General features: G+C 35.9%; 1 protein-coding gene, 2 long non-coding RNA genes and 1 pseudogene across 12 annotated transcripts; 3 read left to right on the forward strand and 1 right to left on the reverse strand.

Moving 5' to 3' along the window:
- The first annotated feature begins 13,127 nt into the window (after nt 1-13,127).
- Nucleotides 13,128-86,802, forward strand: GPR174 (G protein-coupled receptor 174). 10 transcript variants are annotated; one of them, XM_032331036.1, is made up of 4 exons: nt 13,128-13,257; nt 13,496-13,598; nt 39,177-39,272; nt 82,995-86,802. In XM_032331036.1, exon 4 carries the CDS (start codon nt 83,544-83,546, stop codon nt 84,534-84,536), a length of 993 nt encoding a protein of 330 aa, XP_032186927.1. In that variant the 5' UTR covers nt 13,128-13,257; nt 13,496-13,598; nt 39,177-39,272; nt 82,995-83,543; the 3' UTR covers nt 84,537-86,802. The 10 variants fall into 10 exon arrangements, 5 of the variants coding, with proteins under 5 accessions (XP_032186927.1, XP_032186928.1, XP_032186925.1 ...); XR_004282602.1 differs by lacking the exons at nt 13,128-13,257; nt 82,995-86,802 and adding exons at nt 39,849-39,901; nt 41,298-41,727 and having other exon boundaries at nt 13,457-13,598; XR_004282600.1 differs by lacking the exons at nt 13,128-13,257; nt 82,995-86,802 and adding exons at nt 39,849-39,901; nt 41,298-41,727 and having other exon boundaries at nt 13,457-13,598; nt 39,177-39,268.
- On the forward strand, nt 66,725-87,787 carry LOC116583074. Its single transcript, XR_004282606.1, has 3 exons — nt 66,725-66,735; nt 67,218-67,229; nt 86,802-87,787. It is a non-coding gene; the product is annotated as an uncharacterized LOC116583074 (long non-coding RNA).
- LOC116583073 lies at nt 76,232-76,678 on the reverse strand (annotated as a pseudogene).
- Nucleotides 87,788-103,146: 15,359 nt separating the features above from the next.
- On the forward strand, nt 103,147-112,269 carry LOC116583075. Its single transcript, XR_004282607.1, has 3 exons — nt 103,147-103,228; nt 108,065-108,185; nt 112,200-112,269. It is a non-coding gene; the product is annotated as an uncharacterized LOC116583075 (long non-coding RNA).
- Nucleotides 112,270-124,429: the final 12,160 nt, after the last annotated feature.

Raw genomic sequence — 124,429 nt, forward strand, 5'->3', positions numbered from 1 at the left:
AATACAAGCTTTATGAAGTGAATTTTGTATGGGCTCCTGCTGAATCTCCTATCACAAGTGCCTGACACAAAAGATACTCTCACTTATTGTTAATTATAAAGACTTAAAATCAGTAACAATAATACCATTCTTGCCCTGAATTCTGGTGTAAGCATGCAGATTCCAACAGCACCCCTTTGTTTATTTCCTTTGAGTGCTATTTTTGATTGAGATATTTAGTGCTCATTTGCACTTACACTGTGACTTTTAGTACAATGTTCTTTGAAATTTTTCAAAATAACAAATTAGGCTCCCTCCAGGCCCAAAACTGGTTGTCTGATTGCTATGGCTAGAACTTCCAGTATTATGTTGAATAAAAGTGGAAAGAGTGAACATCCTCATCTCATTCCTGATGTTAGTATTTCCCCATTGAGTATGATATTTGCTGTAGGTTTTTCATATATGGCCTTCATTATGTTGAAGTATGTTCCCTCTAAACTTATTTTGTTGAGGGCTTTTATCATAAATGGATATTGTAATTTGTCAAGTGCTCTTTCTGTGTCTATTGAAATGATGATATGGTTTTTATCCTTTCTCTTATTGATGTGATGAATCATGTTGATTGATTTGTAAATATTGAGCCAACTTTGCATACCAGAAATAAATCCCACTTTATAGTGGTGAATGCTTCTTTAATGCATTATTGGATTCAAGTTGCTAGTATTTTACTGAGGATTTTTGGACTCTATACATTGAAGATATTGGCCTGTGGTTCTCTTTTGTTGGTATTGTCTTTATCTGCTTTTAGTGTCAGGGTAATGCTTGCCTGCTTTCCTCATAGAATGAATTTGGAATTTCCTTCTGTGTGTGTGTGTGTGTGTGTGTGTGTGTGTGTGTGTGTGTGTGTTGTAAACTTTGGAATAGTTTGTGAAGAATACATATTAACTCTTCTGTAACTGTTTGGTAGATTTCCCCTGTGAAGCCCTCTGGTCCTGCCATAATATATAATTTACAAATGAACATGGTCTTGAGTAACTGACTCTTTGGCCACTGGACTATTTGGGATAGAAACAATGTTCCACCAATTCCCCCTCATTTTCTTCCTTCTTTGCTTTCTGTAAATTGAATTCTGTTTTCCCACCTCCTTTTATGATCAATTCAGAGACTATCCCCCAAGGAAAAAACAAAACATACAGATTTTAGATAACACTGAAAACTTTGGCAAAGAAGGAAGGAGTTGAGTCGGTGATCTACCCTTGGACTGCTTGTAATTTTGGTACTGAAAGGTAATTTGCAGTTTATTTGAGACTATGTGGGAGTTCCACAAATATGGAATCTACTTTATGCCATAACCTGATAATCCCAAAGCTGTGAGAATTTTTCTCTTGGCCATGTGCATCTCCTGAATAAAAATTTTTAAGTTATTCTTTTATTTTCTTTATATTTATAATGATTAACATAATTTGGTTCCAATATTATATTTTACCAATAAGTACCACTATATCCTGAGAATCAGCAATGATAATGTGTCTTGAAATTTTAAACTGTTTTTCTTTAGATTTTATTTATTTATATGTCAGAGAGAGAGAGAGAGAGAGAAAAGTAGGCAGAGGGAAAAACAGGCTCCCCGCTGAGCAAGGAGCCAGATATGGGACTCAATCCTAAAACCGTGGAATCATGACCTGAGCCAAAGACAGACACTTAACCAACTGAGCACCCAAGTGTCCTTGTGTCTTGAAATCTTAATTTCAAAATTGCAAATCAATTTTTAGCATTGTTTGACAATCAAAGCTGTATAACTTAGAGAAAGTTACTTAAAAGTAAAAAGTTATACTTAATATAATTTATATATACTTATATATATATATATATACTTAATATATAGCTATATATTATATATAACTATATATAAGTATATATGTATACTTATATATACACTTAATATAACTTATAAAAAGTTATACTTAAAAGCTGTATAACTTAGAGAAAGTTACTTAAATTACTCTTTTTTTTAAAGATTTTATTTATTTATTTATTTGACAGACAGAGATCACAAGTAGGCAGAGAGGCAGGTGAAGCAGACTCCCTGCTGAGCAGAGAGCCCGATGTGGGGCTCGATCCCAGGACCCTGGGATCATGACCTGAGCCGAAGGCAGAGGCTTTAACCCACTGAACCACCCAGGCACCCCTAAGTTACTCTTAAGTTACTCTCTTAGCCTGGTTTTTAATCATAAAATGGGACAAATACTATCTAAAACGTAGGGTTGTTTGGATGAGTAAATAATAGAACAAATGTGAAATTGGTAGTACAGTGCTTAGTGGATTGCCAACTCTCTGGCCATCACTTTGCAAAAAAAAAAGTATTTTACTTAAAGAAGGAATAAGTATGTTTAGTATTTTAATTGGTAACTTGACAAAAAAATTAATTTAGGTATCCTATTTTTTAATGTATTTTAATTTGTTAATTGAAGCACTCTAATGTCTTATTGATGATGATGTGTTAATTTTGTGCAATCACTTAACAGCATAAAGCAGTTTGCAGATTATAGAGTGCTGAACAAATGCTAGTTATGATTAAATCAAATGATAACAATTTAAACTATAGAAAATTTGTAGAAAGGGAGAACCAGTGGTATTTAAAATTATAGGTCTGATGATATGAATATACATAGAAAATTTATTTTAATGATAATCTATATTGCATTATGCAATATTGTATATGAAACATAATAAACTAAGTTGAAATAGTAATTTTAGAATCATGAGGTAAACATTAAATGATAATGAAGCATTTATTAAAAAGAAAATTCTTTCCTCAAACAAATAATAGAAGCTCAAACTTTTCCTTTATTTACACTTTATTATTATTATTTTTAAAGGGTTATTTATTCCCTTTAGAGAGAGAGAGACACAGTGCACAATTGAGGGGAGGGCAGCAGGAGAGGGAGAGAGAGAATCTCAAGCAGATTCCCCACTGAGCATGGAGTCCTATACATGGCTCTATCCCATGATCCTGAGATTATGACCAGAGATGAAAGAAATAAAAGGCATTCAAATTGGCAAGGAAGAAGTAAAACTTGCATTATTTGCAGATGACATACTATACTGTCATATATACAACAAACCTGAATGACTCTACCAAAAACATACTAGAACTGCTAAATGAATTTTGTAAAGTTGCAGGATACAAAAACAGTGAGAAAAAAATCAACCTACTGAGCCACCCAGGTGGCCCACACTTTCATTATTAATTATTGTTATTATTATTTTGCCTCACAAGATCATAATTATTTACAAAAATAGGAGATTATGAAGAATAATTTACAAAGCCATGCCTCTCTGAACAGGGAAAACAGACTCCTTTTTATTAATCTTTTTAAAAAAAATTCCAATAGAGTTAACATAGTGTGTTATTTTAATTTCAGGTGTATAATATAGTAATTCAACAATTCCATGTATCAGCCTGTGCTCATCACAGTGCACTCCTTAATCTTCATCACCTACTTAACTTATTCCCCCACTAACCTACCTTCTGGTAACCATCAGTTTGTTCTCAATAGTTAAGAGTTTGTGTCTTGGTTTGTTTCCCTCTCTTTTTGTTCTTTATTTGTTTTGTTTCTTATATTCCACATATGAGTGAAATCATATGGTATTTGTCTTTCTCTAACTTATTTGACTTAGCATATACTTTCTATCTCAATCCAAGTCCTTGCTGATGGCAAGATTTCATTTTTTAAGGCTGAATAATATATATATATAAAATATATATTATATATTATATATAGTATTGTATTTTATTGTAACAATATTGTATATTGTATATATGTAATTATATATATATAATATATATTTATAATAGTATATATGTATACACCACATCTTCTTTATCCATTCATGAACCGATGGATGTTTGCACAGTTTCCATAATTTGGCTATAGTAAATAATGGTGCAATAAACATGGTGGTCCATGTATCCCTTTGAATTCATGTTGTATTTTTTGGGGTAAATATTCTGTAGCACCATCATTTAATGATAGTGTAGTTCCTTTTTAATTTTTTGAGTAAACTCTCTACTTTTTTCTACAGTGGCAATACTGGTTTGCATTCCCACCAACAGTTATCTTGTTTACTGCAAAAAACAGTTATCTTTACATTTTTACCTGTAAAGGTAAAAATGACCTTTACAGCATAAGGTCATTTCTTATTCTTTTTTATTTTAGCACTCTGGTGTAAGGTGGTATCTCATCATGGTTTTGATTTACATTTCCCTGATGATGAGTGATATTGAGCATCTTTTCTTGTGTCTGTTGGCCATTTGTAGATCTTCTTTGAAGAAATAGATATTCATTTATCTGCCAATTTTTAATTACATTATTTGGCTTTTGGGTGTTAATTTGTAAAAGTCTTTCATATATTTCCATACTAACCCTTTATTGGATATGTCACTTGCAAATATTGTCTCCCATTTAGTAGGTTGCCTTTTCTTTTATTGATGATTTCCTTTGCTGTACAAAAGCTTTTTATTTTGTATAGTACTGATAGTTTACTTTTGCTTCTATTTACTTTGCCTCAGAAGACATATCTAGAAAAATGTTCCTACACCTGATACCATAGAAATTACTGCCAGGGCTAACTTCTAGAATTTCTATGGTGTTAGGTCTCACGTTTAGGTTTTTGTTTTTGTGTATGATGTAAGAAGGTGGTCCACTTTCAATCTTTTTCATGCAACTGAACAGTTTTCCCAACACCATTTGTTGAAGGACTCTCCTTTTCCAATTGGATATTCTTTACTGCTTTGTTTGAGATTAACTGACCATATAGTTGTAAATTTCTTTCTGAGTACTCTATTCTGTTAGGTTGACCTATGTATCTATTTTTGTGCCAGTATGATAGTTTTCATTACTACAGCTGTGTTATATTACTTGAAGTTTGAAATTGTGATACCTCCAACATTGCTTTTATTTCTCAAATTTGTTTTGTCAATTCATGGTCTTCTGTGGTTTCATATAAATTATAGGATTTTTGTTCTACTTCTGTGAAAAATGACATTGGTATTTGACAAGGATTGAATTAAATGTGTAGATTGCTTTGGGGAGTAAAGACATTTTAACAATTGCTCTTCCAATCCATGTTCATAGAATATATTTCTATTTCTTTGTGTCACCTTGAATTTCTTTTATCAGTGTTTTATACTGTTCAGAGTGAAGATCTTTCAACTCTTTGGTTAGGCTTATTCCTAGGTTATGTTGTTTATTTGAGATTTTTCTTGCTCTTTTAGGTAGGCTTCTATTGCTTTAAATTTCCCTCTTAGAACCACTTTTGTTGCATTCCAAAGGTTTTGGACCATTGTGTTTTCATTTTCATTTGTTTCCATGTAATTTTAGATTTTTTTTTGATTTCTTGGTAAACACATTCACTGTCTAGTAACATGTTATTTAACCTCATATTTTGGGGAGTCTTTCCAGATTTTTTCTTATGTTTGAATTCCAGTTTCATAGCGTTGTGGTCAGAAAAGATGTGTGGTATGAATTCATTTTCTATTTATTGAGACTTATTTTGTGCTGTAATATGTGATCTATTCTGGAGAATCCTATGTGCACCTGAAAAGAATGTGCATTCTATTTTAGGAAGACATATTCTAAATATGCCTGTCAAATCCACCTGGTCCCATAAGTCATTCAAAGCCATTGTTTCCTTGTTGATTACTGATTGGACTATCTGTCCATTGAAATAAGTATGATATCAAGGTCCCCTATTATTGACACTTGGAACATTCTCCAGAGTAGATCACATATTAGGTCACAAAACAGGTCTCAACAAATATAAGAAGATTGACATCAAACCACACTTTTTTTTTTAACCCTAAGGCTCTGAATCTGGAAGTCAACAACAACAAAAACATCTGGAAAGTTCTCAAATACATGGAAGTTAAACAGCATGCTACAAAACAATGAATGTGTTAACCAGCAAATAAAAGAAGAAATTTAAAAAGAACAATGAAACAATGAAAATGAAAACACTGTGCTTCAAGATCTTTGGGAGGTGGATGGGGTATGGGCTAAATAGGTGATGGGGATTAAGGAGTTAAGGAGTTCACTTGTTGTGATGAACAGTGGATGTTATATGGAAGTGTTGAATCACTATATTGTTTACCTGTAACTAATATTAAACTGCATGTTAACTAACTGGAATTTAAATAATTAAAAAAATCCCTTATTATTACTGTTTTACTATCACTTTCATTATATTTGTTTTTAACAGCTTTATGTATTTGGGTGCTCCCATGTTGGATGCATAAATATTTACAATTGTTATATGTTCTTGTTGGATTGTCCACTTTATTATTATATAGGGTCCTTCTTTGTCTCTTGTTACAGTCTTTGTTTTAAAATCCATTTTTTCCGATGTAAGTATTGCTACTCCAGATTTCTTTCCATTTTTTGGTAAGATTTTATTTATTTATTTGACACAGAGAGAAATCACAAGTAAGCAGAGAGGCAGGCAGAGGGGGAAGCGGAAGCAGGCTCCCTGCTGAGCAGAAAGCCTGATGTGGGGCTCAATTCCAGGCCCCTGGGATCATGACCTGAGCCAAAGGCAGAGGCTTTAACCCACTAAGCCACCCAGGTGCCCCATGCAGCTTTCTTTTGACAGCCATTTGCATGGTAATTTTTTCTCCATCCCATCAGTTTCAATGTGTAGGATTCTTTAGGTCTAAAATAAATCTCCTGTAGGCAGCATTTTGATTGATACTTTTTTTTTAAATCCATTCTGTAACCCTATGTCTTTTGATTGGAGCGTTTAGTCCATTTACATTCAAAGTAATTATTGATAAATATGCATTCAGTGCCATTTTATTATTTGTTTTGTGGTTGTTTCTGAAGACTTTTTCCTCATCCTTTCTTGTCTTACTCTCTCTCTCTTTTTTTGTTTTCTTTAGTGATATATTTGGATTTCTTTCTGTATTTTTCTTTGCATGTGTATTATTGGTTTTTGATATATGATTACCATTAGATTTTTATATAACCTCTTCTGTATATAGCAGTTTATATTAAGTTGATAGTCATTTAAGTTTGAACCCATTCTTTTCTCCTCTCCTCCTTAAATGTTAAGTATACATGTCTTAGGTATACCATCTTTTGCTTGGTGACTTTATTGAGTGACTTTTTTTTTCTTTTACAGAATATTCATTTTTACTGCTTTTGTATTTCCTGCCTTCTTACTATCACTTTTGGTCTCTCCTTTCTACTCAGAGTCTCCTTTAATATTTCTTTCAGGGCTGAATTAGTGGTCACAAACTCCTTTAGTTTTTTGCTTGTCTGGGAAACTTTTCATCTCTCCAGTCTTTGTGGATCAAGTATTCTTGGCTGCAGATTTTTCCCATTCAGCACTTTGAATATATCATGCCACTTTCTTCTTACAAAGTTACCACTAAAAAATCTGTTGATGGCCTTATGGGTTCTCCTTTGTATGTAACTGTCCTTTTTTTTTTTTTTGTCTTGCTTCTTTTAAAATATTTTCTTTATCCTACATTTTCCCTGTTTAGTTACAATATGTCTCAGTGTGTATCTGCTTTTGTTGATTTTGTTGGAGGTTCTCTGTGCCTCATGGACCTGGATATCTGTTTTCTCCCCAATTTTCAGCTATTATTTCTTCAAGTATATTTTCTGCCCCCTTTTCTCTATCTTTTTCTTCTTAGATCCCTATAATATGAATGTTATTATGTTTGATGAAATCTCTGAGTTTGGCAAGTTTATCCTCATTTTGCATAATTCTTTTTTCTCTCTTTTGTTCAGCTTGATTACTTTCCATTACTGTCTTCTTGGTCTTTAATTCATTCCTCTTCTTCTTTCAGCCTGCTGTCCATACTATCTAATGTGTTTCTCATTTTGTTTATTGAATCCTTTATCTCTATTATATATATATTTTTCTTTTTGGTAAGGGTTTCACTGATGCCTTCCACTCCTTTCTTCATCCAGTGAGTATCTTTATAATCATTGCTTTCAATTCTCTATTGGGCATGTAATTACATCTGTTTTTGTAGATCTCTGACTGTGGCCTTGTCCTATTATTTCACTTGGGAAAAATTCCTCTGTTTTCTCATTTTTGTCTAAGTCTCAGTTCCTGTTTATACGAATTAGGAAAATCAACTATATCTGTTCTTGAGGGCAATGGATTTATGCAGAAGAGTTCCCATATTCAGTGTAGTGTCCTTAATTCCCTAGGGCTAGGTGTCTCAGAGTGTGGACTCTGCTGATTTATCCTGGTTGCTTTATCTTTCAGTAGTCTGCAGAAGCTTTATTTGCCTATTGTGTGCAGAGTTTGGTCCCTGACCTGAATATGGTGAGTTTTAAGAAGGTGTGCTGTGGTCTGCCTGTAAAATAATACCTGCTGCCACCACCTCTGGAACCATGTCCCTGCAAAATTCCCAGGAATTCTGGGGGAAGGGTTACACCACTCTTTACTTACACAAGCATGACTGGGAAGAGAAGGGTAGTTCCACTGGAGTGAAGGGGATATAGTCTTGGTGTAAGCAAGTTAAATAGCAAGCTTTGTAGTCTTGCTGATTTCTGCATGTGGCCCTGTGCTTATTCTCAAGGGAGAGAAAGGGAAAGCTGCCTCCCAGTTCCTTCATTACCAGAGGGGTCTCTCTGTGAATACTACCTCTTTGGTACATACACTGAAATAAGTAAATAACCTCCCCATTGTGTGCCCCAGGTTCTTTTCAGATTGCTGTTTTCATGTTGTATCTTCACAGCCTGTTTGCCCTGCTTTCTCTCCAAGAGCAGACCAAATGTTCTTTATGTTATCTTGGAGTCAAGCCCACCAACCTTTAAAATTGCAATCTTTAAGCACACTTGGTTGCCAGAAGTCACGAATTCATTCCCTCTTGCTTTCCAAGCCAATCACTATGGGAATTGCTTTTCCCCGTGCACCACCCTTGGGTTTGTCTCTCTCTCATCTTTCTCTATCACCATGGCTGCATCCCCACTGCAGGGACTACAATCTATTTCCCTACCAAACTGCATTTCTGTACTTCTTACCTTCTTCGATATGGCCTCTTCTCTACCTTTAGTTGTGGAGTTTGTTCTGGCAGTCTTCAGGTCAATTTCTGAGGTATTTAAGATGATTTAATACTTATCTAGTTGTATTTATAGGAGCCTAGGGTCCTCCTATTTTGCCACCATCTTCCCCTATTTTTTTCCCACTTTAATATATTTTACATTTCAAAATTACACTACCAAGAAAATATTTATAAATTGTCTTGACCTGTATTTCTAATTTGAATGAGCTTAAACATTTTTTTCTTTTTAAAGTAGATCTACATCAGTCAAATGTCCACCCCTTTTATGTATAAAGGCAGAAGCATAGAATGCAGCTTTTGAGTTTATTTGATATTTGATCTTTCCTCTGTAACTAAGACAAAGCCTTGATACAGATGATACAATTGTGAACAAATTACCCATATCATTAATGCCATGAGATACTAGCCAGATAGAAATGACTTTGGTGAGAACATTGTCTTAAAAGTCAAGAAACCTGGGTTTAAGTCCAAGATTTATCATTAATTCACTATGAAACATGAATCCAGTCCTTCTCTCTTACATTATTCATCCTTAAAATTAGAGCTTAGACTAAATCATCACTCATATTTCATTCGGTTCTGATATAGTGTTCTTATCTGACCAATTTGGAGTGGAATTTAACAATGTTCCTTTGGGGATATTAATTTGATTCTAATTGGGCTAAAGTTCCTTGATCTAAATAGGAATGATAAGTACAGTCTAGGTCAGGAAATTTTACTACCAGGTATTTTATGTCATAATACATGAGGATTGGCTCCTATGAGTTCTTATTTGGGACAGCCAGCTGAAACCACAAGACTGATATGTCCATGCCTAGACCTTACTTGGTGGAAGCAGACAGGAAGAAAATGAAGATAATAAAAGGTGGGCCTATACAAAACAGCAAAATTTATGGGCTTTTAGAAATCTGAAAATATATCTTTCTGTTCTGGGCTTATTGAAGTCCTGCTATTCTTTTTTTAAATTTATTTATTTTTTATTTATTTTCAGCATAACAGTATTCATTATTTTTGCACCACACCCAGTGCTCCATGCAATCCGTGCCCTCTATAATACTCACCACCTGGTACCCCAACTTTCCACCCCGCCCCCACCACTTCAAACCCCTCAGATTGTTTTTCAGAGTCCATAGTCTCTCATGGTTCACCTCCCCTTCCAATTTCCCCCAACTCCCTTCTCCTCTCTAACTCCCCATGTCCTCCATGCTATTTGTTATGCTCCACAAATAAGTGAAACCATATGATAATTGACTCTCTCTGCTTGACTTATTTCACTCAGAAGTCCTGCTATTCTTAATTGGCCCAGCCCAATCTCTCATTCTCCTGGAAGTCTTGCCTGACTTGTACCCTGAAATTCCATTCCTTATCCAAGCCTCCCCCTCTCCCCCCAGCATCTCTGACTTCTGTAAAATCTTGCAGCAGTAGATATGACATTTTTAGGTCCTTATGACATGTATGTTGCCTTATATTTGAGGCATCTACATAATGTCTTATCTGCTTAACCACATTTTAAAACATTGTCCTTTTGTTTACCATCAGCTCTCTCCTACTCTTTTTTTTTAATTAATTTTTTATTTTTTATAAACATATATTTTTATCCCCAGGGGTACAGGTCTGTGAATCACCAGGTTTACACACTTCACAGCACTCACCAAAGCACATACCCTCCCCAATGTCCATAATCCCACCCCCTTCTCCCAAACCCCCTCCCCCCAGCAACCCTCAGTTTGTTTCTCTTCATTCTTTCTTCTTCAGCTATATTTGATTACTGGCCTTCATTTGGCAGTTACTTGGTAGATGTTTGCTGAATGAAGTTAAGTCAGAGTGAAGGGAGAAAGCACCAAAATAAATTCAAGACACAGGAAAAATAGGAAAATTTTCTTTAAATAAGCAAATAAAACATTAATGCCCTATTCTGCCAGACTGTGAAGTACAGAATAAAAAGATACAACAGGAAGAATGAATTGTGATCTGTTGTCAATATATCTGACTTAATGCAATCATAGATTAATTTGACTCTTTCTCCTATATTTACTACAATTGCTGAGCACTATTCTCACCATAGCTAGCTAGCTTAGTGCAAAATCATTAAATGTTGTTCTTGTAATTCAGTTTTATGTCCTGGAATCTTTCCATTTTTCTTTTATATCCTGCTCCCACCATCTATTCTCAACTTTCTAATTCTAATAAATTCATTCACACCAAAGTTTTCAAATAAGTATATTTCTAAGTGTCAGGATTTGAAGATAAAGACTCAGGAAGAAGGAAATGCTTGCCTCCAAAGGACTTGTGTTTCAGACATTAGTAAAGAAAATATTTTGAGGCAAATAGTTCTACAGATGCTTCCTATAATATACTGTGAATGTATGTTCTGGTATGAGGCTTGACCTGCATTAATATATTTCTTTCTTCCATGGTCTATATGAAAAGTTCCCTTGCTTTGGTCTAAAATACTACTTAAGTCTTGGAGATTGCCTTCAGTTTTCCCTTGTTCATCTCTCAGGGATCCTGCTGATGAGGGAGCAGAAGCCTGGCTGAGGACAAAGCAAAAGCTGGCACCTTGCACCCCCTCTCCACGCGCTCCCCTAGGTAATATGTGTGACATTCCTCAGGCACCCCTGGCTGCCCTAAAAGAAAAACAAATAGTTAACTTGCAGAGATCACAATCCAACAAGACAGGAGTCCCCCTCAGTTTACAAATGTCCTAGTGATTTACAACAAAGCAGCTATCTTATCAATAGCTCAATTTCCAGAGACGAACAACTCAGTTCCTCAAGCCCTAATGTCGCCCTCCCTTCTATAAATAAAACTGAAGGAGGCTGAAGTGGAAGGAAATTAAATAAAGTTAAATTTCTTCTAAACCTAAATCTCACTAATAAGGACACTTGATAGCAGGAATGTGACATTCCACCAGGAAATTCCCAATTGTCTTCATGCTAGTGCAACATTAAAGGGAAAAATGGCCTTGGCTTGATAGTAACCAGGCCTTCAATATCCTGACAGTCTCTTTACCATGATAGCCCTTCTGAACACCCCTTTTGTCCTCACCTACCCAACTCCTGTGTATATAATCATCCACTCCTCACATCCCCGGAGGAGCAGCTCTTTCTGCCCATGGGTCCTGTCCCCGTGCTTTAATAAACCACCATTTTGCACCAAAGATGTCTCAAGAATTCTTTCTTGGTCATCGGCTCCAGTCCTCACCCCACCGAACCTCACCTATGTTCTAGAACTTCGTCACTGCTGCCGGTGGTGATATGTTAGGTGTCTAATACAGTGTGGTGCTGGTTTCTAGAGCTCTGAGGCTACTTGGAACCCCATCTTCAATAAGCTGTGGCTAAGGGTCTGGGCTGCAGGAAATCATGTTCTTTTCACCCAATTATCCCTAACTATGGAGAGGAAATGGGAGTTTACTTGCACTTCCTAGCCCAGGACCCTGGGAAGAATGGGGAGTGGGTGAACAGGAAGTGGGAGGTTAGTTAGGTATCTTCAAGTTTTTCTTAAAGAGTATTTATTTTAATATTGGGCTTAAAGGTCTACACATCTAAGAATACCCTAGGCAGAGGTCATTCCCACTTTGAACTCTCCTACTAGGAGCTACCTAAGGGCAACTTTAGGTAAGGAGTATCTACCTTGGTACCTCAACACTACATATATGAGGGTCTGAGAGAAAAGATCACAGTGAAGATTGCAGTGGCCTACTCTCTGTGAAAGTGGGAGGTTAGGGTACCAGGTGGTGGGTATTATAGAGGGCACGGATTGCATGGAGCACTGGGTGTGGTGAAAAAATAATGATACTGTTATGCCAAAAATAAATAAAAAATAAATTAATTAATTTAAAAAAAAGTGGTCAGAAGGTAGATAACTTCTGCAAAAGGCTCCATAAACAAACAGGCCACCTATTGTCACAAACTCAAAGCTTAGTGCAACCACAAGATTAGAAGACAATGAACAATGAACGGTGGTCCTATAAATAGAAACAAGGGTTTCTTTGCTAAGTGTGAAGTTTAGCAGGCGTTATGTACAGCCCATAGCATAGCTCTGCATCATTAATCAGAGAGAGAGAGAGACTGAGTACCAGCGAGCTTGCTAGCTCAAGCTACCTCCTGGAAAACGGAAATGTTCAGTGTGCACAGAGGCTTGCATATTTCACTCTGACATCTCACTACCATTTTTTCCAACATGGTAGTGGTTAGGTAATGCTGAAGGTTTTTTTTTTTTCCCTTTGCTATCTTCATTTTTTTTTTGGCTTTTTAAAATTTTGTTTTCTTTTTATTCTTCTCCCCGCTCCTTCTGTACCTCCCTCCCTCTCCCCTTTTCTTTTCTTTCTCTTACTTTTTTTCCTTCCTTTTTCTCTTTCTTCTTTCTTTTAGTCTTTATTTCCTTTTTTTTTTTTTTTGGTAGTGAGAAAGAATTAGATTGTTTTTTTCTCAGAACAGGGAGCTAGAATTTATGTATATATCAGTAGCATCCTTGTTGGAGTTGTTGTCGCTTGAATTCTTTGGAGATCTCTGGAGAAAACAAAGAAACTGAAACGGTAGGCTCCTTTTTTAATGAATATTTAGATCTTATCTGAGTCTTTTACTGTTAATATCTAGAATTGGTCTCTTCATACCAGATTCTGGATAACCTGTCAGTTCTAAGGGTGGTATGTATATCATGAACATGGACCATCCTAGTATGTCATTTCCTTAGTACTTTTACCACCACCACCACCAACAACAACAAAAACAACTATATATGTATACATACAGTTGGCCACTTAATGTGGGAGGGGGAGTAACTTAGAATAGGAAGAAATTAAGTTTGACATGGAAAGATTTTTCCTAATGTGTTTCACTCAATTGATATTGAATAAAATATACCCATGAACATTCATAAATTAACCAACTTTGTATTAAGAAGATTCACTTGCAGAATGTGCAGAATATTTTTTATCTACTCTTTGTTACCACTTTTTGGAGGTGATATTTTTATCTACTAAATGATTAAAATGGTAAGGTTTCTGTTAGTTTCAAAATGAGCTTGTGATTAAAAAACAAGAGCTATAATGTCTCAGGACCTTTACTAATATGAATGCATGTTCTAATCAGCTTGTATAAGTTACATATTTTTACTAAAAATGTGAATTGTAGTTAAATGTAGAGATTCTGCTTTCAAAGAATGCTCTGCAGAACAACAATGACAACAAAACACAATTAAAATGAGAGAAAAGAAATAAGAAGACAAGATATATAGATGAGCTGTATCTATCAGAATAATCAGTACATAAAAGAAATAACAATGAGCTAAATGATTTTAGGTTAAATTTACATCTTTAGATACACATAATTAACTTATTTTGACAAAATGTAAGTAAATACATTTTGTATTTAGTAGTTTCCTGGTTTGCATTTTTTTTCCTCTTTTGTGCTCAAGTAGAAATATTGAGGAAGGTGCCTTCTAACTTTAAACCAAATGATGGGGTTATTAGTAGCATGGAACTGTTAGGAGATGCATTTAGAGATTATGAAAAAAGAAAGGGTAATTAAAAAAAAAAAAAGGATGGATTTCCAACATGATCCATGATGAAATCTCAAATGAGTTTCCTGCTCCTTTCTCTGCTCTTAACAATGGTGTGCATGGACGTTATATTAGTTTTTCATTATTTTTTACATGGACTTCATTTTATATTGCTTGGATCTTTTTAGCAAAGAAAAAAGGTAACTTTTATTCAACTAGAGTTACATTTGTTAGAGAGCTTTGTATCATTCAGCAAGAAGTATTTCTTTCCTTCAGCTGCTATAAATATCAGGTATTGTGGTAAAGGTATTGATTTTATAGATGGGAATCAAGTTTTTCAGCTGAATGAAAGATTCTACCAGCCACACTAGCAAATACCTGGATCACATAAAAACCATCCTTCAAGAAGTTTGTGTCGGAGGGTTTTTTTAATTATAGAAAATATTCTTTGCACTTTTAAACACTTGTACTGATCTATTTTGCTGTATGTTTTCAGTATTATTTCTGTGAGACAGAAATCATCTAATATACCTATTCTGTTTGGGCTGGTACAATATGGTACTGAATATTGTAAAGGTGAATAAATACAAATGGGACATTGACTCCTCCAAAAAATTCACTGAATTTTCACCTAAAGACCCTTAAGAATGAATGAATTCCATTTTCCCCCTTTGCACTAGGTGACTGAAATGAATAGGAGAAAGAAGCATGCTTTCTACAATCCTCTCATAGACAGTTTCGGCATTAATCAGATACTCAGAGTAAGAAAGGGAATTTAACTCTTTCTTCTGAACCCTATCTAATTCTGAAAGAGGGGACCACAGATAGTGCTGTTTCCCTTGCCCTTTAAATTGACCTCCCAAAAGCCTTTTTCTTGTGTCATAAGTCTAGAGAATCAGTCTGCAGACACTGAGACAAAGAAAATGGTCAGAAACAGATTCAAATCCTTTCACTGATGGGAGAAATGGAAAACATCTAAGATTATTTTATGCTTGAAAAATAGAATACACTCACAGTTTTCGTTTTACGGTTGGAAAAACTGAGGCTCAGATAATTGAAATGACTGGGCCAAGTACTTCTATGAGTCTGTGACAGAGAAAAGGCTACAACCTACATCTCTGACACCTCATCCAGTGCTCATTTCACTTTTTCTTACTGTTTAACAAGGCTTGAGGATTAAGAGAAGCATGTATTATTCATTGGGAAATGTTAAAATGTGTCATTTAGAAATCACTCAAGAATAAAGGGGGCACTTTTCAGGGTTCTTCCAAGGACCTTACAATATAACAAATTTTGTTTTGCTGGGATCTAGCACTGCCACTGTTTCCTTGCAAGAGTAGGAGGTAATTATTCTACTATGCCCATAGGAAAGAAAAAAAAAACCTAAAATGAAAATGAACATGCACAATGTTGCAAAGTTAACACAGTCCTGGCCATGTACTTGATATTTATGTGCTATATCATATGCCAAGGCAATGTTTGGCCAAGCTCTAAGACAAGAGAAAGTACTCAGGAAGTCCTGAGTTCTAGGAGATTCCACGTTTGAGTAGAGTCAAGATTATAGGGTAAGCATAAAGGCAAAATAGACTTAGAATAAAGTGTGAAGAAGTTAATATAATAATTTGTGGTATGTGAATCCACAAGAGGATATAGTCATTAGTGGCTTGACTATTACTGCTTATTGTATAACATCATGATATCTGGGATTTGAAAATTAAAGTGAGTTCTCTTGATACAGTCATTGAAAGATAATCCAGACAGGAGATTGTGCTTCAGAAGAATAACTTTTACTTGTAGCAATGACTACATTAGCATAAGCTGCTACAAATCAAGATGTAGACACAGTTCCTGAGAAATAATCAGAAGTACAGGTTTTGGACTAAAACCAAGTTTGTATAGATGCTGGAGATGGATATGGGTCAAGAAATTCACTAAATCTCATTAGCTAGTGAGGAAACAAATGCTTAAACCATTGCTCATGATTATTTGGCAAATCACGATAAGAATGGCTCCTGCTCAGAGCATGAGCCTAGCCTTCAGTTTCAACTGTATCTTGGACAGCATAATTACTATCTCGTTAGGTTCCTAAAATATATGCAAATGTCAACCATTAACTCAAAAAGCCCTTCAATTCCTTTCCTACTTCTTGACAATGCATTTGTTTTTCCAACAGTTTTTGCTCAATGTCACACTGTTTATGGAAGGGAATGACAAGGTTTCCTCCACATTCTCAGCAACAGAAGAAAGCATTTAATTTTGTTATAATTATAAATATTTAGCTAGAATTATTTTCAGTTCTACTTGGCAGGTCACATAAAGGTATTTCTATAAAGCTAACAACATATTACTAATGTTTCTTTTTAAAAAGTTTTTATTTAAATTTCAGTTAGTTAACATACAGCTTAATAACATATAGCTTAATATACAATTTAGTGATTCAACATTACTGTACAACACCCTATGCTCATCACAACAAGTGAACTCCTTAATCCTTGTGTCGTATTTTACCCATCCCCACCACTCACCTCACCTCTGGTAACCATCATTTTGTTTTCTATAGTTAAGAGTCTGTTCCTTGGTTTGCTTCCCTTCCTATTTTTTCCTTATGTTCCTTTGTTTTGTTTCTTAAATTCCATATATGAGTGAAATCAAGTGGTATTTGTCTTTCTTTGACTGATTTATTTCACTTAACATGATATTCCTTAGTTCCATGCACATCATTGCAAATGAAAAGATTTTATTCTTTTTATGGCTAAGTAATAATCCATGGTGTGTGTGTGTGTGTGTATGCATGTGTGTATTCATTGGTAGACAAACACTAGGGCTGTTTTTATAATCTTGCTATTATAGATAATGCTGCTATAAATATCGGAGTGCATGTATCCCTACAAATCAGTATTTTGTATCCATTGGGTAAACACCTAGCAGTGCAATTGCTGGATTTTAAGATAGGTTCTATTTTATCCTTTGAGGAACTTCCGTACTATTTTCCACAGTGTCTACACCACATTGCCCTTCTATGAAGAGGGTTCCCCTTTCTCCACATCCTCCCCAACACCTATTGTTTCTTGTGCAGTTGGTTTTTACCATTCAGACTAGTGTGAGGTGATATCTCATTGTAGTTTTGATTTTCATTTCCCTAATGATCAGTGATGTTGAGCATCTTTTCATATGACTGTTAGCCATTTCTATGTCTTCTTTGGAAAAAAAAAAGTCTATTCATGTTTTCTGTCCATTTTTAATTTGATTATCCAATTTTGGGGTGTTTAGTTTTATAAATTCTTTATAGACTTTGGATACTAACCCTTTATCAGATACGCCATTTAAAAATATCTTCTTGCATTCCATACGTTGCCTTTTAGTTTTGACAATTGTTTCCTTCTCTGTTCAGAAGTTTTTTATTTTGATGAAGTCCCAATAGTTTATTCTTTGCTTTTGTTTTCCTTGCCTCAGGAGACATATCTAGGAAAAAACGTGTTATGGCTAATATCAAAGATGTTACTGCCTGTGTCCTTCTCTAGGATTTCTGTGGTTTCATGTCTTATATGCAGGTCTTTAATCCTTTCTGAATTTGTTTTTGGGTATGGTGTTAAGAAAACAGTCCAGTTTCATTCTTTTGTTTATTGCTGTCCAGTTTTTTCCCAACACCATATGTCGAAGGGACATTTTCTCATTGGGTATTCTTTCTGGCTTTCCTGAAGATTAATTAATTTACCATATAGTTGTGGGGTCATTTCTGGGTTTTCCATTCTGTTGATCTATGTGTCTGTTTTTGTGACAGTACCATACTGTTTTGATCACTACAGCTTTATAATATAACTCAAACTTTAGAGTTGTGAAGCTTAATTTAAAACAGAAAACGTTTCTGTAGTTTGCAATAATTGTCTTACTTTATTCACTTTTGTAACCAGAGTGGCTTTATTTACACATATTGACTTTGTTTATACATATTAATGTGACATCAATCAGAAATGTCAAGAAAACATTTCCTCCTACAGATTTTGAATTAAATGGGTGTTTAAAAAACACATCTGAAAAATAATAAATCGGTTTGTTTTTCACACATCATTTATTTTCTGACACACCATTTGGTCTGACATTTTCAAAATAGAGAAGGTACTCAAAATATTCAGGTTTTTTTAAAGATTTTATTTATTTATTTGGGAGAAAGAATGAGAGAGAGAGAGAACATGAGAGGAGAGAAGTCAGCAGGAGAAGCAGACTTCCTGCCGAGCAGGGAGTTTGATGTGGGACTCAATCCCAGGACTCCAGGATCACGACCCGAGCCAAAGGCAGTCACTTTACCAACCGAGCCACCCAGGTGCCCCAAATATTTAGTTTTAAAGAACCAACTCACATGTCACCTTAAGTCACCTAAAAATGATTACATACTCTAAGCAGTAAATCATTGCCATTAATGTCCTATAAATAAAGTGTAAGAATTATTTTATCATATAAATATAAGTCATTAACTTATAAGAAATATGTGGTAAGAGGTGAAAGACCTGTACTTTGAAAACTATAAAACACTGATAGAGAAATTGAAGATGACACAGAGAAATGGAAAGACATTCCATGCTCATGGATTGTAAGAACAAATATTAAATGTCTATACTACTCAAAGCAATCTACATATTTAATGCAGTCTTTATCAAAATACCAAGAGTCATTTTCACAGAGCTAGGACAAAAAGTCCTAAAGTTTGTATGGAACACAAAAGACCCCAAATAGCCAAGGCTATTATTGTTGTTGTTTAATCTCCCCCCGGCTCACTGCATTCTAAAATATTAGCAGATTTCTCATTTTTCTAAGAATATTGGGGTTAAATTTATGTGTTACTGATTTTTAATATTTCATAAAACTCAATATGATGAAGGAAAGTTTGGTCACTTGACCTAGCATTAGTCTTCTGTGGAAGACCTACTGAAAATAGAAATATTTCCACATCACACCATCTGGTACAGTAATTCCTTTTCCTCTGAAAGTCTATCACATCCAAAAGCTTATCAGGACTAAAACAAAAAATGATTTGTGATTAATTTCACATCATGAATATAATAAAACTAACCCAGAGATGATTTACCTAGCTGAGGCAGAGTGTGACTATGACAGAGAGTAAAGTGGCCAGTCTAGATAACCAATACAGAGGAATTAAGGAAAGTTGATTTGGGGCCTGAGTTACCCAGAGTATGTGATCATCAGTTGGATTTTGGGCTAGCTGTTTTTGTTCTGGCCAGTTGCTGAAAGGTCTGTTTGGTTGTGGAGGACTGAGTAAGCGTCACTCAATTCTGGACCATTAAATTTGATTAAGCAGAGCGCTATGAAGATATTTTTCAATTTATAGAGAGAACAGTGATGTTGTTCAGAATTCAGATATTATGACCTGCATCATATTTTACATAGAATTACTTATTAATAACCATCTTGGTTCTAAGTTAAAGTTGTAAGAATTTGCTATCTGTGTGTCTGAGCTTTTCCTAGGGAGGAAAAATTACTTGGGAAATTTAAAGCTGTGTAACCTCTGGGAATCAATAAATTTGAAAATCTCTCTGACACGGTTCAACTGGGTAGAGATACTAAGGTTTATTATCCTGGATTATAAACTACTTTCTAACTGGGACTTGGGCCGAGCATAGCTGTAGTGCAAGCCTAGGCTAAATCAATATCTAGAGAATATGGGCATGATGATTAATCATACTGGCTCTCCCCAAATGTTATGGAATCTCCAATATGTGGGATGCTTTAACACACTAAACAGAGATACATATTCCCCCAGACTTTTCAATTAGCAGCACATCTGGGAATTTGTTGAAAATATTTTGGTTACATATATAATTAAAATTGCTGGTGAACCACCATAATATACTGCTTTCCAAAGACTGTATCATGTTGTGTAGGAAATTTTAAGTCTAAAATCAGTGTTTTTATATTGGGCCAAGAAATATAAAGCACTTCTAAGAAATGTTTATCATTACATTATCTTTTTCTGTAAATTGTCAGCATATTTATTACAAGAGAATTAATTTATCTTCATATTTAAAAATTTGTCTTCAAATTAGTTTTAATTTTACATAACCTTTTTGTGATATGGAGTTATTTTTAGGTTTGAAAAATTCACTTTGGAATGTAAATTGGTTTTGATTTCCTTTGTTTTGTTCCTAAGCATGTTGACTTCATTTTCTTCATGGAGAATTCTGAATGTTTGGCCTTGGTGTATTCTCACAACTCTGGGAAGCCAATATGGTTTTTATAGCAAAGGGAAAATAATTAGAATTCTCCAATGTGATTTGGGGATTTATAAGTACATTTAGTCCTTCCCACCATGGAGTAAGGATCTACATGAAATTCTCAAACTTTTGGTTTTCTCTCAAAAGAACTTATACCCTATTCTAAAATGATTATCTTCTTAGTAATGATTCCAGAAAAAGGCCATAAGCATCTAAACAGCTACCTAGAATCTATCAGCTTTTGGTGCTTATATACTACTGGCTCTAACTTTGATTTTAGGTGTTCTATCATTAAAAAAGCAATAATGGTTCTTATTTATTGTGCACTTATGATGTACTGAGCACTGGGAAAGATATCTTACATTTTTATAATAACTCTATTATTTCCCCCATTTTATAGATGAGCGAACCAAAAATTAAGCAACTTGCCCAAAGTTGTTTAACTGTCTTGGTTGTGTTTGAAACACAATTCTATTTGTTGCCAAAGCTCTGTCCACTAAGCTGTACTGTGTGAAGATGATACAGTTATTTTTCACTATTTTGAGAATCAAGAGAATTCATAATAGAAATAAAATGCAACAATTTCAAAATAGGTTGTCCTTTTATTAGATTTAGGTTAGGTGGACTAAGAAATGGGGAGGAAGATTAAAATGGATAAAATGAGGAATAACAGATTTAAAAATGGGAATCATAGAAAACGTATATAAAATACTTTCTCTTTGACCAATGTTTATGGTGTTTACTATTTTTCAAGTGTAGTATGAGTAATAATAAGAGTCATATAAGATATAGCCCATACCCTTAGGGAGCTTATTTACTTGGGGAGGATAAAGTGGCACATATTAAGTCTGTACAAAAGGAATTTAGAAAAATGTATGACTTCATAGCACAGTTTGCTTTAAACAGGAAATCACCACTGTCATTCACGTTAAGCTGCTGAGATGCAAAAAAAAAAAAAAAAATCTCATTAAAGCTTTAACAAAATGTTTGTTTTCTTATGTTATACTAGTGTATGTTATGCTAAGTTTAGACCAAAGGTTCTGAATTCCAGATATAAGGCTATATCAGAGTAGGACAGAATGTGTGACTTTAGATGCAAGTTAAAATCTACACAAGGAAAAGGCTCAGAAGAAAATTATGCATAGAGAATCTCTAAAATACATACGGAAGAATAGATTAATTTATGTGTATGCTTATTTGTGTTTTCCAACTTCACTCTATATTAGTTATAGGGCATCTAAACTAGAAGGAAAACCATTAGATCCTTCACACAGAAAATTAAAGCTACACACCAACCATCAGAAGAGAGAGTGGATTGGTTTGGGTAGTATAGACATATTAATAAAATTTGTCTTTCCAATCCATGAGCATGAAATGTTTTTTTCCATTTTTTGCATTCTTTTAAATTTCTTTCGTAGATATTCTATAGTTTTCAGAGCATAGATCTTTCACCTCACTGGTTAATCACTTATGGTTTTTGGTCCCATTCTAAATGGAATCAATTCTTTGATTTCTCTTTCTGCTGGTTCATTATTGGTGTATAGAAATGCAACAGATTTCTGTATGTTGATCTTTATTTTTATTTGTTTATTTATTTGAGAGAGAGATAGGGAAAGAACATGACTGTATGGGGGAGGGCAGAGGGAGAGGGAGCCAGAGAAGGAGACTCCCCACTGAGCAGGGAGCCCTGTCTGGGGCTTGATCGTGACCTGAGCCAAAGGCAGACAGTTATCCAACCAAGTCACCCAGGTGCCCATTGATTTTATATCTTGTGACTTTACTGAATTTGTGTATCAGTTCCAGTAATTTTTTGATGGAGTCTTTCAGGTTTTCTACAGTATCATGCCATCTGTGAACAGTGAAAGTTTGACTTCTTCCTTGCTAATTTGGATGTGTTTTATTTCTTTTTATTGTATGATTGTGGAGGGTAGGACTCCCAGTTCTATTTTAAATAACAATGTAAGAGTGAACATCCCTGTTTTGTTCCCAACAGTAGAGGAAAAGCTCTCAGTTTTCCCCATCGAGGATGAAATTAGTGTGTTTTTTTTTTCTTCATATATGGGCTTTATGGTATTGAGTTATGTTCCCTCTATCCCTACTTTGTTTAGAGGTTTTATCAAGAACAGATTCTGTTTTTTGTCAAATGTTTTTACTGCATCTATTAAGGGATGATATTGTTCTTATCCATTATTTTATTAATGTGGTATATCACATCATTTGATTTGCAGATATTGAACCACCCCTGGAGTCCAGGAATAAATTCCACTTGATTGTGGTGAATAATTATTTTAATTTACTTTTGGATTCGATTTGCTAATATCTTATTGAGAATTTTTGCATCCATGTTCATCAGAGATATTGGCCTAGAGTTATTTTTAAGTGGGGTCTTTGTCTGGTTTTATAATCAAGATAAAGCTGGCCTTGTAGAAGGAGTTTGGAAGTTTTCCTTTCATTTTTATTTTTTAGAACAGTTTGAGAAAAATAAGTATTAACCCTTCTTTAAATGTCTAGTTGAATTCTCCTGGGAAGCCATCTGGTCCTGGATTTTTTGGGGGGGGGGAGATTTTTGATTACTGATTAAATTTTTTGCTGGTCATGTGTCTGTTCAAGTTTTCTATTTCTTCCTGTTTAAGTTTGGAAATTTGTACATTTCTAGGAATTTATCCACTTCCTCCAGATTGACCATTTTGTTGGAATGTATCTTTTCATAGTATTGTCTTATGATTGTATTTCTGTGGTGTTGGTTGTGAACTCTCTTCTTTCATTTGTAGCTTTATTTACTTGGGTCCTTTCTCTTTTCTTTTTGATAAGACTGGCTAGGGTTTTATCAATTTTATTAATTCTTTCAAAGAATAGTTTTTTGGGTTTTTTTTTTAAAGATTTTATTTATTTATTTGAGAGAGAGACAGTGAGAGAGAGCATGAGCGAGGAGAAGGTCAGAGGGAGAAGCAGACTCCCCATGGAGCTGGGAGCCCGATTTGGGACTCGATCCCGGGACTCTGGGATCATGACCTGAGCCGAAGGCAGTCGTCCAACCAACTGAGCCACCCAGGCGTCCCTCAAAGAATAGTTTTTATTTCATTGATTTGTTCTACTGTTTTTTGTTTGTTTGTTTCTATATCATTAATTTTGGCACTAATCTTTATTATTACCCTTATTCTGCTGGCTTTAGGCTTTATTTGCTATTCCTTTTTTATCTCCTTTAGGTATAAGGTTAGATTGTGTCTTTAAGGCTTTTATTACTTCTTGAAGTAGGTCTGTATTTCTATATACTTCCCTCTTATGACCACCTTTGCTGCATTCCAGAAGTTCTGGACTGTCATGTTTTCATTTTCATTTGCATACATGTATTTTTTAAATTTATTCTTTGATTTCCTGGTTTACCCTTCATTCTTTAGTAAGATTTTCTTTAACTTCCATGCAATCTACACATTTAATGCAATCCCTATCAAAATGCCACCAGCATTTGTCACAGAATTAGAACAAACAATCCAAAAATTTCTGTAGAACCACAAAAGACCCCAAATAGACAAAGCAATCTTGAAAAACAAAAGCAAAAGTGGAGACATCACAATTATGGACTTCAAGCTATATTACATAACTGTAGTTATCAAGACAGTATGGTACTGGAACAAACACAGACACAGAGATCAATGGAACAAAATCAAAAATCCAGAACTGGACCCACAACTCTATGGTCAACTAATCTTCAACAAAGCGGTAATTAATACCCTATGGAAAAAAATACAGTCTTTTCAACAAATAGTGTTGGGAAAACTGGGCAGCAGCACACAGAAGAATGAAAGTGGGCCATTTTTTTAATACCATGCAGAAAAGTAAATTCAAAATGTATGAAAGACCTAAATGTGAGACAGGAAACCATCAAAATCCTAGAAGAAAACACAAGCAGCAACCTCTTTCATCTCAGCTGTAGCAACTTATTACTAGATACCTCTCCAGAGGCAAGGGAAACAAAAGTAAAAATGAACTACTGGGAATTTGTCAGGATAAAAAGCTTTTGAAGAACAAAGGAAACAATCAGCAAAATTAAAATGTAACCTACATAATTCAAAAAGACATTTGCAAATGACATATTTGATAAAGGGCTAGTATCCAAAATCTATAAAGAATTTACCAAACTCAAAACCCCAAAATAAATAAACCAGTTAAGAAATGGGCAGAAGACATAAACATTTTTCCAAAGACGTCCAGATGGCTAAAAGACACATGAAAAGATGCTCAGCATCACTCATCATCAGGGAAATACAAATGAAAACCACAATGAGATATACCCCACACCTGTCAGAATGGCTAAAATCAAAATTAACAACACACACACACACACACACAAAAACCAGGTGTGGAAAAAGTGGAAACTTCTTGCATTGTTGGTGGGAATGCAAACTCTGTAGTCACTCTGGAAAACTTTATGGAGGTTCCTCAAAAAGTTACCCAATGACACAGCAATTACACTGCTAGATATTTATTAAGGACACAAAGATACAGATTTGAAGTGGCACACGCACCCCAATGTTTATAGCAGCATTATCAACAGTATCCAAATTAGTGAAAGAGCCCAAATATTCATTGATGAATGGATAAATAAGTCCTACACACACACACACACACACACACACACACACACACACACACACACACACAGAGGAATATTACTCAGCCATCAAAGAGAATGAATTCTTGCTATTTGCAATGACGTGGATGGAGCTAGAGTGTATTATGCTAAGTGAAATAAGTTAAATACCAGAAAGACAAATACCATATGATCTCACTCATATGTGAAATTTAAGAAACAAAACAAATGAATATAAGGGAAGGGAAAAAAAGAAATTGTTAAACAATTTGTTATACAATTTAGTATATGATTTATCATAGGTGATTTACTAAATTGTAAACTTCAGTCCAATTTTACCATATATATTACCTAACTAAAATTTAAATGAAAAGTTGAATTAAAAGAAGAAGAGAAAGTAGGTATCTACTTCTATTTGTGAATCATTTTTTTTCCCTTTGGAGCAAGGATTTGGAGTTACAGGATTCTTGTCACAGGTTCAGAATAGAATAAATGGCCATATTACAGAGAAAGATAATGGAATTTAACACACATACTTAAGTTTAGGACCTCAGCATTGTAACCATCTGACCTAATCAGCTACAGAACTCTGGGAAACAAACAGATACAAGGTTTAGGATAGTCTGTCTCCTGATAATGTTGGTTATTCTCCATGTCCTCCTGCTCTCTGCACCCTGGCCTCTATTTTTATGCTTTTTTATCCAAGAGGAAGTATAGGAAGGGTCTTAGGACATGAATCTCTAAACTCTGATCTAAATCATATTTTTAGCAGGCACTAATAAGAATCTGGAGCTTCAATTTGTGCTTTTTGGGAGCTAGCTAGGTACATAAACCTGAACAAGGAGGTAACCTCCATTTTTCAGTTTCTGTATTTGTGCAAATAGAGTGATTGAGGGCACCTCTCTCTCAGAGGTATTACTCAACATGCAGATACCAAATACATACTTCACATTACTTTCTTCAGAATTTTCCTGTAGAATTTGCAAAATGCCATGTGCAAATTTTAGATTCAAACTATACTGGGAAAGTTAAGTTACATCTGCCTATTTCCTTCAGCACATGGGACCATTGTGCTTGGTCCAGCTTTCACCTTAAAATGCTTATGAGGAGCAGAATTTTTATAAGGCTTAAGTTGAAAAAATGGGAGAGAAGTATGAGATTTATGAATTAGTGAAATCTCTGCTTTGAGAAAGGCCATATGGAATGCTCCAAGCACATTAAGAACCATGGTGGGTTCGTATGTTAAATATATGGTCAGCCTTCTATGGAGCTATTAATATAATATTATATAATATATATTATATAAATATATTCTACATATAAAACCATTAATATTTGGCATATTCAATTTAGCAATTGATTTCACTCATTTCTCTCTTGTTATGTGTATTGTGCCACTGCTGCCAGTATATAAGTTTTCAAGGAGAGAGGCCATTTCTCCTTTTTCTCTCCAGTGGCATCTAGCACAATAACTAGAGTTATTGTGGGAATAGATACATTTACAACAAGTTATTGTTCATCTCATCACTTAATTATTTTTTTCTAGACTGATCATTTAACAAACTGTAGGAGCAGTTCATATTGTGGGAATGGATACATTTACAACAAGTTATTGTTCATCTATCACTTAATTCCTTTTTGCTAGACTGATCATTTAACAAACTGTAGGAGCAGTTCATATTGTGGGAATGGATACATTTACAACAAGTTATTGTTCATCTCATCACTTAATTCCTTTTCGCTAGACTGATCATTTAACAAACTGTAGGAGCAGGAAAAGGGCTGGCCAAGAAAAAGAACATTTGTCCTATTTTAGTTACTTTCTTCCAGAATTGCATGCCAGTGAAAATAGATGTCTGTATGTCTGTATTTCTGCGTGTGGGGTGGGGATAGAAAGAGAGGTGGAGAAAAGGCAGGAATAAGTGTTATGTTTTTATACACATACCAAGAACGCATAGCAAGCATTCTGTATTGCTTTTAGTTAATGAATAAAGCTAATTTCAAGTCTACAGTAAGCTAAGCTGAATACAAAGTCTTAGTGAAGGAGGCCTGGGGGTTAGCATGTCATTGCAGAAAGCAAAATAAAGGACATGTATTTCAGTGATCTGTACATGTGTTGATTTAACAATTGACTGCCTTTAATAACATAAACAAAGCTCAGATGCAAATTCCTGACTATATAGGAAGAGAAATATCTGTTCACCTATTAGAGAATGTACAGTTGGAAGTATAGTGTGGATAAAGGAACTCAAGGCTTTTGAATTAAAACTTAGATTCTAGTCCTGGCTCTACCATTAAATTGCTATATAACTAAGAATGAATACCGTGGGCCCCTGTGTGGCACAGTCAGTTAAATGTCCAACTCTTGGTTTCAGCTCTGGTCATGATCCTGAGATCATGGTTGTGAGCTTAAGCCCCAAGTCAGGCTCTGCACTCAGCCCAGAGTCTGCTTGAGTTTCTCCTTCCCTTTCCCTTTTACCCCCACTCATGCTCTCTCTCTCTCTCAAATAAATTAATAAATCTTTTTTAAAAAGAATGAATACCTTACTTTCTCTAGGCCTCAGTTACCTTGTCTCTTAAGACTACAGCATTAATAGAGATTAATAGATTAATGCTGAAGATAAAAAATCCAATATTTATTTAAAATGTTCAATAATTTCTATCATCGATTACAGATTATAATTAGTCTCATTGATGGAATATAAGAAATAGCACAGAATATCATAGGGTTAGGGGGCAGAAACCGAATGGGAAGTAGTCTGAGAGGGAGAAAAACCATGAGAGACAAACTAAGGGTTTCTGGAGAGGAGGAGGGTGGGGTATGAGGTAATTGGGTAATAAGCATTAAGGAGGGCATATGATGTGATGAGCCCTGGGTGTTATATGCAACTGATAAATTATTGAACTCTATATCTGAAACTAATGATGTGTTATATGTTGGCTAATTGAATTTAAATTACAAAAAATGAAAAAATATTTCATTGAATTACTACCTATGTCATCATTGGGCTTATCAATGAAAAGAACATATGGACAAAAGAAAAAAAAAACAGCATACCATTCCAGGTATTCAATAACTACTTGCTAACTGAACTTGTTGAATTATTTACTCAATATGTTGGGTGATAAGCAAGTTTAGTATAAGATTTGAAGGGTGGATCTTGTTTAAAATCCCTCCCCTGCTCTCTTTCCATGGTACCACCCTCCTTTTAGCTTGTGTCTGTGATGGTTCCCAACAAATGACTTAAAAGAAGACTACTAGGAAAGTGCCTTCATGGTCTCTGTGAAGGTCCTGGATAATACCTTCTAGTTCTTCATCATAAGTACATTAGCTTAAATCCACAGATCAAATTTCAGTCATTTTGAGTTTAAAAATAGAGACATTCTTTTTCTCTGACTTACTTCACTTAGCATTACCTTCTAGGTCCATTAGTGCTGTTGCAAATGGCAAGATCAATTTTTTTTTAATGGATGAGTAATGTCCCACTTTATACCAATTTCTTATCCATTAATCTGAGGATGGACTTGGGTTGCTTTTGTATCTTGATTATTGTAAATAATTGTGCAATAAACATAGAGATACATACATCTTTAAGAATTAGTGTTTTCATTTTATTTGGGCAAATAACCAATAGTGGAATTACTGGGTCCTATGGTAATTATATTTTGATTTTTTGAGGAACTTCAACACTGGCTACACCAATTTGAAGTCCCACCAACAGTGCACAAGTGTTCATTTTTCTCTACATCCTTAGCAACACTTGTTATTGATTGTACTTTTGAGTTCAGCCATTCTGACATGTGTGAGGTGATACCTCATTGTGGTTTTGATTCGTATTTCCCTGATTATTAGTGATGTTGAGCATCTTTCCATGTGTCTGTTGTCCATCTGTATGTCCTCTTTGGAAAAATGTCCATTTAGGTCCTCTGCCCATTTTTTAATCAGATCATTTTTTTGGTGTTGAATTGTATAAATTTTTTATATATTTTGGATATAACCCCTTATTGTTTACAGCATTTTCAAGTAACCTTTCCCATTCAGTAGGTTGCCATTTTGTTTTGTTTATGGTTTCTTTCACTATGTAAAAATCTTTTATTTTGGTGTAGTGCCAATAATTTAATTTTACTTTTGTTTCACGTGCCAGATGAAATGTCTCTAGAAAAATGTTTCTGTCGCCCATGTCAAAGAAATTACTATCTGTATTTCCTTCAAGGAATGTTATGGTTTTAGGTCTTACATTTAGTTCTTTAATCTATTTTGAGTTTATTTTTGTATATGGTGTAAATAAGTGGTCCACATTCTTTTTTTTTTTTTTTTACATACAGCTGTCCAGTTTTCTCAACACCATTTGTTGAAGAGACTTTTTCCCAATGTACATTCTTGCCTCCTTTGTCATAACTTAATTGACCATAATGTATGGGTTTATTTATGGGCTGTCTGTTCTGCTGCACTGACCTCCGTGTCTGTTTTTGTCCCAATACCATACTGTTTTCACTACTATAGCTCTGTTGTATACCTTAAAATCTGGGATTGTCATGCCTACAGTTTTGTTCTTCTTTCTTGAGTTTGCTTTGGGTATTTAAGGTCTTTTGTGGTTGAATACCAATTTAGTATTGTTTGTTCTAGTTCTATGAAAAATACTGTTTTTTTAAAATAGGGATTGCATTAAATGTATAGATTTCTTTGGGTAGTATGGGAATTTTAACTATAGTGGCTCTCCCAATCCATGAGCATGAAATGTCTTTCCATTTCTTTGTGTCATCTTCAGTTTCTTTCATCAGTGTTTTTTAGGTTTTTTAATTTAATTTTAATTTTTTAAAAGATTTTATTTATTTATTTGATAGACAGAGATCACAAGTAGGCAGAGAGGCAGGCAGAGAAAGAGAGGGGGAAGCAGGCTCCCTGTTGAACAAAGAGCCTGATGTGGGGCTCGATCCCAGAACCCTGAGATCATGACTTGAGCCAAAGGCAGAGGCTTAACCCACCGAGCCACCAAGGCACCCCTTAATTTAATTAAAAATTTGTTTTCATTATCTTGAGTTAGCCAACATATAGTACATCATAAGTTTTTGTTGTAGTGTTCAACGATTTACTAGTTGCATAAAACACCCAGTGCGCATTCAATATGTGCTATCCTTAATACCCATCACCCAGTCATCCCCTCCCTCCACTCCCCTCTTTTCTGTAACACTCAGTTTGTTTTCTAGAGTCCAGAATCTCTCAGTCTCCCTCTCTGATTTCTTCCCATTCAGTTTTCCCTCCCTTCCCCTGCATTCCTCTATTGTGTTCCTTATGTCCCACATATGAGTAAAACCATATGGTAATTGCAATATTTTATAGTTTTCAGAGTATAGGTCTTTCACCTTTTTGGTTAAGTTTATTCCTAGGTTTTATTGTTTTTGATGTAATTGTAAATGGGATTGCTTTCTTAATTTCTTTTTCTGCTACTCCATTATTAGTGTATAGAAATCCAACATATTTCTGTATATTTTCTTTCCTGCAAATTTATTGAATTCATGCATTAGTTTCAGTAGTTTGTTGGTGGTATCTTTAGGGTTTTCTATAAAGAGTGTCATGTCATCTGCAAATAGTGATAGTTTACTTCCTCCTTACCACTTTGGATGCCTTTTATTTATTATTTCTTATCTGATTACTCTGGCTAGGGCTTCCAGTATTATGCTGAATAACAGTGATGAGAATGGATACCCTTGTCTTCTTCCTGATCTCAGAGGAAAAACTCTCAGTTTTTCCCCATGAAGTATAATGTTAACTGTGGCTTTTCATATATGACCTTCATTATGTTGAGGTATTTTCCCTCTAAGCCTCCTTTGTTGATAATTTTTAGCATGAATGGGTGTTGTACTTTGCCAAATGTTTTTCTGCATGTGTTGAGATGATCATGTTGTTTTTATCTCCTTTCTCTTATTTGAGAATATTAAAATACCTTTGTATTCCCAAAATAAATCCCATTTGATCATGGAGACTGATTTTTTTAAGGTATTATTGGACTTGGTTTGATAATACTATATTGGGGATTTTTGCATCTATGTTCATTAGAGGTCTATAGTTCTCTTTTTTTAATGTCTTTATCTGTTTTTGTTATTAGGGTAATTCTGGCCTTATAGAATGCATTTTGAAGCCTTCCTTTCTCTTCTGTTTTTTTGGAAAAGTTTGAGAAGAATAGGTATTGACTGTTTAAGTGTTTGGTGGAATTCACCTGTGAAGACATCTGTTTCTGGACTTTTGTTTGTTGCAGGTTTATGATTATTTACTCAATTTATTGCTAGTAATCTGTCTATTCATTTTCTTTTATTGCTTCCTGATTCTGTTTTGGAAAGTAACATGTTTTTAGGAATTTATCCATTTCTTCTAGGTTTTACGATTCATTGGTATATGTTTTGTCATATTCTTATTTTTATTTCTGTGGTGTCAGTTGTTATTTCTTTTTCATTTCTTATTTTATTTGTTTATTTAGTGATTTGCTTATTTATTTATTTAGTGTATCTGGCTAAAAGTTTATCAATTTTGTCAATCATTTCAAAGAAACAGCTCCTGGTTTTATTGATCTGTTCTATTGTTATTTTAGATTCTATTTCATTTATTTCTAATCTAATTATTATTATTCCCTTCCTCTACTGGTTTTGGGCTTTATTTTGTTATTTATCTAGAACATGTAGGTATAAGGTTAGGTTGTTTTTGAGCTTTTTTTTTTGATTCTTGAGGTATGCTGTATTGCTATACTCTTTCTTACAACAGATTTCCCTGCATCTCAAAGATTTTGGACCATTGTGCTTTTATTTTCATTTCTCTCCACCTATGTTTTTGATTTCCTCCTTAATTTCTTCATTGACCCATTAATTGCTTATTAACATGTTATCGTGCTTCCACGTATTTGTTATTTTCAGATTTTTTTGTCATTGATTTCTAGTTTCATACCATGTGGTTGAAAAAGAAACATGATATGATTTCAACATTTTTAAAATTTATTGAGATTTGTTTTATGTCCTAACATGTGATCCATTTTGAAAAATGTTCCATATGCACTTGAAAAGGATGTGCATTCAATTTTTAAAAATTATTTATTTAACAGACAGAAATCACAAGCAGGCAGAGAGGCAGGCAGAGAGAGAGGAAAGGAAGCAGGCTCCCTGCCGAGCAGAGAGCCCGATGCGGGGCTCGATCCCAAGACCCTGGGATCATGACCTGAGCTGAAGGCAGAGGCTTCAACCCACTGAGCCACCCAGGTGCCCCTCAATTGTTTTTTAATGAAATAGTCTGAATGTATGTTAAGTTCATCTGTTCCAATGTGTCATTCAAAGCCAGTGTCCTTATTGATATTCCGTCTGGATGATCTATCCATTGGTGGAAGTGAAGTGTTAATGTCCCCTACTATTATTGCGTTATTATGGAGTTTTTCCTTCATGTCTGTTATTACTTGCTTTATGTCTTTGAGTGCTCCCATGTTGAGTCCATAAATATCTACAATTGATATATCTTCTTCTTCATTTCCTTCATGATTATAATATCCTTCTTGTCTCTTTTTACAATCTTTGTTTTAAATTCTATTTTGTTTGGGGACCCTTAGTGGCTCAGTTAGCTAAGTTTTCATCTCTTGATTTTGTCCCAGGTCATGATCTCGGGGTCATAGGGTCAAGTCCTGCATCAGGCTCTGTGACCAGGATGAAATCTACTTAAGATTCTCTTTTTCCTTCTGCCACTCCCTCTGCTCATGCATGCTCTCTCCCTCTCTAAAATGAATAAATAAATAATAAATAAATAAATATCTTTAAAGTCTATTCTGTTTGATATAACTACTGCTACCACACTTTCTTTTTGCTTCTATTTGCATGATAAATGTTTTTACATCTTTTCACTTTCAATCTGTATATGTCTTTAGATCTGACATGAGCCTCTTGTATGAAGCATATAGATGGGTTTTACTGTTTTGTACATTCTCTCTACTTGTGTCTTTGATTAGACCATTTAGTGCATTTATAATCAAAATAATTATTGATAAGCATGTACTTACTGACATTTTTATTATTTTATATTTGTTTTTATATTTTTTCTCTGTTCCTTTTTCCCCTTCTTTTCCCTTGTATTTTGATGGCTTTCTTTAATGATACGCTTGGATTCCTCCCCCCACCACAAACTTTTTTTCAAATCTGATACAGGTTTTTGATTTGTGGTTACCATTAGGTTTATTTTTTTTTTAAGATTTTATTTATTTGACAGAGAGAGAGATCACAAATAGGCAGAGAGACAGACAGAGAGAGAGATGAGGAGAAGGAGGCTCCCTGCTGAGCAGAGAGCCCTATGCGGGACTCGATCCCAGGCCCCTGGGATCGTGACCTGAGCCGAAGGTAGAGGCTTAACCCACTGAGCCACCCAGGCGCCCCTACCATTAGGTTTATATATAACATCCCACACATATAGTAGTCTATATTAAGTTGATGATAACTGAAGTTTGAATTCATTATAAAAGCACTGAATTTTGACTCCACCATCCACATTTTATATATAAGATGTTATGCCATACATCCTTTTATTTTGTGAATTACTTGCCTGATTTTTGTGGTTATAATAGATTTTATTGCTTTTAAGATTTAGTCTCCATGCTGGCTTTATAAGTGATCAATCTACCATTTTTATTATGTTTTCATGTACTTGTAAATTTTTTTCTTCCATAATTTTCATACCCCTGATTGTGGTCTTTCCTTTCCACTCAAATAACTCCCTTTAATGTTTTTTTAGCTATTTTAATGGTGATGAACTCAAACTTTTGTTTGTCTTGGAAACTATCTTGCCTTCTTTTCAGAATAAAGCCTTGTTGGATAGAATATTTTTGGCTGTGGCGTTGTTTTTTGTTTTTTGTTTTTTCTCCCTTTTAGCACTTTTAATATGTCATGCCACTCTCCTCTGTCCTACAAAGTTTCTGCTGAAATATCAGCTGATAACCTTATGGGTTCCCCATTATGTAACTGCTTTTTTTTTCTTCTTTTTTTCCTCTTGCTCACTTTAAAATTCTCTATCACTACATTTTGCCATTTTAATTATTATATGTCTTGGTGCAAACCTACTTGGCTTCCTTTTGTTGGTAGCTTTCTGTGATTTTTGAATCTGGATATCTGTTTCCTTCCCCAGATTAGGGATTACTTCAGCCATTATTCTTCAAATAAATTTTCTGTCCCCTTTTCTCTCTCTTTTTTCTTTCTGGAATACCTATAATGCCAACATTACTACTATTGATAATGTTGCTGAGTTCCCTTAACTTATTCTAATTTTTCATTGTTCTTTTTTTTTTCTTTTTGCCAATTTTCTTGTTTTGTTTCTATTATTTTGTCTTCAAACTCACTGATCTACTTTTCTGTTTCCTCTAATCTACTATAAATTCTCTCTAGTGTATTTTTTATTTCATTTATTGAGTTTTTCATCTCTGGTTCTTTTAAAATATTTTCTCTTAACTGAAGAGATCCTCCATTCTTTTCTCAAGTCCAGGAAGTATCTTGTGGCCATTACTTTGAATTCTTTATCAGGGCACTTATCTCCATTCCATTTAGCATCTTTGCTGTGATTTTTTCCTGTTCTTCCATTTGGGGCATATTCCTCTGCCTCATCATTTTGTCTAACTTGCTGTGTTTGTTTCTGTGTATTAAGAATGTCAGTTATTTTCCTTATCTTGAAAGTACTGGTGTTATGAAGAACAGATCCTGCAATACCTTGTAAAGCAATGTTCCTTGGTTACCCAGGCCAGGCACTTCAAGGCTATCTTCTATGTGTGTTCCATGCACCCTGATGTTGTGGCTGAGCCATGTTTGCCTTCAGACTAGTCAGTCAGTTGCAATGTCCCCCTTTGCCTGTTGTGGACAGGTTTTGGTCCCTGTACCTCTAAGGGGCCAGTCTAGGACTACCTTGTTCTTATAGTTGTGTCAGACCTGATGCCTATCCTCAGTCCTTTTGTTGGGGCTGCTCTTGCACCAAACTGCAGGTTGCTCTACCTACATTGTTCCCTGAGAGGATTTCCTCGATGGATGGAATGTGTAGTCAGACTCAGATGTCTGCCTTCACTTTATCTTTTGGGGTTGTAGTGGCCCCAAACTACAAGGCTTTTTCTTTGTGCTGTCCCTGGTGAAGTTTTTATTGACAGGGGAGGCCAGCAGTCAGATCAGGGATCTACCCACAGCTGACTGTTGGGACTGCAGTAGAGCTAATATGTGTGGTTATCTTTTCCTCTTACCAGAACAGGGATTGCTTTGGAGGGACTACTGATGAGTGGATTGGATTGGATGGGCAACTATGCAGGAGAACACAGGGACAGGGCCTTCAATGTTACTAAGCTAGGTGAGGAATGTTCAAGTTGGTTTCATGGTGTGCCTGGATATCTACATTGGGGATGGGGAGGTAAATTGTGCCCACCAGCTCTTTTGTTCCTGAAGTCTTTTAAAGAACCTTGTTCTTCCAACATATGTTCTGAGATTAGTAAATAGATTTCCTTCCATTATACTCCAGGCACTTTTTCAAGCTGCTGCTTCTATGCTGTGTCTTGCAGGGGTTATTATTCAATCTTTTTAATGGCTGAGGCTCAGTTTCCTTTCTGGCTCTCCCATAGCTAAAAATGCTGATTTTGTGGGGGTGCTTCTGCCTTCAGCTCAGGCATGATCTCAGGGTCCTGGGATTGAGCCCCACATTGGGCTCTCTCTCTGCTCAGCATGGAACCTGCTTCCCCAACCCCCACTCTCTGCCTACTTGTGATATTTCTTTCTGTCAAATAAATAAATAAAATCTTTGAAAAAAATGCTGATTTCTAAAGTACCCAGAGTTATTCCTACTTACTGTAATGGTGCAAAGTTAAGCCCCACTGGTTTTCAAAGCCAAATGTTATGAGGAGTTATCTTCCCAGTGCATGTCCCTTATGTCTGGGGTGACTGGCATGGGGTTTATTCCTTTTCTTTCCCACTTTCTTTCCTTCTTCTCTCTCTTCTGTTTGTGGTTAGTCTTGGCAGAAGTTTAGTTCACAGCCACATCTCTGGCCCTACTACTATTTTTGATATATTCTCCTCCCTAGGATTAACTGTGGAGAATCTATTCTGCCAGTCTTTGGGCTGTTTCCTGGGTTAGCTGCACTGGTGTGGCTGCATCTAAGTGTATCTATGGGGCAAGGCAAGCTTAGAATTCACCTACTATACCATTTTCCCAGGATAAGCAAATCAAATTTTATACTAGACTTAAACTATCAGAACTCAAAAGAACCTTAGGAATAAAAAGTCCAGCTATTGCATTTTACAGATGAAAAATTGAGGCCCAGAAACAGAAGTGATTTTCCCAAAGTCATACCACCAAATAATGATAAAGTGAAGACTAGAAGCCAGGTGTCCTAGTTCTCTGACCTGTGGTTTTACCCTTATACTCTGTTTCTCTCACTTTATGTGGCCTGTCTTGGGAAAAAGCTAGCTTGAAAAAGCCAGCAAATAACACAATAGTTTTGTAGGTATATGGTTTTTCTAAAAGAACAGTTGAAACTAAAACCCCTTTTTTTATATCTTAGATGACTTTTGTCCATGAAATATAATTTAAAAAAGACTTGAGGGCACCTAGGTGGCTCAGTGGGTTAAGCCACTGCCTTCAGCTCAGGTCTTGATCTCAGGGTCCTGGGATCGAGTCCCGCATCGGGCTCTCTGCTCAGCAGGGAGCCTGCTTCCCTCACTCTCTCTCTCTGCCTGTCTCTCTACTTGTGACCTCTCTCTGTCAAATAAATAAATAAAATCTTTAAAAAAAAAGACTTGAAAAAAGTGCTTGAGAATATTCACCATTTCAATAAAATCTGTTTTTCTCCAGCTGGATTTGTCTAATGGTGTTTATGATTAATCTGTGACTCCACTCAGTCACTGAATTCTGTCCCTATGAACTATTGCTCTAGTTTGTCCTCACATATTTGTCCCACTCAGATGGTACTTTGGTAGTTCTGGCTATGGCTTTACACACAACAAAGTACCAGTAGGCATCATAACTTTGTTGGTTTGTAATTTTCTGTCTGGGTTTTCTTTCTTACCCTTTCCCCGTAATAGATTACTGTGGATTCTGGGGCCTCTAAGAATGCATTTTGGTTACTCTAGTCTATTTTATTCTCACCATTAATTTTTCCTTCATTAAGTCTTTTTAAAGCACTTATTGAGAAGTCCCTGTGTACCAAACATCTTATTTAATTAATGTTGGAAGCCAGAAGAAAAAGACAAATGACACATATTAAACATCTCTTACATGCTAAGCACTGTCTTACTGGCTTTTACTTGGGTTATCTTATGTAAACTTAACAACATGCTCCAGGAGTATACATTATTGTACTCATTGTGTGAGAGGAAGAAACTGAAGCAGGGCAGGGAGAACATAAACAAGTGGTTCAAGATCCCCCAACTGAAGCTGGTATTCAAACTCTAGTATCTTTAAAAGGAGCCCCCCCCCCCCCCAAGGAGCTTGCAGTCTAGATGAGAAAATATTCTTAAAAGGACTAGTCTGACACAAGTTTGTTTAGGTGGAAACTATTATGTTGGTTGTCTGTCTTCTTTCTTTCCTGCCCACTCCTCCCTTATACAGCATTTTCTGCCAACACTTAGAATATAATCTGGCTTCTCTGGTAATCCTAATATATTGCACCACCTAAGATTGTTCCCATCTATGTTCCTTTACCTACCTTCTTCCACAAAGTAAAATGAATCTTTTTTTTTTTGTATATTTCATCCTGTCCACTCTCCAAAGTGAAAACTGGCATATCTGATTGACTACAGTAAATGGGCTAATTTGAAAATCTTTGTAGTATTTTCATTTATTAAGAAATTATTTGAGGGGCACCTGGGTGGCTCACTCAGTTAAGCATCTGACTCTTGATTTTGGCTCAGGTCATGATCTCAGAGTTGTAAGACTGAGCTCCACATCAGCCTCCATGCTGAGTGTGGAGCCTTCTTAAGATTCTCTCTCTCCCTCTGTTCCTCCCTCCTCCACTCAGATTCTCTCCCTCTCTCTCTTTTTCTCTCCTCCTCATTTTCTCAAAAAATACAAGTCATTAAAAAAAAAAAAAGAAATTCTTAGAGACAAAGTACATTAAAGGGCTGAATCTGTAATGGGTATTTCAGGTAGGGTGGCAAGTCCAGGCAAGAGATCATTGTGCAATATGGAGCAGAAAGGAGTGGAGTACGGTTTTTGGTGCACCTAAACTACCCCACATGAGAAGGCATCTACAAACATTGCAAGAGTACCTGCAAGGCAGCGTTCTTTTTCGGGGGGGGGGGGGGGGGGGGGGGGCGGGGGGATGGTAGAAGTTAATCTACCGCAGTATCAGCTGTGCTGACAGCCAGTGGCCATTTGGATTTCCCTCCATGTGTATTCATTAATCAGTGAAGCAGCTGTGGTTATGAGAGCTCAGGACAAGAATCCCCACCCGAGAACAAGTCAGCTCCTATCCTCCAAATGGTTTGTGTTTGACTAGAAGCCATGGGATTTTTCCAGGCTAGTTAAGAGCTTCTTGTGACCAAGAAGTGACATGTGAACCCTGCCACTGACATTTCTATCATCTCTCCCCGTTTCTAAAGGCTACCAAGTTAAAAAAAAAAAAGATGTCAGATGATAAAGGGATTCCCACTTGACTTTGCTACTACCACCAGCTAAGTATAACTTTCTCCATACTATTTTTGCACATGGTAATCCATTTTTAGTTTCAGCATCCATCTGCTGAAGTATCCCAGCACTCTGAGAATCTTCTTAATGCAGTACTTGACCACTGCTTTTCTATTTTTTTTTCAGGCATAAATGAATTAAACCAGTCAGATTCCCCATGGCTTCTTGAGAAGACCCTATTGCTATGACTAAGGAATTCCACTACCATTGGAGAAACAGTAGGTACTCAAATAGTCTTAATTCCATTTCGGCATTATCCCTAGCAGAGTGCTTTTTCACTCTGTGAAGAGTAGACTGAGAGCTCTCACAAGTCACCTCTCCTACATTTGTTGGTCCATTGATAGATTCCCAGATAATGACCAGGTTCTTGCAGTCAATGAATGTAATCTTATAGAATATGAAAGGCTAGTGTTTCTGGAGTATTTGGTAGAATGTGATATTCTTTTAAATATTATCTTGTTGAATCATATTGGAAATGAGGCAAAAAGAAAAATGAATCATACTGACCCTGACTATATTAAGAAAATGCAAACACATAATTAAATATCACTCAGCACATATTCTCTACTCTAGACATATAATAGAGAGTAATATATGTGCATTGAGGAAGGGGATGCCACTTACTGAGAAGAAATAATAGACTAGTTGTAAGTGAATTACATGAATAATAGGAAAGTGTCTATTTATTGATTGGTAAGCTTCAAAGTCATTGAATCTTAGGTTAAAAGCCTATTTGGAAAATGCAGATTTTGGAGAGAAGGGAGTGTTTTTTATGTTTCTTTTGGCTTCATTTTCTAGATGTCTATTCTTAGAAGAAAGGTATTATTGAAGCACCAGCCTACATATCTATTGTAAGAGAACATGTTTAATACTTAAACTCATTTAAAAAATCAGCAGCAATATCTCATTGTAGCTTTGATTTGCATTTCCTTGATGATTAGTAACATTGAACATCTTTTTATGTGTCTGTTGGTCACTTATATGTCTTCTTTGGAAAAAATGTCTATTCAGGTCCTCTGTCCATTTTTTAATAAGATTATTTGTGAGTGTTTGCTGTTGAGTTGTATGCATTTTTTAATATATTTTGGATATTAATGGAATATTGGATACATTATTTGCATACATCTTATTCTAGGTGGCTTTTATATTTTGTTGATGGTTTCCTTTGCTGTGCAAAAGCTGTTTATTTTGGTATAATCCAAATAATTTTATTAACAACAGGCAAATTATGGAAGAACCCAAGAGTCAGTTGATAGATGAATGGATAAACAAGTGGTATATACACACATATATACATACAATGGAATATTACTCAGCCATAAAAAGAATGAGATCTTGGTATTTGCAACAACATGGATGGACCTAGAAAGTGTTACACTAAGCAAAATCAGTCAGTCAGAGAAAGACAGATACCATGTGATTTCACTCACATGTGGAATTTTAAAAACAAAGGAAACAGGGGAACCTGGGAAGCTCAGTCAGTTAAGCATCTGACTCTTGATTTCAGGTCAGGTAATGATCTTGAGATTAAGCCCTGCATTGGACTCCATCCTAGGTGTGGAGCCTTCTTTTTTTTTTTTTTTTCTTTTTAAGAGAAGGTACTTCTTTAATTTATTTTTTTTCTGAATGCAATATACATTAGAAGAAATGTTTGCCTATTTTGTGATATACATTTGATCATCTACACAATCATATCTTTTTATATTTATGGTTATATTTTCCTTTTCCAATGGAATATAATGAGTAAAAAAAAATAAAAAGACAAACAGCAATAAAAAGACAAATTTAAAAAAAGACAATAAAAAGAGAAATAGCATCAAACAGATTCTTGAATATAGAGAACAAACTGGTGTTTGCAAGAGGGGAGGTGGATGGGGGGATAGGTGAAATAACGGGGATTAAGAGAACATTTATCATAATGAGCACTAAGTAATGTGTAGAGTTATTGAATCATTATATTGCACACCTAAAACTAATATAACACTGCATGCTAATTATACTTAAAAAAAATCAAGAGCAAAAGGACTGCACAGATCACTTTAACATGGAGAAAATAAAAGGCACTAAACATGGTCACATTCACTTATAACCCTACCCAGGAATTCAGGGATTTAAAAACTAAAAAAGCTACTTAGAGTGCTCATATTCCTTATATGTGAATATGTACATGTTTAACATAAGTATTTAGTATATGGATTTATGGATATCTGGAAACAAAATTGAAATAATTCTATCTTTTCTTTATAGTTGCACTTTCTCATAAAAAAGAAAAAACCTCTGTTCAAGACCACTTGAGACTTTTCCCCTGATTTAATCAGGATGAGAGCTCGGTGAGACAAGAAGAAAAAAAATAGATGCCTGTCTGAAGCACATTATATTTGCAGCACTGATAAATTAGTGGTTAATAATAAGTGGGGTAGCCTACATGGCATGCTTTCTTTGTCAAAAATAATTATCTTTAAAAAAATAATTATCTTTTGCCTCAGTATAGTACTATACCTCTGTTGGAGGTATTAACAAATGAAAGAGTTGGTTGAACTTTAGTTCCTGTTGTGGTATAAAAGTCAAGTTAAGTAAGGAAATTCAAGAGCATTTTATTTATTAATAGCCATAGAAGTCCCTAATCATGATATAACATCAGGCTTGAGAGAAAAAGAGAAATACTTAACTACGACTACCAGCCAATAAAAATAAATAAATAAATAAATAAATAAATAGCAAGACAAAACAAAGAACAATAGAAATTTTTACTAATAAAAAAGATGCATGAAGAAAGTATGTAATTTCTTATTATGATTGCCTCTTGGAGACCTTAGCCAGCATTCAGTCTTCGGCCGCAACAGTTCGATACGCATACAGTTATTTTGCACTGTTTAAAATGTTAAGAATTCATTCGTTTTTTTTTAAATTAGTCAGGATTTTTTTTTTCATTTATTTATTTTCAGCATAACAGTATCATTATTTTTTCACCACACCCAGTGCTCCATGCAATCCGTGCCCTCTATAATACCCACCACCTGGTACCCCAACCTCCCACCCCCCCCGCCACTTCAAACCCCTCAGATTGTTTTTCAGAGTCCATAGTCTCTCATGATTCACCTCCCCTGCCAATTTCCCCCAACCCCCTTCTCTCTAACTCCCCATGTCCTCCATGCTTTTTGTTATGCTCCACAAATAAGTGAAACCATATGATAATTGACTCTCTCTGCTTGACTTATTTCACTCAACATAATCTCTTCCAGTCCCGTCCATGTTGCTACAAAAGTTGGGTATTCGTCCTTTCTGATGGAAGCATAATACTCCATAGTGTATATGGACCACATCTTCCTTATCCATTCATCTGTTGAAGGGCATCTTGGTTCTTTTCACAGTTTGGCGACCGTGGCCATTGCTGCTATAAACATTGGGGTACAGATGGCCCTTTTTTTCACTACATCTGTATCTTTGGGGTAAATACCCAGGAGTGCAATGGCAGGGTCATAGGGAAGTTCTATTTTTAATTTCTTGAGGAATCTCCACACTGTTCTCCAAAGAGGCTGTGAATTCATTCATTTTTAAAGATTTATTTATTTGAGAAAAAAAAAAGAACATGAGTGGGGGTAGGGGCCAAGAGGGAGGGAAAGAGCCTCAAGCAGACTTCCCACTGAGTGTGGAGCCTGACAGGAGGCTTGACCTCAGGACCCTGATATCATGACCTGAGCTGAAATCAAGAGTTGGACGCTTAAGCAACTGAGCCACTTGGGTACCCCAGAATTTGTTCCATTTTAAGAATATTTACATAGCACTTATTATAGAAGCTTAGAAATATTAACTGATTACTCATAGAGGGTATTACCTCTTTTTACAGATGAGGCAATTGAGACATGGAAATGTGTAAGTAACTTGCCCAAAGTCACACAGCTAGTAAGTGGCAGAGTCTGAATTTTTTTTTAATTGAAGTGTAATGAACATGCAATGCTATGTTAGTTTCAGATGTATAAAATATTGATTCAGTAATTCTATGCATTACTCAATGCTCAATGATAACTGTAGTCACTGTCACTATACAATGTTAGTTATTACAATATTATTGACTATATTATTTAAGCTCTCTTTTTATTTCCATGATTTATTTTATAAGTTGAATTTTGTACCTCTTAATCCCCTTTATCTATTTTAATCATCTTCCTAGCCACCTCCCCTCTGGCTGACTGGCTCCAGATTCCCATGCTCTTGTCAACTCTAAATGATGTTTCATTATTTATAAAATATCTGTATATTATACAATAATTATATATACATCCACATAAATACGACATGGAATACTAAGGCTCTTTAAAACCCAGAGGTAAAATGATATAATATTACAATTAAATTGCCTATAAAAGTTATTTGGTTTAATCAACCAATTTCAAAGAAGAAATGAGGGAGGAAGAGAAGAAAATGTTAGCAGAGTAGGAGGACCTAGGTTTGCCTCATCCTAGGAACACAATTAGATAACTATCAATCATATTAATACCTCAGAAATAGATATAAAGCCTGACAGAATAAACTCTACAACTTAAGGGAGAGAAGAGACCACATAGAAGAAGTTAGGAAGCATGGAGGTATGGTTTAGAGGAGAAATGGATTGCAAGTGCTGCAGAGGGAGGGAACCATGGTCACAGAGAAGGGTGAGAGAGAGATAAGCACACAGGAGAATGTACGCAAATGTTTGCCAAAGACATTGGCTTGGAAAATGAGAGAGGCTGACTTCCATGAGTTCTGGCAGCCAGCCTTGCTTAAATCCTGGAGTATTAAAGGTCAGGAGGTTTGACTGATGCCTGCCAGGTCAGAGACTTGAGGGCACTGCACTACTCCTGGAGAGAAGGCAGGCAAAGAACAGAGAGGCAGAGAGGGTGGAAAGAGCAATCTGAAGAGTACCTGGGGCACAAATTTGAAGGATTATTCACTCTTCCCAGATCATGTCACTGAGAGGCTGCATACATAAAGACACCTTACTGGGAACAAAGGAGCTGACAGATCCCTCACCCAGAAGACTAGCACAACCCCCTGCAAATACCACTTCTCCAGACCAGAGAGTTCTACAGGCCTCAGTTCTGGACAGGTCTCATTTCACAAGTAGACCAGAGCACACCTAGTTAAAACTCACCACATTAAGGCCAAATATGAACAACAGGCAAGGAGAGCTTCTGCAGATGAGTGGCCTGAAGGACAGAGCAGCTAAAAAGCAAACAAAAAAACAAACAAAACAACAACAACAACCAGCAGCATGCACACAGCAAATATTGGTGACACACCCTTAAGCACCAGGACATGGGCACTACATGACCTTGTCTTTATAAGGTCATTGCTTTCAGGAAGAGAAGACATAACTGGTCTTTCTTTCTTCCTTCCTATCTCTTTCTTTTTAAAGATTTTTTTTATTTATTTGAGAGAAGGAAAGAGAAAGAGAGAGAAAGCATGAGCAGGGAGGAGAGGAGAAGCAGGCTCCCTGCGACCAGGAAGCCCAATGCAGGGCTTAATCTCGGGACCCTGAGATCATGACCTGAGCTGAAACGGAGCCACCCAGGCATCCCAAAACTAGCCTTCCTAACACAAAGAAGGCAGAAACTTAGACAAAATATGAAGATGTAGGAATTTATCCCAAATGAAAGAAAAAGACAAGGCCATTGCCAGAGATCTAAGCAAAAGAGATATATGTAAGATGTCTGATGGAGAATTTAAAGTAGCAACCATGAGGATACTCAAAGAGCTTGAGAACAGAACAGAAAACATCAGTGAGATCCTTACCACAGAGATAAAATAATTGAAAAGATTTCAGAGATGAAGAATGCAATGCATGAGGTTAGAAACAGGCTTGATGCAATGAATAGCTGATTGGGAAAAGGAGAGGAATTAATAAATAACCTTGAAGACAAAGTAAAGGAAAGTAATTAAGCTGAACAAAGAGAGAACAAAGAATTATGCAACACAGGAATAAATTTAGGGAACTCAGTGACTACATCAAGCATAGTAACATTTATTTTATAGAAGTACCAAAAGAAGAAGAGAGAGAAAGGGGGCAGAAAATTTATTTGAAGAAATAATAGCTGAAAACTTAATTAATCTGCAGAAGGAAACACATATTGAGACCCATGAGACATAAAGAACTCCCATCAAAAATGACAAAAGCCATCCAACACCAAGATGCATTGTGATTCAATTTCCAAAATATAAGATTAAAAGTCACTTATGGTTTGTCTCCCTCCCAATCCCATCTTGTTTCATTTATTCTTCTCCTACCCACTTAAGCCCCCATGTTGCATCACCACTTCCTCATATCAGGGAGATCATATGATAGTTGTCTTTCTCTGCTTGACTTATTTCGCTAAGCATGATACGCTCTAGTTCCATCCATGTTGTCGCAAATGGCAAGATTTCATTTCTTTTGATGGCTGCATAGTATTCCATTGTGTATATATACCACATCTTCTTGATCCATTCATCTGTTGATGGACATCTAGGTTCTTTCCATAGTTTGGCTATTGTGGACATTGCTGCTATAAACATTCGGGTGCATGTGCCCCTTCGGATCACTACGTTTGTATCCTTAGGGTAAATACCCAATAGTGCAATTGCTGGGTCATAGGGCAGTTCTATTTTCAACATTTTGAGGAACCTCCATGCTGTTTTCCAGAGTGGCTGCACCAGCTTGCATTCCCACCAACAGTGGAGGAGGGTTCCCCTTTCTCCGCATCCTCGCCAGCATCTGTCATTTCCTGACTTGTTGATTTTAGCCATTCTGACTGGTTTGAGGTGATATCTCATTGTGGTTTTGATTTGTATTTCCCTGATGCCGAGTGATATGGAGCACTTTTTCATGTGTCTGTTGGCCATCTGGATGTCTTCTTTGCAGAAATGTCTGTTCATGTCCTCTGCCCATTTCTTGATTGGATTATTTGTCCAAAATATAATTATAAAGAAAAAAAATCTTAAAAGTAGAAAAGAAAAGATTTATAGAGGAAACCATTAAGGGCAGCTGAAGATGTCCCAACACAAACTTGAAAAGCCAGAAGGGAGTGGCATTAGATGACAAATGGCTGAATGGGAAACATTTGCAGTAAGAATAGTTTATCTAGCAAGGCTGTCATTTAGAATAGAGAGAGAATTGAAGAGTTTCCCAGGAAAACAAACACTAAAGGAATTCATGACCAGTTGACCAACCCTGCAAGAAATATTAGTGTGGATTCTTTAAGTGCAAAGAAGAGACCAAAAATGACAAAGACAAGAAAAGATAAGAAAAAATCTCCAGAAAGAATGATAAAACAAGTAAGAAAGTGGCAATAAATGCATATCTATCAATAATTATTTTGAATATCAGTGGACTAAATGCTCCAATAAAAAGACATGAGGTGTCATAATAGATTTTTTTTAAAAAAGCAGTCTATATGTTGCCTAAAAGAAACTCATTTTAGACCTAAAGACACACTTATCTTGCAAATAAATGTCAAAGTAAAGCCTGAGCAATAATACTTGTGGACAAACTAGAATTTAAAACAAAGACAACAATAACAACAAAAAGACTATAACAAGAAACAAAGAAGGGCACTATGTAATAACAGAGGGTAAAATCCAATAATAGGATGTAATGACTGTAACTATTTATGCACCTAACAGAGCAACCACATATATAAAACAATTAATAACAAACAGGGGTGCCTGGATGGTTCAGTTGGTTAAGTGTCTGACATTCAATTTCAGCTCAGGTCATGATCTCAGGGTTGTGAAATCGAGCCCCACTTTAGGCTCCACACTCAGTGTTGAGCTTGCCTAAGATTCTCTCCTTCTCCCTCTGCCCTTCCCCACCATTCACTGGAACTCTCTCTTTAAAAAAATCTGAATTAATAATATACATACAGGAACTGATTGATAATGATATAATGACAGGAGGGGATTTTAAAACCCCATTACATCGATGGACAGATATTCTAAACAGAAAATCAGTAAAGAAACAATACCTTAGAATGACAAACTCGAACAGGTGGACTTAACAAATATATTCAGAATATTCCACCCTAAAGCAGCAGGGTACACACATTCCTTGCAAGGCCACATGGAACATTCTCCAGAATAGATCACACATTAGACCACAAAACAGGTCTCAACAAATATAAGAAGATTGAAATCACACCATACATCTTTTCTGACCAAAATCCTATGAAACTAGAAGTCAAGCAGAAAAACAAGAACAAAAAAAAAATCTGGAAAGACCACAAATACATGGAGCTTAAATAATACGCTACTAAACAATGAATGGGTCAACCAGGAAATAAAATAAGAAATAAAAAAATATGGAAATAAATGAATAATAATATATAATGGTCCCAAACCAGTGGGAAGCAGCAAAAGTGATCCTAAAAGAGATGTGTATAGAAAGATCTATCTCAAGAAACAGGAAAAATCTCAGATAAAACACCTAACCTTACAACTTAAGGAGTTAGAAAAAGAACAACAAATGAAGCCTTAAGCCAGCAGAAGGAGGGAAATAATAAAGAATAGAGCAGAAATGAATAATAGAGGGTGCCTGGGTGTTTCAGTGGGTTAAGCCTCTGCCTTCAGCTTGGGTCATGATCGCAGGGTCCTGGGATCCAGTCCCGCACTGGGCTCTCTGCTCAGCAGGGAGTCCTGCTTCCATCCCTCCTTCTCTCTCTCTCTCTGCTTGTCTCTCTGCCTACTTGTGATCTCTCTCTGTAAAATAAAAAAAAATCTTAAAAAAAAGAAATGAATGATAGAGAAACAAATATACATACAAACAAAAAATCCCCGACAGAACAGATCAATGAAAACAGAAGTTATTTCTTTGAAAAATTAATAAAATTGATGAAATTTTAATTAGATTTATCAAAAAGAAAAGAGAATGGACCCAAATAAAAATAATCACAGATGTGAGAGGAGAAATAACAACCAACACCAAAAAAACACACTTAAAGGAGAATATTATGAAAAATATATGCTAACAATTGGACAACCTGGTAGAAATGATAAATTTCTTTAAAAAGATATGAAATAGCAAAAATGGGACAGGAAGAAATAGAAAACTTGAACAGATGAATAACCAGCAAAGAAATTGAATCACTAATTTAAAAAGTCCCAACAAACAGAAGTCTATGACCAAATGGCTTCACAGGTGAATTCTACCACATATTTAAAAGAAGAGTTAATAGATATTCTTCTCAAACTGTTCAAAAAAAAAAAAAAAAGAAAAGAAAAGAAAAGAAAAGAAAAGAAATGGAGGGACACTCTCAAATTCATTCTAGGACTCCAGCATTACCCTGATACCAAAACTAGATAAAGACCACTAAAAAATTCTGTCAAGTCCTGGACTCTTGTTTTTTGGGAGGTTTTTGATCACTGCTTCAATCTCATTACTAGATATCGGTTTATTCAGGTTGTCAATTTCTTCCTAATTCAGTTTTGGAAGGTTATAGATCTCCAGGAATTCATCCATTTTATCTAGGTTGCTTAACTTATTGACATATAACTGTTGATAATAATTTCTGATGATTGTTTCTATTTCCTTGGTGTTAGTCATGATCTCTCCCTTTTCATTCATAATTTTATTAATTTGGGTCTTCTTTCTCTCCTTTTGGGTTAGTTTGGCAATGGTTTATCGATCTTATTGATTCTTTAAAAAAAACCAGCTTCTAGTTTTGTTGATGTGTTCTACTCTATCTATAGTTTCTATCTCATTGATCTCTGCTCTAATCTTGATTATTTCTCTTCTTGTGTGGGGGGTTGGTTTAATTTGTTGTTGATTCTCCAGTTCTTTGAGGTGTAAAGAGAATTGATGTATTCAGGATTTTTCAATTTTTTTGAGGGAGGCTTGGATGACTATGTATTTTCCCCTTAGGACTGACTTTGCTATATCCCATTAGTTTTGGACTGAAGTGTCTTCATTCTCATTGGTTTCCATGAATTGTTTAAGTTCTTCTTTGATTTCCTAATTGATCCAAACATTCTTAAGCAAGATGGTCTTTAGCTTCCAGGTGTTTGAATTCCTTCCAATTTTTTTTCTTGTGGTTGAGTTCCAGTTTCAATGCATTGTGATCTGAGAATATGCAGTAAATAATCTCAATCTGAGGGTTTTGGAGGGGAGGGGGGTAGGAGGTTCAGTGAACTTGGTGGTAGGTATTATGGAGGGCATATATTGCATGGAGCACTCAGTGTGTTGCATAAACAATGAATTCTGGAACACAGAAAAGAAATTTAAAAAAAATAAATAATTCTTGAAAAGAGCAAAGGAAACAGAGGAAGAGAGAAAAAGAGAGACAAACCAAGAACACACTCTTAGCTATAGAGAACAAACTGATAGTTGCCAGAAGGGAGGTGAGTGGGAGCACTGATAAAGTAGGTCATGGGAATTCTAGAGTGCACTTGTTTTGATAAGCACAAGGTGTTATATGAAAGTGTTGAACCACTGTGTTGTACATCTGAAACTAAAGTTATACTGTATATTCACTAACTGGAATTTAAATAAAAACTTAAAAAGAAAAGAAAAAAAAGACCACTAAAAAAGGTCCAATATCCCCGATGAGTATTGGATGCAAAAATACTCAATAGAATACTAATGAACCAAATCCAGCAATACATTAAAAAGACCATTCATCATGGTCAAGTGGGATTTATTTCTGGATCACAAGTGTGGTTCAATATTCACAAATAAATCAACATAATGCATAACATTTATAAAGGAAAGGATAAGAACTGTATGATCATTTCAATAGATGAAGAAAGCATTTAAGAAAGTACAGCATGTATTCATGATAAAAACCCTCAATGAAGTAGGTTTAGATGGAACAAAATAATAAAGGTCTTACATGAAAAACCTATAGCTCATGTCAAGCTAAATGAAGAACTGAAAGCATTTTGTCTATGGTAAGAAACAAGATATAGTAGACACTAACGTCATTTTATTCAACAAAGACTGGAAGTCCTAACACAAGAATAAGACAACAAAAAGAAAGAAAAGACATCCAGATCAAAGAGAAAGTATAAAACTTTAACTTTTTTGCAGGTGCCATGATACTTTATATAGAAAAACTGAAAGACTCCACAAAAAAACTACTAGAAATGATAACCAAATTCAATAAAATTACAGGATATAAAATCAATGTACAGAAATCCTGCATCTCTATACACCAATAAAAGAACAGAAAAAAGAGGAGGAGTCAAGATGATGGAGAAGTAGCAGGCTGAGACTACTTCAGCTAGCAGGAGATCAGCTAGATAGCTTATCTAAAGATTGCAAACACCTGCAAATTCATCGGCAGATCAAAGAGAAGAAGAACAGCAATTTCAGAAACAGAAAAACAACCACTTTCTGAAAGGTAGACTGGCGGAGACGTGAATCCAAAGCGACGGGAATATAGACTCCGGGGGGATGGGCCGGCTTCCGGCAAGCGGCAGAGCAATGGAGCACAAAATCAGGACTTTTAAAAGTCTGTTCCACTGAGGGACATCGCTCCAGAGGCTAAACCGGGGCAAAGCCCACGCGGGGTCAGCGTGGCCTCAGGTCCCGCAGGGTCACAGAAGGATTGGGGGAGTCTGAATGTCCAGAGCTTGCGGGTATTGGAACGGAAAAGCCGGCTACAGAGACAGAGCCAACAGTAAGCTCACAGCTCGGTGTTACCTTGAACCAGCCGCAGGCTCGGTGAGCTCAGAGCGTGGCCGGAGGTCAGGCAGATGGGAGTAACCGGGTGCTGTTCTCTGAGGGCACACTGAGGGGTGGGGCCCTGGGCTCTCGGCTCCTCCGGGCCGGAGACCAGGAGGCCGCCATTTGTATTCCCGTCCTCCAGAACTCTACGGAAACTGCTCAGGGAACAAAAGCTCCTGAAAGCAAACACGAGAGGATTACTCAGCCTGGCCCCTGGTAAGGGCGGTGCAATTCCGCCTGGGGCAAAGACACTTGAGAATCACTACACCAGGCCCCTCCCCCAGAAGATCAACAAGAAATCCAGCCGAGACCAAGTTCACCTACCAAAGAGTGCGGTTTCAATACCAAGGAGAGCAGCAGAATTCCAGAGGAGGAGAAAGCAAAGCACGGAACTCATGGCTTTCTCCCTGTGATTTTTTTTAGTCTTGCAGTTAATTTAATTTTTTTCTTTTTGTTTTTTTTTTTTTTGTTTTTTTCTCGCCTTCTGGTAAAATTTTTTTAACTTTTACCCTTTTCTTTTTTAACGTTTTTTAACTAGTTTATCTAATATATATATATTTTCTTTTATATTTTTTTCTTTATTCATTCTCTTTTTTTTAATTCTTTTCTTTTCTTTCTTTTTTTTTTCTTTCTTCCTTTTTGAACCTCTTTTTATCCCCTTTCTCCCCCCTCACGATTTGGGATCTCTTCTGATTTGGTTAAAACACATTTTCCTGGGGTTGTTGCCACCCTTTTAGTATTTTACTTGCTCCTTCATATACTCTTATCTGGACAAAATGACAAGATGGAAAAATTCACCACAAAAAAAAGAACAAGTGGCAGTACTGAAGGCTAGGGACCTAATCAATACAGACATTGGTAATATGTCAGATCTAGAGTTCAGAATGACAATTCTCAAGGTTCTAGCCGGGCTCGAAAAAGGCATGGAAGATATTAGAGAAACCCTCTCGGGAGATATAAAAGCCCTTTCTGGAGAAATAAAAGAACTAAAATCTCACCAAGTTGAAATTAAAAAAGCTATTAATGAGGTGCAATCAAAAATGGAGGCTCTCACTGCTAGGAAAAATGAGGCAGAAGAAAGAATATGTGATATAGAAGACCAAATGACAGAGAAGAAAGAAGCTGAGCAAAAGAGGGACAAACAGCTACTGGACCACGAGGGGAGAATTTGAGAGATAAGTGACACCATAAGACGAAACAACATTAGAATAATTGGGATTTCAGAAGAAGAAGAAAGAGAGAGGGGAGCAGAAGGTATACTGGAGAGAATTATTGGGGAGAATTTCCCCAATATGGCAAAGGGAACGAGCATCAAAATTCAGGAGGTTCAGAGAACAGCCCTCAAAATCAATAAGGATAGGCCCACACCAGTCGCCTAATAGTAAAATTTACAAGTCTTAGTGACAAAGAGAAAATCCTGAAAGCAGCCCGGGAAAAGAAGTCTGTAACATACAATGGTAAAAATATTAGATTGGCAGCTGACTTATCCACAGAGACCTGGCAGGCCAGAAAGAGCTGGCATGATAGTTTCAGAACACTAAACGAGAAGAACATGCAGCCAAGAATACTACATCCAGCTAGGCTATCATTGAAAATAGAAGGAGAGATTAAAAGCTTCCAGGACAAATAAAAACTGAAAGAATTTGCAAACACCAATCCAGCTCTATAGGAAATATTGAAAGGGGTCCTCTAAGCAAAGAGAGAGCCTACAAGTGGTAGATCAGAAAGGAACAGAGACAATATACAGTAACAGTAACCTTACAGGCAATACAATGGCACTAAATTCATATCTCTCAGTAGTTACTCTGAATGTTAATGGGCTCAATGCCCCAATCAAAAGACACAGGGTATCAGAATGGATAAAAAAGCAAAACCCATCTATATGTTGCCTCCAAGAAACTCATTTTAAGCCCGAAGGCACCTCCAGGTTTAAAGTGAGGGAGTGGAAAAGAATTTACCATGATAATGGACATCAGAAGAAAGCAGGAGTGGCAATCCTTATATGAGATCAATTAGATTTTAAGCCAAAGACTATAATAAGAGATGAGGAAGGACACTATATCATACTCAAAGGGTCTGTCCAACAAGAAGATCTAACAATTTTAAATATCTATGCCCCCAACGTGGGAGCAGCCAACTATATAAACCAATTCATAACAAAATCAAAAAACACATCAACAATAATACAATAATAGTAGGGGACTTTAACACTCCCCTCACTGAAATGGACAGATCATCCAAGCAAAAGATCAGCAAGGAAATAAAGGCCTTAAACGACACACTGGACCAGATGGACATCACAGATATATTCAGAACATTTCATCCCAGTGCACATTTCATCTCTAGTGCACATGGAACATTCTCCAGAATAGATGACATCCTCGGTCCCAAATCATGACTCAACAGGTATCAAAATGTGGGATCATTCCCTGCATATTTTCAGACCACAATGATCTGAAGCTAGAACTCAACCACAAGAGGAAGTTTGGAAAGAACCCAAATACATGGAGACTAAACAACATCCTTCTATAGAATGAAAGGGGCAACCGGGAAATTAAGGAATTGAAAAAAATCATGGAAACAAATGATAATGAAAATACAACAGTTCAAAATCTGTGGGACACAACAAAGCGAGTCCTGAGAGGGAAATATATAGCGGTACAAGCCTATCTCAAGAAACAAGAAAGGTCTCAGGTACACAACCTAACCCTACACCTAAAGGAGCTGGAGAAAGAACAAGAAAGAAACCCTAAGCCCAGCAGGAGAAGAGAAATCATAAAGAACAGAGCAGAAATCAATGAAATAGAAACCAAAAAAAACAATAGAACAAATCAACGAAACTAGGAGCTGGTTCTTTGAAAGAATTAATAAAATTGATAAACCCCTGACCAGACTTATCAAAAAGAAAAGAGAAAGGACCCAAATAAATAAAATCATGAATGAAAGAGGAGAGATCACAACTAACACCAATGAAATACAAACTACTATAAGAACATACTATGAGCAACTCTATGCCAACAAAGTTGACAATCTGGAAGAAATGGATGCATTCCTAGAAACATATAAACTACCACAACTGAACCAGGAAGAAATAAAAAGCCTGAACAGAACCATAACCAGTAAGGAGATTGAAACAGTCATTAAAAATCTCCAAACAAACAAAAGCCCAGGGCCAGACTGCTTCCCGGGGGAATTCCTCCAAACATTTAAAGAAGAACTAATTCCTATTCTCCTGAAACTGTTCCAAAAAGTAGAAATGGAAGGAAAACTTCCAAACTCATTTTATGAGGCCAGCATCACCTTGATCCCAAAACCAGACAAGGATCCCATCAAAAAAGAGAGCTATAGACCAATATCCTTGATGAACACAGATGCGAAAATTCTCACCAAAATACTAGTCAATAGGATTCAACAGTACATTAAAAGGATTATTCACCACGACCAAGTGGGATTTATTCCAGGGCTGCAAGTTTGGTTCAACATCCTTAAATCAGTCAATGTGATACAACACATCAATAAAAGAAAGAACAAGAACCATATGATACTCTCAATAAATGCTGAAAAAGCATTTTACAAAGTACAGCATCCCTTCCTGATCAAAACTCTTCAAAGTGTAGGGATAGAGGGCACATACCTCAATATCATCAAAGCCATCTATGAAAAACCCATAGCAAATATCATTCTCAATGGAGAAAAACTGAAAGCTTTTCCACTAAGGTCAGGAACACGGCAGGGATGTCCATTATCACCACTGCTATTCAACACAATACTAGAAGTCCTAGCCTCAGCAATCAGACAACAAAAGGAAATTAAAGGCATCCAAATCGGCAAAGAAGAAGTCAAATTATCACTCTTCGCAGATGATGTGATACTATATGTGGAAAACCCAAAAGACTCCAATCCAAAACTGCTAGAACTTGTACAGGAATTCAGTAACGTGTCAGTATATAAAATCAATGCACAGAAATCAGTTGCATTTCTCTACACCAACAACAAGGCAGAAGAAAGAGAAATTAAGGAGTCAATCCCATTTACAATTGATCCCAAAACCATAAGATACCTAGGAATAAACCTAACCAAAGAGGCACAGAATCTATACTCAGAAAACTATAAAGTACTCATGAAAGAAATTGAGGAAGACACAAAGAAATGGAAAAATGTTCCATGCTCCTGGATTGGAAGAATAAATATTGTGAAAATGTCTATGCTACCTAAAGCAATCTACACATTTAATGCAATTCCTATCAAAGTACCATCCATCTTTTTCAAAGAAATGGAACAAATAATTCTAAAATTTATATGGAATCAGAAAAGACCTCGAATAGCCAAAGGGATATTGAAAAAGAAAGCCAAAGTTGGTGGCATCACAATTCCGGACTTCAAGCTCTATTACAAAGCTGTCATCATCAAGACAGCATTGTACTGGCACAAAAACAGACACATAGATCAATGGAACAGAATAGAGAGCCCAGAAATAGACCCTCAACTCTATGGTCAACTCATCTTCGACAAAGCAGGAAAGAATGTCCAATGGAAAAACGACAGCCTCTTCAATAAATGGTGTTGGGAAAATTGGACAGCCACATGCAGAAAAATGAAATTGGACCATTTCCTTACACCACACACAAAAATAGACTCAAAATGGATGAAGGACCTCAATGTGAGAAAGGACTCCATCCAAATCCTTGAGGAGAACACAGGCAGCAACCTCTTCAACCTCAGCCACAGCAACATCTTCCTAGGAACATCGCCAAAGGCAAGGGCAGCAAGGGCAAAAATGAACTATTGGGATTTCATCAAGATCAAAAGCTTTTGCACAGGAAAGCAAACAGTTAACAAAATCAAAAGACAACTGACAGAATGGGAGAAGATATTTGCAAACGACATATCAGATAAAGGACTAGTGTCCAAAATCTATGAAGTACTTAGCAAACTCAACACCCAAAGAACAAACAATCCAATCAAGAAATGGGCAGAGGACATGAACAGACATTTCTGCAAAGAAGACATCCAGATGGCCAACAGACTTATTAAAAAGTGCTACATATCACTTGGCATCAGGGAAATACAAATCAAACCCATAATGAGATATCACCTCACACCAGTCAGAATGGCTAAAATCAACAAGTCAGGAAATGACAGATGCTGGCGAGGATGGGGAGAAAGGGGAACCCTCCTACACTGTTGCTGGGAATGCAAGCTGGTGCAACCACTCTGGAAAACAGCATGGAGGGAGGTTCCCCAAAATGTTGAAAATAGAACTGCCCTATGACCCAGCAATTGCACTACTGGGTATTTACCCTAAAGATACAAACGTAGTGATCCAAAGGGGCACGTGCACGCGAATGTTTATAGCAGCAATGTCCACAATAGCCAAACTATGGAAAGAACCTAGATGTCCATCAACAGATGAATGGATCAAGAAGATGTGGTATATATACACAATGGAATACTATGCAGCCATCAAAAGAAATGAAATCTTGCCATTTGCGACAACATGGATGGAACTAGAGTGTATCATGCTTAGTGAAATAAGTCAACTGGAGAAAGACAACTATCATATGATCTCCCTGATATAAGAAAGTGGTGATGCAACATGGGGGCTTAAGTGAGTAGGAGAAGAATCAATGAAACAAGATGGGATTGGGAGGGAGACAAACCATAAGTGACTCTTAATCCCACAAAACAAACTGAGGGTTGCTGGGGGGAGGGGGGTTGGGAGAAGTGGGGTGGGTTATGGACATTGGGGAGGGTATGTGCTTTGGTGAGTGCTGTGAAGTGTGTAAACCTGGCGATTCACAGACCTGTACCCCTGGGGATAAAAATACATGTTTATAAAAAATAATAAAAATTAAAAAAAAAACAGAAAAAAGAGAAATTCCAGAATCAATCCCATTTACAATTGCAACAAAACCAATGGGATACCTAAAAATAAACCTAAACAAAAATATGAAAGATCTGTACTCTGAGAACTACAACCAATAATGAAAGGAATCGAAAATGACACAATGAAATATAGAGACAATCCATGTTTATGGGTTGGAAGACAAACATTAAAATGTCTATACTATCCAAAGAAATGTACATATTTAAAGCAATCCCTGTCAAAATACCACCACCATTTTTCATAGACCTAGAACAAACAATCCTGAAATTTTTATGGAACCACAAAAATACCCTGAAGAGCTGAATAGCCAAAGCAATCTTGAAAAAGAAAAGAAACCTGGACACATCACAATTCCAAACATCAAGTTATATTACAAAGCTGTAGTGAACAAGACATTATGGTAGTGGTACAAAAACAGACACATAGATCAATGGAACAAAATAGAAATCTCAGAAATAAATCCAAAATCATATGGTTAATTCATCTTTGAGAAAGGAGGAAATAATATCCAATGGGAAAAAGACAGTCTCTTCAGCAAATGGTGTTGGGAAAACTGGAAAAGAAAAGAAAAGAAAAGAAAAGAAAAGAAAAGAAAAGAAAGAAAGAAAGAAAGAAAGAAAGAAAGAAAGAAAGAAAGAAAGGAAGGAAGGAAGGAAGAGAACCACTTTCTTACAGCATACACATAAATAAATTCAAAATGGATGAAAGACCTATAGGTGAGACAGGATACCATCAAAATCCTAGAGATGAAGACAAGGAGCAACCTTTTTGATATCGGCCATAGCACCTTGTTACTAGATAGGTCTCCTGTGGCAAGGGAAACAAAAGCAAAAATGAACTACAGGGACTTCATCAAGATAAAAAGCTTTTGGCACCATGAAGTAAACCATCAATAAATCTCAAAGGCAAGCTTTGGAATGGGGAAAGATATTTGCAAAGGACATATTTTTTTTTAAGGTTTTACTTATTTTTTTGAGAGGGGAGAGAAAGTGGGAGAGGGAGTGAGGAAGAGAGAGAGAGAACAGAAGGAGAACAGAACACTGAAAAAAAGGGAGAAACAGCTCTGCTGAACAGAGAGCGTGATGCAGGCTGGGCTCAATCCCAGGACACGGTCATTTTTTATCAAAAGCAAAGTACGTGGGAACATTCATTTTTCTTTTCTTTTTTTTTTTTTCTTCGAAGTTTTTAATTTCCAGCTAGTTGACATACAATGTAATATTAGTGACAGGTGTAGAATTCAATGATTCATCACTTACATACAATACCCAGTGCTCATCACAAATGCCCTCCTTAATACCATCACATATTCCACACAACCCCCCAGCCCGTCTCCTCTCCGGCAACCCTCAGTGTGTTCTCTATAGTTAAAAGACTATGTTATGATTTCTTTCCCCCTCCTTTTCTTGATTAGCTCAAAGGAGTCCCAAAGATAATTCCAAAGAATAAATTATGAGACTATTTCTCAAAATACAGCATCACTAGTCTGAGCATCTATCTTTGCAAAGTGACCGTTTGAAGGTAACATTGATTTGAAAATATAAACTGTGATGAATTTCTTTAAATTCGTCATAGCAAAGCCAACTTCATTGTAATGAAAATCAGACTAAGAGTGAGAAGTCTTGAGCTCTTGTTCCATATCTGCCATTGGATGTCTGTGTGACCATGAGAAAGTCAATTTATCTGGGCCTTCATTTCTTTATTGGGGGGCACTCTAAATACCCTTTATTTTTTAAAAGTTTTTTTTTTAAAGTCAAGATAGTTAACACAGAGTGTAATGCTTCTTTCAAGTGTACAATATATAGTGCTTTAACATTTCCATATAGCACCCAGTGCTCATCACATGAGCACCCCTTAATCCCCAAAACCTATTAAACCAACTCCCTACCCCACTCCCTTCGAGTAATTGTTAGTTTATTCTCTATAATTAAGGGTCTGTTTCTTGATTTGCCCCTCTCTCTCTTTTTCTCCTTTGCTCCATTGTTTTGTTTTCTCATTCCATATATGAGTGAAACCACATGGTATTTATCTTTCTCTGACTGGCTTATTTCACTTAGCGTAACACTCTCTAACGCCATCCATGTCATTGTAAATGCCAAGATTTCATTATTTGTTATGGCTGAGTAATATTCTGCTGTGTGTGTGTGTGTGTGTGTGTGTGTGTGTGTGTGTGTCCTCTTCCTTAGCCATTCATCAGCCTATGGACACTTGGGCTGTGTCCATGATTTGGCTTTTGTAGATAATGCTGCTATAAACATCTGGGTGTGGGCGCCTGGGTGGCCCAGTAAGTTAAGCATCTGATTCTTGGTTTCCACTCAGGTCATGATCTCAGGGTCATGAGATGGAGCCTTGTGTCATGCTCCTCCCCACCCCAACTCTCTCCCCCTCCTCAAATATATGGATAAAAAAAATCTTTAAAAAGCAACAACAAAAAAATTCAGGTGCATATCTCCCTTTGAATTAGTATTTTTGGTTTTTTCTTCTTTCTTCTTTTCTTTTTTTTTTTTTTTTTTTTTTTTTTTTTTTTTTTTTTTGTAAATACCTTGTAGTGCAATTGCTGGATTGTAGTGCAATTGCTGGGTAATTCTATTTTTCATTTTTTGAGGAACCTCCAAATTGTTTTCCAGGGTGGCTGTCCCACTTTTGCATTGCCACCAATAGGGTAAGAGGGTTCTTCCTCTTCACATCCTCACATCCTCACCAACTTCTGTCATTTCTTGTGTTGTTGATTTTAATCATCCCGAAAGATGTAAGTGTTATCTCATTGTAGTTTTGATTTGTATTTCCCTGATGATGAGTGACGTTGAATGAGCATTTTTTACTCTTTGGTTAAACACCCAGAGCTGAAATGGCTAGATTTCACTCTTTTTATGGCTGAGTAATATTCCTCTATGTGTGTGTGTTTGTGTGTACCACTTTTTTATCCATTTATTAATCAAAGGATACTTTGGCTGCTTCCATAACTTGGCTATTATAGATAATGTTATAAACATAAGAGTCCATGTATCCTTTTAAACTAGTGTTTTTGTATTCTTTTGGCAAATACCCAATAGTGCAACTGTTGGATCATAAGAAGTTTCTATTTTTAATCTATTTATTTATTTATTTATTTATTTATTTATTTATTTTTGAGAAAGAGCAGAGAAGGGCAGAGGGAGAGGGAGAGACATACTCTTAAGTATGCTCCATGCTTATGCTCACAACCCTGAGATCATAACTTGAGCTGAAATCCAGTGTTGGATGTTTAACCAACTGCACCACTCAGGCATCCTGGGTTTTTCTATTTTTAATTTTTTGAGGAATGTCCATACTGTTTTCCACAGTGGCTGCACCAGTTCGCATTCCCATGAAAAGTTCAGGAGTGTTCCTTTTTCTCCATAGCCTTACCATACTTGTTCTTTCTTGTGTTGTTGATTTTAGCTGTTCTGACAGATGTGAGCTGATATTTCATGGTAGTTTTTATTTGCATTTCCCTGATCATAAGTGATGGTGAGAATCTTTCTGTAAGTCTGTTAGATATCTGTATGTCTTCTTTGGAAAAACACATGTTTCTTTGGCAAAATATAATGTCTTCTGCCTATTTTTTAATTGGACTATTTGTCTTTGCAATGCTGAGTTTTATCAGTTCCCTATATATTTTGGATACTAATCATTTACTGCATATATCATTTGCAAATATCTTACATTCTGTAACGTGCCTTTTAGTTTTGTTGACTGTTTCCTTCGCTGTACAGAAACTTATAAAAAATGTATTCCCAATAGTTTATTTTTGCTTTCTTTTAAGATTTTTTTTATTAATTTGACAGAGAGAAAGACAGTGAGAGAGGGAATACAAGCAAGGGGAGCAGGAGAGGGAGAAGCAGACTCCCCACTGAGCAGGGAGCCCGATGCAGGGCTTGATCCCAGGACCCTGGGATCATGACCTGAACCAAAGGCAGATGCTTAACAACTGAGCCAACCAGGCACCCCACTTATTTTTGATTTTATTAACTTTGCCTCAGGAGGCTTATCTAGAAAATAGTTGCTATGGCCAATGTCAGAAAAGATATGGAATGTATTTTTTCCAGGAGTTTTATTGGCTCAGATCTCACATTAAAGTATTTAATATATTTGAATTTATTTTTGTGTATGATGTAAGAAAGTGGTCCTTCATTTGCATATTGTTGTCCAGTTTTCCCAACACAATTTGTTGAAGAGACTGTCTTTTTCCCATTGGATATTATTTCCTCCTTGTCAAAAACTAATCAACCATATAATTTTGGATTATTTCTGCATTTTTCTATTCTGTCTTATTGATCTATATGTATATTTTTGTGCCAGTTCCATAATATTTGGATTACTACAACTTTGTAATATAACTTGAAGTCCAGAACTGGGATGTCTCCAGTTTTACTGTTCTCTTTGAAAATTGCTTTGGGTATTCTGGGTCTTTTTTGGTTCTTTCTAAATTGCAGGATTGTTTTTGTATTTCTATGAATAATGCTTCTGGTATTTTGATAGGTATAGCATTAAATCTGTAGATTGCTTTGAAAAATATAGACATTTTAACAATATTTGCTATTTCAATCTATGAGTATGAAATGTCTTTTCATTTCTTGTATCATCTTCAATTTCTTTTGTCAGGGTTTTATAATTTTCAAAGTATAAGTCTTTTACCTCTTTGGTTATGTTTATCATTGGTATCTTAATATTTTTGGGACAATTATAAATGGGATTGTTTTCTTAATTTCTCTTTCTGCTGTTTCTCTTTCTGCTGTTTCATTATTGGTATATAGAAATGAAATAGATTTCTGTACGTTGATTTTGTATCCTGTGAGTTTACTGAATTAATTTATTGATTCTAACATTTTTTGGTGGAGACTTTTGGGTTTCCTATATATTCTATCATGTCATCTCCAAATAATGAAACTTTTACTACTTCTTACTGATTTAGATACCTCTTATTTCTTTTTGTTGTCTGATGCTCTGGCTAGAGATTCCAGTACTATGGTGAACAAAAATGGTGAGAGTGGTCATCTTAGCCAAATTCCTGACTTTAGGGGAAAAGCTCTCAGTTTATCTCCATTAAGAATGATACTAGCTATGGATTTTTCATATGACACCTTTATTATGTTGAGGTATGTTCCCTCAAAACTTTGTTGTTGAGGGTTTTATTATGGATGGATGTTATACTTTGTCAAATGCTTTTTCTGACTCTATTGAAATGGTCATATGGTTCTTATCTCAGTTATTGATGTGATGTGTCATGTTGACTGATCTCTGCACACTTGCAATCCAAGGGTAAATCCCACTTGCAATCCAGGAATAAATCCCGCTTGATTGTGATGAATGATTTTTTTAAATGTATTTTTGGATTTAGTTTGCTAGTATTTTGTTCAGGATTGTTGCATCTTGTTCATCAGGATCTTCGTCTATAGTTCTCTTTTTTAGTGATGCCTTTATCTGATTTTAGTATCAGGGTAATACTGGCCTCATAGAATGGGTTTGGAGGTTTCCTTTCCATTTCTATTTTTTAGAATACTTTGTGAAGTGTAAGTGCTAACTCTTCTTTAAATGTTTGGTAGAATTTGCCTATAAAGACATGTAGTCTGAGACTTTAGCTTATTGGGAATTTTTTGATTACTGAGTTAATTTATTTGCTGGGAATTGGTCTGTATGATTTTTTTCTGTTTCAGTTTTGGTAGGTTATATATTTTTAGGAATTTATCCTTTTCTTCTACGTTGTCTAATTTGTTCTTATATAGTTTTTTCATAATATTCTCCTGTAGTGTTTTATTTCTACAGTGTTGGTGGTTATTTCTCCTCTCTCACTTATAATTTTTTAAATTTATGTCCTTTCTCTCTTTTTTTTTCTTCGTATGTCTGGCTAGAGGTTTATCAATTTTGTTGGATTTTTCAAAGACTATCTCTTCATTTCATTTATCTTTTCATTGTTTTTTAAATTTCTGTATCATTCATTTCTGTTCTAATCTTTATTATTTTCTTCCTTCTGTTGATTTTATGTTTTGTTTGCTCATCATTTTCTATCTCTTTTAGCTATAATGTTAGGTTGTTTAGTTGATATATTTCTTACTTCTTGAGGTAAGCCTTTATTGTTATAAACTTCCCTCTTAGTACCACTTTCACTGCATCCAAATGATTTGAACCACTGTGTTTTCAATTTCATTTGTTTCCATGCACTTTTTAACTTATTTTATTTCTTGGTTGACCTATTCATTGTTTTGTAGCATCTTATTTAACTGTCATATATTTGTGTTCTTTCTAGCTTTTTATTGTTATTGTTGTTGTTGTTGTTTTGTGGTTGTTGTTGACTTCAACTTTCATACTGTTGTGATCAGAAAAAATGCATAGTAGGAATTCAATCTTTTTAATTCACTGATACTTGTGCTGTAGCCTAGTATGTCATCTATTCTGCAGAAAGCTCTATGTACACTTGAAAACAGTGTGAATTCTGCTTTTTTATGATGAAATGTTCTGAATATATCAGTTAAATCCATCTGTTGCAAGTGTATTATTCAAACCCATTGTCTGCTTTTGTATTTTCCTTTTAGATTATCTATTTATGTAAGTGTTAATGCCCTATACTATTACTTTATTATTAGAAATTACTTCATTTATTTGTTATTTACTGTTTGGTGTATTTAGGTGCTCCCATGTTGCATGCATAAATATTTACTATTGTTATTTCTTATTGTTGTATTGTCCCCTTTATTATTATATAGTGTTCTTCCTTGTCTTTTGTTACAGTCTTTGTCCTAAAGTTTGTTTTTTCTGAGGTAAGTATTAATAGTTTCACTTTATTTTGACATACATTTTCATGACAAATATTTCTCCATCTCCTTATTTTCTCTCTTTAGATGTCCTTAGGTCTAACATAGGTCTTGTATGCAACATATACTTGGGTCTTCTTTTTTTTTAATCTATTCTGTCAGGATATATCTTTTGATTGGAGCATTTAGTCAATTTACATTTATTATAATTATTGGTGGACATGTATTTATTGTAATTTTAATACTTACTTTGCAGTTGTTTTTGACTGTTTTCTCTGATCCTTTCTTGTCTTTTCTTTTCATGTTTTGTTGACGTTCTTTAGTGATATATTTGGGTTTCATTCTCTTTATTATTTGCATTTTTATTAGTGGCTTTTAATATATGATTACCATGATGTATTTATATAATCTCTTCTGCATATAATAGTTTATATTAAGTTGATGTGTTTATGTTTGAGCCCATTCCTTTCTCCTCTGTTACCCATCCTTGAGGATTGTGTTGTCATATTTTGCATCCTTGTAGGTTTGAGATTTTTCACTGATTATTTTATAGAAATATTCATTTTCACTGGTTTTATGTTTCCTAATTTTTTAAAGATTTTTCTTATTTATTTGGCAGAGAGAGATCATAAGTAGGCAGAGAGGCAGACAGAGAGAGAGGGGGAAGCAGGCTCCCTGCTGAGCAGAGAGCCTGATGCAGGGCTCGATCCCAGGACTCCCAGATCATGACCTGACCTGAAGGCAGAGGCTTAACCCACTGAGCCACCTAGAAGCCCTGTTTCCTATTTTTATACTGTCATTTTTGATCTCCCCTTTCCACTTAAAGAGTCCCCTTTAATATTTCTTGCAGGGCTGGTTTAGTGGTTACAAACTCCTTTTCCTTTTGTTTGTCTCAGAATTTCTTTATTTCTCTTTCTAATTTGAATGTTAGCCCTCCTGGATAGAGTATTCTTGGTCACAGACTTTTCATATATATCATGCCACTCTCTTCTTGCTTGCAAAGTTTCTGGTGAAATATCTGCTAATTTTATTATGTCATTTCCCACATATGTAACTTTCTTCTTTTGTCTGTTTTTAATTTTCTTTGTTACTATATCTCTGTATTTTGCATTACATTATTAATTATAATATATCTCAGTGTGGATCTGCTTTTGTTATTTTTTGGCAGGGATTATCTATGTCTCATGGATCTGGATATCTCTTTCCTTCACCAGATTAAGAATGTTTTCATCTATTATCTTTTCAAATAAAATTTCTGCCCCTTTTTCTCTCTCTTTTGCTGGTACTATTATATAAATGTTTTTATGTTTGATGGAGTCACTGAGTTCCCTAAGTTTGTTTACGTGTTGCATAATCCTTTTTTTCTTTCTTTCTTTTGGTCTGCTTGATTAATTTCCATTAGTCTGTCTTGTAGGTCATTACTTCCTTTCTCTGCTTTTTTGAGCCTGGTGTTTATTGCAGTAAGCCTGTTTCTCATCTCACTTATTGCACTCTTCATCTGTAATTGGTTCTTTTTTATTTCTGTGTTAAGGGTCTCACTAATGTTTTATGGTCTTTTCTCATGTCCAGTGAATATCTTTAGGATCAATGCTTTATACTCTATCAGGCATGTTACTTATTTCTGTTTCACTTAGATTTCTGGCCATGGCCTTCTCCTGTTCATTCATTTGTGACAAATCCCTCTGTTTTCTCATTTTATCTAAGTCTCTGTGAATTTATCTGTGTGTGTGTGTGTGTGTGTGTGTGTGTGTGCATTAGGAAAGTCAGCTACATCTCCTGTTCTTGAGGGTTATGAAGAAGAGGTCCTGTAGTTTCCTGTCATATAGTGTCTCCTGTTCTCCAGGGCCTGGAACTTGCAGAAGTGTCTCCAATATGTGCTGCATGTTTTCTGCTCTTTTGTTCTGGCTGTTTTAGCTTTCAGGCTCAGTTGTCTGCAGAAGCTTTCTTTGCCTGTTGTGGGCAATGTTTGGTCCCTGACCTGAATGTGGTGGATTTTAACAAGCGCATTCTGATTTGCTTCTGAAATGAGATCTGTTGCCACCACCACCAGAACTGAAGCTCTGCAAAACTCCGGAGTGGGGAGATGTGGTGTTTTCAGGGGTATAGGCAGGTCTTCTGGGGAAGGAGCCCTTGCCACAATGGATCTGAGACAAGGGTGACTGGAAAGCATGGATCCATTAAAGTATGGCATGGCAGGGCTTAATTTATATTAAGTAAGTTAGGTAATGAGTGTTGGTGATATGCTGGTTCCTGCAAGTGGTTTTCTGCTTATACTGATTTGCAGGGGAGGGAAATGGCACTTGTCATTCATTTGTTTCTGTAGGGGTCTCTCCATAAATGCTGCTTCTCAGGGACATTATCTGAAATGAGCAAATAATCTCCCCACTGTGTGTCCAGGTGCTCTTCAGGTTGTTGTTGCCATGCTATATATCCTCAGGCTCTTTGCCCTTCTTTCTCTTCAAGTGTGGCCACTCTGCCTCAGGGGTCTCCCTGAGTCAAACCCCTTGACTTTTTGAACTCCAGATTTTAAGCCCCACTGGTTGCTAAAAGTCATGAAATTCAGTCCCTCTGGCTTTCTGAGCCGATTCCTATGGGGATTCATTTTCTAAATGCACTCCCTTGTGTGTTAGTCTGTCTCTCAGCCTTCTCTATGACCATAGCTCCCTCCTCACTTCAGAGTCCATGATCTCTTTCTCTCTCATACTGTGTATCTGTACATCCTACTTTATTCAGTGTGGCTGCTTCTCTCCATTTTGTTGTAGAATTTGTTCTGTCAGTCTTCAGGTCTTTCTGTGCTATTTAGGATGATTTGATAGTTATTTAGTTGTATTCATGGGATGAGGTAAGCCTAGGATCCTCTTACTTTGCTGTCATCTTCCTTTTCTCAGAATATCTTTCCATCTATTTGTGTCATCTTTAAGTTCTTTCAGCACTGTTACAATTTTCATAATTTACTTTTCATAATTTACTTCCTTGGTTAAATATATCCTAAATATTTTATTTTTGTGTAATGTTAAAAGTATTATTTTCATTTCCCTCTGATTTTTTGTAAACAAGAAAAAACACAGATTTCTGCATGTTGATTTTCTATCCTAGGACTTCACTGAATTCATTTATTAGCTTTTTCTTGGGGAGGGGTAGAGTATTTTGGATTTTCTATATAAAGTAGAAAGTATTTGTCATTTGCAAATACTGACAGTTTTTCTTCCTTTCTGTTTTGGATGCCTTTTTATTTTTCTTATGTAATTGTTCTGGCTAGAACTTATGAAACTATGTTGAATAAAAGTAGGAAGTGTAAGCATTCTTGTCTTTTTCCTGATCTTTGAAGAAAATCACCTTTTCACCACTGAGTATGAAGTTAGCTGTGGGTTTATCATATATTGCCTGAATTATATTTAAGAACATTCCTTCCATACCCTCTTTATTTTATCATAAATTAATATTGAATACTGTCAAATTATTTTTCTGCATCTGTGATCATATATGATTTTTTAATCATGTAATTTTTCTTCTTCTTCTTGTTAATGTAATGTATCATGTTGATTGCAGATGTTGAACTATTCTTGCATCCTTGGAATAAATCCCACTTGATCATGGTGCATCATCCTTTTAAGGTATTGTTGGATTTGATTTGCTAATAATTTAAGTATTTTTGCAAGTATATTCACCAGGGACATTGACATGTAATTTATTTTCTTTAGGGTGTTTTTGTCAAATTTTGGTTTTATGGTAATGCTGGTATTGTAAAAGAACTTTGGAAGTGTTTTCTCTTCAAATTTTTTGAGAGATTTTGAGGGTAGATATTAAACATTCTTCCAATGTTTGTTCGAGTTGACCAGTAAATTCATCTGGTCCTGGACTTTTATATGGTGGGAGGTTTTAAATTATTAATTCAATTTCCTAACAAGTAATCTATCTATTCAGAGTTTCTAATTCCACATGATTGAGTCTGGAAAAATTATCTATTTCTAGGAACCTATCTATTTCTTCCATGTTGTCCAAATTGCTGGTGTATATTAGTATGAGTTTCTTATGAACCTTTGTCCTTCTGTGATGTCTGTTGTAACTTCTTTCATTTCTGGTTTTATTTATTTAACCTATCTTTTTTTCTTGGAGATTCTAGCTAAGAGTTGATCAATTTTGTTTATCTTTGAAAAGAAACTGCTCTTAGCTTCATTAATCTTTCCTGTTTTATTTTTAGTCTCTATTTCATTTATTTCCACTTTTATATTATTTCCTTTCTTCTTTTGAATTTGAATTTCATCTATTACTCTGTTTCTAGCTTATTTATGTATAGAGTTAGATTGTTTATATCAGCTAGTTCTAGTTTTTAGAGATAGGGCTGAATTACTATGACCTTCTCTCTAGCAACTTTTGTTGCATCTCCTGGATTTTTGTATGTCATAAATCTATTTTTACTTATTTCTAGGTTTTCTCAAAATTTCTTCATTGATTACTTCAGTGACCCATTGGTTGTTCAGAAGCATGTTGTTTTATCTCTATTTTTTTTCCATTTTTTTCTTGTAATTTATTTCCGGCTTCATATCATTGTCAGAGAATATGTGTGATACAATTTAAGTCTTCCTGAAGTTATTAAGACTTCTTTGGTGATTTAACATGTTATCTATAATGAAGAACATTCTAAGTGCAATTGAAAATAATGTATATTTGTTGCTTTTGGATGCAATGTTCTAGCTATTAAATCTGTCTAGCCTAATGTGTCATTTAAGGACGCTATTTCCTCATTAACTCTCTCTTTGGATGATCTGTTTTAATGTAAGTGGGTAGTTCAAATTGCATCACTGTTTTTTTTTTCCCTTTTATGCCCATTAGTATTTGTTTTATATATTTTGGTGTTTCTATGATGTGTGCATATACATATATTTACAAACGTTTGGTCCCCTTGTTTGGTTGACCCCTTTATTGTTATGTGCCTTTCTTTGTCTATTATTACAGTCTTTATTTTTATTTTTTTTTTTTGTTTAAAGATTTTATTTATTTATTTGACAGAGAGAGAGATTACAAGTAGGCAGAGAGGCAGGCAGAGAGAGAGAGGAGGAAGCAGGCTCCCTGCTGAGCAGAGAGCCCGATGCGGGACTCGATCCCAGGACCCTGAGATCATGACCTGAGCCGAAGGCAGCGGCTTAACCCACTGAGCCACCCAGGCGCCCCTTATTACAGTCTTTAAAGTCTATTTTGCTGCTGACTAGAATACATGATTTTTCTTTTTATTTGATTTATATGGAATATCTTTATCTATTCCTTCACTTTCAATCTGCATTGTCCTTACTTCTGAAGTGTGTTTCTCATGGGAAGCATATAGAAGGGTCTTTGTTTGTTTGCTTTAATCCATTCAACCACTCAGTCTTTTGATTAAAGAGTTTAGTTCATTTATATTTAAAGTAACTATGATAGGTATGTACTTATTGACACTTCATTATTTTCTGGATGTTTCTGTAGTTCTTCTGTGTTCCTTTTGTCTTTTTCTCTTTCCTTAAGGTTTGATGGCTTCCTTTGTTGTTATATTTAGATTTCTCTTTCATTTTCTTTTGTATTTTTACTGCAGACTTCTGCTTTATGGTTCCTATAAGGTTCACATACAACTTCCTATGCATATAATGTCTGGTGAGTTCATAGCAACTTAAATTTGAACACATTCCCAAACTAAAGTTTTTTTATCTTTCCCCCATATTTTTTGTTGTTGTTTGTGATATCACATTTTACATATTAAAAAAAAAAAACATTTTATTTATTTATTTTAGAGATAGAGAGAACAGCAGGGGGATGAGCAGATGGAGAAGGGCAGGCAGACTCTGTGATGAGTGCAGAGCCCAATGTAGGGCTTAATCCTACACCCCTGAAACCATGACTTGAGCTGATATCAAGAGTTGGATGCTCAACCAACTGAGCCACCCAGGTGCCTCTTACATATTTTTATTTTATGCATTCTTTAAGTAGTTGTTGTACTATCAGTTAATTTTACTATTTTTAAATTTTAACTTTCATACTTGTTTTGTAAGTGATTGACCTGCTACCTTTACTATATAATTACCTTTTTCAGTGAGATCTTTAGTTTTGTATGTATTCTTGTTTGTAATTGAGTACCATTTTCTTTCAGTTTATAGAAGTCTCTTTAACTTTGTTTGTAAGGTCAGTTTAGTGGTGATAAACTACTTTAGGTTTTGCTTATCTGGAAAGTTCTTGATCTCTCCTCTAATTCAGAATGTTAACCTTGTCAGGTAGATAATTTTTGGTTGGAAGTTTTTGCTTTCAGCCCTTTGAATATATTGTGCCACTCTCTTCTGGCTTACAAAATTTCTGGAGGAAAAAAAAAAAACCTGGTATTCTTTCAGATTTCCTTTGTATGTAAGAAGTTGTTTTTCTCTTGTTGCTTTTAAGACTCATTCTGTATCTTTAACGTTCACCATTTCAAATATGATATGTCTCAGTGTGCATCTTTTTTGGTTCATTTTGTTTGAGACTCTGGGCTTTCTAAACCTGTTTGTTTCATTCCCCAGATTACATAAGTTTTCAATCATTATTTCTTCAAATAAGAAATTGACTCTTTCTCTATGCCTCTCCTCTTCCAGGAATTATAATGTAAATGTTATTCCCTTGATATTGTCATAAATGTCCCTTAAGTTACCATCTTTTTTCTGGCTCTGTCTGAATTAGTTCTGTTGATTTGCCTTTCAGCTCATGGATTTGGTCTTCAGCTTCACCCACTATCCTGTTGAAGCTCTCTAGCGTATTTTTCAGTTTAGTTAATTTATTCTTTAGCTCTGTAACATCTGTTTGGAACTTTCTTACATATCTTATTTTTTAATAAGAATTTCACTGTGTTCATTCATTGTTTTCCCATGTTTAATAAGCATTTTTATAGGTATTACTTTGAAATCTTTATCAAGTAGATTGTTTATCTCCATTACATTAGTGTATCTTTTTTCCCTGATATTTGGTCTTTCTTTGTGTGTGTTTTTTCTTATTTTCCCTGTCTGTGTTTGACTCTACATACTACACAAATCAATTAATTTTCCAAGTCTTTTTTTAAAAGATTTTATTTATTTATTTGAAAGAGAGAGATCACAAGTAGACAGAGAGGCAGGCAGAGAGAAGAGGAAGCAGGCTCCCTGTTGAGCAGAGAGCACAATGCAGGGCTCCATTCCAGGACCCTGAGATCACGACCTGAGCTGAAGACAGAGGCTTAACCCACTGAGCCACCCAGGCACCCCTAATTTTCCCAGTCTTGAAGGAATGGTCTTATGTAGGACAAGTCACATGGTGCCCAGAAGCACAATCTCCTCTGACCACCAGAGCTAGGTGCTCAAAAGGTGTCCCTTGGTTTGGTTGTATATGCTTATCTGTGTTTGGGCTGTATCTGTGGTGAAGACATGGGTGGGACTGGTACCCAACCCATTTGTAACATGTGCTTGCACTATAGCACTGAGGTGAGTGGGCAGGTTAAGACCCAACCAGGCTGTGACATGCAGCTTCACTGTATGGGTGAGTAGTGGAGGTTTATTTTTAAAGTGAGTGACAAAGTAAACTCCTTTAGAATTCTCCTAATTTATAGGGTCCACTTTCTGAGTATAGAAAATATTGTAGAAAATTAAGAAGTACAGAAAAGAATCCTATTTAACTGGAGTACCAGAAGAGACAGGCTACTAAAAGCCAAAAAGTAAGACAAGTCCAGCAAAAACAAAACTGACACTAGAGGAGTTTTATATTTAACCATCTGGGATAGCCGCTTTCACTGTCTTATACCCATCTCCCTTGCCTTCCTCCAAGTCTGATATAAGGACGTGATTTAGTATCTGTCATTAAAACTCAAAAATGAGATCCCTATGTTTTAGATTAATTACCTTTTTACTGGGATGTCAAATGTTCCCTAGGCAGTTTTTTAGAATAATTATTAAGAGCTACGTGGGTACATTTTAAGGTAATTACCCAGGGCTAAAGAATCTTTTGTTTTTCCCCTGTATTTCAGTATTTAAAATCTTAAAATCTAAATCATATTTTATCATTTTTTTAATGTAGTTTCTAAAGACTTCAGGCATCTACTGAAAGCCTTCCATAATATGCTTTTGTTCTTTTTAAAAATATTTTATTCATTTATTTAAGATAGAGAGAGAAAAAGAGAGAGAGAAAGAGAGCATGCAAAGGAGAGGGGGATGGAAAGATTCCCTGATGAGCAGGGATCCCGACATGGGGCTTGATCCCAGGACCCTAAAATCATGAACCAAACTAAAAGCAGTTGCTTAACTAACTGAGCCACCCAAGCACACGCTTTCATTCTTTAAAACAAACTGCTATAGGGGCACCTGGGTGGCTCAGCCAGTTAAGCATCTGCATTCAGCTCAGGTCATGATACTAGTGTCCTGGGATCACACCCCATAAAGGTATCCCTGCTCAGCAGGGAGTCTGCTTCTGTATCTCCCTCTGCCCCTCCAGCTGCTTGTGATCTCTCTCTCTTTTTCTCTCAAATGAATAAAAATAAAATACTTAAAAAATAAATAAAACAAGATGCTATCGATTTTGCGTAATACAGTGGAGAGAAAATGTTCTCAATGTATAAGTAAAACACAACTATGCGGGAAAATACTAAGCACCAAGAACAACAACAACAAAAAAAACTGATACACTAACTGAACTGTAAAGTACAGAATGCAAAAACTCTAGGATCTATTATACATGATACATAAAATCTGAATTTGTGTGTGGTACTGATATTCCTCAGGAAAAGATGCCAGTTTTAAGTTCCTGAACTCCATCTTTAAAGGTGGAAGTCTGGCATTCCAAACCTAATTTTTTTTCTATAAGGAAAAAAAAATGTTTCATTCTTAAGAAAAATGAGTTTGGACCCCAACCAACAAATTGGAAGGGATTTCTACTTCCATTTTTCTTACAGGAGGGCTTTTTGGCAGCCCTTGAAATCACAGCACATTAGGTAGCCACCTACATTCAAAATCAAAGCCAGCACTGGAGTGAAGCCCTGGAGTCTGGTTTAATTTTCCACTCCATTCTTGCTCTTTTTACCAGACCTCTTAAAGTTGCTTTACTTCTTCACTTTTGCAACTTACTAATCCTATGAAGCAGTGGATAAGGCACACTCTCAAAAAGAAATTTGCAAGAAAAGGACTGCAAAAAAGTGAAAACAGCCAGAAGGATCTGGTTATATTGGACCTTACTTTATTTTCTATAAACTTGAAAGCATTTAACTTTCCTCTAAAAAGTCCTCTTTTTGTCTAAATTCTGATGTTTGGTCTGAAATACCAGATGAACATTAAGAAGAGTGGAAGAAAATCTCTATAGACTTGTCAGCACTGAGAATAGGAAATACATACAGTTTTCCCATTGCACCATAACTTGTGATTTTGTCATCACACCTACATAGTAAAAATATTTGAAATATAATGTTTAAAATGTAACTTTGTAAAATGGTGACCTTTATTTCCAAATGAAAATTAGGATACATACACCCAGAGTTGTAAAAACAGGAGACACTAATAGCTAGATGGCTGGATACATAATTAGAAACTGTTTGCTCAGTGTTTCATAGTACCTGTGAAAAGTGATTTACTACTTTCTCCTGTATTTTAACCAAGTATAAATAAAGTCTTGAAACACTTTATTAGCCACAAGTTAAACAATAGTCAATATGGAGCTATATTCAAATTGTTTACAAAATAACATGGCATATATGAGACATAAAAGGATCCTCCTATTGTATTAAGCTCTGACCTAGATGTTCAATAAACTTAGTTGAATATAAATGAGTTATGACTACATGTAAAATAGCTGGGCCCTTCAGTGGTGGAGAGTTATATAATCAATAAAACATGGTCTTTGCTAGTAATGATATCACAGTTTTGCGGAATGAATAAGAAAAGAAAATATATTTGTATTGCAAAGTGCAATGGGAATTCATAGGTGGGTATGATCATAATCAGAGAATAATGGAAACTTTAATAAGGAAGGTAGCATTTTTTAAAGGAGTGTCCTCAGAAGATGGGCAGGATTTCAATAGGTAAAGATGGGGATGTATCACTTTAAGCAGAGGGAAAATCAAGAACCTAGGGAATGGAGATAGGAAAGCATAGAAAATGCCTGCAAGGACCTAATTTCGGTATGGAGCTTAAGAAAATGACTGAATTGATGTTGATGTTGCCCTTTATAATTCAAGGAAGACTCTCAGATTTGAAGGCTCTCAGATTTGTTTCTCTTGGAAGCTTGTTAAATGTAGCTACGTTGGCTCTATCCTTTGGAAGTTAAGATTTGTTCCATCTGGAAATATTCATTTTTAATATGCACTCCAGTTAGTGCAGAGAACACATTTTGAGAAATATGGCTTAAGAAAAAGTGGAAAAAAAATAAAGAGCTTTAAATCATGTGTATGAGAACAAGACACTGAGAGATAGGAGCAGTGTAAGAACAATCTAACATTTTTTAATGGATGGTAGGGGCAAGGAACTGGGTAGTGGCTAAAGTACTTGTTAATTATTAGTACAGATTTTAATGGCATCTGAGGTCACCAACCAATTAGTGAGCCTTTGTCTCCAGGATATGAAGTGATTACAAACTAGGATATCTGAGGAAAGGCAGTGTAACTGGGCATTACCTTCTGGTAATGTGAGATTGAGTAATGTACTCCTTGCTGTCTCCTGGTAATTAAAATAGTACTACTACTCAGAGTAACAAGGTGCACTGTCTGTTGAAGAGGAAATGGGCTTCAGATCTCAGGAAAGACATTTAGACCCAACTAAATTAAATAACTTCCAGGTAAAATTGCAATGCTCACAATAACTACATTGTCTGTACACACATAGTTTTTCCCCCCTTTATGAAGTTGGCTTATGAAGGAATCATAGGAGGTATCAAATATAAGAGAAGTTGGGAGCCTAATTGAATGCGATATCCATGCAGAACTCCCTTATTTAAAATAAAAATTCTGACTGAGATTTCAATAGGGCAGAACTGGTGAATTCTCTAGGAGAACTAGCCAGGAAAAGACTTTGTGAAGTATTTGCTCACTGTGCTGTAGTCAGCTCTCTAACTAACTGCAGTTGCCAGATAGGTTTTCTGGGAAGATTATAAGCTATTTGACTTCAAGATCTTCAAAAGTGAAAAATAATCCCTGATATTTGTTATGTGTGCTGATCAGTATCAGGAGAAATCTTTGCCCTTATCTATCCAATATTTGTAATTACTTATGTATCATAGTGGTACTATTGCCTCTCACACACATGTACACATCTTATTCAGTCCCACATCATTTGCAGTCACTTGAAGCATTAGGTCTGCATTTTCTTGGCTTACTAAAGTATGTACCTATCTAGAACTCTAAAATAAAGTTGGTTTTTGGATAAGTAGTTGCCTTTGACCTATGAAAGGATGGTTGCTGGGCAGAACGCCACATCCCAAAATATAGTATTTACTTGCCGCTAATATGTCTCAAAGAACACCATTAAAAATTAGGTCATTTGATGGTTTAATATTTTTAATGATTCACTTTCTTTTAATAAAATATAGAAACACATGTTGATAGGTAAAAGTCTAGCATCTTTATAGGTAATAGTAACTTGTTCAGAAGTCTCAGTAAGGTAACACAAAAAGTGATCCCTGATAATCATTTGAATCACATTTTTCCTGGATAAGCAACCAAACACATAATATTGCCGGAAAATACTCTTAGACCATATCATGAGTGAAATTTGGTAAAGCTTCAGGTTTTGATAAACATAAATATTCATAAATGAAAATAAAAACTTCTCATGAGAACTCCATATGAAATAGTTTCTGACCTGTAGATTGCTGGGAATCAGGCCAGATTTAGGCCATTGGTTTCATTTTCTCTCTCTCTTTTTTTTTAATTCCCAAAAGAAAGTAAGTAAAGTTAAGGAAGAATAGTCTCCTGAAAGCAAAAAATAATTTGATCAAGGAGTCTGGCATGTTTCTTCAAATAAATATCTAACTCAAACTGGAGTCTGTTTTAGTGCCTGTTATAATATGGATCATTTCCTGAGAAAGGAAAATCTCAAAAAATAGTGGCATGCTCTGGAAAACAATAACAACAACAGCAACAACAACAACAACAAACCTCCTTCATTTTTTTGTGTCCATTACTCTTAGATAATGTGGAATTTACATTCATTATAGAACAGCTAAGTAGGGATTTTTCCATGATGGAAAGCTTTTTCAGTCATCCCAAGCAACTTTTCCTATTAGAAAATAATGTTATTTAAACAAAGGGAAAATATCATCAGCTCTCCCAGAAGAAGCTAGAGGAACTGTAAGGGAGATACTCTATTCAGGAGCATTTCAAGGTTACAAGCTAGGGTATACATATGAAAATGCACTTGAATGTGGGCAATGACAGATTAACCAACAGGAAAAATACAGATTTTAGGAGGATGGTCATGACTTTGATTTCATTTCACTTAAGCAAATATGTTCTTAATATTTTAGTTTTTTCCCTTCATTTGTGTTTATAGAATACACTCTACTTTTTCTACAAACACACTTTTTTTTTTTGTTATACATCTACAATTTTATTTTTTCTTTGGGGTAAGCGTTGGGGGGAAACAGAGGTTTTCTCAGAGGCTGAGAAATAAACATTTTGCTGAAATTTTGTCCTGAAAATTTTAAATAAGTACCAGAAGAAGGGGGAAGATAGATAATTGGTACACTGGGGCCTAAAGCTGCTATCCCATTTCTGCCACCAGGACTTCCTGTCCCAAACCAAATTATAATAGAGAAGAAAGCTATTCTGTATTTTGCTCATTAATGATCCAGACAAGAGACAGAGAAGGAGGTGCCACCACAAGTTCCCAAGAACAAAGGGCCCAAGTCCGTTCATTCTACTGTGTCAAAAAGTAGAAGGTAGCTATATGGACTCGATTTGCTTCCGGACCTTTTCCAGAGCTTTTCTGTTCAGCTGTCGCTGACGAATGATGACAAGGCAAGCAAAGACCAAGGCCACACCCACGATGGCCCCTTCAAATTTCCAGAATAAATACTGTTCCATCAGAGCTGAGTGGCAGCTTATGAATTCATTCCTCTTAGATGAGCTGCATGTGATTTTCTCCACATACCCTGTGGGACCACATTCAGGGTGGTTTTGGCCTGGAAATGGGAGCACGGCGCACACTCTTCCGCCACCGCGAAGTCCTCCACCAGCCAGCACGGCAGGTTCGAAGCGCCCACAGAGCTTTAGGGTGAAAGCGCAGAGCAGCCAACAGATGTGGCAGCCCTGGAGGAGGCACCGCCTCCCTCCGCCCACAGGCATGGAGCGCTCAGGGTCGCGCCTGTTGGGGCGGAGGGACTTTCGAGACTGGCCTCGTGCCTCAGCCGGGGCCCTTCCACCTCAGGCTTCGGAGGTCCTTCTGCGGGAAGCCGACACTGCCTCTCAGGGCAGAGGCATCACTGGGGCGTCCCCACGGCCACGGCAGGAAAAGCAATCACGCCTTCATTGGACTGGGCTTGAGCTCGCTTCATGGGGCACGCACGGCCCTCGGGAGAGGCCGCGGGGCAGACGACCTAGCGCCCCATCACCTCCGGGGCCGTCCCGGCCGCCGCCATCTTGCTCTTTGTGGAGGATGACGGGCCAACACACTTTTTTTTTAAATTTTGTAAGACAACTATCATTCTGCCTCACTAGAAAATAAGGTCCAAGAAGACAAAGATCATGTGCTTTTTCCACTGTCTATATCCCCACTTCCAAGAGTGGTGCCTGGCAAAAGGTAGATGGTGAATAAATATTTGCTGGATAAATATTAGATGAACCCATCACATTCCAAACATGGCTTTAGGTGCTTCAGGGGATATAAAGGTGTTCAGGCCCCAATCCCTAACTTCAAGGAATTTCTGGGCTTGTTATGGTGGGATGAAATAGGCAGGGGAGCAGAGGTATAAATAAGATACAGACACGAATTGCTAACTAAAAAAACAGAAAGTTAAGTACTTTAAGAGAGCTATAAATGAGTATTTGAAAAAGGGATTAGCATAACAGTGCCAAGTTAATTGCAGAAGTTTCCATAAAGAACAGGAAATTTAAGAAAGGCCTTCATAAATAGGTAGGACTGATATGCAAAAAGACAATATTCCAGGATGAGTAGCATAATAAGCAGTTGTTTGTGAAAAACAAAAACAAAAACAAAAATGTCAGTTTGAACAATAAGGAGCTCAGTTTGCCTGGAACAGTGATCATCACAAGGAAGTAACGGGAGACAAAACTAAAGGTCTAAGGAAGATACAAGGTACAGTGGCTTTAAGGAAGAAATTGACTACAAGACTATGTACTTTGTGATCTGATGGGTAACAGGGAGTCATTAATTCTCTTTAAAAGGTTCAGCTTAGAAAAAAATTCTAATGGCATTATACACAATAGAGAAGGATAAGATATAGGATAGGGAGACAAATTCAGTAATAAAGGCCTGAACTAGCGTGAAACAATGCAAATTTCAAAAATGAGATGGTTGTGAGAAATAATGCAGTTGCAGAAAATAGTAATAGGATCAGTTATAATAACTAATGTTTATTATGCACTAGACACTATGCTAAATATATTACATACAGCAGCTCAATTAATTTTCAAACTGATTATGTATGTTAGGTACTATGATTTTTCTCATTTTACCAATGAAAAAATTAGAGATCAGAGAGGTTTAGTGATATACCCTGGGTCACAGAGCAATTGAAAGAACAAGAATTTAAACCGAGGTCATTCTGACCTGAAAACATACATTATTTCCCTCATAGTATACTGTCTCCCCCTTAGAAACTTGTTTGGAAGTGGAGAACAAGCGACAATGAGTCAAGGTCTCCAAGATTTTGATACAACCTGGGAGAATATTGATGAGCTTAGTAGAAATAAGGAAGTCTAGAGCAGAATCAGGTTTGAAGTTTTGAGAGATGATAATTTTTGTTTGAGACTATTGATCTCTATAGTCATATTTTTTATTTACTGAAACTATTTCATTCAACAAACACTGAGCACTTACTTAATGTCTTGCACAGTTTTTGGTTTTGGTACACAGCCACTGGACAAACACAAGAATTCCTGTCCTCAGACTTGACGGTCTAGTAGGTAAAATATATAAAAAACAAATAAGTAAAAAACATAAACATAAAGTATATTAATTATGGTTGGAAGTGGAAAAAATACTGAAGGAGATGGGAAATGTTGGAGAGATGCAGTTTTAAAATAGGAAGGTCAGGGAAAGTCTCCTGAAAGGTAACATTGAGGTAAAGATCTGAAGGAGGTGAGCTAATGAACAAGTGCATAGCTGGACTAAAGCATCTCAGGCACAGGGAACTGCTAATTCAAAGGCTTCAAGGCAGGAATGGACCTGGTCCATTCTCCTAACAGCAAGGATGGCAAAGTGGCTGGAGCACAGTACAAGAGGGAGAATGTTAGAATGTGAGCTCAGAAGAGCAATAGGGACCAGAGCATGTAAGATAAAAGCCTATTTTTTAAAGATTTATTTATTTTAGAGAAAGAAAGTGGGAGAGGTAGAAAGAGAGTGGGGAGGGGCAGTGGAAAAGAGAGACATGAGCAGGCTCCCCAGTGAGCATGGAGCCCAACATGGGGCTTGATCTCACAATCCTGAGATCTGACCTGAACTGAAAACAAGATCTGGAAGCTTAACTGACTGCACCATTCAGGCATCCAAAAGATGCAAGCCATTGTAAAGAACTTTGGTCTTCCTCTAAATGAGAGGAAAAGTCATTAAAATATTTTTATCAAAGACATGACATAATCTGACAAGATAAGACATAATTTGAGTAAATATTAAAGATAACTTCATATTCATGTGTTGAATTTCAAGGTGATAATGAAACATTCAAGAGGAGAGTTCTTATACATAGTTGGAAAGAGAGCTACAACTCAAAAGAAATACAGATTTAAGAGTCATTGCCCATGATAAGGAAGATGGATTTTCAATAGAGATCGACTGGATGTATATTTATATAAACTTCTAATGTCTATTCAATGACATTAAAAGACAATGACTTCTGTATAAATAGTTAAGAGGCTGAAAACCCAGAGCTTTTGATTGTTTGGTCTGCCACCCAATTTTGCCTGTCACCTGTCTAAAATTAGTACCTGTGAAAATATTATAAAGATGAACTTCAGTTTGAGAACTAAACAATCTCTAATTTTAATCACTTTCAATATATATGTTATTCTTTAAAGCTGTGCTTCCTTGTATTTTATGATGCCATTTTCCTACTTTGTGCTTTCTAAGAAATCTCAGGTGTTTAACCTCTTCAGTTTGATGCATAGTTCATATCACTCATCAGGTCTTTTAGTTAAAAAGGGCATGATGGTTTTGAACAAAATGTGCTACTTTTCTTACCAAGAAATTGAGGAAAAATAATAACAAAACAATTCCTTTAGGGGTTGAATCAAGTACACTTTAAAGTCCATAGATTTGATAATATAAAGCAGAATGTTTCATAATTCCTATTTCATTTTTGTTCTTCCCACATATATTTAAAGTCAGTTAAATCTTCCTGAATTTCAGCAGCCTTAAGGCAACTGAGTCTCTAAGCTAAAATTTGTTTACCTTAGAACAAAGGTCATGGGTCCAGTTTAGTTAACTATCTTGGGATTTTGATTCTCTCTACTAGTACTATGTATGATCTGTTATCTTGGATAATTGATAGGTGACTGAATGACCATGTAAAATATTTAAAAGAGAAGCTGGTTACCCACTTATTTTCAGACATCTGAGAAGGATTTTGACCAAGTCAAAAGCCCCTATAATGGTTGTTCAAGGAGAAATGCTCAGTTGACTATAACTGAATCATATGGGAAGCTTTTAAAAATATGAATTTGAGGCCTTGTATACTGAATCAGAATCTCTGAAGGAGACACTAGGAAAGCTATAGAAAGTTGTATTTTTTTAACTCCATCAGATGAGTCGACAATGTGATCTGTGACTCAGTGGTCTAAATCAGAGCCTCTCAAATGTTAATATGCATAAAAATCACATGTAGCTCTTGTTAAACTGCAGACTGATTCAGGAGGTCCCAGGTGGGCCTAAGAATCTTTGGCATTTTTTTAAAAAATATTTTTTATTAACATATAATGTATTATTAGCCCCAGGGGTACAGGTCTGTGAATCGCCAGGTTTACACTCTTCATAGCACTCACCATAGCACATACCTTCCCCAATGTCCATAACCCAATCACCCACTCTCCACCCCCACCCCTAGCAACCCTCAGTTTGTTTTGTGAGATTAAGTGTCTTTTACGGTTTTTCTCCCTCTCGATCCATCTTGTTTAATTTTTTCCTTCCATACCCCCCAAATCCCGCACTTTGCCTCTCAACTTCCTCTTATCAGGGATATCATATGATAATTGTCTTTCTCTGATTGACTTATTTTGCTAAGCATAATACCCTCTAGTTCCATCCACGTCCTTGCAAATGGCAAGATTTCATTTCTTTTGATGGCTGCATAGTATTCCATTGTGTGTGTGTATATATATATATATATATATATATATATGGAACACAGCATGGAGGCTCCTCAAAAAGTTTTAAATAGAGCTACCCTATGCCCCAGCAATTGCACTACTGGGTATTTACCTTAAAGATACAAATGCAATGATCCTAAGAGGCATGTGCATCCAAATGTTTATAGCAGCAATGTCCACAACAGCCAAACTATGGAAAGAATATATATATATATATATATATATATATATACCACTTCTTCTTTATCCATTCATCTTTTGATGGACATCTAGGTTCTTTCCATAGTTGTGGATGACATAGCAGCAATGTCCACAACAGCCAAACTATGGAAAGAAAATATATATATATATATATATATATATATATATATATATATATACCAATTCTTCTTTATCCATTCATCTTTTGATGGACATCTAGGTTCTTCCCATAGTTAGGCTGTTGTGGACATTGCTGCTATAAACATTTGGGTGCACATGCCTCTTAGGATCATTGCATTTGTATCTTTAAGGTAAATACCCAGTAGTGCAATTGCTGGGGCATAGGGTAGCTCTATTTAAAACTTTTTGAGGAGCCTCCATGCTGTGTTCCAGAGTGGCTGCACCAGCTTGCATTTCCATGGATTCCCCTTTCTCAGCATCCTGTCCAATGTCTGTCATTTCCTGACTGGTTAATTTTAGCCATTTTGACTGGTGTGAGGTGGTATCTCATTGTGCTTTTGATTTGTATTTCCCTGATGCCGAGTGATGTGGAGCAATTTTTCATGTGTCTGTTGGCCATCTGGATGTCTTCTTTGCAGAAATGTCTTCTCATGTCCTCTGCCCATTTCTTGATTGGATTATTTGTTCTTTGGGTGTTGAGTTTGTTAAGTTCTTTATAGATTTTGGATACTAGCCCTTTATCTGATATGTCATTTGCAAATATCTTCTCCCATTCTGTCAGTTGTTTTTTGGTTTTGGGGACTGTTTTCTTTGCTGTGCAAAGGCTTTTGTTTTTGATGAGGTCCCAATAGTTCATTTTTGTCCTTGCTTTCCTTGCCTTTGTCAGTGTTTCTAGGAAGAAGCTGCTGTGGCTGAGGTCGAAGAGGTTGCTGCCTGTGTTCTCCTCAAGGATTTTGATGGATTTCTTTCTCACATTGAGGTCTTTCATCCATTTGGAGTCTATTTTTGTGTATGTGTAGGAAAATGGTCCAGTTTCATTCTTCTGCATGTGGCTGTCCAATTTTCCCAGCACCATTTGTTGAAAAGACTGTCTTTTTTCCATTGGTCATTATTTCCTGCTTTGTCAAAGATTGGTGGACCATAGAGTTGGGGATCTATTTCTGGGCTCTCTATTTTGTTCCACTGATCTATGTGTCTGTTTTTGTGCCAGGACCATACTGTCTTGATGATGAAAGCTTTGTAATAGAGCTTGAAGTCTGGAATTATGATGCCACCAACTTTTGCTTTCTTTTTCAACATTCCTCCGGCTATTCGAGGTCTTTTCTGGTTCCATATAAATTTTAGGATTATTTGTTCCATTTCTTTGAAAAAAAATAGATGTTATTTTGATAGGGATCACATTAAACATATATACTGCTTTAGGTAGCATAGACATTTTCACACATGCTTGCACACTGGACTTCAGTGTAATTACTATAAAAAAATCCAATTCTTCCAATCCATGAGCATGGAACATTTTTTTCATTTCTTTGTTTCTTCCTCAATTTCTTTCATGAGTACTTTATAGTTTTCTGAGTACAGATTCTTTGCCTCTTTGGTTAGGTTTATTCCTAGGTATCTTATGGCTTTGGGTGCAATTGTAAACGGGATTGACTCCTTAGTTTCTCTTTCTTCTGTCTAGTTGTTGGTATATAGAAATGCAACTGATTTCTGTGCATTGATTTTATATCCTGACAGTCTTTGGCATTTCTAACAAGCTCTCAAACAAAGTTCATTCACAGTCAGAGACTATATTACCTTTCAAGTGACTTCTAGCTATAGTTTTTTGTAATTCTAAAGGAACTTATAGAAACTGGCTTGTCACCCTCACTTACATCAGAATTTTCCTTCATAGATTTTTGTACACATAGGCTTTTTCTTTTTTTGCAAGAAGTCCCAGAATTAATTGACTTATATGTTTTTTCACTTGCAGCTTTGCCTTTGTTTCCCATTTTTAAGCTTTCAACACATAGCTGAAAAAGTCTTGGAAAACTGATCTATCCAAATTAATCACCTCTGAAGAACTGCGGACTTACTGAGTACTAAAGCAATCCTTTCTTCTACGAGAGGCAAACATAAGAAAAAAACAGCCTGTCAAACACCTGTAAAGAGATGGCTATCATCATATGGAAAGTTGAAGAGCTGCTACGTAGCAATTCATGGTCCAAATGGGAGAGTCAACTGTTATGATGTCCCAGGAGGTCTTATAACAGGAAACAAAAGGGGGAAATTGTAACAGCTTGTTATCTGTGCTTGCACACTGGACTTCAGCATAATTACTATAAAAAAATCCAAAGCAAATATGCAAATAGTTCTTTGAAAAGTCCCCAAATTATGTGTAGAGGCTCAGATCAATGCAGTAAATGCAGTTATACTCACTCTCTATCACCCTTTCATAATTAGTCTTTTAGGAAGAGTGGCAGTTAATTGTGAATTTATATTTAGATCCACTATTTGGCAGACAGTTGCTCTGGGAAGAAACATGCTTGCAAATTACACATGTGCTGGGCCAGAAGGATATAAGACAGATTCTCGATATTTTATCTATGCAGTGACATACACTGTAATTCTTGTGCCAGGTCTCATAGGGAACATATTAGCCTTGTGGGTATTTTACGGTTATATGAAAGAAACCAAACGGGCTGTGATATTCATGATAAACTTAGCCATTGCTGACTTACTGCAAGTTCTCTCCCTGCCACTGAGGATCTTTTACTACTTGAATTATGACTGGCCATTTGGGCCTGGCCTCTGCATGTTCTGTTTCTACCTGAAGTATGTCAACATGTATGCAAGCATCTACTTCTTGGTCTGCATAAGTGTGCGACGATTTTGGTTTCTCATGTACCCCTTTCGCTTCCATGACTGCAAACAGAAATATGACCTATACATCAGCATTGCTGGCTGGTTGATCATCTGCCTTGCCTGTCTCCTCTTTCCTCTCCTCAGAACCAGTGATGACATCTCAGGCAACAGAACCAAATGCTTTGTGGATCTTCCTACCAGGAATGTCAATCTGGCCCACTCAGTTGCCATGATTACCATTGGCGAGTTGATTGGGTTTGTCACTCCTCTTCTAATTATTGTATATTGTACCTGGAAGACAGTTTTATCACTGCATGATAAATATCCTGTGGCCCAAGACCTTGGGGAGAAAAAAAAAGCCTTGAAGATGATTTTAACCTGTGCAGGAGTATTCCTAATTTGCTTTGCACCATATCACTTCAGCTTTCCTTTAGATTTCCTGGTCAAGTCCAACAAAATTCAAAGCTGCCTAGCCAGAAAGGTGATTCTAATATTTCATTCTGTTGCCCTCTGTCTTGCTAGTCTGAATTCCTGTCTTGACCCAGTCATATACTACTTCACCACTAATGAGTTCAGAAGACGACTTTCAAGACAAGATAGTATGCAACTCTATGTAAAATCCTTTGTAAGCAACCATACCACTTCTACTCTGACAACTGAATTATGCTAAATTAAAACAAAACCTGAATGTGGTCTAAAATGCAAGTATATCAGTACATATTTATAATACCCCAAGCCACTGGAAAGTAATCATAGGAAGCACTCACTGCTGTTCATTTATGCTCTATCTTACCTATATGACAAATTCACACCTTTATAATGGAACCTGTTTTTAAAGCATTGTATTCCACCATCACTGTTGTTGATATGTCTGTGTAATAATTTGTTATTAAGTTAGGATTTAAACTGTAAAACTTCAGTGATATTCTATATATGTATGCACTCAATTAGAGTCATCATAAACACTTAGTTTTGCCGCAATGGACACTGAGTCTCTGTACTTAGAGGCGATGTAGTTGTCTATTTATACTGGTAATCACAGTTTATATTCAAATACCATATTTTGAGTGTATTTCAACTAGGATGGGCAATTTGTTATTCTGTGAAAACAGAGTGGTATAAATATGGGACTACTTTTATCTCCTATGTGTGATTATACTCTAGGGTTTGAAGACTCAAGTAACTATTCTTTTCATTTAGGTGTCAATATGAAACATCATGTCACACTTATTCATAAAATGAAAATCTGAGCTCAGGCCTCTGGTATGTTTAAAGTAAGAGCAAGAAACAAATTCATATACAGTAACCTCTATGATTATATAAGATGTCTTACTGAATCCACCTAGATCAGATAGCTCACCAAAGTACATACAATGTAACCTAAATTTTCTCTATAGGTCTGGGAGATGGCAGATAAGTGACAATCAGAGCTCCAGTTCTCTTAAACTATTTCCTAAGAATACCTATTGAAATGTATGGACCTGCCTAATAGAGAGAGCTTCCACCATCCTTCTAGAGTAACACTGAATATCTCTGACAGGATACTGCACTATTTGAGCTTATGAAGAAGTAGTGCAGTAATTAATTACTAAGCTTAGGCCAGAATAAAAAGATGAAGGGATGGGTACACCTCTTAAAAGTCTTACCACGTTGTATTCATTACTTTAAATGATGATTGTCAAGCCACCTTCATGAACTGAAGGCAAACAGGCATGGGGACCTTAGAGTCTTCAGAAATTTGGGGGGGCCAGCTTTGCCTCAGTCATACCATTGTGAGTCCTGCACAGCCTACCTCCCAGCAGCTATGGAAGGAGATTCTTTCACCATTTTTGAGAAAATAAAAGTGCAGAAGATGAATTTTGACAGCATTGGACACCCCTTATAGTTATTTACCTGTTAGCTGTTTGGTGCTAGTATGCAGGTAGCAGACCCAAGATATGAGTCATAGTTATATCTGAAGTTAAAATATTATAGTACCTTGAAATATGTTTTAGCAGAAAGCTCTAATTTAAAACAATGATCTACTTAAAAATCTGTGTGCTATATAACAAAGACACATGCTACTTCTCATCTAGAAGGAATGTAGAAATCAACCAAGGGCTCCATCATATTTTCATAGGAAAGGAGTTGTTTTAGGCACACAGTCATGATACTAATATGATTTGGGAGAAGCAGGCAAATCAAAATTAATGGAAAATATTCAAATGTTTTTTCTAGACAAGTATTGATTTTACTTTGTTATTAAAATAATACCTTATTAGAAAACAGACTTTGTGCTGCTAGCAATGGTGTGTTTGTCTCTTTATTATTCATCATAATGTACATGTTGTGATGTATTATAAGAGTTCTAAGTGAGTGTTAAATTGTGTTTTAAAAAGGAGGAACTGTAACTATGTCTGGTCTGTTTGCTTTAAAGTGATTTGTGTTTGAATATAATTTAACGTTTTAATGGGATCACAAGTAATAATTTTGTGGGTACTTATAATAAAAGAGTCTTGTTTATAGCATATTTTTTTACTATTTTTTAGATTAACATGGATTACACTTTTTAGGGTCGTTTTGGGGTACCAGAGATTTAATTTTATTAATATATTAATGTTACTTTAAACACCATTTTTTTCTAAAAAGGAGAGGAAATATTTCTAGGACATTAATGAATTTCTTAGAGGAATGGTTGAAGGGGTTAGAGCCCATTTATTGGTGGTCCAGAAGCCTTTGTAGATCATTTACATCATTAGAGCAGAGGATAAGTGTCTTGTATTATGATACTGTGTATCTAGTACCACGACTTCTCCCAGGTCTGCCCATCTAGGTTTGTATTAAATGTAATTTACTTTATTTACCTCTCTTCTCCATCAATACATTTTTCCTCCTGTCCTATTCCCTTGTTCTTCTAGTCAGTAATCTGATCAATTTATTCATACGTAGGTGCTAGAGACTAATGTTAGTTTAATATTAACTTGCCGTGGGATACCTGAATTCAAGTTTTAGGGATAAACTATAACTCAAAGTGTTAATCCCTTACTTTTAATGGGAGGTTGAATGACACTGTAGAAAACTGGAGGGGAAGATTTTTTTAAGAAAGTGAATTTTACAGCAGTGTCTTTCAAATTGCCTAATAAGTGATCACCTATTTTGCTTGCAGTAATTTTAAGAAATATATATTTCATCCATCTATCTATCATCTATCTATCTATCTATCGTCTATCATCTATCTGTATCACAATATATCAGCTTCTCATGTCTCTGCTTGTTTCCTTTTTCTTTTTGCCTTTTCCCCTTCCAACTCTGGACTTTATTTTCAGGCGAAAAGCTTTGCTGTTAGGAGTCAGAGGGATGTGCTACTGCAGCTGCCATCTGGACAGCAGTCTCCTCTCTGAGCTTCTCTTTTCCTTGGAAAATCTTTTTGAATCTCCCATTTATCACTCTCTGGGTCAATGAAACCAAGGTGCAAAAGTAAGCATACTCAACTATAGTAATATACAATTCAAAATAAATAAACTCACATTTCCTATATAAAGTTTTTTGAGTTCTGATTCCAAAACCTACATACATGTAATTATTCCATAACCAGAGATTTTGAATATGGGGTGATTTCCATGTTACTATTATTGTCATTATTATTATTATTATTATTATTATTATTATTATTATATTCAAATGGTTTAAATTTTTTCATTGTCACTCAGATAAGCAGCTAATTCTACTAACTTGTAATTCCATAAAAAAATGAGCCATTTGTCCTAGGAACAACAAAAGATCAAGCTACCTTGATCTGAAAGAGTACATGAGTGGAACTTTTGTGTAACTTCGTTTTATATCATCATTCTGTTTTTACTTCCAAGAGACTGTGAAAAATGTTGCACTTGGAATTTATTTTCATATGTAATTTATAATTTTCGTTTTAGCAATAAAGATGGTCTCTGTAATTATATATTCTCTGCCTCCTGAAGTCAAGGTATATTTAGTGACTTTTTCATAAAATGATAAGCTTGAGTATTTCTTTTTCAGTATTCTCACTCACATAGATAAGTCCCATGAGGCTTCACTCTCCCTTCCTCTCCCCTGAGAGGTGCATTCTTTTTTCAAATAGAAAGATAAGGAACTTCCCTCATTATACTCCATCCCCTTCCCTCCACTTCTCCCACAGATAGACTCTCATATATGCACACCCTGCTAAGATTATTCTTCACACTCACTTGTTGACCAAGTTTATTTGAATGACAATGCCCTGTATTTTCTAGAATCTAGTTTATGGGCAGAAAAGGAGAGAAACTGACAGAGGGAATATTTTCTCTTTAGTCTTAAGGGTTGTTAAGACCTGATAATCTGATTTGTTTTGCAGTTTTCCAGGAACCCCACCCCCACCCCACCCCAACAATTTTGCACTATGCCCTTCCACTCTTCCAAAAACAGATTGAAAAACAAACAAACAAAACATGCAAAGACAGTAAATTGTCTCTGGCCCTCTTCTCATCTTCTCTTTCTTCCACTTTAGCAGCTCCCTCTTTATCTTGCCTATATCTCCAGGGCTTTGGTGAGGCCCAGGTATCTTCTCTAATAACTAGTTAGGTAAGAATTACACATTTTGAACAATTTGAGGTTTGCTGGAAGGGAGATGGGCAGGGGATGGGCTAAATGAGTGGTGGGTATTAAGGAGAGAACATGTAATAAACACTGGGTGTTATATAAGTGATGAATCACTAAATTCTTGAAACCAATATTACACTAACTAGAATTTAAAAAACAAACCTTAAAAATAAAAAAAAATTAAAAATAAAAAGGAAAAAGGAAAAATTAAAAAAAAAAAAAGGAATTACACATTTTGGATACTGCAGAAATAATTTCCTGGGAGTGGTGAAGACTTTTTAAAAAGAAATCTCTGATGTTTTGGTAGACATGGAAGAAATTAACGGGATATAAATATGGAATCTGGCCCATGCTTCCAATACCCTCAAATCATATATACACCTTTTCTGTACCTTCCAAAAGCCAGACCAGAAGTAACTTCACTGCCTCCACTACCATATTTTGGGAGGAAGGAGTGAAAGATAAACTCTCAAGTAAATGTGGCTCTTTTAACTTATTCCTTAGTTATAGAGGATGTTATGTGTGTTTGAGAAACAAAACAGTGTACTGTAAACTTTCTTAAACTTCATTAACAATTTCCTCACTTATTTGATTTTGTCAAGAAGACATTTCTTCTTCCATTGTTTGTTGATTAAGTTTTATTTATCTGACTCCTTACTATGCATCTGCTAATTCCTCTAGAGGCATAACTCTTATTTGATGCCTTACCTTTGTCTCCTTGGATCTTTTCAAAGAATAATAGAGCAACTAACTGTTCCTTGGAAGGGAGAACTATCATTAGACCTATCACTCTGACCCCAGTGTTTTCTTTCTGAAAGGGCTTCAGAAGCAGAGTTCAGAGGCAATCCTAGGATATTTTGCTCTTCAAAGTTTGATTCTGAGCATAATGGGAAGATTTGTTTCCAACCTTTTCTAAGCAATATTGAATATCCACAACCTGTGCAATGACAAGTATCATTCATATTTTTAAAATGCTAATCTAATAACAAGAAAAAAATAAATAACTAGCTTGAAATACTATGGTCAAAGTATTGGGCTCAAGGAAGGAAAGCATGAAAGCCTTATCATAAGAATCCTGCCATGCTTGCATGAAGTAAAATTTATAATACAGGGTTAAATATGTATGAAATCACAGTAGTGTCCTATGTCACTAAATGAGTTTAACTTTTTTACTTAGATGCATATAAGTCTGTGTGTAACTATGGAAAAGTTTAAATATATTCAAATGAGGAAAAATTAGCATAACAAACATCCATGTCCCCATTATTCAGCCCCCATCAACATCAACACATGACCAGTCTATCTATGCCTGTACCTATTTTCCTTACTCTATATTATATTAAAGTACATTTCATACATTATATAATTCCATCTTTAAATATTTTAATAAGTTATATTACTATTTAAATGAACTATTCAATATATGATCAAAAGCCATTAAAGATAAATGATTTTAGATGTTTTCAGTAATAACATCAAGCACTAAATTCAAACAAATAAAATAATTTCTTTTTGATCAATATGAACAGGTCCCAACTAAGATAAAAATGTGTATTAACCTGACTCTGTTTTCCACAGATGAGCTTTCTACTGCAGAAGTGTGATGGAGACATTATCCTGCAATGGTATCCTTCTTATATGAAAAAGAAATAAAAATTTTCTCAGACAAACAAAGATTGAGGGAGTTCATCACCACTAGATCTTCCTTTAAAGAAATGTTTAAAGTTCTTCAAGCTGAAGTGAAGACCCTAATCACTGAAAGAAAAAACATATGAAAGTACATGACACCCTGGTAAAGACAAAAAGTAGACAGACTTAGAAAACTGTAACTCTATATTAAGGTAGTGTGTTAACACCTCAACTACAGTTCAAAAGTCAAAGGAAAATGATTAAAATAATATAACTACAATATATTGTTAGCAAATACATAACATAAAAGAAGTGACTTGTAACATCAATAATATAAAAGAGAAGACTGGAAGAATGGGGACTTTACAGACATTCAAAGATAAGTTTCTATCAGCCTAAAATGGAATATTTTATTTATTAGACATTTTAAATAATGTAAAGGCAACCACAAAGCAGAAACCTAGAGTAGATCCACAAAGACAAAGAAAAGGGAAAGAGAATATCACTATGGAAATTAACCAATTTACAAAAATACATAGAGACAAAAGGGAAAAGAAACAATAGAAATATGAAACAACCAAAAATAAGATAGTAGTAGTAAGTCTTATATATCAATAATTATTCTAAATATAAAGGTATTGTACTTACCCATCAAAAGGTACACAATGGCTGGGTAGATTTTTTTAAAAATCAACTATATGCTGCCTATAAAGGGCCAATTTCAGATTTAAGGGCACATATAAACTCAAAGTGAAGGGATGGAGATAGATACACCATAAAAGTGGAAACCAAAAGAAAGTAGAGGTAGCTACATCAGACAAAATAGACTTTATGGTAAAAAAGTAACAAAAGATGAGGAAGATCATTGTATAATGATAAAAAGATCAATGCATCAAAAAGATATGGTCATCATAAACATATACACACCTAACACTGGAGTACCTAAATATATTAAGCAAATACTAACAGATTCAAAATAAGAAATAGATAATAATACAAGAAGAGTAAGTGATTTCAACATTTGCTTTCAATAATGGAAAAAGTAATACAGACAGAAAAGCAACAAGGAGATAATGGACTTGAAACATACATTATACCAAATGGACCTAACAGAGAGGTGCAGAATACTCCACCTAAGAAAAAAAAAAGCAGAATACACGTTTTCAACTGCACAAAAAGCACTGTCCAGGATACAACATATGATAAGACAGAACAAATCTTAGCATATGCATAAAAGACTGAAATCATACCAAGTATCTTTTTTGATCACAAAGGTTCAAAACTGGAAATCAAAATAAGGAATTCTGGAAAATCTGCAAAAATATGGACACTAAACAACACACTCCTGAACAACCAAAAGATCAAAAAGGAAATCAAATAGAAATTAAAAAAAATAGAAACAAATGAAAATAAAAGCATAACTTACCAAAACCTATAGAATGGTACAAAAGCAGTTCTGAAAAGGAACTTAATATTGGTAAATGTATATATTAGGAAATAAACAAGATGACAAATAAACAACCTAATTTGGAAAAAAAGCAAATTAAGCCCAAATTTATAGGAAAGAAAGAATAAAGATTGGAGTGAAAGTAAATGAAATAGAGACTAAAAAAAAGGAAAAGGATCAATGAAAATAAGAATGATATTTTCAAAAAATAAAATTGACAAAACTTTAGCAATACTGAGAAAAAAAGAGAGACAACTCAAGTAAGTAAAATTAGAGATGAAAAAGGAAAAATAAAAAGTGACACCACAGAAATTCATAGAATATCAAGAGACAACTATACCTCTCAATTGATACAGAAAAAACATTTGACAAAATATAGCATCTGTTCTTGATTAAAACAGTTCAAAGTATAGGAATAGAGGGAACATTCCTCAACTTTATAAAATCTATCTACAGCAAATATCATCCTCAATGGGGAAAAGCTGACAGCCTTCCCTTTGAGATCAGGAACATGACAAGGATGCCCATTCTCACCATTCCTGTTCAATATCTTACTGGAAGTCCTAGCAACAGTCATCAGACAACAAAAAGAAATAAAAGGTATTCAAATTGGCAAAGAAGAAATCAAACTCTCTCTCTTTGCAGATGACATAATACTTCATATGGAAAACCCAGAAGAGTTCATCCCCAAAGTACTAGAACTCATACAGCAATTCAGTAATGTGGCAGGATACAAAATCAATGCACAGAAGTCAGTTGCTTTCTTATACACTAACAATGAAAATATAGGAAGGGGAATTAGAGAATCAATTCCATTTACTATAGCACGAAGAACCACAAGATACCTGGGAATAAACCTAACCAAAGAGATAAATGATCTGTACTTGAGGAACTACAGAAAACTCATGAAAGAAATTGAAGAAGATGCAAAGAGATGGAAAAGCATTCCATGCTCATAGATCAGAAGAATAAACATTGTTAAAATGTCTATACTGTCCAGAGCAATCTATACTTTCAATGCCATCCCAATCAAAATTCCATCAGCATTTTTCAAAGTGCTGGAACAAACAATCCTAAAATTTGTATGGAATCAGAAGAGACCCCGAATCTCTAAGGAAATGCTGAAAAAGAAAAACAAAGCTGGGAGTATCACATTGCCTGATTTCAAGCTTGTACTACAAAGCTGTTATCACCAAGACAGCATGGTACTGGCACAAAAATAGACACATAGACCAGTGCAACAAGGTAGAGAATCCAGATATGGACCCTCAACTCTATGGTCAAATAATTTTCTACAAAGCAAGAAAAAATATCCAGTGGGAAAAAGACAGTCTCTTCAATAAATGGTGAGGAGAAAATTGGGCATCTAAGTATAGAAAAATGAAACTCGACCATTCTTTTAGACATTCACAAGGATAAACTTGAAATGGATGAAAGACCTCAATGTGAGGCAGGAATCTATCAAAATCCTAGAGAAGAACATAGGCAGTAACCTCTTTGACATTGGCCACAGCAAAGAAAACAAAAGTGAAAATGAACTTTTGGGATTTCATCAAGATCAGAAGCTTCTGCACAGAAAAGAAACAGTCAACAAAACAAAGAGGCAACCCACAGAATGAGAGAAGATATTTGCAAATGACACTACAGACAAAGGGCTGATATCCAAGATCTATAAAGAACTTCTCAAACTCAACACCCAAAAAACAGATAATCATGTCAAAAAATGGGCAGAAGATGTGAACAGACACTTCTCCAAAGAAGACATACAAATGGCTGACAGGAACACAGAAAAATGTTCATCATCATTAGCCATCAGGGAAATTCAAATCAAAACCTCATTGAGATACCAGCTTACACTAGTTAGAATGGCCAACATTATCCCGACAGGAAATAAACACATTTTGTAGAAGATGTGGATAAAGGTGAACCCTCTTGCACTGTTGGTTGGAATGCAAGTTGGCGCAGCCAGTTTGGAAAACAGCATGGAGATGCCTCAGAAGATTAAAAATAGAGCTACCCTATGACCCATCAATTGCACTACTGGGTATTTATCCTAAAGATACAGATGTAGTGAAAAGAAGGGTCATATGTACCTCAGTGTTCCTAGCAGCAATGGCCACAATCACCAAATTGTGGAAAGAGCCAAGATGCCCTTGAATGGACAAATGGATAAAGAAGATGTGGTATGTATATACAATGGAATACTATGCAGCCATTTTTTAAAAGATTTTATTTATTTATTTGACAGAGAGATCACAAGTAGGCAATACAAAAGAGTGTTTTAATGGCTCAGTTCTTTTACTGTGTAGTGTCTAGATATAGTAAAATTCTTATGAGTTGTGTAAGTTTGTTTACCCATATACTGAATGCTTCTGGACTAACATTACTTTTTGAATTTCTTTTGTTCATTTTTTAGACTGTTTCTGTCTTATTTTCTTTTTGTCAACTGTAATTTCTTTATCCTGTACTAGTATTTACTCTCCTTTCCCTATTCTAATGAAATGCTTCTAATATTCTGTAATAACAATGCTCATTAGAATTACTTATAAAATAGGAGCCAAATGGTTTAGAATCATTCAAATATTGTGAAATGCTGGGTAAAACTCACTCTCTCTCTCTCTCTATCTCTCTCTCTCTCTATATATATATATATATGTGTGTGTGTGTGTGTGTGTGTGTGTGTGTGTGTATACACACTTGCATTTAGGTTAAATAAGATAATTATACAAGTCAGATATAAAGAGACCTAACATGATAAGTACTCACGTTTAAGATACAGCTTTGAGTAAACTAACTCCACAGTTCAATGTGTCTATCCACAAGCAAGCAACACTCTTTTTTTTTTAAAAGATTTTGTTTATTTATTTGATAGAGACACAGTGAGAGAGGGAACACAAGCAGGGGGAGTGGGAGACAGAGAAGCAGGCTGCCTGCTGAGCAGGGAACACTTAATGACTGAGCCACCCAGGTGTCCCAGCAAAACTCTTTTAATACTTTAAGAAAGGAATATTTTCCACAATTAGGAAGGTGTCATTCTTGCTTTAATTCACATTGGTCAGATGAGTTTTGGAAATCACATTTTAGGACCGACTTAAATAAATTAAAGTATCCAAAGGAAGATGAACAATGCCGTGAGAGGCTGGAAAGCATGGCTAATGAAGAATATGTGATGAAACTAGTGATGGATATCCTGGGGAATTGAAAACTGATGCTGGTGAAGGAGAGGAAAAAGCATGTTTGCTATCTTCAGAAGGAAAAAATGGCTGTCATATGCAAAAGTGAAGGAAGTTAGTTTTTTAATGTAAGAAAAGAAAGAAAAAAGACCAATAACTGGAAATTAGGTGGATATAGATATGCAGTTATAAAAGAGAACTTATAAGCAGTTCTTTAATAATTGGGCAGCCTGCATATCAAAGTAGAAGCTCCCCAAATTGAAGGGCATTGAAATGAAATACAATTTTATTTACAATGAAATTAGAAATATGCTGAAGAAAGTTTCCTGCTATGAAAAAAATTACATGTGTCAGAAATGTTAGGTCTATGAAAATTCTTCATTAATAGGTTAGCCTGCAAGCAAGGTGAAATATGTATCTAGGTGCCAGACAGACAGAGTTCTGAGGCCATGGCCACTAGGTTTTTAACCCTCCAATGCATATGCCTCTTTCTTTCTGTGTTTCTTTTTTCTTTTCCTATTTATTTGCTCCCCTGCCCCTGCAAGTGTATGCCTTAAATCACTAAAGGTTTTCACTTGTAACCTTCAAGGGTAAAGAAAACACTAAGACTTGACATAGAGATTGTTCCCAACCTAACTGATCTAGCTATATTTCTCTAAGTATTAATTGTATTATCTTAGGTGATTTTCCAAACTTTTTTGGATTTTAGTTCCCTTCTGTGTGAAATAATTTTAGTTCCCTTCTGTGTCAAATAACTTACCCTCCTTTTTGTTGAAGCAGTATGCATGTGTGTGCACACACTTCTAGTTGTGCAAAACAGACATAAAAATCAGCATTGCAAAACAAGGCATTATTAGTTTAGTCTCTCAGACATGAGTAAAATATTGGCAGTTTTAACAAATTGTTTTCATAGGAAGCTCTCCCCAGATGTTTGTATGTGTGTAGTAGGGGTGAGAGAGTGGACTTAACTCAGTCATTTCTATTCCTACTATTCCAGATGTCTCCATTGGTAATTAAGTGCATTTTATTTTCCTTGGATCTAGAAATATTCTCCAGAAGCAGATGGAATATTATGTTGGGGATGGGATGAGAATCCCATCTTCAGAAGCATTGCTAACATGTCTTTGTAGCTATTTAAGAACATGTGGATGGGTTTTCTGTCAGGTAACTTTTGTGAATTAAATAATTGCAATGGCCTCTGGGAAGCACCCCTCACAGACAGGACACAATAACAGATTTGTTAAACAAAAACAAACAAATAAACAACAACAAAAACCTACCATGGACCCTGGGCTTTCTGAGGAACCATAGAACATAGCTACTGGTCCCCTCTGCTGGTGAGCTGCAAAGGTTTGGATAAAAAACTGCCATGCAGGTGCGCCTGGGTGGCTCAGTCCTTAAGTGCCTGCCTTCTGCTTCAGTCATGATCCCAGGGTCCTGGGACTGAGCCTCACATTGGGCCCCTGCATCAGGCTCCCTGCTCTTCAGGAAGACTGCTTCTCCCTCTGCCCCTCCCCCTGCTTGTGTGCTCTCTCTCTCTCTTTCTCAAATAAATAAAATCTTTAAAAAACAAACAAACAAACAAACAAACAAAGAACAGTGGTGCTACCCCACAGCAGTTCCCAGTTTATGTAAACATGAAACAGAAAGCCAGCCCCTAGACTCCCTGTTTTCCACTGGCTTCCCCACTCTGGTGCCTGGGAACTATGTTGCACTCAGACACCCCTGTTCTTCTCGTGACCCCAGGGATCCTGAGATCAAGCTCTCCCACCTGCGATCTGCCCTGCTTCACCACCTAAACACCTTTAAGCCAGGGAAGTTCCCCACTGTAGCCAACTTCTAAAAGTTCTGATTTTGCACTTGGGTCAAGAAATGGGCAGAAGACATGAACTGACATTTATCCAAAGAACACATACAAATGACCAACAGACTCATGAAAAAAATGCTCAGCATTACTTGGCATCAGGGAAATACAAATTAAAACCACAATAATATTCTACCTCATACAGATCAGAATGGCTAAAATGAACAACTCTGGAAACAACAGATGTTGGCAAGGATACAGAGAAAGGGAACTCTCTTACACGGTTGGTGGGAATGTAAACTGCTGTAGCCACTCTGGAAAATAGTATGGGGTTTCCTCAAAAAATTGGAAATAGAATCCTATGACCCAGCAATTGCACTAATAAGTATTTATCAAAAAGATGCAAACATAGTGATTCGAGGGGACATATGCACCCCAATGTTTATAGCAGCAATGTCCACAATAGCCAAAATTTGGAAAGAGCCTAGATGTTCATCAATGGATGAATAGATGGAGAACAAGTAGTAGGTATATTTATATAGTGGAAAATTACCATCAAAAGGAATGAAATCTTGTCATTTTCAATAATGTGGATGGAACTAGAGGATATTACACTAAGTGAAATAAGTCAGTCAAAGACAAACACCATATGATTTCACTTGTATGTGGAATTTAAGAAACAAAACAGATGAACACAGGGGAAGGGAAGGAAAAATAAGATGAAAACAGAGAGGGGGGCAATCATAAGAGACTGAACTATAGGAAACAAACTGAGGGTTGCTGGAGGAGGTGGTGGGTGAGGGAAAGGGGTACCTGGGTGATGGGGATTAAGAAGGACATTTGAAGGGGTGACTGGGTGACTCATTTGGTTAAGCAACTGCCTTCAGCTCATGTCATGATCCTGGAGTCCCAGGATCGAGTCCCACATCTGACTCCCTACTCCTTGGGGAGTCTGCTTCTCCCTCTGACTTCTCCCCTCTCATGCTTTCTCTCCCTCATTCTCTCTCTCTCTCTCAAATAAATAAATAAAATATTTCAAAAAAAGAAGGGCCTTTGAAGTAATGAGCACTAGGTGCTCTATGCAACTGATGAACCACTAAATTTTACCTATGAAACTAATAGTATATGTTAATTATATTGAATTTAAATATAAAGTCAAAAAAACACAGTAGCAAGTGATGCCTTGCTACAGAGTATCGGCTCTGTGAATAATCATGAGGATGATAGTTGGCATTTTTCAGGACCTTTAAACAACTAAAGATCCACTTAAACACTGAACTATAACTCCATACACATCCAGCTAATTATGACTTAGACAGAGGTATATTAAAAACACACAGGAATTCCACATATGAGTGAAATCATATGTGTCTTTCTCTAACTGACTTATTTTGCTTAGCATACTATAGTCTAGCTCCATCCAGGTCACTGTAAATTACTAGATTTTGCCCTTTTTAAAAAAAAAAGATTTTATTTATTTATTTTACAGAGAGAGAGCTCACAAGTAGGCAGAGAGGCAGAAAGAGGGAGAGGGAGAAGCAGGCTCCCTGTGCAGAAGCAGGCTCCGCTGTGCAGAGCCTGATGTGGGGCTCGATCCCAGGACCCTGAGATCATGACCTGAGCCAAAGGCAGAGGCTTAACCCACTGAGCCACCCAGGCAATGCAATATTTTGTTCTTTTTGATGGCTGAGTAATATTCCTTTATATATGTGTATATATACCACATCTTTATCCATTCATCAGTTGATAGACATTTGGGCTCTTTCCATAATTTGGCTGTTGTTGATAATGCCACTATAAACATCTGGGTGCATGCATCTCTTTAAATCAGTATTTTTGTATCCTTTGTGTAAATACCTCGTGGTGTAATTGCTGGGTCATAGGGTAGTCTGACATTTCTGAACAAAGGGGAAGGGGGAAAAAAGAGAGGGAAGCAAACCATAAAATACTCTTAAGTATAGAGAACAAACTTAGGGTTGATGGAGGGAGGTAGGCAGGGGATAGGTTAAATGGGTGATAGGTATTAAGAAGGGCACTTGTGATGAGTATTGGGTGTTACATATAAGTGATGAATCACTAAGTTCTACTTCTGAAACCATTATTACCCTGTATGGTAACAGACTAGAACTTAAATTTAAAAAAAAAAAAAACTGGAAACAAGCAAAAAGAAACACACAAGGTAAAATATAAAGCTGATAGTCTTCAAACCTTACCTCAGACTATAGAAAACTATGTTGTTAGAGTTTAATGTCAAGGTTTTTGAAACTCTCACCTAACCATACTGGTGAAAAAGTGCTACAGAGATAAAGCTAAAGTTGTTTTAAAAAGGCAACCAAGAAGAGGACCACAAATTTTCTCATTCCTTTGAGATCCCACAGAAAATCCAGGCCTTAGCTAATCAAAATGCATGATGAACAATCCATCCCCAGATTTCTGTCTGATAATATATCATGCCAAAACCAAAAAGGCCTTTTATTCATATCTCGTATGCTCTATGACAATCAGGTTGATTCTCTGAAGGCATCTATGGAGTAAGAATATGTAAATTGCTGAAGAAATGCCAATGAAAGAGAGAACTATGATTAATTTGCACAGAAACAGCTGGAAAGTAAGTACTTGTCTTCTCACTTTTAGAGTTAATTTCACCATAGAAAAAAGGTCCTCGAATGGGGCATGTAGTCACTTGCTAGCTAGTATTTGACACTCATAAATAAACAATTATCACCCTTCAAGTTAAATGACACTTCAGAGATTACCACATTTGCTTAAAATTTAGTAACCTTGGCGATTTTTCTCAATACTCCTAAGTCATGATGGTCATTTTATAGATAAGTTTACTAGGGAGAAAAAAGTTATTTCATTTTGCCTGAAGGGTAATATAGATTTGATGATGATAGTTGTGCTAGTGGTGGTGATGGTGGTATACAACATTTATTAAAATAGTATTATCTTTTGTCAGACCAGTTTTTTTTATTAATTTAATTTCTTTTCAGTGTAACAGAACTCATTGTTTAGCACCACACCAAGTGTGCCATGCAATATGTGCCCTCCATAATATCCACGATCAGGCTCCCCCAACCTCCCACCCCCCACCCCTTCCAAACACTCAGCTTGTTAGACCAGTTTTATGTATCATTTCATTAAACTCTCATATAATCCTATGATATATAGGACCTATTACTGTAACTATTTCAATGAAGATGAGAAAATTGAAGTAAAGAATGTTAAGTAGTTTTCCTCAGGTTACACAACTACTAACTTGCAGAGTTGGAATTAAGATCCCAGGCAGTCTGACTCCCACAAGATGTAAAGCCTCCTTACTTACTGCTAATAATTGGGTGAACCAGGACTTAAGAACAAGTTCCTAATTGCAATGTTAATGTTCTTTCCATTCTTTCTTATAACCCTCTACAGAAGACTTCTTGCACTATGAATTAAGCTGGGCAGCCACACTTACAAAATATGATGGGGAAAGGGATTGTGTCTTTGCAAAAATACATTGGTAGCTGGAGCTCTAAGGGAGCAAAATTTGATTATATCCCCAAGTATTCAGACCCACCCTTTTAAGCCAAGGGAAACTTTGTAGCTGGAAGCTGAGTCTGCTTGAAGGAAAATTTTAAGGTGGCCCTTCTAGCCCTAATTACAATTTGACAAAAGCAAAGGCTTATCATTTGCCACTTCTGGAGGAGGCTGGAGTTATCATACTCTTTTTACAAGTTGGTTTCTCTATGTCTCATCTCATAATCACGTGAGTGGCTGTTTCCATAGACACCCACACTTCAGTTTCCCAGATTAACCACATTCAAAGAAGAATGTAGGCCTTGGTTGCAGCAGCTGTGAACTGTTTCACCATGTGTCTAACAGGCATGGCTTATCTACTTTCCTCCCTGTGTATAACAGAACAATAGAGTTCAAAAACAGAAATAAAATTACCTGAAAGATCCTTGGGAGTTTCAGAGCTAAAGAAACATATTTGCTCTCCATGAAAGAAAGCAAAATCAGAAAGGAAAGGAGGAGCCAACTAATTTTTTTGTTGTTTGTTTTTATTTGCTTGTTTTTTGTCCTTGGCCTTAGGGGGCAGGGTGAGGCATTAGTTCTAGTGCTAGTCTGTTTCACAAGTGTAAAATGAAAGCACACACCTTTCTTCTCTACCTGAAACAGAGTTGTGGGTCCCTGGGGACCTATAGGGGAGGGTGGTGGAATGTGGAAATCTGTGTAGGCACTGAAGAAAACCTAAAAAAAAATAAGCTAATAACATTCACAGGCCACAAGGCTGTGTTTAAATTTGAAATCGTACTAACAATCAAAGAAAATAATTGAATTATGTTTTAAAAGCCCTTGCCTGCTGAGAATCTGGGAAAAGAATATTGAAGTAGAAGTTTCCATAGAGAGAAAAAAGGATAAGAATCAGCTTAAATTTTTTTTTGTGTGCAAAAGATAAATAGTAAAGTTGTCAGTTGGTCTAGGAACACCCAGTACACAATACTTTCTGGTTATGCACATGCCACTTGAACACAACATATATACAAACATGCCTCATGTCATGGTGTACTTTGAAGTTCAGTATACGCAACTAGGCAAATATTCTGAGCTTAGATGAAGCTGGTAACAAGGATGACATGCTGAAAAATCCCATGTTCGAAAATAGTGAGAGCAAACGCTATTTCAACTCATATAATTATCATAACTATCCTATGATATAGATTCTATTATTACATTATACAGATGATGAAATTGAAGACAAAAGTCTTAAATGACTTGCCAAAAGTCACATTGCTAAAAAGAGGTCTAACCAAGATTTGACCTTAGGCAGTTTGATACTAAAGTCTGTGCTCAAAGTCAATAGCATTTTAGTTAGCATGTGGAAAGAAGTGCTCTGAGACCAGATGGAAAAAGTGGGTGCTTATCCACCCTCACTTTTCTTTCTTCAAAGCTTCTAGGGCTTTTTGTGAGTTTCTGTTTTACGTCAGTGGGTAGGTGGGTAGGAATTTAGTGGTAAAGATATTTTCGGTGGGGAGGGATGTGTGGTTTGAAAAGTAATCACTATCTGGTGAGAAAATGAACTCTTTGTAATGAACTCAGCAGAGACTCTTTCTCTGTCTTCACCTGCTACTGCTAAAACAGTGCATGATCTCAATTTTGGCTTAGCTTACAGGTCCTCAAAAAGAGAAAAACATGTCCATGTTGATTTTTGGACAAGAATATTGCAACCAAATTCAAAGCTTTTTCCCCTATTATTTCCTGGTTCATAAAGAGAACTTGATCATACAGCATCTTTTACTGTAATTTGCTGGAACAGAGTTTTTAGTGTAATATTTATATCTGCGGATGAGCTAGTTGGTGCATTACCTTTTACATAAACAGATTAAATCTCTCTTTGTGTAGCCATTATGCTTCATGTTCTTCTGTGATCAAGGAAGCTTTTCTCAGCTAGTTGAATTTCTACAAATGGAGATGTTTCCACTTGTAAGACTTTAAACAAGCAAAAGTTTGTTACCTTTTTTCATGCTCCCCTTCCAGATAGATTTAATCTTACTGAGTAGACTTTGGGCTATTGGGAATGTGTGGAAATAAAGGCAACAATGTTTTCCTTTGGATACTCACAGAAATACAGTTGAAGCATGGATTAAACAAAGAAACTACAACAATCTAAAGATAGGCCATTTTGGTACTTCTCTTACTCATATTAATTACAGACACTGTGCACAAAATAGAATAAATTGACTTTCTCTAAGGGCCAAATATATTATTATTATTATTATTATTATTATTATTATTATTATTTAATTCTTGTTTATGTTGTTTTATTTTATTGCAAGAAGTAAAGATAACTCAGAAACTATTGAGGTATTTTTTATGTATTCATGGGATTTGAATCTGGATCTAAAAGAGGAGGAAGGAGGAAAAATGTTAAGGATAGTGTTGTATAACAATTAGTTAAACATAAAAGTCAATAGTAATCTAAATCACTAGAGTTGAGCCACGGCTCCGGTATGAAGAGCAAAGAAACATCTCTGGCACTAAAGCAAATTCCTTTCAACATTTTTTTTTTCTGGGTGTAGTTGTGGGTTTCTGTTTCAGTGCTAAGGACTAGTAGGTGAGCTGTGAACCTAAACGAACAGATTTAAGAACCTGATAGTTAGCAAGGAGATTTGCCTTTAAGATATGTAGCGTATTAAAGTGGATACAAGAGTATTTAATGGGGCAATTTAAACTTCCCGGGTAAGGTGTTTAGAGTATTTCCTGCAAAAGATAATGACCACAGGAGAGCCTTGAATGCTAATGTATTAAGATTAGGGCTATATCAGCAACAATGTGAAAGTTATTTTAAGTCTAATATCACCATTTAAAATATATTACCAGCTATCTAGACATGAGCAGAATTATCTTAAATATTAAGTTTCAAAACTGGTGACTTGTAGATGTTTGGAGGTTTGGAAATTAAGTGAAATTACTGAAATGCTTGAGTTGCAAATAATCTTCAATGAACAGGAGGCAATATGTTGCATTTGAAGATTACTAGTCATGGGAAATGAATATATATATTTTTTTTTACCTAAAGAAGAAAAGCCATGAAATCCCTGAAGATTCCACTTAAAAACTCAAGCTAAACTGAAGTTAGCCTCTTTATGTATGCCTTATATTCTCAGATATTATCCACTGCTGCTGATGAAATATGACCTATCAACTGCTCAAGCCATGGAGAGTTTTCACCACAGGTTAGGAGATTCCATGTGTTCATATTTCGTCACACTTAGGGAAGGAGTGGGAACTGGCAGACGTTGAAAGATTATGATTCAACTTGGGGATTAAGCCTGAAAAATAAGTCAAGGAAATACAAGAAGAAAGGGGGAAGGTGTGAGATGAGAGGGGAAACTGAAATCTTGCCAATAATGTTAGTCAGACTTTCCCTGAGTCCTTATATGAATAGATTGCTATTTTGAGATCCTCCCTACTGATCACTGAAGAAAAAAAGATGTTATGAAAATACTGTAAAAATAAATTAAAGACATATACTATATATATATATATGTATGTATATATATGTATAAATTCAAAATAATTGATTTACAAATAAATTGAAAATATTGGGGACCATTTGGAAATGACTGTTTGTGTTCCTGGACTATTCATTAGTCACATCAACACTAATCTATTTCTTTCCCTGGGCCAACTGTTTTCACTGAAACTTATAAATAGAGGTTAATAAGAGCTCTTTAAAGGTGACAGAAATAACTAAAACATCAACAAAATTTAAAAAAAAGTTACCATCAGAAGTATGAAAATAGTTTTCCCAGAGTCAGGGAACAGTTTAAATAACACTACTTAATCTCAGTGGAAAATGAGGCAATAAATACTGGGATATGTAGGGCAATGACACACTAAAGTAACAATGACCTCATTTTTCTTTTCCACTGTGTTAAAACCAAATGCAAAAAGAACACACATAGTTGTTTTTGTTTATAACTTAAAAAAGATAGACATATATAAACTACATTAACCCCATAGCCTCACCAACCATTCTGTTTTGATTTTTAGATAAGAAGTTTTTGTGTATCATTAAACATAGAATAATTCTTTTTCACCAGTTACCATTCAGTTTTTACCATCTTTCGCACTCAGGTTTTTCCTATAAATGACTTTTACCCACTGCATCCATATATTTATTTTCCAATCTGTCTTAAAACCTGGTAATTCCATTTTCTAATAGAAATATTCCATTAAAAGTTACTAGTGACTTCCCAATGAATAACATGAAGTGGTATTTTCTCAAGTCCTCATTTAATTGCCTTTGGGCTTTTTAAAATGTTTTACATTGTTCACCACCACTTTTGAAAATTTGTCCCCTTAATGTTTCTTTAAAAAAAAATTATTTATTTATTTGACAGAGAGAGAGAGATCACAAGTAGGCAGAGCAGCAGGCAGAGAAAGAGGGGGAAGCAGGCTCCCCACTGAGCTGAGAGCCCGATGCAATGCTCAATCCCAGGACCCTGTGATCATGACCAGAGCTGAAGGCAGAGGCCTTAACCCACTGAGCCACCCAGGTGCCCCTCCTTAATGTTTCTTAATCCAGTACCTATCCTGATTTTCTTCCTACTTCTATGTCTCTTTTGTTTTCCTTTTGGTGCAACTCTCCCCCTTAAATATTGTCCTTTCCTTGGTTACATCCAAGGTCTATTTCTCTTCTAGTGTTGTTCACTCACTCTGGGCAAGGACACCTACTTTTATGATTTTGGTTACTATCTCTATACTAATGATTCCTAAATCTCTATTTATGGCTTTGTCTTCTCTCTCATTTCTTTTTTAATTTAAATTAAATTAGCTAATAATAGTTTGAGATGTGGAGTTCAGTAATTCATCAGTTGCATGTAACACCCAATGCTCATCACATCACATGCACTCCTTAACGCCCATCACTCAATTACCCCATCCATCCACCCTTCTTCTCTCCAGAAACCCTTAGTTTCCCATAGTTAAGTATCTGTCATGGTTTGTCTCTCTTTCTCTGATTTCTTCCTGTTCAGATTTCCCTCCCTTCCTCTACGATCCTCTGTACTATTTCTTGTATTCCACAGATGAGGGAAATCATAAGATATAGATATTTGTCTTTCTCTGGTTGACTTAGTTTGCTCCGTATAATACCCTCCAGTTCCATCCACATCGATGTAAATGGTAAGATTCCATCCTTTTTGATGATTAATATTCCATCACATATATAAGAAAAATATGTATTTATATAATATAAATATATGTAATATTATATATTATATATAATATAAATAAATAATATATTATATATATATAAGAGATATATAAGAAAAAAGCATATATATATATATATTCTTTTGACATCTTTATCCATTCATCTGTCAGTGGACTTCTGGGCTCCCTCCACAGTTTGGTTATTGTGGACATTGTTGTTATAAACATTGAGGTGCAATTGACCATTTGGATCACTACATTTGTAACACTGGGGTAAATGCCTAGTAGTGCAGTTGTTGGGTTGTAGGGTAGCTCTATTTTTATCTTCTTGAAGAACCTCCATACTGTTTTCCAGAGTGGCTGCACCAGTGGGCATTCCCAGCAACAGTGTAAAAGGGTTTCCCTTTCTACACATCCTCACTAACATTTGTTTTTTTCCTGATTTGCTAATTTTAGCCATTCTGACTGGTGTGAGGTGGTATCTCATTGTGGTTTTGATTTGTATTTCCCTGATGCCAAGTGAGGTTCAACATAATACTAGAAGTCCTAGCCTCAGCAATCAGACAAAAAAAACAAAATAAAAGGCATTCAAATTAACAAAAAAGAAGTCAAACTCACATTCTTCACAGAGGACATCATACATCATGTGGAAAACCCAAAATACTCCAACCCAGAATTGCTAGAACTCATATAGGAATTCAGCAATGTGGCAGGATATAAAATTAATGCACAGAAATCCTGTTGCATTTCTGTACACTAACAATGAGACAGAAGAAACAGAAATTAAAGAATCAGTTCCATTTACAATTGCTCCCCTTTGGTTCTTACTAATATTATGAAATTTGTCTTAATCAAAGACAGAAATACAGCTAAAATAATACTATTATTAGCTCTGTGGCCTTATCAATGTTTAAAGGGAATTTATTGCCACATTAAATGTTATTTGAAAGTGAAAATAAAAACCTTACTCACCTAAAGTCCAAAAAAAATTATGTAATGATTTACTCAGTTGTATTCTCAGACTAGATAGCTCAAAGGTTATGTTTATATGAATAAACCTCAGATGGCTTATTTTTACCAGTTTACACCAAGGCAACAGAACAGCTTCTTCCAGTGATGCTACTTTCAGGATAGCTTGGAAGTATGGGACTGGGCATGCATTTCAAAAGACACCTGAACATTGAAGGAAAGGCTTAGTACATTCACCTCTACCTTTTCTTCTTTATCTAGAACCCTTTATCACGGCTACTTCCAGTGACAACCTGGTCTAGGTAGAACCTAGAATTTCCTAGGAGGCCAAAATGCCTTGGTTCTATAATTATGCTGCCTACTCTGCCATTAGTGAACACGTGGATCAGATATGACTTTCCTGCTAGTTCTCAGTTTTCTTTCCTCTAAAGTACAGACAGTAATGTCTGCTCTGCCTACCTTCCTAGGTTGTCTGAGACTCAAAATGTTAATAAAAATATAGCAGCTTTTCACATAAAAGATAACTTCATTAATCTCTAGTGTCCAAAGAACTAGCAAAAACACAAACATTAATAAATGCTGATAGGGGTCAAAAATCACAGTTTCTTGGGGCAAATGTTAGGGGGTTCCATTTATCCTAATGAAGCAAAAGGTAGCTGAGCTTGAGTAAATCACAAAGGGTATACACACGCACACATACACACACTCCTAACCTTGGCAAGGTGCTTTCTCTGAAGGTCATTTGATATGGCTTTCTCACAGCAACCATATCAGATCTTTTATTTGGGAATTTAGCTTGTTATTTTGGTTTTATTCTGAGTTGCAGATGTTCAAATACCATCATGCCATTCATAAAACACGTCCTACAATAGTAGAGTACCTATACCTCAACTTGTAAAACAATCATGCAGCCCCCAAAATCTAAGCAATTATATGAGGCTTACTTATTATGACCAGCAGCAGCAGATGACATTTTTCATGAACATTTATGGTGAAATGAGAATTCAAGTTTTATCGCTTTTACCCTTCTGACATCTTTTGAAAAAGCATATCTGTTTATAGAATTCTTATAATAATTTCCAAGAAGAGCAATATCAGCCTGTGGTAAGACAGCCTTTCATCTAGTGGGTGAATTGCTCTTGCTGAACATATGACTTAGGCGATGCTGATACTTTTGAAATAAATGAGCATTCCACAGACAGTACTAAACATAACACTGAGTAGAGGGAGGAGAATAAGGAGGTGGAGAGAAAATAATTTAATAATTCTCCTTTTAGGAACCATTGATGAAATTACAGAATCTAAGGGCTGACAGCAACCTTGAGGTTACCTGGTCCTGTGTTTCCCAAATTTCAATCATTCTTGTAAATTCTTCATGATTTTGCAATACCTACTTATCACCACTTAATATGCATAATAAGATGTGTCTTTTTCTTTAATCTATTTTAATTTAATTGTATTTAATGTTATTTTAACTTCTTTTAAAAGGAAATATTTTATTGCTATATGTTTGGAAGGCAAGTACATCTGGCATAAAGGGATGATAATTGCAAAGTATATATATTATAAATAATATTTTGTTCATTAGTTATTAAAACAAAAATTATCTATAAATTTCCCCCAATTTTTTTTGTTTTTTTAAGGTTTTATTTATTTATTTGAGAGAGACAGAGATAGTGAGAGAGAGCACAAGCAGAGAAGAGAGGGAAAAACAGGCTCTGCAGGGAGCCCAAAACGGAGCTCGATCCCAAGAACCTGGGATCATGACCTGAGCCAAAGGCAGATGCTTAACTGACTGAGCCACCCAGGTGCCCCTCCCAATATTATTTTGTATGCCACTTGTGACAAATGGATGCAGTTATATATCTGTTTTGTATCCACAGAGTATTTTAGAAAAGAACTTTTCTTATCCTGAAAGATCGACTCCTGTCTGAGATCCCACAGCCAGGCAGTGGCAAAAATGAAACCAACCTGGGTACAGGAATATACCACTGTCTTAGAAAGGTAACTCTTTTTTTGTATACTCATGGAGATAAGACCCATAGTAAATGACCCTTTGAAAGAAGAGCTATTGGGGCACCTGGGTGGCTCAGTGGTTAAAGCCTCTGCCTTCGGCTCAGGTCATGATCCCAGGGTCCTGGGATCAATCCTCACATCAGGCTCTCTGCTCAGCAGGGAGCCTGCCTCCTCCTCCTCCTCTCTCTCTCTCTGCCTGCCTCTCTGCCTACTTCTGATTTGTCTGTCAAATAAATAAAAATCTTAAAAAAAAAAAAAAGAAAGAAGAGCTATTACTTTAGACTTAATAGATTGTCACTTAACTTTTCCTTCCTGAATTTACTGGCACATTTAAACCTACGGCCCCAGTTATAAGAGATGGCTAATGTAACAGTCAAAGAAAGAAATTGAAATTTGGAAAAGGACATCATCAGAGTGGGACAGGGAAAAAAAATCTTGATATAGATGGATTCATATGTGCAAAGCCTCAATCTCTACAGACCGAAGGAAAAGTTAGACACTGATCACATCTCTTAACAGTTGCATAAATCTTGGGGGCCCATGAAAAAGACAGCAAAGCAGCCAACTAGGACAAGAACACCAGGTTTAACTATAAATCTTAGTGACTGGAGAGGAGTTTGGGGTATAAATGTAAAAAGAAGCTACTGTCAAAGATTTTGCCAAATCAGCCATTTCCAAGGTGTGTTTCCCTGGATTTAGGAAATAGCCCAATTCTATATACTTTTCTCCATTTTTATCTCTAGACATAAGCAGAGAACACTGGTGCTCAACATGTTTCAAAACTAAGTTTTACATCAACGTGATTAGAAGTAGCAAAAGTCCCCAACTAAAAATGGCATTAATTTATTAGCTTAATTAGCTTTATTAGCTATTACTTATAGATGAACATTAGTCACAATCTAGCAAATTTGCAATAAATGATTCCAAATGACTTTAACTAGAAATGTGGAATTATAGAAGGCCTGGAGGACTACTCAGTATAACCATCTCAAATAATTGGATGAGTAAACAAAGCCCAGAGAGTGATAGAATTTCCCTATAGTAACATATAGTAACATAGCAAGTTGACCTCAGAACTGCAGTTAGAACCCGGGTGTCCTGACTGCCAGTATGATCTTATTTTTAAATACTATATTCTGTTCAGACTTCAGCTTTCCTCTCTCTCTCGCTTCCCATTCCCACCCTTGCTTTAGAACACTTCTGCTCTTACAAGTACAGGGTATTTTTTGACTGAGTAGTCTCTCTTTATTTTTTTTTTCCTTTAAAAAAAATTTTGTTTTAATTTATTTTCAGCATAACAGTATCATTATTTTTTCACCACACCCAGTGCTCCATGCAATCCGTGCCCTCTATAATACCCACCACCTGGTACCCCGAGCTCCCACCCCCCTGCCACTTCAAACCCCTCAGATTGTTTTTCAGAGTAGTCTCTCTTTTAAAACTAACATTTTAGTGATCCATTTTGGAAGTTAAGGTTATTTTTTATTCAAAATAAAACTCAATTCCTAGGTAAATGAAATTCATTTTGTTTTTGCCCAGTCAAGACTTTAGATTTTGGCCCTGTTCCATCATACCAACATGAATCTAAACCAGGCTAAGGGGGTAATTTGACTCTAACTCAGATTTGACCCCTGTCTCTTTCATGAACCTGGCTTCATTTATCTTGGTACTTTTCAGTGTGTTTACACTGCCTGCACAAGCTAGGTTTTCTAAAGCCCCCTGCTCTTCATGACCTTTATTTCCCCATATCTGCAGTTTTTTCTTAAAATGTTTTCAAAATGTCCATCTTTTGCCCAGAAACTTCCTTCAGAGACAGAGAACAAGCTTTTGTAGGAAGAACTGTTATTTGCAAATGCTTTAGTATACTACTGAGCTAGTATCATTCTTGGCAAATTCCCCTCATGTCCAAGAAACACTAATAAAATTTACAAAATGTGAAAGCTGAAAAAAATCAGGGTAAAGTAACAGAAACTCATCTCCCTTTGGAGAAAAAAAAGAACAGTGGGGGGTGGGAGGTGTTTGAACATTAGTAGATTTAGGCCAAATTACCTATTTTCCTTAATAGACAAGTATATTACATTTCATGAAATGGAAGTCATTCTTGGCCACTCTCCTATCCATTTGTGTTCTGGAGTGGAAGAATCACAGAAACATTGTTTCAAAAATGATTTGGGCAGTTGGATCCCTTTCTACCTCTAAGTTTCAGCCTTTAAATTTTTGCTAGCTATTTACTTAATTTCTCTAAATATCTAATAGGTTTGCTTATTTATTAGTTTATTTATTTATGTTTTTTGGAGGGGCTTCTATATAATAAGTTAGTTTTTTGCTACATCATCTCTTAGTTCTCATATATGCTCTTCAACCAGAAAGCACATATGGTCCCTGTTTGCGGATGTTCAAAAGGTGTTTTTCTCTTTCAGAAAAATCCAAAATACTATGCAACCAGAGTCTCAGCTTCTTTCTGCTTGATCCATTTCACGGTTGTTGCCCTGCTGATGATCCATCAGCATTCCATGTTTGTCTAGTTATATATTGAGTGGGTGACGGCAGAGGAATTTTTTTTAATTGGTTTGTTCTCCTTAAAAATTACAGTTTTAAAGCACAATATCAAATTGTTCTGGAAATACTCATTCAAATCAATTGTTGCAGAATCAAGTTGTATTGCGAAGTATCCAGCTTCCCTCTCCACATACTCACAAATGTACATGTCTTACCATAGATTTGTTGGTTTTGCTGGATAAAATTAAAGGAACCAACAGATGTAATATAGGACAAATAATAAAATTATAGTTTCCACATTTGTGACCTAAATTACAATTCTCTTAAAAGCCAACCCCTTCATTTAGCACGTGATAGAGTACAGTATTATAAACAGGCAGGCACCTATGTATAAAACTTTTGTTGGGGGTGCCTGGGTGGCTCAGTGGGCTAAAGCCTCTGCCTTCGGCTCAGGTCAAGATCTCAGGGTCCTGGGATCAAGCCCCACATCCCCACATAGGGCTCTCTGCTCAGCAGGGAGCCTGCTTCCTCCTCTCTCTCTGCCTGCCTCTCTGCCTACTTGTGATCTCTGTCTGTCAAATAAATACATTAAAACTTAAAAAAAAAAGAACTCTTGTTGGTATGAAAGCATGTTTTATAAGAAATTTTTTAACATGGTTATTTTAATGGATTATTAAAATCTATAGATTATACATAATTTATGTTACATAGTAGGCTTTCACTAACATGTTACTTTTTAAAATAATATTTATTATAGATATATTAAAACAAAATAGAACGGCATGATGAATCCTAATGTACCTAATGTATGCCAGCTTTAATAACTAAGAATATATTGCCAATCTTGTTGCATTTATCTGCCTTCCCTCACAATTTTTATTAAAGAATTTTAAAGCAAATCCCAGATACAATGTCATTTCATCTTTCAATGCTTTGGTAAAGCACTGGTTACCTTAGTAATAATAAAAAAAAAAAAAGCATTGGTTAATTTGGTTAGAGATTGAGGATAATTCGTTTCTACATTACTACTATACACATAACTTTTTTTAGTGGACTTGCTAGCTTGCAAGAGACAGCCCCACAGAAAACTGGGAAGCCTGAAATCTCATTCCTACTCTGTCAACATCCAATTGTGTGATTCCTTTAGGATCTTAGCTTCTCTTTCATCAAATAAGAGTGTTAGATACGATCCCTAGGACCTTATTAATCTCTGAGATTCTGGAAATAATTGGCAAAAATGATTAAGTTTATAATCTATGTTTTATTATTCCTCTAGTAGGTAGGTGTGGAGAAAAGAAGATTAGAACCTGGTATTTTTAACACTAACTGCATTAAGAATTTGAAGTTGAGGCAGACACTTAAAGATTAGTGAAATAAGTTTTGAAATATAATTATTTCTATCTTCTGAGGAAATATTTCTTGTAACTGCCTACACAGAAATCTTATAATTATTTGAAAACAATAATAACATGGTTTAATCATTCTATCTTCCTTCTTTTAAAGAGCTGGTAATAGCGTGAGAGAAGTGCTCCTAAAGCCTGTGGCGCCCTCTTCTGACATCTCAGCCAACATAGTAAGTCATAGCTTTTTTTCTAAATGGCCCTTGGTCTTTATTTAGGTTTTCTCCTGTTACATTTCAGTCCTGAAATATCATGCAAAAATTCACACAGAACTGGTGAAATACATAGGTCCCATGAAAGAAATATAGCTATAGTTCAATGGTTAATACTTTACATATTCTTATAGGTTTCCATTTTGAAATTTGAGAATTACTCTAGAGGAGAAAATGTGATACCTGAAATTTGAAATGTGATAGAAGTCTCACTGAAACAACACACCTCTGTAAGAAAACCTTATGAAAAGAGGGAATAAGCCTATTCTGATGAAATATCTGAATTATAAAAAATATTTTGTATTGAAATTCAAACTTCATGCCATTAACTATGTGCCTTAAAGCAGAGAAGCAAGATGGGCTGTTCTGCACAACATACTCTGCACTTTAAAATCACTCTCTGGATCTCTATTCAAAGACAGATGTTCTCTTTCAAAACTTGTAGTGTTTTATTTTACCCTGCTTTACTTTCCACAACTGCTAGTTTCCTCTCCTATCCCTCACACCTATTGCTCAAGGAGGCTTTCTACAAAATATCCTTCTTTATCTTTGGCATTCATCCCAGCAACTGTCATCCCCGTTATTCTTAGGCCCATCACAAATCTTATCTGGTCAAGGAAATCTTTCTTGAATGTGCTACTTCACATGACCCTTTTTCTCCTCTCAATTCCTATATCTACAATTTACCATTAAAAAGTCCATTATACTATAAGATGAGACTGACTCCACAAACTATGGTTTGACAAAAATTAAAATATCTCATTATAATAGTCACTTTATATTCTCTGTTCTCTGATTGTTAGCATGCTTGAATTATGATTTGTCCTCTAATTTGTAATTTAAACTTTAGAAATATAGAAGCATACTAATCTGAAATTTCCTTGCAGGACTGGGCTTATCCATTATTTTTTTGAAAGTCCCAAGGTCTCCTGCTGTTGGGTCTTCTAGTGATAAAATCTAGATTGGATTAGGAACTGAGATTTGTGGGTTAAACAGAACTCACACAACTAGCCAAAGTAACTAGTTCCCTGACCATCTATATTAGATGGGTACCATTTACATGCCCCAGCAGTCTTTTGCTGGCTGCTTTCAAAATTCACAATAAAACAGCCATTACTTTAAGCTACATGTTTGTTTTATATTAAAATTCCCCATAAAAGCAAGCATTAAAATCACTATAGAAGAGAAGTGTTGCATTTCCCTTTTTTTTATATTAATTTTTTATTTTTTATAAACAAATATTTTTATCCCCAGGGGTACAGGTCTGTGCATTTCCCTTTTTAAAAAAGATTTTATTTATTTATTTGGCACAGAGAGAGAAATCACAAGTAGGCAGAGAAAGAGGGAGGGAGAAGCAGTCTTATGTGGGGCTCAATCCCAGGACTCTGATATCATGACCTGATGAAGGCAGAGGCTTAATCCACTGAGACACTCAGGCATCCCAGAGTGTAGCATTTCTTGAAAGCTGTTTGGATTTGCAGAAAGAGCCACCTTATTGGATTTTTGCACTAAAGCCAACAGAATCTTTCACCAAGTTGTTTGGCAAGATTAAGGAAAGGAAAAGTGAATTGAGGTAAATCGGAGGAGGAGACGAACCATGAGAGGCTGTGGACTCTGAGGAACAAACTGAGGGTTTTGGAGGGGAAGGGGGGTGGTGGGATGGGTGAGCCTGGTGTTGGGTATTGCATGGAGCACTGGGTGTGGTGCATAAACAATGAATCTTGGAAATTGGGAAAAAAAGATTAATTGGGATTGGCAGGGTAGATTCAAATAGAGAGTGCAAAGCAGAGAATTTTTTTAAAATATGGCAAAATATTAATTTATAGTAACATGTAATGCAGGATGAAACTGGAAAAGTTCTTGCTATGCATCTGCAGTATTTGTGGCAAATTTACCTTTGGTATTCTGACCATGATTTCTCCCTTTGCTGTTAAAATGGTACAAGAATTGTTCAGAGACACTGCACTTCTATGAAAACTAGAAACTATGACAGCAGATGAAATATTTTGCCATTTGGGAAGGAATAAATATGAGCAAACTCTATTTTGAATTGATCACTGATGCCTGTAAAAAAAAAGTTTGTATATTTGGCATCTATATGTTACAGCATAATGCTTGGGGGATATATTTTGAAAGTATCCTTTGCTCTCCCTAGAATAGTTCTTTTATTTTTTTATTTTTTTTTAAAGATTTTATTTATTTAACAGACAGAGATCACAAGTAGCTGGAGAGGCAGACAGAGAGAGAGGAGGAAGCAGGCTCCCTGCTGAGCAGAGAGCCCGATGTGGAGCTCGATCCCAGGACCCTGGGATCATGACCTGAGCCCCTGGGATCATGACCTGAGCCGAAGGCAGAGGCTTTAACCCACTGAGCCACCCAGGTGCCCCGAATAGTTCTTTTATTTAGTCTACCACCAGGACACAACTGCCTCAGTTCCATGCAAGAAGGAGTTCTTGCTCTGTGACATGCTTTTTGAAAATCTTGCCTTCTACTCATCTATGTTGGTGCCCTGTTTCTTTTCTCAGATGATCTGCATCATTTCTTTTATGTTCTCTTCAGCACCTCTCTTCATTACTTCAGGCAAATGAACTTTTTGCAAAGTCCAGGGATCAAGCCTCTCTCACAGCTCATCCTCCACATTCTTTTCCAGGGTATCTAAGGTATAACAGGAAAAAAAGACTGGTAAAGAGAGGAGAAGTGAGTGTGGTGGTCGGGGGAGACGAACCATGAGAGACTGTGGACTCTGAAAAACAAACACAGGGCTTTGGAGGAGAGGTGGGTGGGGTGTTGGGAGAGTCTGGAGGTGGGTATTAAGGAGGGCATGTATTGCATGGCGCACTGGGTGTGGTGCATAAACAGTGAATCTTGGAACACTGAAAAAAATAAAATTAAATTTAAAAACAAAACAAAGCAAAACAAAACAAAAAGAATGCACCAAACTAAAACAAAACAAACAAAAAAACCCACAAAACTTAAGTATCAACTTACTAATTTATGGGGGTGGCATTTCCTTAGGCATAAAAAAAGTCTAGGGGATATTTAATATATTTAGTGGATTAAGTTAACACCTATAAACCATTGGTCATGAGACTATAACAGTTTTCATTCATTCATCTGGTCATGCTTACATTCATTATTAAAAACATATTTTGGGGACACTTAAAATAAGCGAGCTAGTGATCTGAGTGGTGATAATACAGTAGTGAACAAATTATGAATCCTACTATTATGGATTTACAGTTTATTGGGGGAAAGTATATATTTTTTAAATAAAAAAATGAATACATAAATGAAAACTATGGTGAATAATTTTTTAAAGTTATGAGAAAAACTGTTGTAATGGGTGGGGTACTCTGGACTGGGTAATCAGAGGAGTACTCTTAAAGAAATGGCATAAATCATATCTGAAGAATGATAAAGATCTAGACACATGGTAGAGGTAGGGGTAGGGATCAAGCACATTACAGAAGGAAATAGTATTCCAGGGCCTTGATGTGGGAACAAGCTTGGCCATGGTGAAATAGGGAGAAAGTTGCACAATAAGAGCCCGGGAAGTTTTGTGAAAAAAAGGAGAATTCATTCCTTTTCTCTATCTCACAGTTGAGTTGGAACATCTCATTTCATATCTTCTGTCCTTGGCTTGGCCTGATACGTACACCATCAGATTCCCTGTTTCTCAGGCCTTTGGACTCAGACTGAATGACATTACTGATAGGATTAGGAATCTGAGAGTGAGAATGGGAAATGTCTTGTGACATCAATTTTAACCTGTGAGACAGACAAGCTTGAAATCCTATAGATGAACCTAAATGTGTGTGAATGAAGTCAGGGCTGTGGTACAGGTTATAGAGTTACAGTTGGTGTTGAAATATGGTCATGGATAAAGCCACTTTCCCATTACCAAAAGAGAGATGAAGTTTAAAGAGAACAACATTTGACACTTGGAATTAAGGAAATTATTTGGGCCTATTGTTAATTATCCTTATGGTAATTATTTGTCAGTATTTAATATAATTCACTTTTAGCTGATGGCAAGCAAGGAGAAGGAAAAAATGTAGCTGTCCACATGACATTAAAGTTTCAATTCATGAATAAAAAATAAGTCAATAAAAAATTCCAAACATCCAGATATTATCTAAGCAAAACATATCATATATCATGTAAGCAAAAATAAAAATGTTTATGTTTTCTATCAAGTTGCTTTTTTGTTCCATGCACACAGCCTAATGTGCATTTCATATTGAACATTTCTTTTACTTATTAAGAATTTTAATAAATTATTTGATGTATTTTTTAATTATCTCAGAATTATTATTTTCAAAGCTCTCACTTTTCCCCATTACAACTAATCAAAAATTTATCTCCAAGTGACAAGGGAGTGTGGGTGATGAATCCCAAAACTAGAAAAGAGTAAAATACATATTTTCAGATGGAAACTAAATACAAATTCACCAGAAAAAGTAAGGTCTTGGAAATGACAAGTTTAATGGCTTCAGTTCACTCCCTGGAAAGTCATTAGGTAATTATTAAGGATTTTATTTATTTACTTGACAGAGAGAGAGTACAAGCAAGGGGAGCAGCCCGCAGAGGGAGAAAAAGACTCCTAATGGAGCAGGAGGCCCGACATGAGACTAGATCTAAGAACTCTGGGATCATTATATGAGCCAAAGGCAGACGCTTAACTGATTGAGCCACCCAGGCACCCTATCATTATGTAATTAAAAGACAACAGATACTCATTCAAAGGCTTAACAAATTATAGTCAAGTCACACTGATTTCACTTTTTTATGATTAAGTAGGAGATCTAGAGATAAAAAAAAATATAGGACATATGCTCAAAATATATTGGTTTCAATAAACCTTTGAATGAGTCAAATTTACCTAGGAACAGGGACGCCTGGGTGGCTCAGTTGGTTGGGCGGCTGCCTTCGGCTCAGGTCATGATCCTGGTGTCCTGGGATCAGTCCCACATCAGGCTCCTTGCTCAGCGGGGAGCCTGATTCTCCCTCTGCCTCTGCCTGCCATTTTGTCTGCCTGTGCTCACATTCTCTCTCTCTAACAAATAAATAAATAAAATTTATTAAAAAATATTTATCTATGAACATGAGGTTAAAACACATTAGACATTTCAGAACTACTCAGACATTTTTATTCACTGCCACATTTGTAAGTCAGATGTGTTGTGGGACACCTGAGAAGAAGGGGAGAGAGGAAACAATGCACTGTATAAAGAATAACTGCAAATGTGTTTATATGTTGGTAGTGTTAAAACACATACACACACACACACACACACACACACTCCCACAGACTGCACACAACCGCACATTTAGAATACATCAAAAGGAGAGGACGCCTGGGTGGCTTAGTCTCTTAAGTTTCTGCCTTCAGCTCAGGTCCTAATCTCAGGGTGCTGGGAGCTGGATCCCAGCTCCATCTTGGATCGTCTCCACTTTGAATCAAGTCTCCATCTTGCTTCCTGTTCAATGGGGAGTCTGCTTCTCTTTCATCCTCTGCACTTCCCCCTCCCCTCCTTATGCTCTTTCTCTCTCAAATAAATATAAATAAATAAATAAATAAATAAATAAATAAATAAATCTTTTAAAAAATAAGAATATATCAAAAGGAAAAATAAAATTACCACTTTTAAGCAACTTGTAAATATGTAGAGTCTAAGTAATTTGAGATTTTCAGTGGGTTCTGTAGAACTATTTGCCAGTAAGGAAGACTGTGAGAATTGATAAGTAAAAAATATAATAAGATCAGTTTTTCCCATGTTAGCAAACTTATCTCCTAAAGAATTACATATTATTTTTATTGTTACAGCATTTCAATTTTTATTTCTATTTTGAGTTTATTATTTTAATTTAATTCCTATCACCTATTTAATACATTCCATCACTCACCTCCCCTCTGGTAGCCATAAGTTTGTTTTCTATAGTTAAGAGTCTGTTTCTTGGTTTGCCTCTGTTCTATTTTTCCTTTGCTCATTTGTTTCTTAAATTTCACATGAGTGAAATCATATGGCATTTGTCTATTTGTCTTTCTCTGACTTATTTCTCTTTATTAGCATTATGGACCCATCCATGTTGTAAATAACAAGATTTCATTTTTATGGGTGAATAATATTCCTCACGCACGTGTGTGTGTGTGTGTGTGTGTGTGTGTGTGTGTGCGCGTGCATGCATGTGTGTGTGAGAGAGAGAGAGTGTGTGTGTATCTTCTTTATCCATTCATTTACTGATGGACATGGGCTGCTTCCACAATTTGGCTATTGTAGATAATGCTGCTATAAACATCAGGGTGCATATATCCCTTTAAATGTGTGTTTTGTATTTTTCTAAATATCCTGTAGTGTGATTACTGGATCATAGGGTAATTCTATTTTTGATATTTTAAGGAACTTCCATACTGTTTTCTACAGTGGCCACACTGACATAGGGTAATTTTATTTATTTTTTTAAAGCTTTTATTTATTTATTTGGAGAGATATTGAGGGAAAACATGGGAAGAAGGGGCAGAGGAAGAAAGAGACTCCTTGCTCAGCAGGGAGCCTGATGTGGGACTCAATCCCAGGACCCTAGGATCAAGACTTGAGCCAAGGCAGATACTTAACCGACTGACACCCAGACACCCTGACATATGGTAATTTTAAAGTAGGATATGAAACCAAACAATTTTTAGCTTTGTTTCACCACTTGCCTCCCTCCCTTGCCCAGTGATTTTATGGTAGAAAATATTTCTCAATGCCAAGGTCAGGCAAATATCAACATATCATTTCTTCTACTGCATAAGAGTTTCACATTTAAACATTTAATGCATTGACTTACCTGGAATTTGTATGTCTTTTTATTCCTTCCACAAACTTAATAGTGAAACTGAACCACATATATAACAATATTTTGACCAAGGAGAGATTTTGTGGCAGGAAGTTCAACAACTAAACTCATGTTGGTCAGGTTATTAAACTGTTGCACTTAAATATTTCCTTTCAGTGAAGCAAATCACATAAACACTTAAATGAGAGATGTGCATTTTCGCCATACAGTTTTCTCCTGGTTTTTCAGTAATTTGATAAATAAAGAATGACATACTATATTTTATAACTATGTAGAAGTTGACACTGACAGACACATTATATTGAAAAATATGGTGGTATAAAATGGTGGTTTTGATAACAATATACAAAACTCATAGTAAAAATAAATACATTTTACTCTCAAATATATTTTTTATTTCTAAAAATATAATTTTAAATAATATTTCAACTAAATAAGAAAATTTTGAACCCCTTGTGATCTCTGATCATGTCTGACTTATTTTATAACCCTAACCTCATGACATACAATAGGCACTCAGTAGATTTTAACTTAATGAGATTCATGGATAATTTACACAAGAAAATAATCACAATGCTTTTATAATTAGAACGTACTAATAAAATAAGACTTGCAAGTTGATAAATCCATATGGGGAGATCTATTTATTTAACTATTAATATTGTGAATAATTTTTTTGTATATTCAATTTATTAAATTCCAGTTAGTTAACCAGTGTAATATTAACTTCAGATATAGAATTTAGTGATTCATTTACATGCAAACACAGTGCTCCTCACAATAAATACCCTTTTCTTAAAAAAATGTTGACTTTATTTTTTCAGTATTCCAAAATTCACTGTATATGTACCACACCCAATGCTCCATGCAATATTTGCCTTCCTTATTACCCAACACCAGGCTCACCCACCCCCCAACCCTCAGTTGTTTCTCAGAGTCCACAGTCTCTCATAGTTCATGTCCCCTTCTGATTTCCCCCCCAATTCACTTCTCCTTTCCTTCTCCTAATGTCCTCCATGATATTCCTTATGTCCAACAAGTAAGTAAAGCCATATGATAATTGACTTTCTCTGCTTGACTTATTTCACTCAGCATAATTTCCTCCAGGCCTGTCCATGTTAATACAAAAGTTGTATCATCCTTTCTGACAGCTGTGTAGTATTCTATTTATATATGGACCATACCTCCTTTATCCATTCGTCTGTTGAAGTACATCTTGGCTCTTTCCACAGTTTGGCGATTGTGGCCATTGCTGCTAGGAACATTGGGGTACAGATAGCCCTTCTTTTCACTGCATCTGTATCTTTGGGGTAAATACCCAGAAGTGCAATTGCTGGGTCATAGGGTAGCTCTATTTTTAATTTTTTGAGGATGTCCACACTGTTTTCCAAAATGGATGCACCAACTTGCATTCCCACCAACAGTGTAAGAGGGTTCCCCTTTCTCCATATCCTATCCAACATTTGTTGTTTCCTGTCCTGTTAATCTTTGCCATTCTAATTGGTCTAAAGTGAGGTGGTATCTCAATGCAGTTTTGATTTGAATTTCCCAGATGGCTAATGATGATGAACATTTTCTCATGTGTCTGCTAACAATTTGTATGTCTTCTTTGGAGAAGTGTCTGTTCATGTCTTATGCCCATTTTCTGACATGATTATCTGGATTTTTTGCGGTTTGAGTTCTTTATAGATCTTGGATATCAGCCCTTTGTCTACAGTGTCATTTGCAAATATCTTCTCCCATTTCCTGGGCTCCCTCTTGGTTTTGTTGACTGTTTCCTTTGCTGTACAGAGGCTTTTCATCCTGATGAGGTCCCAAAAGTTCATTTTTACTTTTGTTTCCCTTGCCTTTGGAGTTGTCTTTTTTTTTTTTTTTTAGATTTTATTTATTCATTTGACAGAGAGAGATTACAAGTAGGCAGAGAGGCAGGCAGAGAGAAAGAAGAGGAAGCAGGCTCCCGGCTGAGCAGAGAGCCCAATGCGGCACTCGATCCCAGGACCCTGAGATCATGACCTGAGCCGAAGGCAGTGGCTTAACCCACTGAGCCACCCAGGCGCCCTGGAGTTGAATCTTAAAAGAAGTTGCTGTGTCCAATGTCAAAGAGGTTACTGCCTATGTTCTCCTCTAGGATCTTGATAGACTACTGTCTCACATTGAGTTCTTTCTTCCATTTTGCATTTATCTTTGTGTATGGTGTAAGAAAATGAACAAGTTTCATTCTCCTATACAGAGCTGTCCAATTTTCCCAGCATCACTTATTGAAAAGACAGTCTTTTTTTCACAGGATATTTTTTCCTGCTTTGTTGAAGATTATTTGACCATAGAGTTGAGAGTCCATATCTGGGTTCTCTATTCTGTTTCATTGTTCCATGTCTGTTTTTGTGCCAGTACCATGTTGTCTTGGTGACCACAGCTTTGTAATAAAACTTACAACCAGACAATGTGATGACCCCAGTTTTGTTTTTCTTTTTCAACATTTCCATAGTAATTTGGTGTCTTTTCTGATTCCATAAAAATTTTAGGACTGTTTTTCCAGCACTTTGGAAAATGCCAGTAAAATTTTGATTGGGATGGCATTGAAAGTATAGATTGTTCTGGGCAGTATAGACATTTTGATAATATTTATTCTTCAGATCCATGAGCATGGAATGCTTTTCCATCTTTTTGTGTCTTCTTCAATTTCTTTCATGAGTGTTCTGTCGTTCCTTGAGTACAGACCCTTTATCTCTTTAGTTAGGTTTATTTCCAGGCATCTTATGGTTCTTGGTGCCATAGTAAATGGAATTGATTCTCTAATTTCCCTTTCTATAATTTCATTGTTAGAGTATAAGAAGGCAACTCACTTCTGTGAATTGACTTTGTATCCCAGCACATTACTGAATTGCTGTATGAGTTCTAGTAGTTTTGGGGGGTGGAATCTTTTGGGTTTTCCATATAAAGTATCATGTCATCTGCGAAGAGAGAGAGTTTGACTTCTTCTTTGTCAATTTGAATACCTTTTATTTCTTTTCATTGTCTGATTGTTGTTGCTAGGACTTCTAGTACTATGTTGAAAAACAGAGACAAGAGTGGGCATCCTTGTCGTGTTCCTGATCTCAATGGGAAGACTCTCAGATTCTCCCATTGAGAATGATATTTGCTGTGGGTATTTCATAGATGAATTTTATGAAGCTGAGGAATATTCCCTCTATCCCTATACTTTGAATCATTTTAATCAGGAAACAGATTCTGTATCCTGTCAAAAGATTTTTCTGCATCAATTGAGAGGATCAAGTGGTTCTTCTCTTCTCTTACTGATTTGTTCTATCGCATTGATTTGCGAATGTTGAACCACTCTTGTATCCCAGGGATTTATCCCACCTGGTCATGGTGAATAATCTTTTAAATGTATTGTTGGATCCTACTAGCTAGGATCTTGTTGAGAATCTTGGCATCCATATTCATCAGGAATATTGGTCTGAAATTCTCCTTTTTGGTGGGGCTTTGCCTGGTTTGAGGATCAGGGTCATGTTGGCTTCACAGAAAGAGTCTGGAAGCTTTCCTTTTGTTTCTCTTTTTTGAAACAGCTTCAGGGCAATAAATATTATTTTTTCTTTAAATGTTTGGCAGAATTCCCCAGGGAATCCGTCAGGTCCTGGGCTCTTGTTTTTTGGGAGGTTTTTGATCACTGCTTCAATCTTGTTACTAGATGCTGGTCTATTCAGGTTGTCAATTTCTTTCTATTTCAGTCTTGGAAGTTTATAGTTTCCAAGAATACATCCATTACTTCCAGGTTGCTTAACCTATTGGCATCTAACTGTTGATAATTTCTGATGATTTCTTGTATTTCCCTGGTGTTAGTCATGATCTCTCCCTTTTCATTTTAATTTTATTAGTTTGGGTCTTCTCTCTTCACTTTTGGGTTAGTTTGGCAAGCAGTTTATTGATTTTGTTAATTCTTTCAAAGAACCAGCTTCTAGTTCCTTTGATGTCTTCTACAGTATCTCTAGTTTCCAACTCATTGATCTTTGCTCTAATCTTAATTATTTCCTTTCTTGTGTGTGGGGTTGGCTTAATTTTTTGTTGATTCTCCAGTTCTTTAAGGTGTAAAGAGAGCTAGTGCATTTGGGATTTTTCAATTTTTTTGAGGGAGACTTGGATGGCTATGTATTTCCCCTTTAGGACCACCTTTGTCATATTCCATAGGTTTTGGACCAATGTGTCTTCACTCTCATTGGTTTCCATTGTTTAAGTTCTTGTTTGATTTCCTGGTTTCTCCAAAGATTCTTGAGGAAAATGATTTTTAGCTTCCAAGTGTTTGAATTCCTTCCAAACTTTATCTTGTGGTTGAGTTCCAGTTTCAAAGCACTGTGGTTTGAGAATATGCAGGGAATAATCTCAGTCTTTTGGTGTTGGTTGAGCCCTGATTTGTAACCCAGTATGTGGTCTATTCTAGAGAAAGTTCCATATATGCTTGAGAAGAATGAGTATTCTGTTGTTTTAGGATGGAATGTTCTGTGTATATCTATGAGGTCCATCTGGTCCAATGTGTCATTAAAAGCTCTTATTTCTTTTTTTATTTTCTGCTTAGATAATCTGTCTATTGCTGAGAGTGGCATATTAAGATCCCCTGCAATTTATGTATTCTTATCAATATGATCCTTTATTTTGGTAAACATTTGGCTTATGTAGTTGGCTGTTCCCATGTTGTGAGCCTAAATATTTAGAATTGTGAGATCCTCTTGATGGATAGACCCTTTAAGAATGATGTAGTGTCCTTCTATATCTCTGACTACAGTCTTTAGCTTAAGATCTAATTTATCTGATATGAGAATTGCTACCCTAGCTTCTTTTGAGGCCCATTGGCATGAAAGATATTTCTCCATCCCTTCACTTTCAATCTGATGTATCTTTAGGTTCCAAATATGTTTCCTGTAGACAGCATATGGATGGGACTTGTCGTTTTATTCAGTTTGCAACCCTGTACCATTTTATGGGAGCATTTAGGCTGTTCATGTTGAGAATGATTATTGAAAGATAAGTTTTTATTGACATCATGTTGCCTGTAAAGTCCTTGTTTCTACAGATTGTCTCTATAGTTCTATGTCACTCTTGGGTTCTTTCTTCTTTTATATAACCCTCCTTAATATTTCTTGTAGTGTTAGCTTCGTGGTCACATAATCTTTTAAACTTTGCTGGTCTTGGAAGCTCTGTATCTCTCCAGCCATTCTGAAAGTCAGCCTTGGCTGCAGGTTCTTCTCATTTAGTGCTCTGATTTGTCTTGCCAGGCCTTTCAGGCTTG

This window comes from Mustela erminea, chromosome X (assembly GCF_009829155.1).
Source record: "Mustela erminea isolate mMusErm1 chromosome X, mMusErm1.Pri, whole genome shotgun sequence".
NCBI lineage: Eukaryota > Metazoa > Chordata > Mammalia > Carnivora > Mustelidae > Mustela > Mustela erminea.

Excerpts from the sequence above, each read along its gene's own strand:
- GPR174 (XM_032331036.1), top strand. The coding sequence starts at position 83,544 with ATGCTTGCAAATTACACATGTGCTGGGCCAGAAGGATATAAGACAGAT.